Raw genomic sequence first — 138345 nt, 5'->3', positions numbered from 1 at the left:
ACAGATACAAAGTTTAAACGGATAAAAGCTTCAAAACCAAATACACAGAATTCAAATATCATCTATTCCGCAAAACTGCTTGAGCTAAGAACAATTACATATAGAACTCCTAAATCACAAATACAATTAAATATCAATGATTTGAAGAAATGATACAAGCTAGTTGTAAACTAAACCTGTATCCCAAACTACAGTGGCGCGTATACACTACGAAAATCAACACAAATCATATCAAACACCAAAAAGGCCCCCTTCATGTTAAGTGTTAGAGGAAACCACTTCCTTCGAAAGAAGTGATTCTATATCATCAGATGCGCCACGCCTTCAAGCTGCTGGGTTGGACCCCCCATTTAACTAACAAATATCTCTGAAGGTAAACGGGAAAAACCAAAAGGTAGATTTACTAACCCCACGTCCCCACCCATACGCTCACATATTAGGGGAGGAAATCAGAGAAAGACTTAGAAGGGGACAAAATATTACCTAATTTTACCATATTCAGGTCTGAGTACGTCCATGTCAAAAAAATAAAAAATAAAGGTCTGAGTACGTCATAGTCACTAGACTGCTTCTTGTACCATCAAAGAAAGCCCTAATTTGGCTTCTCTCGTGTCAGCTTCTTTAACTCGTCAAAACCAAAAATATGAAAGACACTATATTATCTATCTAGACGGTCTGTTTTAGTTTTGAGTCTTTTGACCAATTTCACTCGACTTGAGCACTTAATCAACAAAACTAGTACAATTGAAACTTGGCGGATCAAAGTGACGAGGAACACATACTTAAGGAATATAGTTCTATTTTATTGCTGATAACCTCATAGCTAATCAGCAGCACATATAGTGTAAAACTTTCAAGTTAACTTACCAATAAATTATCATTTTCTTCAGACTGAACAAGAATCTCATCAATCAAGAGTTCCCGTTCAGCTGCATCACCATGCTCCAAACACTTTTCAACGACATTTGAAGCATATTTATGTTGACTCATTGGTACAATTTTTCCAGTCAACTTGCTGATGATTTGGCTTCTTTCATGAGGTTTTCCCCGTTCCAAAACATGCTGCAGGAAATAATGTCAATCTCAGTACAGTACTCATACAACATGCAATATAGGAAGCCTGATGCAAACATAAAACAAAGAAGAACCAAAAGAAATGCAGGAACTGGGTAACCATCCCAAGTTCATAGGAAAAGAAGGAATCTCCGTGGATGCAGGACTAGGTCTATTGTGCTTATAAACATGAGTAGAGAGGGCCGTTAAAAAAGAAAAACACATGGGTTGAGAAGGCCCAGAATCTTGATCTGAAAGAACAAGGATAATAGCAGTGATTTCAATGTGGAAGAATAACTACTCCTAGCCTAATCTTACCATACCAAATAAGTTTGACTAACTGATCTTACGCTTAGTGCAGCTATAAGATTTATACACACAACTGTCACGAAGCCAGTGTATTCACAGATGTTAAAGAGGATCTTAGGAGTTAGGACCAGTTCAGCTACAAGATTCGTGCACACAAAGCCAGTGTATTCACAGGAATTAAAGAAGTAGACGCTCAACAAAGTAACTGGTAGAGAAATCTGCTTCCAAGTCCAGAAGTGAGATTTATTTTGCTTTACCTGAGTTACATGACTATTCATACACAACAAACTTCAATTTCTTGATTATTTACAATGAAATCAAAAATAATGTTCCATACCAATAGTTAAAAAACAACGAACCACAAAGCTTTAAAAGCTTCCCAGCGATGGCCACAATTTGCAGTTTAAGAGTGCAGGATTGTTGGATGGCGCAGAATTTTGCACCTATGGGTCAAACAGAGGCTGGAAACTACATAAATTACGACTCAACACACTACATGTCAATAGCAGAAGAATGTTGAGTGCAGTAGCAAAAGTATGCCGCAACTCATGGAGGACAGAATGTGCAAATGACCTTGACATAGCAAAATCGACATAGATTATTGGGTATTCGGTTCAAAACTTATGTTGCACAATCAATTGAACTAAGAAAATCACCATTGTGGTGATCCTTGGAATGTTGATGAGAAAACGATGTACACATTTTTAAAGGCCTAGTGTCCTTTTCCCAAGGATTCACTAAGTTGAACTTTTTCACTGACAGAATAGTAGTGGCTGAAAGGGGGAATTAATGATTTTGAATGACAAGTAGTATAAAGGATATCCAATACTCCATTAACATCGTAATACCAGCCTTAACCAGGATCACGTTCCCCAAAAGAGGAAAGCCAACCAATTATGTTCGTGATGAGCACGCACAGAGAGAAAAAAAAGGGCTGGGGTGGGAGGAAGGAGGATGTTGTAGTAGAGCAAGCCACATGTATGCCCAAATAAACACATGTACACTACTAACAGATCTAAATTATTCTCGTGACCCTTCTGCTGTCCTTGTAAAGAAAAAGCATCTGACCTGGTGGCAACACTACCTAAAATCTTATCCCCAGAACCAGCATCCTTACTGCTTGCTTCAACAGTTTGAGGAGGTAATGGGCCCGAACAACAGGTTGCATTAAGTTGTGACTTAAAACAACAGTTATGGGATAAGAATTCCTTCTCCTCAAAAGAAAAGCAGAAACAAACATGGAAAGCATTTGAAAGAACTAATAAACTTGGCGTCGTTCAAGTCAGCTGGGGTCAGTGTCATGAACAAATTTTTAATTGTTACTGCACCCAAAAAGTGATATGACACCCTTAGGAGAAAAAGAAACAAGAAATTAAGAACGTAAAACGACCAACCTGTGTGACATAGTTGCCATATTGATCTTGAGCAAGAACATAAGCAGATTCCAAGATTTCATCGACAATACACTGCAAATCATCTGAACAATGCTCCAGAACTCTCTATAATAGAAACAAGGAAAAGGTGAAAGCTCAGTATAAACTACAAGTCATGAAAATGCCGTCACCCCCAACAAAAATATTACCTGAATAACACGGCAACCATAGGGATGAGTAGAAAGCGTAGCGACTTGGCCTTTGAAAGCGGCGATAATAAACTGAATTTTCTCCACAGGAATGCATTCAATACACTTTTGTATAACATGGTTTGCATTTTGATCTCGCACGCATTTCATAACATGTCCATCAAGCTCATGCACAAGTTGGGTTTTCTGGTCAAGTTCAATAACCTCGAGAGCCTAGAATGAGCATCCATCAAACGGTCCATCATGCATTGAAGACATTAAAAAAGTGAGACAACTGACTATACAGAAAACCATAATATAGCACCCAATACACAAAAAGAATCAAATTTTCAAAGAAACATTAGTACAAAAGCATTAGACACGTTTCTTAATTTTCCAATGTAGCGGAGGTCTTCCTGTTGAAACAATTATCATTTTGTTTTAACCTGTAGAAACAGTTATCATTTTGCTTTACAGACAGCAGCAGTTGACTTCATTCTTTGTATTCAACACATGTCAGTAGAGAGAAGGAAATATTCAGAACTGAAGCATAGTCTCATAGACAGAAATTTGAAGGAAACCAGGAGGTCCAGGACAGCAATTTAGTACAGGCAGGCACTGATCTTTAAGAAAGCAAGTATTAAAACAGTTGCATCTATCAATAAACACATGTACACTACTAACAGATCTAAATACTATCCTTGGAATGAAACAATTTGAAGTGAAAACACAATTTGGAATACTGAGGTTATAAAGGTTCAAATTACCTTCTGAATCACACGACAGCCATACATTTGCAAACTCAAAGTTAATATCTGTCCTGAAAGTCGATCTGCGAGTTCCTTCCTTTGTTCGCAACTTCCATGCTCGAAAAACTGTTAAGAGTAGAAAAAGGATTTAACCATTATCACAGTGTTACCAAATAAAATTTTGGTAGATGCAAACAGATGTGGTTACTTAAAAGCATGCCTTTTGAATAACATAGTTCCCAAAAACATCTGTCATTAACTTTGAAGCATGAGGAAGAACTTCCTTGAAAACAGATGCCTTCTCTTCAACCCCACAGTTTTCCAACTTCTGCTGAATGAACCGACTCCCATGTTGATCAACACTGAGTTAAAGGTGCATACAAAATTATTTCCAACATTGGGGATAATATAGCTGTTGCATTGTGAAAAGATGAAAAGGGAAAGAGGCTAGGCGGAAGATACCACCTGAATTCAGCAATACGCCCAGAAATATCAGAGAGATCAATCCTATCGGCATTGCTGGATTTTAACTCTTCAAGAAAAGAATGCCTTTTGGGGTCATTAAAGGTGTCTCCTCCTCTTTGGCCTTGCCATCCAGAGTACACTCCCACATTTCTGCTTGAACCTTGAGAAAATCTGAATTCATTTCTCCTTCCTGAATAATCTGCTCCTCCCACTGGAGATCCTGGCAGTAATGGACTGCCAAGAGGCGAGGCTTGAAATTGTGTCATGACACCCATGCTTGGTGGACTTTCATAGTAAGCACTAGCAGTGATTCCTCCTTTTCTAGGACTAATAATGCTCAGATTTCTATCCGGTGAAGGCTGAAAGTTCTGATCACCCCTATAAGCAGCAACAGTTGCCTCCTTCTGTGAAGTGAAAGAATCCACTTGGCCCCCAAGTACCCCCATTGATCCAAACCAACCATACTGACCTGAAGCACCATATGCATCTTCAGCAGGATGCTGAAAATATTGCATTTGCATGGGGTCCACGAAAGAAGGTTGCAGGAATAACCCACGCTGTCCATATAACTTATGCATATTCTGAAAATCACCTGCACGGGGAATGCCTTCCCCTGTTGAAGCAACACCACTTCGACCATTGAAGCTTTGAACAGAAGTGGCATCAAATTGCACTGGTATGCCAGAAGGAGAGGGATATCCAGCCATAAATGGGGGAAGAAATGTAGAGCTCATAGCATATCCCCCGAAATTGTATTGTGGAGCATATAAACCAGGTGGATGTAAACCAGGATAAAATGGATTTCCTGAAGGCATATAGGCTGCTGCCGTGGCATATAAGGGAGGTGTGAGTCCAGGAGGTTGCAGAGTGGATTGTGCCACAGCAGAGTTCTTTGGGTGGCCGTGATAAACTTTTTCGATGCCACTACGTGGCAGATTCATTCCTTGAGAAAATACTGGGGGCTGAGCTGCGCGAATTTGATAAGTACTACCTTGTTGGGAGAAAGGCTGTTGCCGCTGCTGTTGCTGCAAATTATTCTCGTGACCCTTCTGCTGTCCTTGTAAAGAAAAAGCATCTGACCTGGTGGCAACACTACCTAAAATCTTATCCCCAGAACCAGCATCCTTACTGCTTACTTCAACAGTTTGAGGAGGTAATGGGCCCGAAACTGTGTCAGAATATGATTTTCGCGGCAAAGAGGTAACTGATGGATTATCAGTGGATATTAACCCGCGATCATTTACACCTTCAGCGTTCATATCCGCATAGACACCGTCAGATCCTGATTTTGAGTCTGACAATGAATTATTAAGAGAAAGATCATCCAATGAAATGGCCGAAACATCATGATCAATGGGCTTCTCTGTCGCAGCATGGCTCGAGGAATGGGACAGATTGTACACAGGAGATGGAGTTCGAGGAAAGTCCTCCTAAGATTCAGAAGGAGATTGTACCAGACAACAATCATTAGGAAATAAAGACAATTAAGACCCTAGAGTACTCACCCACCCACATACCTACACATAAAATGTACAAACTGATATAAATGATGGAATGAGGTCCACATTTGACGTAGAAGCTGGTGGCACTGCAGTATAGGTGCTTTGTGTCTGTTGCCCCAAAGATGCGTGGCCGTGTATGGATTTTCTAAGCTCAAGTGCCAGATTCTAATTTCAATGCTCACAAGATTTCGTGTTTTGTAGCATGCCAGTGAAAACAAATCATGCTTTCTAAAAGATAGTTAAGCGTAACTTATACCAGTCTTCTCAGTATTTGAGCAGCATCAGGAATTCAGGATAATAGCTTATGTAATAAATGAAGGCAATAATTCATATGGATACCAAATGATATAATTTTTTTTTTTTGATAATCCAAATGATATAATTCACTGTTAGTCTTCTGAAGAGACAGGAATTACGTTTCCAAAGTGATTTAAGAGAATGATAATTTTATTCGTGGAAACAAATGAACATCAAACATAAAGTTCACAAAGATAAGATTGGTAGTTCATAAACTCAAATAATAAGCTAAAGGCTTCACATCTAAACTCTAATAATAGCAATTTGCAATCGAGAACATTATGTCAGCATACAGACAACTAAAATCATGGCAGATATTTATGTAAAGTTCTATACCTGTATAAGATCGACCAAGCTTTTATGACGAGCCGCCAAAAACGCTGCATTGTCTGCAGACATGAACACATTAGTACTATCTGAAAAATTATCTAAAGCTTCGTGGGGTGACCTATCATCTTCCGGCTCCTCATTATGAGTAGAAAGGGAACCTCGAGAGAAGTACAGGGATCCATTACCACTGTCATCATAAGAGGTTAATCGCCAATTATTTCCCAAACCAACAGCATGACTTACAAGGCGTCGATTCTCCCTTGCAATTATAGGAGGAGGAAGCCTTGGATTCAAGTTCACAGTAGAGTAGTAGTAGTCAGAGTACGCTGGATCAGCACGCAGCTGTTCCTCAGACTCGTAGTTTTTTGAACTGCTAAACTTTGCCAATGTTGAATCCAGACCAGAACTATGTTGAGCCATAAGGTTCCCAAAAGCTACAAATGAGCCCTCCATACTTGGAGGTGCACTACCGCTTCGATTGGGAACCATGTTTTTCTGATCCCCGCGAAGTCTGTGCCCCTGCAGAAGCAATCCCAACTCATCTACTGCAACATTATTTAGTGGTGGGTCCTTCAAAGTGGCCCAATTTGAAGGTCTTCTGCTTTCCACCATTCTCATAGGGCTCTCAGTTGCCATCCAATTGGAATAGAGTGATTCAAATTTTCCTACCAACAACGTGTTTCACATATTTCCTGGAATACAGCTGATGTCGTGTTATCCGTGCGCTTTTGTCACCTTAAAAGTTATGTCAGCTTTAAAAAGAAAAACAATAAGAGAATAAATCTCATCACAGAGATGAGTAAAGCAGACTGGAAAGACAGCAGCAGACATGATAATGCTAGCCTCAATTACTGTACAAGCCTAAAGATTAACATAGACAAAGTAGACCTAGTTGAATTGCTGCAGTTCCTCCTACATCTATCAGACTACAAAATAAGGTGGTGAGTGTAGGGGGAAAAAATGTGCCAAATCGAGAGAACAGAAAACATCACACAAGGAGAACATAAAGATTCACCTTTGCATTATACTCTGTTAGGATACGCCATTCCTTTGTCTTAGTTGTGCCAGCGTCCAGCAATGTTCTAAATATTGCTAGGCGCTAGTTGGGCGGAAAAGGGGCGCCTAGGAGGCCGCCTAGCTCTTGGGCGGGGACTAGGCTGCCGACAGTCGGCCGCCTAGTCTATGCGTTGGACCACCGCCTAGCCCCTAGGCGAGGACTAATCGGACTAGGCGGCTGACTTTTAGAACACTGGCGTCAAGTGATTTGTGTTAATGTCGGGTCTAGAACCCATTATAACATCCTTACCCGTGCAAATAGGGGTAAGCAGGCAAGGGGACTTCCAATAAAACTAAGTCTTTAGTCCTTCAATATACGTATTGAACAGAATCTATACAATCTAATACAAAACAACAAATTGTACAAAATGTTTTTGCATTCTGTCAAACAAAAATCCTGCAAATTACTTGTCAGTCACCTCTTGATCCTCCAGTAAAATAACATTTCAGGTACGGAAACACTGAAATGAGTCTTTGTTTATTCATTTCCCAATGAAAATAGAAGTCAATTGGGTTTCTGTAGGCTATTTATGAGAAGGAAAAAAACTGTAACTTCCTTATTTGACTTTCCACCCAGTCGGATGAAAGAGAGGCATAATCTTTTCAAGCAAACAGTCAGACTTTAGCGCCATCTATGGCATAAAACAGAAACTTGAAGCCGAACTTGAAACGGTCATGTTGCGTTATATGCACGCTAAAAATGAAGAGAACGCGACGATTTTAAAGCATAATCACAGAACCCTAACAGATACTCCTGTTTACAGAACACAAGATGATGAAAAGTCTAAAGGACAGAGACTCACCGCCAAAGTGCTTCGTCAACTAGCACTCGACAAACCCTACGGAAGCGCGAAACCCCCCAGAGGCTGTCGGAGGCTCGACGAACAACTCTCCCGAATTCCGAGTGCACATCCGGAGAGAGAGGAGAGAGAGAGAGAATGGGGATTGTATTCTTTGTTTTATAATTTTAAAATTACAAATGTCGCTTGCAGACGCATCATAGTGTAATAAGGGGGTTTGAAAATGATTTAATTTATGTTGCCTTCTAAATAGAGTAACCGAACCCCAGTACCCTACTGACTCGGATCGTATGAATGAATATGACAGTAACGCCCTTTCGCAAACGGAAGTGGGTGCAGGTTTAGGTATTTTATTTGGCTCAATTCTTGTAATTTTAACATACTAGTACTTATTAATGCCGTGGGGAGAGGGGCTTACGTATTACTACTTTGACTAATGGGGCTACACACGCGGCTGGCTTACATTACAAAAGCACGTTAATACTCTATTGTTTTACTCGTTTGATGCACGGAATGTTGACATACATCTTCATATACTACGTTATTTGTTGATAAAATTATTCGGTTGCGTTGCATTACTACATGATGATTTCTTGCTTTGAGCAAATTGGATCTCTTTGTCTATACTTAAGTGGGTGTACATTACTAACTTAAAAAATTAAAAATATACAACGAGAATCGATACTTGTTGAAAATCCTAAGATAAGATGACGGTGAAACAAATCATCATAAGACATCTAATCCTAATGAATTCTCTAAACAACCTAGGTAGGCTAGCTAGACCAAGTAACAAACAAAAACAAGAATCTAAAGCAACGGAACCGGATCATCATACCTACTATATTTTCTTTCTTTTAGATGGAGGATGGAAATGATCTTTGCTCAACCAACTTCACATTCCCAACTGATGATTACAAGGAAATCATTTCACAACAATCCCAGCAGTGTTACAAATTACTACTAGTAAATAACAGCAGGACAAAAAATTCCTTTTATTATTACCCAAAAGTGGTGTCTGCTGACCAATATAATGAATTTGGTTACCAAAAAAAAGATGGAGGATGGAAATTTACCTTTATTAAGTATATATTACCCAAAAGTGGTGTTTGCCTATCGACCAAATCAATTGAAAATCTATGTGAACCCCATTGAACGTGGCCTTGGTACAGTTTTTTTTATTACCTTTCCCAACTACCACTTGAGAGCATGCTTTCACAGCGAGTTGACACAGTTCTATCTTAGTAATTATTATTTAGCGGTATAACAGCAGCCAATTTGTTGTTCAGACTTTCAACACTCCAGTACCATTGTGGAGACCATTAACCAATAATAATAAACCCTTAATCCCACATTTCTCTTTATTCGATCATTGAAAATCAAAGCATTGTTCCAAGTTTATTTTAAGTAAATTATCTTAATCTCAGCCCTACGGACGCGGGGCTCTGCTGCCCACCATGGGCAGCAACCTCTGCCCACACCTCACACACACCTCACACGGCACCGTTTTGGGAAGGAAAGAAAAAACAAAACTCTCCGTTTGCAATCCTATGAAGCAGAAACGTGATTATGAAAGTCATAGAGTTAAAATTTAATTATGTTTCTTTAGAATAATATGATCAGAATAATAAGATCTTCGTGTCAATTCAAACGGATTGAAAATTGGAGCACTTAAATTTTTAATCATATTTTTTAATATATAAACGGTCTAAAAAAATTAAGTGCGCTAATTTTTAATTCGTTTGAACAAATACGAAGATCTTATTATTCTGATCATATTATTCTAAAGAGATATAATTAATTTTTGTCTATAGGGCTCTCATAATCACGTTTCTGATCTACAGGATCCTAAATAAAGAGCATATACTTAATTATGAGAGCTTTAGAGACAAAAATTAATTATGATACTTTAGAATAATATGATTAGAATAATAAAATATTTGTATTTGTTCAAATGAATTAAAACTTGGCGTACTTAATTAATTTTTTTAGACCGTTTATATATTAAAAAATATGATTAAAAAATTAAGTGCTCCAATTTTCAATCCGTTTGAATTGACACGAAGATCTTATTATTCTGATTATATTATTCTAAAGAGACATAATTAAATTTTAACTCTAGGGCTCTTATAATCACGTTTCTGCTCTATAGAATTGCAAACGAAAAGTTTGGTTTTTCTTTCCTTCCCAAAACGGTGCCGTGTGAGGTGTGGCAAGGGCTGCTGCCCATGGTGGGCAGTGGGCAGCAGAGCCCCCGCGTCCCAGCCGTATCACCCTAATCGTGTGGAGTAAATTCGAAGCTATTGAAACTGATTGGATATCATATCATATTTATTTGTTAACCACAAAGTTGTGAAATCTGTTCCGTACCTGCCGGTACGTATTGTACCAGTGCTTAAACGGAATACAAAAGACTCAAGATCCGTTCCGATTGAAATACTGGCCTGTTCCGGCCAATACCGGATGTACCAGATGACGGTCTATTTCAGACATTTTCCGGTGTTCTGGACGGTACAAAATTACCTTCTCTCTCTTTTTTTATAACATAAGTTGTGGGGCTCTAAACTAATTAAAAGAAACTTATGGACTTATACATGATTTTCTTTGATTAAGATCACAATGGAATCCTGACCTATTTCATAACTTTGTTTTGAGTCTTTTTAGATAATTTTTTGCTGCCATTTGTTTCACGAAAATGGTTTTGCAACCTGGTAGATATATATTAAATATATATAAAATATTAATTGCGATAAATCCGAAACAGTACCGAGATATAGCCCGGTACTGATACGTATCATTCCAGTAGTAAAAACAATACGCTTACCGGTACGGGATTGACAACTTTGGTTAACCATCACCTAATCTGATCAATAAAAGGAAAAAAAAAAACTATAGTCTACAGTTCCTTCATAAGCACGTGAAGGAAAAGAAACGAAAGTAGATGAGATACGTAATACTTTATGAGACAAGAGAACTGGTCAACAAGCCTAAACGGCCTTGCTATTTATTTAAGTACTTAGATATCTGTTCCACGGATTAAGCAAAAAAGTGCTCTCATCTTATGCAACATAGTCATGCCAGTCACCAGAATAAAACTGAAATGTGCCAAAACTAGAAATGCCGAAGTTGGATAGCAATCCCCACCGTCCATTTCCTCTTACCTCATCGACAGATGCAAGAAAATCTCCACTTACTATAATAAATAGCCTCATCGACAGATGCAAGAAAATCTCCACTTACTATAATAAATAGCCCTGGTTTCTTGAACTAATATATTACAAGTAGAGTACCCATCAACGGAAACAATGCATGATAACATCCAGGGAGAACTAACACTGAGAGAGAAGAAATGGAATTAGGTGGTTTCCAATCAGCAAGGAAACAGGATGGGAGAGGGCTCTCTCTGCAGCTTGCCTTCAGATAAATCTAGCTTCTTCATCTTCTCCTCGCACCAAAATAGCTGCTCTTTAGTTATCCTTACCATCCTCAGAACCCTTGACATAACTTTAACATCAATGAGGCTGAAAAATAGCTCCACTCCATCTTGCGTTGCTGGCCACGATTTGTTTTTCCAACCTTTCATCCTTTTGCGCAGTTCCTTCAGTTTCATCTCTTTCTGCAGTTCAAAGAGACTCAGCCATTGGACAATTTTATTTAGTATCAGAAATCAAAATAACTGAAAAAAAAAGGATTGCTATTTCACTTAAATTAATTAACTTGAAAACTAAATACTCTTATGAGTCAGTAACAAAATCTCAGCTGATGAATCACCATTCTGATACTTTCAAAACATAATTAATACATCAATAACATTAAGTTCAGCACAGCGAAAATAGAAAATTCAGAGCCGCAATTGAGGTAGAAAATTAATTAACTTGAAAACTAAATACTCTTATGAGTTAGTAATAAAATCTCAGCTGATGAATCACCATTCTGATACTTTCAAAACATAATTAATACATTAATAGCATTAAGTTCAGCACAGAGAAAATAGAAAATTCAGAGCCGCAATTGAGGTAGCCAAGTCATTTCATAAAAGGTCTGAGAGCAAGCTCTTCATGTGACGGCTGGTATACTAATTATGTGCAATCTACATGTTGTGACCGGTTGTAACAGTAAAATAAAGTACATGATGATGAGATTGAAGTCACCTTCTCAAGTGAAGATTGAACCTGCTGGAGGGGAGTAGCCAACTGGTTCTGACCTCCAAATATATTACGAACACCACTTGATCTTTTCTTGTCCGTCTTAAGGAAAAGGTGGAACGTGAAGATTGAACTCTCCATCACTGTAATTAGATCTGTGGCAAGTACAGGAGAATCTGACTCTTCTCCTTCCACCCCTTTTTTATCTGAACCTAGTAAGATTTCATAAAGCTTAAGAAGCCAATCTCAAAGACCACTTCATACTCACTATAAAAGAATTACTGCGTAACAAACAAATAAATGAGCTGGCAACTATAGCTTTAAGTTTTCTTTCTTCCTTTTTTACCAGATAAGTAGAGCTTTAGTTTCACTACATAAAGCAAGAGCTCAAGCTGGATCCTATGACGGATCAGGATACTCGGATACAGGGAAAACAAGTGTCTAAATAGGATCCAAATACTTTGTACGGAATATACCTTGTATGTTTGGAACCTGTAACAGCTTAGGAAATGAACTCCTCGATCGAGCATAAATTTCTGCACGGAGACCCTGTTCAAAGGGTTCATTTTCAATGTACCTTTGTAGCAAAACCTGGAACTGCTGAAACTGCTGAGCACTTTGATTGAAGCACGTGGGATTTTCAGGTTGACAAGAGATATTCTGACTCAAGGTTGTGTATTGGCTGTGGAGTGCTTCCCAAGTCAAGCATACTTGAGCAACATATGCAGTTTCCAGATCCAGGAGGGGGTGGTTCTCTGGCTGCTGCAGGTGCTCAGTTTCGTTATCAGGTCCTTCTATCCTTTTCAGTGAAAGGCAGCGAAGGGGGGACGTGAGCTTCTTAGATGCAGATCTTGGGGATGGAGTTGCAGGCATATGATGGGAGCCTGCAATGCAAAGCAGAATAATACTAATGAACTAATAGACAACTAATATGCAGCAGTCAAACGACTCAAACCCACTCAAAGGAAGAAAACACCATATCTCAATCATCATAAAATTAGCATGCAGGGAGGAACTTGCAATTACCATAAACAAACACTAGCCACAAGAGAAATATACAACATCCAGTGTCATAAGCGGATGAACAATGAGGCAGAATTAGGTCAAGTAATAAAATTTACAAATGCGTGACCAGTCTAACCTAGTCCAATGCAACGGTAAAACATGCCACAATGCAAAATAAACAACACCATAACTCTGGAGTAGCTGTTTACTTACCAAAAAAAAAAAAAAAAACTCTGGAGTAGCTGCAGTAACCTCTCAACAGAACCGACAAAGGTATCTGTGAATTGCGTGTGCTTAATGCTTTTATGTTAAATACAGTCAGTAGCCACAAGCCAGTCACATAGGTAAAAACTTCAAGACGAGGCATGCATACCACATATCTGTCTTACAGTTTCACCAATTAAGGTTGCAGCAGTAAAAGTGGAGTCTGGGAGCAAAAGTACACGTCAAAACTATAAGGAACAGAACAATGATGATAATTCATTCCCCATCAGTCCCCAAAGCTGCTTAAACATTATTGGAAACAGCCGACAAAATTCCATAGATTGTACATGCGGGGAAACCATAATTTAGAATGTCCAAGGTAACATATTTGAAATTCTGAATGGGAAAAAATGTAGATGGCTGCAAGAGAGCACTGAGCTTGAACATGGGGCAATAAACAAAGTACTCTTCTAGAGCTGAATTCCAAAACAAGCCACAAAACACAGAATGAATTTCAGTTGATCGTTTATATGCAAACCAATGATTTGACATGCAAAACCAAAGGGAAATTGATAAATTGCAAAAGGTTAAGTTACCCTTCACCGTGTATTTCCATTTACTGCAGCATGCCCTACGGCTAGAAGAACACTACCATGCCTTCTTTCACATGGAGTTAAAGAGGGAAGTGCAAATTTCTTTCACATGGAGTCCCCTAGGAGACAGCTCGGCGGTTCAATTGCCATAAAAGGACCCAAGTACAAGTTTGTATAACTAACCCATTAAAAGAACAATTAAAACGCTTATCTACAATCCTTCATAACAATTTCCCTGTAAGATACGATAAATCTACAAACTTAGTGATGTAATCTTCCTATCTTCTTGTAAAGAAAACCCTATAAGCACATAGCCTTCTTCAATGAAAGGCAAACCACAGCCACCCCCAATTGCAACCACCACAGCTTTCCATCTGCTACAATAACTGATGCCTTGTTCATTTCCCTTTTTGAAAAAAAAAATTCCAACTCAAAAAATACTCATTATCTTTACTTCCAATCATTACTCTCCACTCATTACCCCTACTTCCAATCATTACTCTCATAAAAAATTTCTCAAAAACTCATCCAAACACAGCATAATACTCTCTCATATCTAAATGCATATGCATGCCTACACAATCTATCTACCACTATTAAAAGATCGAAGAATCCACAATGTTTTCTACTCTTTCTGTTCCAAAAATAGTCCTAAAGAAACTATGTAAATTACTAGGGTGATTTGCTACGATTACGAAACAACACATCCAATCAATCAGAAACCGGCGTGTTTAGCGGTGAGAGTTGTTCTATAAATTTCAAGACCTACTCTTGCCCTTGCACTGGCCTCCATTCCAGTTTAATGCTAACGAATCTAAAAGGACCGCTCACATCGACGACCCTAAAGCAACAAGAATTTATAATCACCTGCAATTGTGCACAAGGGTTTTGGTGATGACGAGATGTATTGTTAGATTCAAGTATTACCTGATTTGGGAGAACGTTTAAAATGCTTATAAGGTCTCTATCTTTAGATATCTCATTTACTTCTCCTTAAGCGCTTCTTCATTCCTCTATCATGAATGTCTCACATGACGGAAAATAAGACCCACCACGATCTTGTTGATAAAAAATTACATTTGCTTACTTAGTAGGCTGTATGTCCAAAAATCTTATCTCCGTTTAATCTTAGATTCACTTTGAAATAACTAACTCAGCAGGCAAGGTGAGCTCCAAGTGGAAAACTCAAGCTAGGTTCTTAGATTGTCAAACAACAATAAATACTTGTTCCAATTTTGGAACTAAAGTTGTTCTAATGAAGTTTGCCGGCTCCCTTTCCGTAAGGATAGGATAAATAGACCTCACTAAGATGGTTGTTTATGACAAGTTTTTGGAATAACATGTCACCTATACTTTAGCTGTCTATAACAGATTTTGCCCTGCCATTGGTCAGGCGTTTATTATGAGACATGAATCGATGTTGTTATCCTGATTGATCCACCCCCACATCACTGCACGAGACATAAAAGCCACTTTTGTTAGAAATGCTATACACTCTAGTTGCGACTATTTAACCATTCCTTGGAACTCACATGTCCGTTGAATCTTATCTCTCGATTTTTTAACCTCCTAACAAACATTGTGATCTAACGGAGATCAACATACGAATCTTCAGCGTAAAGCTATCAAAAAGCAACAGTTAGCTCAGCATGAATGATTTCACAATACATGGCACCAACAATAGATTGATCTCAAATTACTTAGTATTAAGTGAGCATGCAATTGGCAACAAGAGAATTTTATTACCAACTTCATTTAGCTGCTGAGCATTCAACCGATCAAAGAATAGCATCTGCTCACAGTATTTGTCATATGCAGCATCGAACCCACACCACGGCTGTCGACTTTCTGGTTCGGCATCTCTCCACTCACTAGAGCTCGTCTCCCCCTGCTCCTCTTCTTCCTCATCTTCCAGGCCTGATTCTTCAGGTATCAACACCATAAAACTGTTTCTTCTCAGTTCTTTCAATCTCCTCTTAACCTCATCCAGGATAAAATCATCATCCTCCTCCTCAGCTTCAGTGGCAGGATCAACATTGACAGATTTACCCAAATCATCACTTTTATCATTCTTTGGCTCTTCTAGAGTTGGAACGGACTTATTCTCAGCATCCTTATCTAAGTTGGATCTGTGGGCTTTCCTAAAACTCTTCACTTTGAATAAATCCATCCCCAATTTCTGCTTTTGCCAAAAAAAATTCAGCTTATATTACCCTTGAAAACTTGGAGTTAGTTCTTATCAATTGCAGAAGCCGAATTCCAGAGACTAGAAGCTTAAAAAATTCACTTCACCTGGCAATGCCCCCAGGCTATGCAATCACCTTACTCATAAGATGCCTCATTTTCCTCTAATGAAATCAAGACCCCCAAATTCCGCAAAAAAAATGCTCAATAAAGTTCCCTATATCAACCAGTTTCAGCTAGTCTCGAATATACAAAAGATCCTGAAGAGTTTCAGGTAAATCTTACTTTCCAAAGCTATTCAAACCAAAGTACTAATTTTAAAGCCTCGGAATGCCGATGGAACACAGATACCTATAAAAACAGTAATCGCAACATTAATCCAAGGCTCACAAACAAAAACAAAAAAAAGAAAGAAAAAGAAAGTAGAAACAAACAGCTTCACAGAAGGTACATTACCATGAAAAGGAGCATTTAAGAAAACAAAAGAACTTTTATAGGAGCTAAAGTAGCAAGGACAGTGATGGAAGCAAACCCCACGTATCGATCACAAGGGTTATGATAAAAATTGATTCACAGCACCGCGCTCAAGAAAGCACGCATCTGGGTGGCATTGCTGGGAAAAGATGAGACCATGCACGAGGAGGAATGTGCGAGTGAGACCCTCAACAAAACCCTAGAAATGGAACTCTGAAGACCAAGGAGAGAGAGAGAGAAGAGAGACAAACAACATTGGTAATGGGGAGAATCTGGGAAATGTGGAACGAATTACTAATTGATTCAAGCCCGTATCCCAACAACGGAAAAAAAGTAGAAATTCATTAAATGAGGACTGGACTAGACTAGATTAGTACTATAAATGAAGAGGAGGTAGGGTGTGGTGGAATTTTGGCGCTCTCGATTTTGGAGTTGAAGCAAGCACGAAACCCCAAGCCAATGCCATGGCCGTAGAGAATATTGTCAGGGAAATAAACACTCCCCTCCACAGTCCACTCCCCTCCCTGACTCCAAACAGGAAGCCGCGAAAAAGAAACAAAAAATAAACAATTCCCTCTTTTGATTTGTAAGTCTGGTGAATTACGATATTATCCCCTCCCACTGTTTATCAGTTTGCTTGTTCATTCCTTCTGGACGGGGGAGATTTTGGGTTTTAAAATGCAATCACTCTTTCTTTTCCAGGAAAAAAAATTAGTCATTAAAATTGTAAGTTGGTCAACGAAAGGTAGATTATCAATCTTGTTTTTCATCATAGAACATGTACACCAAGCAATAGATATTTTACCTATTCAATAGTCTATTTTTTTCATTTTATCTATTCAAATTTCTCTTTAACTCCATAGCAATCATCTCTACTATCATCTCTATCTTTATAAAATACAATATAAAATATTATTCAATTACAAAAGAAGGGAGAGAAAGGGGAGACCATAGCCCATAAAATAGTAAACTAATCTTTTGATGGTGAACAATTCGTTGCTATATTTACCGAGCACGGGGCTGAAGCAATTGTACCGAGGAGCTTACCTAATTTGGTGCATGGTGTATTTCGTATTTTGAATAGCTAAAGTAGCTTGTGTACATACTCTAAACAAAAAAACTACTTAGCAACTTTTTCACTTATGGTATGTTTGGTTGGAATGAAATAGTCATTCCAATGTTTAGTTCACTATTGAATAATGGAATGATGATTCCAAATGGAATCACTATTCACCTTAGTAAAAATGAATTGTCATTCCATCCAAAAAACTAATGAATTGTTATTCCATTTATTTGTCACACCAAAATTACTAGTGTCACTCTAACATTCACTATTGCCACACCAAAAATTACAAATGCCACTCCAAAAATTACTATTGCCGCTCCAAAAAATGCTATTGCCACTTCAAAAATTACTATTGTCACTCCAAAAAATTGCTATTACCACACGATTCCATTGGAGATGAGAATGACTTTTCCTAAGCACAACCAAACATGAGAATGGGAATGATTATTCCATTCTCAATTCCTCCAATTCTATTACATTCTTAATTTCATTCCTATTCACATTACATTCCATCCTTAGAGAATTGAACTTTATTTTTTCTTATTTCACTTTTTCCAATTTCTTTAACGTGATAAATGGAAAAAAAAGTAATGGCAGTTGCATTAACATTAAATCAGCTTGATTGGAACCGCTCATATTTTAAGACCCGCAATATAGCACTGCATGCAAAAAATCAGCTTGATCAGAAGTCGATAGATATATCAAAATTTGGAATTTTGGTTTATAAAATGGACGATCTAATTTCTATCAATAATAATAATAAAGATAAACTATCCATTTTACAAAGTAAAATTCAAATTTTCATACTTCTATCGATATCCGATCAAATTTATTTTTTGCATGGGTACACTACTATATGAGGTTTACAAGATGAACGATTTAGATCAACAATAAATACTCTTTAGGACCGAAAAATGTGATGGTGAAAAAAGGGTTTTCCACCGCCGGTGGAAAGAATTTAATCTCAATCGACGAACCTTTGCTTATCCGCAGTTGAGTTGTTTGCATGCAGGCAACTTATATTAATTTTTCATTTTGCTTCTGCAACTTTCTACTTTTTCGCGGGCATGTATAAGAAGAAAATATGGCCAAACTAAATCAATACTCCTATTAATAGCAAATTTACAAAGATTGATTGTTAGGAATTACTATCCAACACATTGAACAAGAGTTCTACTATTCCCGAGATCGTGTAAATCCACACCTTAATTTGATCTCCTCATCTGTTACGGAAAAGCCTTGTGATGAAAAACAAGCCGTTGGTTTCAAGTGGATTCACAAGATCTATCTAGATAGAATAAAGCATATGACTCATTACAGAGATACACAATTTAAGTACTAGTTGCTAAGAATATTGAGTCAAACCCATACATAGTGATAAAAAAAAAAACGATTCGCCAAGAGAAACACTGTGCTGCAATACAGTACAATTTTATTGCGCTAGTCGCTAGAGCATCCAATACTTGGCATCATCCAACCATGTTGCTTCACCCTGTGGTTCCACCAAACAAGACAGTTCTATACACATTTATAAGGCGTTCACCGCATATGCCATAACAGCTAGTAACCTAACCAAGCAGATGGTATTGGCTGAAATTTATGCTTTGCACACGCCAATACGTCGTAATAGTCATCGTGATTGAAGCAATCGCGGAAATCTGTGAAGAGTTTCTCAAACACCCTCCACTGGACTTTTTGTGATCTTGTGTATGGATAGGGTAGAAAAACCTGCAGAGTTTAGCATCAAATATAATTAACAATGACTAGCAGAACTAATCTGCACACAACATTGCAAGTTCCACTTCAAACAAAATAAAGAATGAGGGGAGCAGCCGGGGGATCTAATTCGTGCAGAGCTATTTTGAAAGGCATAAACCCCCCATCAGTGGCAACACAACCACTATGGTTCTTGCTTACTAGGGCTTTCCCTGCCACTATTTTGGAGCGGGGGTGCAAATTTTGTGCAGTTTCCAGTAATGCATAATAGGCAACAGCCATAGTGATATTACCCTATCTATGTTCATTTTCATTCATACATGCTCCTATTTTCTAGCGGTGATAGGGATAATCCATAAATGCCAAATGAAATATCCCACGTCCACATGGGGTGTGGGTCCCAACTTATCAATTCAATGTGGAGCCCACACCTAATGTGAATGTGAAGTACTTTATTCACTAATTCCTGAAGTATCGGAAGCTTTATTCTTTCCTCTTACCCCAAACATGTGTAAATGCATCTATTTAACATACGATCAACAGTTTTAGCAACCATAGTCAATGAATGAAAGGAAGACAGGATGAAGTGAAATTTTGCTTACATCTTTCTCTAACGCCAGGCGTTTAAGTAAAAGAAACGTGTGCTCATTTTCCTCCAAATTGTCGATAACAGATAACCAGATTTGTGAAGCAAGCTCATACGCCTTGTCTCGTGTTTTGCCACAGGCAATAAACTGATCTGCTCAAGAGCAAAGGTAATTCCAGTAAGACAGTACTCATGGCAGCAAGGTTTTGGTCAAGCCGGTTATCCAGAATAAAGATCAGGGAAACAATGGGACTACAGTTTACTTATCGGAGTTTCTTGAATTAGCATTTTGCAAAACGACGGTATATGGAAGCAACACCAGGCTGCCGGCCCCCAGAAAGCCCAAGGCCGCGGGCCACTACAGGGAAAACTCCAGCAGCTCCGGCTCGAATTAATCTCAAGCAGGTTACTTCCTCGAAGACCAGAAATTCCAGCCCAAATGTGCTGGAGCACTGTAGCAGAAGAGTTTCACCCCAGTTGGATATACCCAAATTTTCACCAACTTGATTTCCCCAAAAACTAAATAGAAAGACACAGGTTTTCCAATGGAAATTTCCACACTTTCAAAGCATTTAATAAACAGAACCTTGTGTCTTATGGAGATGGGACCCATTGCTTGAAATTACAATTAGTGCATGCCATGGTTTTCTATACTCAGAGAAGACTTCGTGACTGAGTGTTCTATGGAGTCTGAAGGTTCCAGAGCCATGAGGAATGGAGAGCAAAGGTGGTCTGTGGAAGACATCCAGATTTCAGTGTACTGAGATGGGGTTGTTAAGTCCTCCAATTTTGAGGCTGTATTGACTCACAAAATTTTGACTCCTGATTGATAATAGATTAGGGGATTCGTAGAATAGTCGATGCATTGTATATAAGTTTTTTCTTTTTCTTTTTTAATCCGCAAAAACGCCCCTCGGGCCTACCATTTTTAATAGTATGAGAAATGCTACCCCATCCTAGTCCTTCTGCACTGCCTCAAAGTCTTGCTTCCATTACTCAACAGAATAATGCCATTACAAATCAACATTTTGTAAGTACATATTTCCATGCTAATAGGTATGTACTTAAACACGAGAATGAACAAACCAATTTTTTTAATCCTCGGTTTCAGATAGGATCCATCTGAAAACATGCATATAAGCTAATTTTATTGGCACCACATTGGATAACGTAAGGTGTCCAAACTTTGTAAATACAGTCACAGAGCAACAAATGCCAACAAGCAACGGGGATGTCAAATCGTTTGCACTATTGCAACCCTCATGTTGGGTAGTGTCATTCGAAATTCACGGCTGACCAAGAAGAGGCATTCTAATCAGCAGATACAAAGTTAAAATTCCAAAAGCAAACTATCGGGAAAGGAAAATGAAAAAAAGAGTCAAGAGCACACCTATAATAGTCCCATGAAGTATACCAGCAGGAGTAGGCATGGTTGAAATTTCGAGTTGCTCCTTCAAAAACAAATAGATATGGCCCACTATCTCATGATTCTCATCCAATGCAGTATCAAGTGAAAAGATGTGCTTACTGATATATAAAGCAGTATACCTCCTGCGAAAAAAGAGAGAAATATCTGATAGACCAAGTCACTTAGAATATGAAAGAAATGTAACTTAACGAAAAGCAAGCAAGCCTGAATATTTAAAAATTGCCGTCACAAATAGATCACACTATCATATTAGGACCCAACAGAAGTTATAGTTTTTGGTTGTTAAATTACAGAGCAGATTAACAAAATACGACATTACGATGCTGAGTTATTAATTGTTTGCATCAATGAAAAAATCACACCTTGCTCAGATGTTTCAGTTCTTACTTTGGTCTTCGAAAATAGCTTAAGTTGGTTACTTACAAAAAGACAAAAATTCTGGTGACCACGGTCAACATCCACGGAAACAGACAGAATAAGAGAATTATGTGTGACTTCTTCAAATGAAAACTGACGCCATGGTCATTTAGTATTCGAGAAAAACCCTTTAAAATTAACAAAAAGAAGGACGTTGAGGTTACAGTAATGAGGTAAATTTGTTTCATAAGAAGATTTAAACTTCCTATCTTCTTTGCAAACGAACGACAAGTAAACAAGAGATAGAGTAGGGGAAGGGAGAGAGGACATTCATTTGAAAAATACCTTTTGCTCAATCCTCGAGGGATAGGCCCAGGCCACCTTTTAGCATGGCCAGCAAAAGGAAAATTTCTGAGAAGGGCAGCATTCCACGGACATTCTCCTCGAAACAGGTTAGCCCACTGCTTCTTCACACAAGATAATTGCACCCATTCCGACATGGGAACCCGGATGAAGATTTCTATTAGCAGGTGATCTGGAAGCTTCCCAATTGGATTATCAGCAAAAATGGAAGTGATAATTCTGCTACTGTTGGTCATTAGGCTATGGAACTGCTCAATACATAAGCAAACAACAGAGTCAAATTACTCATCAACAAAAAATAATAAAAACAGAGTCAAATTAAAAGGAGTTTTGAAAGAGCGGGATTCTTTATGACCACTAACAAGTAGGCCAATTCATCCACAACAAAATCAAGTTGCCCAAAAAAGTGAAAAAAACCACGTCAAACAATAGACATGAAAACAACTAGAGTATAGTGATGAGGACACAAAAAATAAAGAGAACAATACAACACACGAGACAATGAGTTAACGATTTCCTGAATTGATGATTGCCTTGGTTACTTGCTCATTCATCGCCAACAACTCTGCTACATGAAAATCCTTTGCTTTTCAACATCACTTGTGTAATATGTTGACCCATCGAATTATTAAGAGTTGAGCAACATCTCCAAGACTAAACTACATAAGAGAACTCCTTTCACAACAGTCTTTGCAATCTGTTTTGTCAGACAGTAAGACAAGTCTACCAATCACCATACGCGGTTCCATAGCGCCAACTATTTACTATAGACTTTCTAGTGAAATCATAATATATATTCCATTATATTTTCCTATGAAGCTGCAGAAGAAACTAATGGATCAACTCCATATCAGAAACAGACTAATGATGGACAAGAAGAACAAATCTATCTCTTACAAACAGTTATTCCAATTGTTACCTTCATCATCACATCATCATCATCATAACTACTTGCACAAACAGAGAAACTGTACCCAATGAAAAATTCAAAGCCTTAAGGGAGAGGTGATCTAAGGATACTATGCACAATCTCAAACAACTCACACAAAAAATAATAGAAACCAGATATCAGCTTTATCAATCTTAAGATTGCACTATTCTTTCGTATCCCCCTCTCACTAATTCCCCGAGTGTAAAGAAAAAACAAACAAATAGAGTTTCATCACATACAAGGGCACAAAGCTATACTTAATTTTATCAAATGTTAAGCAGTTAGTGGAATCTAAATAGAAGAGATTTAATAATCCTCAGGTAAGGGTCGCTCTGGCTCATAATCCCCAAAGGCGGCTGGTAATAAGAATGGTTCTAACAATCCATATTGCGAAAGATGTATGGGGTCTTATTTTGCTTAATGAAATCCGAGCTCAAGTATGGTTTACCAACAGGAAATTAGAGAACATTTGCAGAATCATAAATGTTTTTTCCAACCAAAATATTATGATACAAGCTACAACATCAGCACAAAATCAAGACAGAGCAACAGGCTTTAAGTTTTTATTTTATTTCGATTAACTTCAATAATAAGATGATATTCTAGCGCAAAATGTTACCCAAGAAACTTATTTTTGAAAATTTTCTGATCAAGTGAAGCAGTATACCCCAGTCCCCTCCAATTAATAAACTAGATAATTCGAAACATTAGGAAAGGATAATTACAACTTCAACACTCTCAAAGGGAATGATAATTACCAGCCAAATAACTCTCCAGCACAAAATCTGAAGCACTAAGAAGATTCACCTAGAAAGATTAAATTGAGACACGCAAAATAACGTTGAATTAAGAAGATCAAGAAAACAAAACTTGAAAATTCGATTTAGAACTTGAAGTGAGAACAAATACGAAATTGATACCCGAGAGAAGGAGTTGAGCGGACGAGAGTTACTCTCTTTCAAAGCTTGCAGCTTGCAACTTGCAACTGATAGAGAGCGAGGGGGGGGGGGGGGGGGGAGAGAGAGAGAAAAGAGGCGGCAGCTGGACGTTACCACACATCGTTTTCGTACCAAAAGAAATAAATACTTATTTTGAAATAAATATTTTTTTTATAATTTTGAAGTTTAAAATAATTGACTTACTGAAATTTAAAAATATGCAATATGAATATAGTTTGAAAGATCGATGAGATTGTTAACATGGTGCAAAAAGATTTGGAAAAATATTTTCGTAAGCACATCATTTTTAAGCTTGAAAAATTGAAAATAAGTAAAAAGAAAGTTTATAGAATGGGGCTAGTCTTGGATATTATTGCATGATACGGATGTGTACATGTATAGTTTTAGATTAAAAAGTTAAGAGTAATTTTTTTTTGTCTTTATTTAATTATTTTTTGCATTTGTTAGTTTTGGTTGACTTATTTTTTTTTGTCTTTTTTAGAAAATAATGAGTTTCAATAAAAAAAATTATACTTTTTCGATTCTTCTAATTGAAATGAATCAATAAGTTATAAAACATTTGATACAAAACGAAAAAAATTTGAATAAAGACAAAAAAAAAAAATCACTCATGACTTTTTAATCCACAATCACCTTATGTCATTTTATTCAAGTCCACAAATAAAAATCAGCTGACCAAGTGGTCACCAATACACTCGGGACAGGAATTATTAAAAGGAAATTTTCTCCTCCACATGTCTGGTGTTTTATTTTATTGGTCTAAACTTATGTCGCTGAAATTGATTGATTGTGTCCAATTGTCGTTAACTGAAAATTATTCATAATATCTCTGGTCAGTCTCACTCGCTTATTCACAGTGACTACCAATTATGAATAAACAGAGTGGAACCAACCGTATTTTCCATCTAAAAACAACAACAACAAAAAGCCTACGAAAACAATTTTAAAACACTACTCTGGATACAATTATGAAGTTGTACGCGTATGTGTGTATCATTGCTACGTCTTCTGCATTTTTTCACGGCTTTCTTGATCAGAAGCAGCATAAACACATGTCCTCTCAAAACCATGGACTGTATTTGCTTTTACACGAAATAGGTGACAGCAGAGATTTTTAATATCGGTGAGATTAATTGACTTTTATGTGAATCAAATGTAGTCACTAATAGTCCCAGCAGTACAGTAGTATACTTTTTCCACATCAGAGATACTGAGCCAAGCATCTTTTACCAATCAGCCAAATGGGATAAGGGTGAATTTTTGTAGAAACAACAAGTGATCGAACACCATGACCAGCAGAAAATAGCCTTAGAGACGCTACAGAACCAAGGCATGGAACTAGGGGAACACAGGGAACTATTTCTACTGAAGAGTGATCCACATTCTGAATTCTCACTAGCTTCTCTGTAGAAATTACTACTACTACTACTACTACAATGAAAACAAAGAAATTACACTATGAGAATCTTTTATGGCCGCATTAAGCATTTTCTTTACCAATCACCATTAACAGAGAAAGGGATTGAGCAAGATAGATCTATGCCTGTTTGTTTATCCACCATACTGTATATTATTTCTTCTTTGGGTGGAGAAAGGAATATATCCTCTTCTTCAAAAGCCTTCCACCAGATGGAGTACAAATGCTTATTCTTCTAAGGAAGGGGAAAAGCAAACAAACAAAACCTGCGTGCTGTCTAGGTTGATGCCCAGACTATTCTTAGAATTTACTATAACGGCTCCCATATTCTATCTTGACATATTCTACTGTTAACGTATGCAGCAACTGGACTGATCAACATATTCTGCTGATGCTACATCATCCTTATCGTCCATGTCTGAGGAATTGAGTGACTAAAGGGGTGGCCACCGTGTATTGGATCACTGAGAATTACTACTAGATAGGAGAATCATATTCTGATTGTATGTTGTGTTTGTGGATATGTGACTAGTGGAAAATGTAAGAGGGGAATGCAGCCCAGCCTACCACTTGGGAATTACAATCACTAGAAAACGACTTGTAACAGAAAGCAGATGAACTTGTCCAGAAGAAAGAGACACGTGCTGCTATCCTCCTCCTCCTCCTGCTGCTGATCAAAATACTGTGTAGCAAAGCACCACCACAAACCACCCTTAACTGAATTCATTCATGTATAAATAGGTCATCCAAGCCTCCTTGATGTGTATCGTGCATCAGAGCTATTTGGAGCCCTGTACAAAGTAGGGTGTTTTTTTACATCTGTGTGTGCGTGTTACATCGTCCTCTCTCCCGCTATTTTTTTTTTGCTGATCAAAGTGCTGTACTGAATACCAGTTTTAGTCCAGGTTAATTGCTGCAAATCTGATTTAGAGACTTGCATTATTACATTTTGAGGTTGTAAGAGATTTCCTTCTATAGGCTAGATATATGGATGCTTGTGGAAGGTCCAGTGGCGGATGCAGGTACGAGTGCTTGCTCTTTGGTACGTACATCTTACTTCAATAAAACTACGGTACTTTTCCCCCTGTTTCAGAGTCTGTAATCAAATATATGATGGAGATTTATACTCGTGATATTCATTAAAATCTCTTAATAATAATGCAGCCATAGTTTCTTTTCTTCTTGTTCTAGTCTTTTCTTACTTCTTTTTTTTACGATGGATGTCGACAACATCGACCATTGGAACCCAATGCCCATTTGTAAGCTAAAGTGGAAATTGGCAAGAGTATTTAGGACCTCCCTCGAAATATTGTTCTGGTTGCGAATTTTACCTTCCAAAAAGAAAGAATAAACAATGATAACAAGACAGAAATACTTATTGATAGCCCTTCTTTCACAGATATGGATGATACTTTGTACCCTCTGAGCTCAGGTCTCAACTTGGCGTGTCGTAAGAACATAGAAGGTATGCACGCCAGATTACTTAATTATAAGATAAGATGATATTGATGCTTAGTATGGATGATGCGGTGCTTGATTTTTTGATTACTGCTGGTAATTAACTGACATATTTCATTCATGGCAGAATTCATGTTGCAACACTTGCACATTGATGAAAATGAAGTACCTAAGATGTGCTTGGATTTGTACAAGGAATACGGGACAACTATGGCTGGCCTGAAGGTGAAAATAGTCCAACTGACAATGTGTTTGGAACTCCAAACGTCAATTCGTTAATGTTCTTCCGAACATTGACACTATGAAGTGTCAACATTATAGCTTTGCAGTTTACTAGGCAATATGTCTCACAGTCCTCCTTTAGTTTCAGGCTCTTGGCTATGAATTTGACAATGATGAATTTCATACTTATGTTCATGGAAAATTACCATATGAGGCTCTGAAACCCGACCTGTTGCTGAGGCACCTTCTACTTTCTATGCCTCAACGCAAAATAGTATGTCAATATCACACTATTAAGCTATTTACTTGCATAAATGTTAGTGTTAAAGTACTTGACCAAATAGACGTAATTTAACTGCTGGTGGTGGTCTTCTCCAGGTCTTCACTAATGCTGACAAAGCGCATGCAGCTCAAGTACTCAACAAGCTGAGCTTGGAAGATTGTTTTGAAGGTGTCATATGCTTTGAAACTCTTAATCCCCCTCCTCTCAAACCAGATCATGATGATAACTACAATACACAAGACAGGACAGACGAAAAACAAGTGCTTGCAAAAGATGAATCAGAGGGTACCGCCACTGATGACACTGCTGACTCCAGCAGATTCAGCTCCAAGCCTCCAATTCTCTGTAAACCCTCAGTGGAAGCAATTGAAGCTGCTATTCGAATTGCCAAAGCTGACCCCAAGAAAACTGTAATTGATGAAAGCCGATGTCTCTCCTTTGGGACATGTTTGATTACTTCTGGAAACGACCAATTATTCATGGATATTTATTTCATTTTCTTTTGACAGATTTTCTTTGATGATAGCACACGAAACATTGCAAGCGGGAAAGCAGCCGGACTTCACACAGTCATTGTAAGTAAATAAATCTTGCTTCGTACTGACTTCTATACTGTAATCAAGAAACAAGTAGCTAGCCTAACGAAGTTCTCATTGGCTCTAACCCCATCGGTATCTATCATATATGGCAGGTAGGAAGCACGACACTGGTGCCCGGAGCTGACCACGCCTTAAGTAGCATTCACAACATCAAAGAGGCACTACCAGAAATATGGGAAGGTGAAGGAGAGCAGCTGGAGCAAGTCATCCACTTGATTTCCCATGATGAAACTTCAGTGATCGCGTAGTTTTTTGCTATCCCTGGCATGCTGTAGTTCTAGTTCTGTAACCAATATGACGATGCCCTAATGTCTGTATACTGGAGTAAATTCAAAAGTGAGAGAAGTAATAATTTAAGCTTATCAAAAAGCATAAAACTCACTCTTCGGGCACACGGTTTCAATTTCCAGCTTAATCTGTAAAGAAACTGCAAAGAGCATCATAAACCATTGAACTTGCACAAGTTTACGTTGCCAATGGACGTATAAACGAACTTCACGTAATCCTAAATCAAAAAGAATTGCTGCTTAAACATGTATCTATTCATCCCAGAGTGTAATACTTGTAAATTTGCCTAAAGAGGTCTATGTGTTCTCAAATCCACACATTATGCATACATAACAAAAACAAAGTTTTATGTGAATCAAAGGAACAGTGAGATAGTAGTCACAGCAGTAGGAGCAAGTCTTTCCACATTGGATGATCCCTCCCGAGCCAAGCCAAGCATCTTAATGAAACGAGAAAAGGGTAAAGACTTTGGTATAAACCAGAAGCGAAACAACACCAGAAATACAACGACATTATCACTTCACTTCACTTCACTTCACTGCAAATATAACTACTACTAGTACAAAAGACGAAGATTAATCAGACGAGGACGAGCTTTTACGGTTATTCATCACCTTCGCCTTCTTCAAGAGTGATTCACGGCCAGGAAAGCTAATCCCTTTCCGCACCGTTGGTTCTTGACTCTTCCCAGGCACCACCTGACCATCACCGTCGGATCTCGATTCCTCCTCCGCGGCTCCCAATTCCCCGTCTGTCTTCACCGTCACTCTCTCTTCTCTCCTTTCCAATCCCACTCCCAGTTCCCTGTCGCTCTTCAAAATCCTCCTCTCCCTCCTCTCTCTCCTCCTGTGTCCCATACCCACCATCGCTTCTTCTTTAGGAGAAGCCTTAGCCTTCAACTTGGTCGACCACCATGCTTTCGCCTCGTTCTTCCTCGGAATTGGTCCGCTAAAAGAGGTCCCAAGAAGCTCGAGCTCGACCTTGCTCCACCCCCTCTTGTCCTCCATGTCCCAATCGAACTTATCGGCGATTTCATATATATCAGCAACCACGTCATCGGATTGGTGTTGTTCTCTTATTCTGGCACCACCAAAGTCGCCGTGCAAGATTCTCTGTACGTACTCCCACTCGATTCGATCCTTGTAAACGGGGTCATCCAGGACTTCCTTGGCGAAATCGGGCCACACTACGGAGTTCTTGTACATCCACTGTAGATAGGCGGAAGGGAGAGCCCCTAGCATCTTGCCTTTGTGCTTACCGAATTTAATGATTCGGTCACGGGCTGGGAGTGGGACAGACTTTTTTGGGGGTAGAGCAGAACGGGAGGGGAATTTGGGGTTGAGAGAGCAGCGGGGTGGCGAGAATTTAGCTGAAGGGCGAAGGAGAGACCGATGAGGTGGTGGTGGTGCACTGGTAATACCTATCGATGAGATGTAGGACGGAGGAAGAGGGACACAGAAATTGGGGATTTTGCAATGGTGAAGACGAGACATTACTCCCACTCTTCAGAGCCAGAGGGTTAAACAAAACATAGGCGATGATGAAAGCTTCTTCGAAAGTAGTAGTAGTACTAAAATTAAACCCCATATGGTATGTCCTACGTCCATATTAAAAAAAAATTCAAATAAAATGGTGCTTTAGACAAATAAAATAATTGTTTAAAATGGACGGCAAATAAAATAATTGTTTAAAATGGACGGCCTGATCTGTCAATTATTTTTTAAGTTAAATTGTCCATAACCATTCATTTTTTTGTCTATAAACTCAACTTTTGACATATTTATTGATGTCCGGACAAGCTAGTTTTTTGCATAGATACATTATTTTACAGACCTTGCAAGATGCACGGTTTAGATTGTCCAAAAAAATAAGCGAAGGGGGCCCACGGGGTTGGCAAAAAACCCCTCTTTTCCGACTCATCTGAATAGAATTAATCTCCATACACTTTTTTTCTTTTTCTTTTTTTGAAGAAATTTATCACATTGATGTCTTCCTCCAACAGGAGATGTCAACTTTTTTGAAGGTTTATGTGGTATTTTGACATTTTTAATTTGACATAAAGCTCTCCCTCTCTAATCCTTGTGTCAAAAAAATAGAGCTCAAACTTAAAAAGGGAAAAGAGGAAAAAAAAAATCCTCAAAAGGAAGAATTTTTTTTGAACTTCCAAAGGCAGTTTTTGAAAATTGGCATGTGGATAGGTAGATGTCAAAATTGGCATGGGAGTAAGAGATGTCAAAGCCACGTTAGCTTTGGCATGAGTGAAGATAGATGAATTGGATTGAAAGTTGATGCAAAAAATGACCGTTAACTTATACACATCAGTTTTCACATTTCCCATTGGAGATGCTCAGTATGTAAAAGAGCATTTTTTTTTTAAGTAATTACCCAAAAACCATATTCTTTCTACAAATGAGCTCTCATTTCAATTGATTTTTCAAGCATTTCTATGCTGATGTAAATATTACTTTTATCAATTGCTCTACGTTATTTCCAATCACTTTCTTTCTTTATTTTTAACTCTACTTTTAATTGCTTTTATCAAAAAATCAAACTACTTCGTATCTCGATTTGCTAATAACGATCATTAATCAAGTAACCTGATTATCCTATTAAATATGTGATAGAATCAAGTTCCTTTCATAACCTAGCCACATTGTCTAATTAAAGTGTTAAGCACGCATGAATGCCTAATGTTAAAAATTCATCAGTTACTATCTTTTGTTGTGGACGAATACTAGTAAAGACATATTAACTACTGAAAATTTAACACCAGCTTTTACTTGATCAAAATTTCTCACATCATCACATCACAACGCATTTTCGTCAAAAAAGAGATATCCTAGTTTGAATATAAAACTGGGCACAAAATAATAGCACCAAATTAGTGTGGCAACACTCTTTTATTTTTATTCTCATCTATTCATACCATTGGAAGGCCCCCACACCACAACCCCCCCCCCCCCCCCCCCCCCCCCCCCCCCCCGCCCCCCAAAAAAAAGAAAAAAAAAAGAAAAAAGAAAAGAAAAGAAAAAGTAACTTGGCAACTATCACCAAAGTAGAGTCTGCTTCTCTCTCACGGGGTCTCTCACGGGGTTTTTTTTGGATTCAACCAGATCATTCCAATATTATTAATAAATTCAACCAAAGTAAATACAGAACAATAAGATGGGATACTATCAGTTTCAAAATACATAAACTAACAAAATAAAATAAAATACAATAAAATAAAAAAAGAAAAGCCGTCGGGAACCACGAATACACTGGTGAAAAGGGGTTGGAGAGGCTAAAGTTGAGATGCCAGGTATGAACACAGAGCAAACCCTCCTGGATGAATACGGGTCTTGAGTTCAATATTAAAGATTAGATGAGTCCTGGTCTTGAGTTCAATACTTGTGATTAGGTGACTGGGAGAGAGGGATTCCAATTTTAATTGCACTTTGCTGGGGTTGGGGGCACAACGCGCGACGTGGTCACAGATGGAGTACATATTTTTGAGGCACCTATTGGCTGTTGTGTCAAAGGTAATTTTGATGAATGCCAGCCCTTTCTTGCTGCGTTATTGTTTCTTATTCCGAGATATACACCCAAAAGTGGGCAGCAATTTTAATCAAACCCCCTTTCGCATACAATGGGCGGTAGGTTTTAGATTGAAACATTGGTCGTATGAGTTCTTAGAATTTATCCTAGTTTGATTTGTCGAGTCCGGCTATTGGAGAACTGAGGTTGGTGCAATTCATCAGCGAAACGGGCAGATTTTTGGTCAGGTTGTTGATGTGAAGCTGCAACTGTTCCAAGTTAGCAAGCTTCCCAATATTCTCAGGAATCGTGCCGTTCAGTTGGTTACCGAAGAGTTCAAGGACTTTGAAGTTGGTTAGGTTAACAATTGCATCATCGATGGGATCCAACGAGGGTATTGGCAGGGAAGGAGATTTCTTGCAGTTGGCTCGCATTATAAATGTTTCAGTTGGGAGCTGCCCGTAGAGGTTATTGAAACCTGCCCGGAATACCTCTAGTTGAGAACACCCTCCAAATCCTTGCGGAATCTGGCCGCTAAAGTAATTGGAGGAGAAATCCAGGAGTTTGACAGATGGAGAAGTGACACAAACATCGGTAGGGATAAAGCCACTGAAACTGTTGTTGCTTCTATCAAAAGATGCCAAACTACTAGCTGACTGGAGCAATGAAGACTCAATTGTCCCACCCAATTGGTTACTGGACAAATTCAATTTTTGCATGGAAATTGGCAATTCATCAGATAATGGTAATCGTCCAACCAGCCGGTTAAAGCTCAAGTCCATGATCGGAATTCCATTGAAGGATAAGAAAAACTCATCTGGGAACGAACTAGACAGCAAATTATAAGAGAGATTGAGTTGAGCGAGAGCAGTCAGGCTTCCAAGGGCGGGCGAAAGCGTCCCCAGGAGACCTCCAAAGGGTAGCCAAAGACAGGTGATCTGATCATTGGTATCGCAAGCAATGCCTTCCCAGGAGCAGCAGTTAGGCCTGTCAATGGACCGGATCCGATCCGAAAAATTCGATCCAGATCCAGATCCGAATCCGATAACATCGATCCGATAATCCGATAATCCGAATCCGGTAATTCAATACGGATCCGGATCGGATCGGATTAAATCCGTTATCAATCCGAATCCGAACTTTATTTTTTTTTTAAATTTTAATTTTTTTTAAAAAATAGTAAAATTTTTATTTTGAAAAAAAAAATGTTTAAGAAGTTGTATTTTTATTTTTATTTTTTATTTTAAATTTTTTAAAATTTTTTTCGGAAAATAAATTTTTTTTTGAAAAAAAAAATTGTATTTTTTTGAAAAAAATATTTTTTTTTGGCTAAAATTTTTGAAGTGAAAAAAGTTTCCTGATCGGATTCGGATTTTCGGATCGGATCCGGATTTTTCGAATTCGGATCCGGATTCTCACTATCAGATTTGAGTTTTATCGGATCCGGATCGGATTGTGTCTTATCGGATCCGGATCTGTCGGATCCGACCCATTGACAGGCTTAGCAGCAGTCAACTGCAATACACCAATTCAGAGGAGATGAAGGAGGACTGGAAAGGTTGTTGTGGGGATTCGGTTAATCGGGACCCAAAACGTGGTAGGGCTCTGGTGTTTTTCTCGCTTCGTCCGCCTAACCTGCAACAAGTCATTAGGGCTGATGGCAGCCCTGTGACCCTCCGATGATCAATTTAGATCTAGGGAAGATAGTGTAGGTCCAGGGTTATGGTAGAATAACATACCTCTTTAGGTTAGAGTCCCTTTGCTTCTATAGACCTTGCTTTACTTGGTCCCCAAGTAAGCTCGTGGGAGGTACGCTCGACGGCTCGAGTAACTGCTTTGGGTGACGTCGAACGTGACGTAAAGGATAAGGCAGTTACGGAGCACATGACTAGGTTACCCCTTTAATGATTATCCTCCTGGCGTAACCGTTTGGGTACATCCGATGATGCTCAAAGAACGAGCGCTCGGATGATCGATGTAGAGCCCCCACCTTTCGGGTCGCTTAGGTAAAGTGTGGCCCGAAACGTCAGGAGGCACTACGCCGGACCATCAGGAGGCTCGAAAACCCTCTTGAGTAAGTGATGGAAGGCTCTTGGAATCATCTGGACATGCTGAGGGTTCGAGCCTCGGACGAGGCCTGAACCCTCTTTTGCCAGGCCACTACAGTTATGATAGAAGGAGATAAGGGAATATTGAGATTGGTGCGAAAGAGTATGGTTGTTCTATTTCTATTGTGGTGATGATGCATGAGTACCGCAGATTGCCGGCAGGGGTTGTTTAATATCTTTGATCATTATGACAATAGAGATAACGACAAAAGAAGAAGACAGATTTATATTACAAATCGATGATCCATAGTCACCATACTTCTTCTAACACAACGAACAATGAGTTAAAACTTCTACCATTACCTCAAAAGTTGTGGCTAAACCTAATAGAGTTAAAGCCCATAGACAGGAATGTTAAAACTTCTACCATAGACAGGAATGTATTCACCCAACATCGGGACTTGAATAGACAGGAATGTAAGTGCATAGCCAGCATAGACAGGAATGTATCACTCCGAAATAGCGGGACTTGAATCATAAGTTGTGGCTAAACCCACCAGAGCGTCACCACTAGCCGCTAAAATTTCAATTTGCCCAGCATTTATAGCTTGGTCCGCCACTCAATCTATCTAGCATCTACAGCTTGGTCGATTTCATTAATGCTCAATTCCAAGTTATCAACAGCAGCTTGTTTCTTCTGTTGCAAATCTTTCTTAAATTCAACCATCTCCTCATCATCTGCCTTCATCACAATGAGAGTGTCCCCAGTCTACAAAATCAGATCAAAACCAGTCTACAAAATCAGATCAAAATGAGAGAGACCTCTTCAACACAATACTCGATCAGCCCCCATCCTGTACTTTTTTGCTTCTTCAACCCAGCCCAGAATTTCATTGGCCTCTTGGTCACAGTGATCTTATCCCCCCGTCTTCCACCACTTTAGGCTTCCCATTTTGCTTCCAATAACCTTGAGACTCAAGCTTTAGCTCTTCAAAGCCTTGGGGATACTTCTTAAACTTCTTCGAAAAGAAATACCACCACCTGTCCATATAGTGGGGGACATGAACGTCCCCCACAAGAGTTGCTAGGTTAAAAAAGAAGAAATTAGTCGCCTCCATCATAAAATCAAGAGGTTCCTACTTTCTTTTTTGTCAATAAGACACGATGTCTTCATCGGTAGAATGAAATTTGAAGCCTTTACGAACAGTTTCCATCCTACAAGCACATGATATGTATCAAAACCATGCATGATCTAACTTGAGAAAGCAATTGGTTACATGAAAGCATATGGTAAAAATTGAAGAGAGGAGAATATGAGGGCACGTTCATGGTCTGTTGAAAAATCAAGCAATGGATACAAGTAATAAAAAAAATAAATTCCATCGAAACAAATGGGATATTTATTAATCTGCACAATCCCATGACCAAGTGAATGTAATGCATAACAAGTCAACAAAGAAAGGGGAACAATGTAATGCATTGCATGTTAGATTCATGTTACTTTGGACTGGACAGTGCCTTCATTGGTAAGTATCGCTTCTGCAAAGTACTCTTTTTCAATCACAACAATCTATTTTGAACATAAGTTGAGAGATTCCTAAATGTACTGCCAATCATGTGACAATAGTTATGCCTAAAGAGTGATGTGAAAACATGGGCTCAGAGGCTGAGGGGAAAATTAACAATTCCACGACCATACTACAAGTTACTCTTTGCTTAACAAAGCATTCTCCCGATACAACTACCATCTAAACCATTTTGTAAATGAGGGAATGGTTTAGATGGTAGTTGGGGAGATGGTGTCTTCTTCAAGAAGAGATACCATTTCTCCAAGTAGTGAGAGAGATAATCACTGTGTTTGGTTCTACTTTTTCAACTTTTATTTTCGAGAGTTATTTTTGAATTGGAACTAGTTTGAAAAGAGTAGTTGGTGGGTCCTTTTTAAATGATTGTTTGGAAACTGTGCATAAAGAGTACACAACAATAATTAACTCCGGGCCAACAATTTAACTGTCAGATTACTTTTTTTCTTCTAATGTATATAACGTTGGACCACTGGTGAGAGAGTCAAAGGAGACCTACTTATCTTTGAGATGAGGCATCCAATCACATATTTTTACATTTTAACTCAAAATTGTGAACCAAACACAGTGAGTGTCTTCCCGTAATAAGTATCTATATAGTATCTATATTTTGCTTTAGAGAGAGATATTCAACTCACCTCATGTGTCTTCTTGCAAACATAGAGCTGAGGCTCAAGATCGTTTGTAAATGAGCTGAGCTGAACGAATTTAATTTAGAGAGCTTTTTTAAATGAGCCAAGTTTTTGTGAGTCGAACTCGACTCATTTAGCAAACGAGCCTAAAACTTGAGCTTAAGCTCGGCTCGATTAGTTACGAGTCGAGCCATGAGTTGATCACAAGTAGCTGAGATCATTTGCAGCCTAATAATAACAACGGTCCCCAGTGGCATAACTAGGAATATGCACACAATAAAGAAAAAAGTTTCGGTGAGAGCGAGGATGGATGGATGGATGAATTATAAGTATCTATATTTTGTATTATCGACGAGATCACTTATGACTTTCACATGTTTTCAGAAATTCGAAGTTGGTACAAATTCTCCCAATTAATATTAGGTGGGTAAATACTTGTACAATCACACTCAATTCACAAAAGTACACACTTTTTTTTTTTTTATAGTTATCCACCTCCTCAATGAACGGCTAGGATTGTTTTCATGTAACGGCCTACATTTTCCTTTTAGAATCCTCCTAAAAAATACATTTCCTTCTTCACATCTTTAAAATATTTCAGAATTCTCTACACAAGTCAAGCATATGATAAAGTTTTTTACAATATTGTAAAACATTCCAGAAGAAAAATGTACAGTAGTCCATAATCATTTTTTTATAAGTATTTTATCGAATAACATGGTCTTGCAACAAAAAGGATTAAATGTCTAATTAAGATAGTAAATTTTTTATAAACGATTAAAAGGTTAAATGTAAAAAATGTCTGACTATTAAAGTGGGACCTAGTATGGATTCTAAATAAAATAAATTAGTAATATTCACCCTATTTTCAGTTATTAACGAAATTCCTTGATATATAAGTAATTGTGCTAGTTAGCTAGCTTAACTGTATAAAAATAATAATATTTAATTAAAATAAAACTTAAACTACCAATTGAAAAAGGCAAAACTAAAACTGAAAAAAAAATTGCAGTGAGGCCTCGTGCCTCCGGTGGAGCTAGGGTGGCTCCGCCACTGACCATCCCCATCAGTTTAATTACAGACACGGTGTCTTCTTTTTATTTTCCTCTATAATTTGGATGTAATGTTATAGAGTAAGCAGCAAATGGAAAATAGTTAAAAGAACTGTGCTATGAGCACAGATAAATGAAGATAGATAATGCACAGATTTTATGAGGGGCACATCTTGGGGCCCACAAGAATGATCCAAATCGCTCAATTTTCTTAAAATACTATTTTATGCATTTTTGTAAAAAATCATTTAAATAGGATATCGGTAAGGCCTTTTTTAAAATTCATAGGGCGAAACAATCAGTTTTGCCCTATGAATTTTGAAAAAAACTTACCTATATTCAATCGAGATGAATTTTTACAGGAATACATAAAAAATATTTTAAGAAAAATGTGTGGTTTGGATCGAGAGACCCAAAGTGGACCCCGTGAAAAATCTGTGGACTATCTGTACTAAGTAGACTTTTCATAATTAAAATTCAACGTATATAAACACCATCCACCCCTAATTGCAATGACATTTCACAAAATTAGCATACTATAAATGTAACAACCCGATCTCTCCAAGCACCACAACCAAAGACATAATAAAATCACGTAATCTTCCCCCACTAGTTCAAAATAAACAACAAAACAATTATTGAAAAGCCAATCCCCATCTCCTTAAATACTAACGGAGTTTCAGTAAACTATTCTCCCATACCCTTGTCAACGCAACATACCTCACTCACTCTCTCTCTTCTTACCATTACCATCCCTACTGTTCGTTAAACAGGATCCTCCCCTCCCAATCTTTCTCTTCCCTTCCCCCCCTTTAACACCTCACTCTCAAGGATGGGATCAGGGGGGGTCTAGTGGCGGCGACCGCCACGACAAGAATTTTAGAAAACGCAATTATTATATGTGAAAAAAAAATGTATTTCCAACCTATATAGTCTCGCCACTGCTAGATTTTTTTCTTATTTTTTATTATATATTAGTCATAAATCTTTTTTTTTTTTTTTTTTTTTAAGAAATGAGACCCAAAAAAGTATTCTAAAACTCAATTCAATGGGCCAAAGTGAAATAATATAAATGATGATGTGTAATTAAGAAAAAAAACTCCACATTAATTATAACCCTAAAATAATTTAACCTAAAAAATTAAGGGAATTTAATTATAATGTCACTCCCCAAATATATAATGTCACTCCTAAAAGGGAGTTCGGTTATCAATTTGGAAAATCCATATAGGGATTTGGGGAGTGACATTATAAATTTGGAGAGTGGCATTATCTTTGTGCAGACTAATGCTATAGACTATCAATGAAGGAAGCATGGTAATGTGCACATAAATTGAATTGAGTCTCTAGGTCTGCCCTCTTTGATGTCATTTGGCTTTGATTTGGGGCATAGTTCCACAGCAAAACACGTATAATGGGGCTATTGTTTAAGTGGTATTCTGAGATCAGCCATTTTATACATATTGTTAAAAGTTAGGTCTATCTCCAATCCTCCTCTGCTCATACCCCCAATGATTGAGGACTACATGGGTTCTGTTGCTGCTGTTGTTGTTGGAGTGGCATTATCGATGCCCAAAATTAAAATTAGTCTTTTTTCATACTCTATGTGCAAATAAAAAACATCATTTACTATAGTTGTTATTATGTTATTTTAATTTTTTTCTGGAACCGATGACTATTAATATTGTAATGCATCTTTTTATTTTTTTAGTATATATTTCGCCACTGCTAGGGTAAAATCCTGGTTCCGTCCTTGCTCACTCTTGTTCTTTTTAAAGAGTGAAGCCCGGGCCCAGTCAATTCTAATGAATGCCCAAACGGTGGACAAGTGTCCATTCCTTTGGTTTTTTTGTTTTTCCTTTACCCCCATTCTCTCCACCATGTGTTCACAACAACAAAATCCACACACAGCACAAGGACTTCACGTGCTGCACCGCCTTAACCAACTAACACCCATTTCCATGCAAATTAGTATTTCTTTTATTAACTCCTGAATTTTGTAGGAGCCCTCACTCTTCACTACACCACACACGTGGCCCACACAAAACAAGTTTAACTTTTAATATGATAAATTCTTCTTTTGTTACAATAAGAGCTGGATCTCACAATAAAAATCTCGTTAAGAATGATGTGGACACTTGGTAGTGATAAATCCGGAAACATAAACACTAACAGTGCAACATTTGGACTTGAATGTCAACGTCATGGTAAAAATAGCATAATTTGTTTTCCAAAAAGGCTTTTATTTTTGCGGGCATAAGTTTAGGCCAACGCTTAGCTAAAGCAAGGATGGACCGAGTGATAGGTGAGCCTGAGTCGATCGTCCTATTCAAACTTAAATTTTTTTAAAGTTATAGTTTTTTATAATTTAAAATTATTTAAATTCGCTCATTCACTGTTTTGACATTATCCAAACACCTATCTATCTAAGATTTTTTTTTGAGAGAAATATGATTTCGGAAGAACTGGTCAAAGGAGAAAGAATGAGGCGATGACTGCAATTTGTTAGGTTCAACACCAACGCACAAGTGGTAGCCAGAGAGAGAGAGAGAGAGAGATGAGCCCGACGTCAAAATGATCCTATACAATTTAAAATCATGAGCAAATGATTCCATATGTCAAAATGATTGATCCAACACCCAACTGAGAGAACCCATCCATGGCAAGTCCTGGATTAAACCACCACCGAATGTCCTAGATGCCTTTCCTGCAGCATGAATGTCGATGATAAATATATAAGTGATATGCTTAAGGAATGCATGTCTACGGGGCTAGTCCATTGCAGAATTCCTTGCTTGCTATAAGGAAACAAAAGACGTTCAAACAACATAACTCAACACCAGAATTTTGTATATCAAAGATCTCACCAAAATCCATTAGAGTAACGTCGCAAAACTAAGTATGCAATCTCACCAACCCCCAAATACTGTGTACAATCTTATAAAGCCACAAATATATACATGTACAATGATACACATATAGATCCATATGTTTGCATATATTATCATGTGTGTAAAACTGAGACTGAGAACTGATTGAAAGCATTCCCCAAAGGAGAAGAAAAAAACGACCAACACATATTGTGAGAGACGATTATAGAGGTGTATAAATCCTGGTTTGATTCAAAGAGTGCCAATATTTCTAAGAGACAAATACTGAGTAAAGAAGCAGAAAAATACCAACAAAAAGAAGGAACAGTACCAGGAGACCTCAAAAGTAGTCATTTCCGCTTACCAAGTTGTGAGCTTCATCAAAAATCAGTATGCTGTTATTCCATCTACCCGAAAGAGATTTCCTGTTTCCGCAATCTATAAGATAGTTATATGGTGCAAACATGATATCAGCAATTTTGTGGAGCTCTCGTGACGCATAATATGGGCACCTACAACAAAGTGTTTAGGTTTAGATTGCAAGCAAACATGAACGTTCATTAGCTATATACTTTTCAAAGACAACAAAAAGAAAACTACGATCCGCAGCTTTTTCCAATGTTAACCAGCTCTTCTATGTCTATAGGTTCATCTCCAAGACAAGGATTTTCTTTCATGAACTCCAAAAGAGAAGTGAAAAGTCATGGTGATATCAGAAGTTTTTTAGAGAAGCACATATCATAAATAGCATGCTGATGCCGATCAAAAAATAAATAGCATTCTGATTGACAAGCAAGAGTCCGTAAATTTCCAACAGAAAAAACTTCAAGAGTGTTAAGTCATAATTATTTGATTCAGCTAGACAGGCCCATTATTTACTCCACTCTATCCTCTCAAATATTTTTACTTTAAAAGGTCATAAAATTACAACTAAAGCGGCATATCATACTGGAGAGGTCGCCCAGGCTCATATACTAGTTTTGGAGGAGATAATTAACCGATGTAGGACAAATCCCAACAACAACAATCTGTAGTACATACCAAATTACCTGCTACACGAGGAAAATGGGAGCAATATCGCTTTTTGCGCATTTTACAAAGAGAATGGCAGGCATTTGTCTGGGTCCTTCCATGGAGCAAACTCACTTCTTCGTGAATGCATAACTGCTCACGAGATCCTAATACGACCATATTGGGCCTGCATATTGTCTATCATTTTGCAATTTTACATTGACGATGCTAATGTCATAACCATTCAAAGCACAGATGAATGACAAACTCCAATAACTTTCAAAGTTGTAACAAAAAATCCTGCAAAAGCCATTAGTTGCATAGAAAATTCTGTGCATGTCCAGTTAGAGTAAGCACCATATCTCTTATCTAGAGTAATTGCAAGTTCATTGCAATAGGTATGGCATCTAAAAGTTTATGCATCACGCCATCACCTTTGCTCATAATGTCTCCATGTGAAGCAAATAGGTATCACAATGGTAAGCCTGCAGGCTGTACTCACTACTCAATACTAGAACTAGTACTTTTAGAAATTGAATCAAATAATAAAAAAATCTTATAATAAATACTATATTTGATAAATTGTACATTATCGATGTCGAAATTTTCAGGCATACCAAATTGCAACTAAAAATGTCCACAGGTCCCCTTATTGGTACTGGATAATAGTTGATGAGACAATAGACTGGTACTGATCGGATAAACACAGTCGAATAATGGACTGGTAAGATGAATATGATCAAAGTTCAAGCTAATAGAATAACTGTTTTACAAGACCAACCAGATCTACGTAATCATGCACATGGCTTCACCACACTCCTGCAATGGAGTTAGGTAATCGCATATCACATTGTTGAAATCCAAACTAGCAAAATGAATTGATTGGGTAGCATATATAAGTAGGTTTAAACGCCAAACCCTTTTGCAGTAATGAACTCTGATGGAAAACGAATAAGACCCAGCAGCTCTTGTAGCTCTTTCAAAAGGAGGGAACCATGTATATATAAAAGAAAATACAGTAGTAAGGTAGAAAGCAAACAAAGACTCCATCAAAATGTTCTACTTGCCAGTATAGGAGAAAGAATTGCAACCACATTAAAATTACTACAGATTGTGACAAAGTCTGGCCTATAATTTGTTCTTTTCAACTCTTGCATATCTTGCCGAAGCTGGCTGTGTGTTCGTGAATTGTGACAAAGTCTAATCTATAATGGGGCTAGCTTAGAGAAGAAAAACTGATGATCAAAATAAACTAGAAAAATAGATGAAATAGATATTCAAAACAGCACCCACGAAACAGGACCCGGATACTCTGCCGTGAGTGATGCACAACAGAGGCTGCTGCACGGGAAAACTGCACCATTTTGGAGCTTGGAGGGGGTCCTCCTTTTACTTGCTCAGTCCCTATTTGGCTCCTGTTTTCAGTTTATGATTTCTTGATATTAGTAAAACGTCTTGCATGGATTTCTGCAAAAAAATTAGCCCAATTGGATATCGTATGAGCTTGATCAAAAAAATATTGGTCATCACTTCACTTATGTGATACTCTTAACAACACAAGTTATGAGTCACTATTTGTCTCATTGTATCTACGAATGTGTTTCTTGATTTTCCACGTGCAAGTTTTATATCATTGTATCATTTATTGAGAATATTACGTGAAAATATTGCGTGAAAGTCAGCAAGTGTTACTCAAAAGTTAACAAGAGATTGGAATACAGCCCCACATTCATCAAACACTTGGCAGCTAGTAGTTTCCCATTTCAGGTAAGTATTCCATAAATCCTCCTACGTTCTCCCAAAATTTTCTGAAGAAATTACCCAAAAGATAATGAATTTCAACCATTGATTTTGAATTATGGGCAGCTTTCTTGAACTTCCATGGACCAATGACTTTCCTTATTCCATACTCCTGGGGTGTTATCAAGTAATGGGTTGTTGTCTGCCATCATGCTCCCGACAAATCACATGGTGATAAATTAAGCAAGCGAAACACCATAAACTATCCTCTATTAAGTTTGTAGCAGACAAGAGATAACTCCGTAGTATGTGTGGCGGTTTCCATTTACTAGAAATATGAAATATCGTGTAACAATGCAAGGTGATATATCCAGGACTGCCTAATGATTATTCTTTTGTCAGGTTCGTGGCAAATTGCATGCAACTCTTTTCCTCTAGTACCTGGTTAATTCCAAATCTATTGGACATGTACATTTAGAAAACAAAATTTTGCAAGAGTTTAAAAGATAGAAGGAAGCAAAGTGTAATAGTGAATTTTTTTTTTAGTGGAGTAGTGAACGGGCGTAGTGTTAAAACTTAAAATCACTTTTCAAGTATTTAAAACATTTATAGAGGTGGGTAACAAAATTGATCCCATTGGCACGAGATCTCCATTGCAATGTTCGAATGACCTAAAACATTGCAGTTTTCCGGTGCAGCAGCCTCTATCGCGCATCACTCATGGCAGAGTCCCCCTAACTTCTAGAGTAACATAAATACCGCACTTGCTAGGGAGTGTCACAGCAGCAGTGGTGGCACTATCCAAACTGGAGGAGGTATGGGCACGTGCTTCTGTTTTGTTCTAACTCGGTAGTGTGGCACGAAACTTCTATCCTGTAAGCAGTAGATACCTTTGTCTCGAGATCCATTAGGATAATAGGGTATTTATAATGTATGTCTTTGACTTATTTGCACTTGAATTCGTGGCGGTTCACAAATGTCCAAAAATCCAAAAAAAAGCTTCTCCAAGTTTTTCTTGGATCTTTTTGAGTAAATGTTATAATTTTTTACCTTTTCGATTCCTCCTATTAAGATAAACCAATAATTCATAAAAGTTTGTTGCAAACTAACAAACGTATTTTTTTTTCGAATAAAGACAAACCAAAAAAGTCAAATACTACAACTTTTAGTTTAGTGGAAACAAAGCTTCAATATTACCACGTTGATTTATCGTTAGGTAGTAGGTTTATATAGTAGATACACCTCAAGCTCAATGCGTCATAATAATTTTCTACAAAAAGGTGCATAATAGTTTTGTATTATTCACTATATTATCATCTTTTAAGGTTGTTCGACTAAATAAACCAAATGGCTTCTTTTTTTTTGTTTTTATTCAAAAAAAATCACATTTGTTAGTTTTTCGTCAATTTTTGTAGATTATTGCTTCGTCATGACAAGAGAGATCTAAAAAGTCAAAATTACTATAGAAACCCAAATTATTTTGAATAAAAACGAAAAAATTGGCTTTTTGGCTTATTTTTGTCTTTATTCAAAAAAAGAAGAAGATTTCAATCGTAATTTTTTACTTTTTAGATTCCTTTCGTTATGAAGAATTAATAATTCACAAAAAATTAATGAAAAACTAACAAATACAAAAAAAATTGAATAAGGATAAAAGAAGAAGAAGCCATGTGGCTACTGTAAACACAAAAATGAGTGAGGTTGTGTTTAATAAACCCCCACTTAAAAAAGTTAGTAGCTCCACCACTTCTTTTTGGGAGTTTATAAATGCAACTGCGAATTTATTGCATGCGATCCGTTTTTTAAGTAAGAAATATTTGGACAAAAATGCCCTTAATAGAATTGACGAAAATGCCCTTAAATTTAGTACATATAACCACATCCATACAACCACACCATTACAACACACCCCACTCCTCCCTCCTATTCCATCCATTATCTTTCTGCCTTCCACCACCATTGACCTAGCCCACCTTCCACCTTCTAAATCTCACCTCCCAACTCTCAATGAAAATATCAATTTCTTCCTCTCCATCCTTGCTAGAGAATAAGTATTTGACCCAACAGATGAAAGCAATATGCATTTTGAACTTGGTCTCTGGGGATTAGATTCATTTGCAATCAACATGGTAGTTGAGAAAGAAAAGGTAGCCACAGATGTTTTAGCTTTGGAGCCAAAACTGCAGCAAAAGCAAAGCTCCTCCAATTTCTGTTTCTCTGTCCCGACATTATCAAATTCTAGAGCTTGATTATATTCAAAAATTTCAAACTCTAGAATCCGAAATTTATAGTGAATACTATCAAATTGTAGAATCCGAAAAATATATCGTCTGGACATGTTCAGAATATGACATTTTCTAAAAATTTATGATATTGTCGTCAATTTTTAAACTCTAGAGTTTGAAGTTTTGGCATAATTTCAAGTTTAGAATCTGACAATATCGGGCCAAAATCCGGTTAAAAATGGAGGATTGGGAAATTTATAGAAATGGTCCTCCTAGCTTCATCCGAGTCTCATTTTCGTCCTCCAAGTATCAATTGCAACTCTTTTGACCTTCAAGTTTGGTTTTCGTACCAAGTTGGTCCAATTGATAACATTTGTCAGCCAAATTGGATGGAAAGAATCAGATTGAGGGCAGACATTATCAATTGGACCAACTTGGTATAAACTGCAACGTCCAAACTGCGATCAATCTAATTTTTTTCGTCCATTTTGTCTGATAGAAGTTATCAAACTCTAGAGTTTGAAATTTTGGTAGAATTTCGAGTTTTAGAATATGATATTGTCGTCACTTTTCAAACTCTAGAGTTTGAAATTTTGACATAATTTCAAGTTTTAGAATCTGACAATGTCGGAACAGAACCAGGTTAAAAATGGAGGAGTGATGAGTTAACTCTTGCTGTGATTTTAGCTCCAAAACTACAACATTCATGGCTACCTCTTCCAAACTTTCATTTCCATAGCACAGCCTAAATTGCTTCATTAATTTCAAAACTCTTCTAGCACTAACACACGAGAAGGAACATGTTCAATAGGCTGGCGGTGGTGTGGTGTGATGGTGGACGATACTCGCGCTGGTGGCGTGGTGGTGGTGGTTTGAGGAAGAGAAGAATAAGGGAGAAAAAGATGAAGAAATTGACAATGGAAGAGAGAGAGAAGGGTCGAAGGGGGGAATGGTTGAAGTTCAATTTTTTGGGGAAAAATTAGGTTTTGGGTAGGAAAAGGTAATTTGGGAAGATCATGGGTATTTTTGAGATTGTATGTAATAAATTATTATAAAATTTTGATGTTTCATTTAGTAGACGTTACATGCAGTAAATTTACAGTTGCATTTATAACTCCCTTCTTTTTAAAATAATCCTCTACATTATTTTTTATCGACAAGTCCCAATTCATGAAGCAATGCTGAAAGTGATAAGTTTTGTTTTCTTCTTTAGATTTAGAATAATTTATATTCCATAAAGTGCTCCATTTGAGCAAAATGCATTAAAGGTGTCCTGGGAGGTTAAATAATACTACTGTATCAACAATTATGCATGTGCAGCCAAAGCCAATTAAGGGCGGGTAAATTACATTGACCTGTCCTGAGGTTTATTAGAAATGCAAAATTTTCCTCTAAGTTCATGATAATTGCATTGTCCTCCTCTACTATACAAAATATTGTCTAGATTTTTGTTATTTCTTTCAGGAAAGTTGAAAACTAATCTATGCCATGTACGTATTTTTCACTCTTTAAAGATAGAAGAGAACCATCTCATCCTACATGTCTAGAGTACCAAAATTGAGTCTCTCAAATGGATGAAGATTCGGAAGATGAGTTGGATAAGGTTCATACTATAAAACTTATAGATATAGAGTGTGACTTGAAAATAGCAGTTATTAGAGAGGATATCAATGAATTTGTTAGATCTTACCCTGGGGAGATGCATTTTTCAAAATGGCTTGTTTGGTAGGGGGAGATGGAATCCTATGGCCATTATCCGGATGTAGAAATTTGAGTGGAGGTATATTCGGTGTTTGTTTTACTTTTTTCTACCTGAATATCATTTGTTTTGTTTTTTATTGTCATATCCCATTTCAAGAGGATAAATTTTGGACACCTCAAGTGTCTAATTATCCGGCTTTCTACATTGCCAAAAATCTACTATTTTACATTATTGTACTTTATCCACCTCTCATATTAATTACAAAATAAATCAAATAACTTTTAATCTCTCATTTTAAAATAATCCCCTTCATTTATATCAATCTCTTTACTCCTCTTACTATATCCCTTATTCCATCAAAAACTTTAACCGCTGGCAAACGAGCGGTAAACTCACAACCTTAAGGAGATTGTGGGGTTTATTGCAATATACCTTAACCAATAATTGTAGTAGAAGGGGTAAACACGCGTCTTCAGAAGATTGGAGAGTCCATGAAGCTTTGATGCTGGCATTCACAGCGTAAAAATACTCTTCCTCTTTTTCTCCCTTACAAATCCCCCTGTTGTTCCTATCCTCATAATTCATGTACACCCTTCTTCTTCGTTTGGTTCTTCAAATCTGCCAGAGACACCCTTGCTGCAGCAGCAATTCTGTAGCGCTTCCTCGACGATCTGATCTTCGGGGCTGAGGTTTAGATTTTACTATTAAGCCGTACCGTTAAAACTGAAAAACATCTTCCGTTTATCCAATTCTCCGATCCGCCTGTGAAGAATGCCGTCGGTCTACGGAGCCCGATTGACTACTTTTGAAGATTCAGAGAAGGAAAGCGAGTATGGATACGTTCGAAAGGTGCCTCCCTCCCTTGTCCACATATCTATCTTTCTAACTATGTTGGTTTTTGTCGATAACTTGATCCGCGTTTTTCGTGATCTCTGAGCCCTGAACTCTCACGGGTACTCAATTTGATTCAGTTTGGGTCTAATGTGTTGAGCGATTGCGTTGATTTTCTGATTTTTGTTGTGGTAGTTATCTAGTAATGGTTCTGTGCTATTCGGTTTGTACGATTGGGATTGTGTAAACTTGGATTTGGCTGATTCTGTTTGTACGTCTGAGTAAATATTGTTAAGATTGATGATTATAGGCAGTTGTCATCTTGAGATCTGACTTGGTTCCTCGAGTGTGCACCATATCGCGTCTCTAGTTGGTTGACAAGCACTCTTTGAGTTCTACCACTGCTTTTTATTGTTAGATTGTTTACATATCCATCAGCTGGACGAACTGTGAAATAATACTAATCACATGGAAGTGACTAATCATTTTGGCTGTTGACACTGATATGTGAGTGGTGATACACTGATACTAAAGGCTATATATGGATTTACTTAATTATTCAGAAATATGTTTAGGAATTTAAGTTGCTTATGTATACAAACATATATGTTATCTCCGTTTTCTTTTTTTTTATGAACCTGATTCTTTTATCTTGTAAAATTCTACATGATGTCACTGCGACAGGACACTTCACGTAGAAAATCGAAAAATTGCTTTGAATATAATCATGGCTTTTCATTTTTGCAACACACTTTTTTCTTAAGTTTTCCCAATTAGCTTATTTCTTCTATTTGCCTTTACTTTTATTTTTTGGTTGCTCTTTCAAGTATATGGATCACTAGCCGAAACGCAGCCTTAACCGAAATAGCTCTATGTTTTCTCCAACTTAAGTTAATCTTGAATTATCCTTTAACAGGTATCGGGACCAGTCGTCATTGCAGATGGAATGGCTGGGGCTGCTATGTACGAACTGGTACGTGTTGGACATGACAACCTTATTGGGGAGATTATTAGATTGGAAGGAGATTCTGCTACAATCCAAGGTAAGATTTTTACTTGTTTCTGTAAACATGATTAGCTTTTCAATTCTGGCCTTTGTTGAGACCTCTGTGTCTTTAGCACACTCAATATCTTCTTTGATTTGACCTATCTCCTCCCGTGCTTTACCTCTCTATTTGTGCTGAGCTTCTTCTAGTTATCATCTCATACAATGGAGGAACTAAAACCGCTTACCACTGACAACAAGTTCTTACAATCTCATCAATGTTTAATGTCAGTTTATGAAGAAACAGCTGGATTGACGGTGAACGATCCCGTTCTAAGAACACACAAGGTAATCTCGTAAATAAGTTTTGATCATGCTACTTTTAGGGTTCTATGGTTTTCTATATAATCTGATATATCTAAATTCTCTATTGCCATCACAGCCTCTGTCAGTGGAGTTGGGTCCTGGAATTTTGGGAAACATATTTGATGGAATTCAGGTTTGTGATGTGTCTGCTCTGTCATGCTGAACTTCAAATTCTTCCTGGACATTTTTTTGTTCTCAGGCCTTTTATTAGTAGCCTCGTTTACATGGTACCTTTACCTGCTAATAATCCATGCTTCCTTTGGTTTGAAATTTAATGCAGAGGCCTCTGAAGACCATCGCAAAACTATCTGGGGATGTGTATATTCCTCGTGGAGTCTCAGTTCCAGCCCTTGACAGAGACACGCTTTGGGATTTCCAACCTAAAAAAATAGGTAACCAGAGAGCATTATGCCTCGAGTGCTTTAGAGGCACTTTTGTTAGATTTGTTTTCTTCCATCGGAGAACTGGAAGGCTTTATCTTTTTACTTTACACTTCATCTGCTTATGTCAGGTGAGGGAGATCTTCTAACAGGAGGAGACTTATATGCCGTAAGTTCAACAGTTCTCAACTTAGTTACTGAAGCTTAGAAGTCCTTGCTTTCAATTCTGTTGCGATATACATCTGTCATTTTTATTTGTTAAGCTTAATCTATGGTTGCGGTGGTTGGATTGCTATGCAGACTGTCTTTGAGAACAGTTTAATGGAACACCGTGTTGCACTTCCTCCTGATGCTATGGGAAAGATAACCTATATTGCACCAGCTGGTCAATATTCCTTGAAGGTTTGTCTAAACTTTTGTCTTGCAAATTTGATCATGCTCTCTACAACATCCATGTTCTTCTCTGTAGTTTACCTCCATTTTCTTTGTACATTGGTGAGCTTTTAACCTTTACTCAGTGGGCTCATCTTTTGCTTTGGAGTAATTCATATTTTCTCATTAGTATGGAATCACTTACTGGAATGACCTTGCAAGCCCTAGAACTGGGAAGTTATTGTAAACTGAGATGTAAATACTCTCAAACACTGAGATACAAAAGTATGAGATAGAGTCAACATTTGTTTTTATTTTTACAATGTTCTCATCAAGAAGTTGAAGTTAGTCATTTTAGGTCGTCGAGTGTTCTAACTTCTAACTTCTACACGTGTTGGTGTTCGAGATGGTCACTGATTCTTCTTACAAGTGTCCATACTTCGTAGATGGCATTGACGTTTTGTCATTGTTCACCCCTATGTTACTCTATTAGAACTCTTATTCTCATTGGATGTTGACGGATGGAAAGCCATGCAGTGGAAAGTTTAATTTACTTTATGTTTATGCAGGACACTGTTTTGGAGCTTGAGTTTCAAGGGGTCAAAAAGCAAATTACCATGCTTCAGGTTATTGGACTGTGCTTTTACTTTTGGGGTTCATTGCGTGTTGAACAATATTATTCATATCTGAGCAAAGTATTCTTCTTGCTTTATGCCTATGCATCTGCAGACCTGGCCTGTACGATCTCCCAGGCCTGTTGCGTCAAAGCTTGCTGCTGATACTCCACTTCTTACCGGGCAGGTACCAGAATAGATAGCAATTGTGTTGGCTGTCCTTATTTTTTTGTTTTGGTGCCTAATAGCTTATCTGATATCAGCGAGTGCTTGATGCTCTTTTCCCCTCGGTCCTTGGTGGGACGTGTGCCATTCCTGGTGCATTTGGCTGTGGAAAAACAGTCATTAGTCAAGCTCTTTCCAAGGTGATGTGTCATTTAGTTGGTCATTGTTCAGAAAGTTAAGAGATTAAACTCATCGGTAGTAATGGAAGTTCTCATTCAGTTTGTATTATGGTGTTTATATTGCAGTATTCCAATTCCGACACTGTTGTGTATGTTGGTTGTGGGGAAAGAGGAAATGAAATGGCAGAGGTATGTAGTTGGATTTTATTGTATGGTGATTCTAACAACTTGAGCATATGAGAGATATTTATTGTGTTTTAGCTTATTGTTTAGGTTCTAATGGATTTTCCTCAATTGACAATGACACTGCCTGACGGCCGTGAGGAATCTGTTATGAAACGTACCACACTTGTGGCAAACACTTCAAACATGCCCGTGGCTGCTCGTGAGGCTTCAATCTATACAGGTGATTAAGCTTAGTCCACTTTGATATTGTATTTAGAGCCAAATATAAAAACGTATCTCTGGGGAGTGAAATTTTCTTTGTTTGTGTTTTTTTTTGATAAGTAAGTAATTTATTAACAAATAGGCATAAAGGGAATGGCGCCCGTATACAAGAAAGGCCACCTGACAAAAAGGCCCCATACACTCTCCTATAGTAGGAAAAGATCAAACCATTCTAAAAATTGGGCAATAGAAGGATTACATTCTCTCTTGTCTCAAGTATTCAAACTGTTTGAGTTGATAACTGATTGAGGACAATTTTTGGTTCCCTGCATAGAGTTAACTTCTTTACTACTCATTATTCCTGTTTGCTTATCAAGATGGGCTTTTCTTGGGATAACTATGTCTAGGAAGATGAGCATTTACTGAGATTGAAGTTCATAGAGAACTTTCCCTTGGTTTCTGGATTTGCTAATTAAAATGCATTATTTTACGCCCCTCCATCTTACAGCCTGCTGAAGAAACAGGTCTTGTAAGTTTTTTCCTATTAACTTTGTTAACCCAAATGGAATTAGTGTACCATGTTTCCACTGTTTTGTACCTTTTTATGAATATTCTGGGACGCTGTTACTATAGGGGGTGAAAATTCTTTGAAATTAAGTTGATTGTCTTTTACTAGAATATGAATCAAGTTATCCTAAATGCTATGAGACTTAATCCTACTTCTAAATATGAATATTCTGGGATGCTGTTACTATAGGGGGTAAAAATTCTTTGAAATTAAGTTGATTGTCTTTTACTAGAATATGAATCAAGTTATCCTAAATGCTATGAGATTTATTCCTACTTCTAAATGGACATGATATATCAGGAATCACTATAGCTGAATACTTCAGAGATATGGGATACAATGTTAGCATGATGGCAGATTCAACATCACGTTGGGCAGAAGCATTGCGTGAAATTTCAGGTCGACTGGTGAGTGACTGATATTCGAATATTTAAGGACATCAGTTACCGGTTTAATCTTGGAAAAGATTCCTTTCCTTTCTTTCCTGCCCACGCTATTTATTGTGACGCTTGTTTGCATAAATCATGGAATTCTACTTTCACGGCCATGTGTTTCCGACTTTCTGTTCATGTTCTATTCTTCTGTGCGTAGTGAAATTATGTCTAGGGGTTAGTCTTGTGTCAAATGGGACATGATTAGTGAGCAAAAGAGTTTGGCATGCGCTGGCGCAAATAGAAGGAAGCTTTTTGCTGCTTTCGCATATTATTTTTGTTTTTTGGTGTGGAAGGTTTAGGGCAAAAGAATGTAGTTTACCGTGACTTTTGTGCTATGTAATGAATTGTTCTTGTAGATTATGGACTATCAAATATGGGTTATTATGTTGTCCTAATTTGTCTCCCTCCCGCCCTACCCTTTTGATGCTTGTTTTCTTCATCAAGTTGTAGTATAAGGACTTGGGCCTATTAGACCATCTGTTAATTTGTAATTTCAATGTTTTTAGGTAATTCTGCATATATTAAGAGGGGGAGCTTTCATTTGGGATTTTGTAGGAGAGAGAGGCAGTAGTTTGTTTACTGAGACCATTTTTTGTACATTTCAACATGTTTGTAAGAGGGCAACTGTTTGTTTCTCTTTCAGTTTGATAGGCAATGAATCTTCACTTTTTTGAGTGATAGATTTTTAGCTTTATCTTTGGGAAGCAAAGGCTTCATTCATTTTCTGATTTTTGTTTTGGAAATGATTTAAGTGACATGGCCAGTGTCAATTTGTGCTCTTGATGCACATTTGATCTCCAATATTACCTAAGTTCATATTGTATGTTCATTAAGTTTTGAGACAATTGATCGTGTCTTCATGATCTAGCTGCTTATTCTCATTCAAAAGGCATGACTTGAGCACACTACCTGCTTGAAACTTGGGTTTGTTCAAAATGTTCCTCAAGTTGCTTCGATGTCACATGCCTTAATTTCTTTGTTCAGGCGGAGATGCCAGCAGATAGTGGATATCCTGCTTATCTGGCAGCACGTTTGGCCTCATTCTACGAACGTGCTGGCAAAGTGAAATGCCTTGGTGGGCCAGAACGTAATGGTAGTGTCACCATTGTTGGTGCTGTTTCTCCTCCCGGAGGAGATTTCTCTGATCCTGTTACATCTGCAACCCTCAGCATTGTGCAGGTGAGATGAACTTTTTGAAGATTCTTGTTTTGATAGGAACCTATAACGAGATTGTCTTAATTTAGAATGTAGAGTGACTAAGGTTCAGCAAATGATCTTGAAAATGTGCCCTGAAAGGCAAATTCATCTACTTTGTGTTCTAAATATTTATGCACCTGTTTTGCAGGTTTTCTGGGGTCTGGACAAGAAACTGGCCCAGAGGAAACACTTCCCTTCTGTGAATTGGCTCATTTCGTATTCAAAGTATTCAACGGTGTGTTATTGAAATATTCTAGATGTTTTAGTGGATTATCTTGTCGTTTGTTCATGTGTCTAGTATTTGGCCTTTTTGTCCATAGCGATTCAGTAACCCACATATTGAATACACTTTTATACATGTTTCCAGGCATTAGAATCCTTCTATGAGAAATTCGATCCAGATTTTATTGACATCAGGACAAAAGCTCGTGAAGTGCTACAGAGAGAAGACGATCTTAATGAAATTGTCCAAGTATGTATTTTGTCATTTTGTACGTCCTACATTTTGAATTCACACTTGACTGTATGTACCCATCCTTATACAATTTACACCTATACTGATGTTATCCACTGTCCATTAGCGTTTCCCTTCTAATATATTAGCCATGCAAAGCAGATTAATCAGAAACTGCAAGCAATGGTTTTACTCCAGAGTTCAATCACCAACAAAAAAAAGAAAAGAAAAAAAGATGTATCATATGCATATTCCTACCCTTACCTGGGTTGTATTGTGTGGGCATGTATACTTCAGCAATGTGAAAAGTCAGTCATCGACTCATCATGTAACATTACTAACATAGCTTCTGTGTGCATACTTTCTTGCATTACGACCGTCCTATCTGGAAAGGTAGGATTAGAAAGCACATGCCTATAAAGCTGTATTAGACCAAGTTAAAAATGTCAGCACAAGACAACCCAGAATGCCATATGATCTTTGTTGGCAATGATAATGGCATTGAATCCTTGATTGAACCAAATTAAGCCCTAATAACTGTATCACCCTCCATATCTCCAGCGACCAGTTATGCGTTGTCTACCTAGGTACTTTTTTTTGTTAACTCAAGTGTCCGAGCCAGCTTTCGCACACCTCGACTAATCTTGGGGGACCGATCCCACCGCCCACTTGCGGGGTCCCCAATGAATATGGACTAGCCCCAACCCAAAGGAGTAGATAGCACCTGAGAGGTTTCGAACCTAGGACCTTAGGAGGGAACAAACCCCCAAGTCCCAGGCCTTGATCACCAGGCCAACCCCTTGGGTCTGTTCTCTACCTAGGTAGTTCGTGTTATCTACTTGTCAAAAGGAGTAACAGGCTCTTGTGCTTGCTGCAGCTGGTCGGTAAGGATGCTTTAGCTGAAACAGATAAAATTACCATGGAGACAGCAAAGCTTTTAAGGGAAGACTATCTTGCCCAGAATGCCTTCACTCCGTAAGCGCCTGCTATACCAATTACTCTGCAAATTAATTTCCTCGATTTACAATGTTATATTGGCTTTAACTTTCATATCTGTATGTGTTTTGCATGGCAACAGGTACGACAAATTTTGCCCTTTCTACAAGTCTGTTTGGATGATGCGCAACATTATCCATTTCTATAATTTGGCCAATCAGGTTTGTTTCGTTCTTGTTCATTTTGACTGATTGTCCGCCTCTTATCATTTATACTGATTAATTACCCTTTCCTGTTGATTATAAAAACCTCTCTCATTCATTATTTTCCCATCTTTGATGCTCTCACTGGAGCTGTGGTTCTGGCTTTTCTTTGACCAAGGGATATTAATAATGTGCAGGCCGTGGAACGAGGAGCTGGTATGGATGGCCAGAAAATAACATACACCCTTATCAAGCATCGGCTAGGAGATCTATTCTACCGCTTGGTGTAAGTAAAATGGAAGTCGAGGATGCGACAATTTTCTACTGAATATCTCTCCCCATTTTCTTCTTATGTTGTTTGCTTTCAGAAATGCTGTAGGTTTTCTACGCTAATCTATTTAATCTGCAGGTCTCAAAAATTTGAGGATCCTGCTGAAGGAGAGACAGCCCTTGTGGCAAAGTTCAAGAAACTATATGATGATCTGACAGCAGGTTTCCGTAATCTCGAAGATGAAACTCGATGATCGACTGTAAAATGTCGTGAGATTCACCCAGTTGGTTTTCTGTTCATTGTGCTTTTGTATGAGGGAACCGAATGAGATTATTAGGCCCTTATCGCGCACTCTAGTGTTTAGCCTTTGTTTTATATGGGTTGGTGTAATATCTATTTTTTGTAATTTCAGTTGTTTCTTTTTGGCGTGGTCAAAAATAAAGACGCCGCTTTTGCTTGTGATATTTTATTTGCACATGGATCCAATAAATATCTGGTTGACTTGTATCTTAATCAGGTAGTAGTTGTCCCAAAATGGGAAGCTGTGGTTAAATGCATTGAAATGGCAGCATCCACTTCCAGGAAATTGATTTGCTTGATTGCATTTTGCCATTGTCGAGACAGGCTTGTTCTGCAGTAGTAAGCATCCAATGTTGCCACTTTAATTGACTTGAGCGACAGAAGCTCAATTCCCAGCTCTTGGTTCCACAGTTGCATCCATGAAGAATGGTAGTTTTTAAAGGCCATCTCGGATATTTCTAGGTCATTCCATGTTTACTTCACAAGGATAATTTCATCTGGCACGGTGGGGGAAATTGGTTTCCTTTTGTTCTTTAATCAGAGGAACTATCAGAACTGATAAGTCAATAACATCCAGATAAGAATCATCAAAGTAGAGTTGGGTAAAACCAAGGCATCATCATCTTTGGATAGACCAATAAGCCAACCTAACACAAGAAAGTAAATTGATTTTGAGACAAGCAATGGATTTTTTAACACAGCTTAAAGATGTCAATTGCTAAGTGAAGTGAATTTTCTGTCTGTCCTTCGGGACTGGTAATGCTGCAGGGGAATTAGCCGGGATCAACTTTAGGAATGTTGTAATGCTCACTCATGTTAGCGAGATATTGGTTGAAATCCTGAATATGGTCACGATGCGATTTGTTCGCTATCCTGGCCAGCCTATGAACATCAATTCTCTCCTTCTGTTCCATATACCGTCTCTCTGCTGGGGTCAGATGCTCATAGTAAGCAGCAGCAGCATTCCCTTCACCCACGGATTTGTTGGTGTCACTTATATCATCCTTGTCCAGACCCATGGACGTCCCTGTATTTCCACCTGCACCAAAGTATCAATTTAAACCAATGTCAAGGGTGCTAAAGGGTCGAGGTCTTCAAAAAATAGAACAGGAGCAAGAAAGGCCTGCAACTCTTCATTTTACCATTATCACAGGATTATGAAAAAGGCTAATTTTCCTCCACAACACCACTGCCATCCACCCTCAAGACTGTATTAAGACAGCCAGACTGGACTTGAGATCTATGATCTTTAAAAAAGTTCCGAAGAACAGAAATTATAGAAACACGATTTGATTGCAAATTCTATGTTGAAGTGAATGAAATTTTACCTGTTCCCAGGATTTAACTTAACAAAAAATGACTCAAAAAGTAGACCGGAAGATTAAACAAAGACTTGCGACCTCATCCATGTTGACTTGACAAGTCTTGCTTCACAAAATCCTATCCTATCACCAACAAATGAAGAAACTTTACATCCCTCTAATGATCATGTCTCCGTTTGAGCCGGCCGACAACGATAATCTTGGCTTGTCCATGATAAAATACAACCTAATGGTGAAAACTTCCACAACGGGCTAAATGTTATCACGACATGAAATCAACACAAGGTCCATATCCCCTCTGTCGCCTTGCTTCCAACCTCTTCCGACTCCCATCCCTTTGAAATACTAGTCAAATAACTTTGTTGCTAACGCAAAAGACATACCGGACTTAAAATTGGTAAAGGCCTATTCAAAACCCAACAGGTGTTAGCCAACTAAGGATACTTTGCTCAATCAAAAAGGGATGACAGTGAGGAGAAAACAGATTTATCAAAATTAGACATGGACAGACGATCTTCATCCCTGAAGAAGCCAACACTGTATGTCGTAAATGTGCAGGTACCAGTGCAGTTACATGCAATGAATTTACATGGTACACACTATACTACTAGAAGCAAGCAAGCAACCAACCTAGCTGCCGAAGCGCATGTTCACTGACTTGAGAAATTTGATCGTAGTTCTTTCTTATGTTTTCTTTTTCTTTTTCAGTCCACCAGCCTTGACATCTAGGGCCTTTCCTTTCAGCTTCAGCTTCCCAGAGAGAACATTCTCATACGCAGACATTTCCACTGTTGTAAAGACAAATTTAATACTACTAGTATTTAGGACTTGCACATTTTGTCGCAATGGAATGCCGATAAAACAAAAAAGAAGAAGAAGACAGTAGTTCTGTGTCGGTAAATAGTAGAAATCATCAACTACCACAAGTCTTTTGTTCCGTCAAAAGACCACATTTACAATCCGCAATATTGCTTATATATAAAAGAAAGCACAAGAATCCACTGACTCTCACATAGGCTGATGGAGTAGTTGTCTTTTAGTCATTAGTCTTACTTATTACATCTCTCCAGTAAAAAACAATGGTATGAAGCAAATAAATTCATATCCTCCTTATTCATGAACGAGAAAACAACACCCACATATTAAGAAGAAGATGGAGAGTAATAAGCACATGCAGAAGTCAGCTTCTTAAACAATGGTACCTTGCTTAACTAGATCGAAGACTACTCTTCTTTTTCCATTTAATTAGTAGTTTAACTAGGGCTCTCTTTTCGAATTGGTTTCTAGTATCTCTTCCTTTTGTACTACTCCAGTATACATCAATTCAATTAGAGACGGACTCCATTGGAGCTCCTCTGTTATATCATCAGTCTTCCTGGCCTTCTTGTTTCTCAACATCCGTTATCTATTACACACAGTCACACACAATTGACACATGATCACACAATACCATAGCTCATAAATTTGAGCACAAAAACCTTCAAACAAGAAATTATCGAGCGCACCTAAATACGTGTGATAGAGAAGGGTGTCACATCACCACCACGCCACTGAATTGAATTAGTAGTATTAATTACTCACAGACTCGTAAGCCTCCATTCACTTAACTTTCGTCTCCAAACTAGAAATTGAATTATTTTATTTGTGGAAATTATAAATCTGTCGGATCATATAAAAATACTTTTGAATTTTTTTCTTCCTAGATATATTTAGCTACTTTAAGATAACAGGACACTTGAATTTGGCTACTTTAAGATGGAGTAATATCAGGATAATGAGAATTTTGGATTAAAAAGTCAAGTGACTTATTTTTTTGTCTTTATTTAATTTTTTTTAGTATTTGTTTATTTTGCGTCAAACTTTTATGATTTATTGATTCGTCTTGTCGGAAGGAATTGGAAAAATAAAAAAGTATGATCGAAACTCATAATTTTTTGAATAAAGACAAAAATTAAGTAAAAAAGATAACTTATTTTTGTATTTTTTAAAAAATTTATGAGTTTGGATCAAAATCTTATACTTTTCCTATTCCTCCTGCCGACGAGACGAATTAATAAGGTCACAATTGATACAAAATTAACAAATGCGATTTTTTTTAATAAAGACAGAAAAAAAAAAGAAGTTACTATTTGACAGCCAAATTAGCCCAAAGGTAAGGTGAATCAAATTCTTAAAAGTTGGAGAGAGAGAGAGAGAGAGAGAGAGAATGAATGAAGGAACCCAGAAAATCTCAGAGCAAATCTAATCTAATGTAATCTTGCTACATCCCCAATTATAATCTCTGACCGAGAAACATCGAACCATAAAGTTGTGATTCTACCTGGAACGCTACACTTGTTCCAGAACCTTCGCTTCAGACTTCAGAGAGAGAGCGAAAGCGAGAGAGAGGAAGAGAAGTTTCTTTGATTTATATAGGAATCGGATTGGACAGCGGTTGGGCCTGGATCACTGCGAAAGAAGAGCCTGAAGCTTTGGGCTGGGCTTCCCTCCAACAGCCAAATTGTAGTAGATCCGCTCATACACAACTGGATTTGGAGCAGTTAGTTATCATCTTCTCTCTCTCTCTCTCTCTCTCTCTCTCTCTCTCTCTAGGGTTTTTGGCAGTAAAATAGTTATGTTTGAAGCACAAAACCCAGTTTTGCCTGTCTTTGTGTTATAGTCATCTGTAACCCTGCCTCATACCAACTCTCTCTCTCTCTCTCTGGCAGCTTTTCCGTATGCTGCGTTTTGCGGTGTCCGTTGTGGAAGTGTATACTGGCAATGATATGGAGATTGAGTTGGAAATCATTACACTCCGCTTCTCGTCGAACCATGAAAACACCGTCTTTCGCGTCAATTGACTACAACCTTTCATCACCAATTGGATGTGCTATTATTAACAAGCTTCAAACTTTCTGTACCGCAACACACTCTCAACAAATCCATTATAGTTACAGAACAACCATACTCACACCTCAATTAGTTCAATCCACTCTTCACAACTGCCCTTCTGACTTGATTGCTCTCAGCTTCTTCTTCTGGTGTGCTCGCCAACCTGATTATTTCCACAATCGAGCTGCGTTCGATCACATGGCTGATGTAGTCAATCGGCTCCTCCAACGATTGCCTACAGTGAATCGTATTATTAATCAATTAGAGGGAATTGGATGTGTCACAAAGCCACAAACTTTCTTGCTTTTGCTGAGAATTTTTTGGCACGGAGGAATGTATAATTTGGCCTTTGAGGCTTTTGAGGGGATGATAAGTTATGGTTACACCCCAAATACTTATGCACGTAATATTTTTATGGATGTGTTGTTCAAGGTTGGACGCTCTGATGTCGCCCTTCAATTGCTGAAGGAGACTGAGGACCTGAATTTCTTGACATTTAGCATTGCGATTTGTAACTTATGCAAGCTCAATGATTTGATAAATATCAGGGATGTGCTCAGGAAAATGTTGAGGAAGGGGTATTATCTCAATGCAGGTAACTGTTCAATGGTGATGAACTGTTTTTGCAAAGTGGGTAGGTTGGCAGAGGCATTGCAACTGTTGGCTCTGATGATTTGTCAGGGTAATACTATCTCTGTGACTGTTTGGAGTATTCTGATTGATGGGTTTTGCAAATCTGGTGAACTTGTTATGGCGGGTTATTTACTTGAGAAAATGGTTGAGTTTGGGTGTTCACCAAATGTGGTAACGTGCACCTCTTTAATCAAAGGTTTTTTGGAATTGAAAATGCCAAACAACGCATTACGAATCCTTAGTACCATGGAATCGAAGGGATGTCCTGCTGACTTGGTTCTTTGTAACGTGTTAATAGATTGTCTATCTAAGACCGGGAGGTACGATGATGCACTTGATGTGTTCTTTAGTTTTCCAAAACGAGAACTTGTGCCTGACTCTTATACACTTTGTTCTGTAATGTCAGCCGTTTGTAAGTCCAGACAATTTGACCTTCTACCCATACTGATCGATGGAATTGCCATACAAACTGACCTTGTGGTCTGTAACTACCTTCTGAGTTATTTTTGCAGAGCTGGTCATCCAGCTGGTGCTGTTGAGCTTTATAATGACATGATAGATAGGGGTTTTGAACCTGATGGATACAGTTACGCTGGATTACTAAGCGGACTATGTGGAACGGGAAGGATTGGTGATGCACTCAATGTGTACCGTGCAATTGTCAGCAACCAGTATTGTCTTGACCCTCACATTCATACCATTATCCTAGATGGGCTGATAAGATCTGGTAAGTTTCTCGGAGCTATCAGGTTGTTCAGGGAAGCTGTTGCAGAGAAATACCCTCTTGATGTTTTTTCATATACAGTTGCAATTCATGGACTTATCAGAGGTGGTAGAATTGGAGAGGTTTGTAGTTTGTACAGCCAAATGAAGGATGTGGGTGTAACTCCAAATGCATATACATACAAAATAATGCTCTCTGGTTTCTGTAGGGAAAAAGACATAAATATGGTTCGACAAATCCTACAAGAAATGACTGACTCAGGTATTAAACTGGACTATAAAGCATTTTATCAGGTAAAGAATCTCCTCCTGAAATCTTGGCGCTCTTGTTCGGCGCTCTATTTATTTGTTGAGATGTGCAATTCAGAGTTGGTGCTTGATAAGGCTATGGGGGCGCTCTTACTTAAAGGACTTGCTCTTCGTGTGAATGTAAGTGGTAATTTGGGTGATAATAAAGAAGTTGACACATCTGGCTCCGATGAGATTTCTGATGTAGCTGCTTCAGTGGGTTGAGATGTAGAGGTGGAAGGAACTGACTCCATCTAAGCAGATGGTGTAGGTCCTATTCTGCGAAGCTTGTAAGGTGATCGATGATATTGGCTCGATCAGGCTTTTTCAAGGTAACACCTATGTTGTTGTCTTTATGGATGGTTGTACTAATCTGGAGTAAAATAGTCTTTTGGATTTCAGTTTTTGGACCACGGCCTTTAAGTTTGTGGAGTTTGCTCCTCTCTTTCATGGCATGAAAATAGAATTATAGTCGGGCGCAATTATTATTTTGTTGCAGTTTAATGCCTTTCACTTATCTATTCGACTGTTCTTGGGAAAACTGTCATATTTTTCAATTAGGTAAAAGTTATGAGATGTGGTGCATGATCTGAATCGGCATTAGGATATGTGCTTATGCTGCAGATGGACTTTCCAAATGAGACTTTGTGATCTATTGTCTGTTGTTGGTTATTGTAGCTGTATGTGTATTTATTTTGTGTTTAAATGTTTGTAGATGGATGCTACTTCTTGCTACAAGTTTGCCTACGCTCGTTGAGGATGCTCACCCCCTGCAAGTACTACCTGGATGGTAAGATTTAAGAACTTTGAGAATGGTTCTATTCTTGTCCTTTTGACTGAATTTTGAAATAGACCGCTATTCAAGCTTAGGAATTGTTATAATACGGTTAGTCTCATACTTTTGCATTTGGGAGATTATGGCCCCATTTGGCATAGTTGTGTAGTTCGCAAAAGAACCTTTCTGAAGCTACCATTTGGCATAGTTGTATAGTTCGCAAAAGAACCTTTCTGAAGCTACCAACTTCACGTTGGTGCTCCAAGAAGGGAAGTGCAACTTTCGTATTTGCATGCTGAGCCTGTTTCTCGTTCCGCTCACTTTCCCCCTCTTCCCTCCTTGAGCTTGATTCAGTCATTCCTGTGTAACAGTAAAAATAAGGCAGATACGGATTGTTGCTTTCATAGCTCACTTGCTTAATACTTTTGTCCGTTCCTGGCCTTTCTGGCTTCTATGATTGAGTGGGTGCAACAGTGTTTCCTTTAGCAAAACCTGGTGTCTTCTAGCGTAGTTTGCCTTTTCCATCGCTTGGTTACCGGACTTCTGGTATGGGTCCTCATTTTTTATATTCGTTCTCTTACTTTGGTCTGCCCATCGTCCCTATGGTTAACATGAGCACATATAGAGCTGGGTATATGGACCTCAAGTCTGTGCTTAAGCTACTGTTATAACAATTTGAACATTGATACCAGACACACGGGTGGTCTGTCATTTTCGTACCAAAAATATAATTTATAAAACAGGGAATTAACAATTATCCCGAAGAATAGCAATTTAAGTCCGAGATTGTCCGCGGGGAGTAAAAAGCTAAGTTGTGGTACTTTCAATTAATTTCTAATTTAACTCGGAGAACAAATGGAAGTTGGATTTGTGATTTGATTTGAGTGAACTAAAACTAACTAGAAAACGATTAAAGATTTTGTAAAAAGGAGAGAGAAGAGACTAGGGTTTTGGTTCCACCTTCCCCTTGCAATATAATCGTAATAAAATCTAGGGTAATTATTCAACATAAAACAAATAAGATTGTCGCTAGAGCTTGCAATCACTATTAACAATTGTCAAGAGGGTTCACGGGACTCATACACCATAAAGGCTATCTCAACATAGCGCGGATCGTCTCACTGGATTTAACGAACGGCACGATCCGTCTAACGCAGTATAACCCATCTCAGAGACTATCCCGGAGAAGTGAAAGCTCTTGTATGACGGTGCTTGATATCCGGAATACAAACACAGTAGATGAATAGGAAAAATCTATTCTTCCATAAAAACTATGAATCATCCCCAAAAGTCATATAATTAACTATTGAATAAAATCCTAAAAATTAAACGATTACATTACTTGGAGAAAGTTTCCTTGTTACCCAAGCCGAAGGATTTAGCCGCTCATCGAGAAGGGGATGATTGGGCAAAGACAGAACTCCATTGAAGCTTCTGCCGAATCTGTCATGCTCTTGTTCTTTGTTATGTGTCGAAAAGATCTTTTAAACAAAGCCCTTGCTGCCCCTTTTATTCTGTCATGCTCTTGTTCTTTGTTATGTGTCGAAAAGATCTCTTAAACAAAGCCCTTGCTGCCCCTTTTATTCTGTCATGCTCTTGTTCTTTGTTATGTGTCGAAAAGATCTCTTAAACAAAGCCCTTGCTGCCCCTTTTATAATGCCAGAGTATACGATTTGTATTGGCCCTCCAATTATTCCTTTCCAAAGCTATAATCAGTGGGCCCATTGACTCACGTTTGATTGCCGAGATTTCACGTGCAAACCCAATTCAGTTTCATGCTCCAATTCCATAACGTAGCTTAGGAATTTTATCCAGCGCTTCTCTTTTTCAATATCCAATATAATCTTGGTCTCCTTTCTTCGACTAATTTGATTGGCACGGGTAAAATTCTCGATTTAGCTCCAATTGATATCCAACGGCTCCGTGGGTCCTGAAACAAGGGAAACGGATATCAAACTCCAAATAATATAATAAACAAACATAACAAGAGTAAATTAGGGGGCGTAAATGGTCACATTTACGCACCTATCAACGGGCCATGCTAGACAATGTGGTTTCTTCTCTTTTTTGTGCATGCCAACCATCTTCTTACCTTTTGCCTGCCACCTATTAAGCTAATATTTTACGTTAGGAAAGGACAGACAGAACTTGTTAGAGCGTTCGATGTGGTAGATAGTTTATCCGTCCCGGAAGTTATGAAATGCCATCTTTTGGATTCCATCTTGGATATTATCTTTGTCAACTCCTCCTCGTTATTAGAAAGCATTGGTTAAACTTGGCATAAAAGCACACACATGCAGGAGACGGTGTGAACTCAATGCCTTCTTTTGGATGTCATTCAGCTAGAATTTGAGACTCTTTATGTTGCTTACAGCCGTAAAGATAAGGTGCAGTTTCAGCTTTTCTCTGCTTCTTTATTCTCCTCTTTTCTTCTTGTCCATCTTACTGATGTCAACTAACTGCTACTGGTCAGTAGCTACAAATCTTGGCATTTCCACGAAGTCATAACCCAACAAGTGTTCATGTGTTGGTCTTAAACATTGGCAATTTCCTTGTGTCCCATTAATCAGTTATACACCCATCACATGTTATTTGCTGTGCGTTTCAGGACGACTGGTGAACAATGGGCCTTATACGGAGGAATATAACAGCTGGCTCCCAGTTTTTTCAGAAAGTTTCCCAAGAAATGTTACCTCGACGTGTTGAAGACTCAAAAAAAGCATGCCAGTAGAACATATTTTTACTCCTCCAAAGTGGATCGGAGTCTGTGAATCCTTTCAGTCAAACAGTTGCTGATGTTTGACTTTTTGGAAATGGCTGAAGAGACAAAAATGCTAGGGTCACCGAAAATGTACAACGGCGTGTGGGGTCCATTATTTGTGTGGGACCAGAAAATGAGCCCCACATGCGGTACCCCTAAAATTTGGTACCTATACTCGGACTCCTGAAGGAACGATGAAGCAGACATTTCTGGTCAAAACAGTTGACGTCAAAATGGTCAATTTTACTGTTGTTCCTACTGTATTGTGCTTATGATTGTTAGTTGTACTGTACTGTACCTCATGCATTCCTCTACCAAACGGTAAAATGGCAAAGAATACTAATGAGACAAAGGTGAAATTGGCTTTTTCTTTCTTTCTTGCTATTCCATATTATTTTGTATTGAAGGAAGACTAAAAGATTGCTAGTGTGAGTGTGAAAACTGACAGTTGCAGAACTGGTTGAACTGGTAGTTGGGGGATGTCTAATTGTTACAACGCAACCTCTGGGGGAGTTAAGCAGCTGAGGAGTTGGCTGGTGACCATTAGGTGAATACCTACTGTTCAAAAAGTCATTGGCAAATGTGCTTGCTAGTCCTTGATGAAGAACTTCAACGATCTCTTCTAAAAATCCAGAGAGAGAGAGAGAGAGAGAGAGAGAGTCCTGTGGCTGTGTAGATGGTAGTCATTGTTAAGTTATTATTGGTGGGAGGATGAATAATGGGTATGCATCCCCATCATCATCTCCTCCCACACCTCCATCTCCTCTTCCAGTAAGTGTAGGTCCAAACCACCAGAGGTATTTCTTCTCTTCATCTCCATCTCCCTCCCCTCCCTTCTCTCCACCTCCTTCCAGCCATACATCTGCCGAGAACATACCACTTCTAATTACAAATGACGACAAGTCCACCCCACGTCTAGCGACTTCAGCATTCTCATTGGATCGTCCGGCCACTGCTGATGATTTGGATTCCAAAAGTTCATGCCTCAAAGACTTGTAAGCTCCCATCTCTCTCACTCGTTCAGCTGACATTTACAAATTCCTTCCGTAAACACACGGTGGTTAATTTATGCATGATTCCTACTTAGCCGCCGTTCAAAAAAAAAATTGATTCCTACTTAGCCATAGAGTTCAATATTTCCATTAGCGGGCAAGACGAGGGTTGAAAGTAGTAACTGAACACAATTCGTTTCAGAATCATTGGTCTTTAGCTCAGCAAAACAATGATGTATCGAGCCATTCATGTCAATCAACTCTACATTGTCCGAAAAATTGAAAAAGCTGAATTTTGTTTTCCCTTGATGGCCCATGATTTTCTGGTAGAAAGACAAACCTCCTCGAGATTCGTTGACTGGTAGGAGAAGGATTTTACAAGAAGACCAACTTGCAAAATCCAACTACCAGTCTTATTATTAGTATTAGTCTAGGATAGGAAAAGCAATCTAGTATTTTTACATTGCCAAGTGTCATCTGAGTTAACTCAGCAATCTATTCTTTCTTTTTGTGAAATATGTGCAGGTTGGAATGGCTGGTATTAAGATGCTGCCACTGCTCCTCTCAGTCGCCTTGATTTGATAATCCCATCCCATCTACATCCACCACTCCAGTATATAAACACCCAAAACTACTCCAAATTCGTCAATTTTCACACGTTGACTTTTGTTTTGGCCGGGCAATTTTTTTTCTTTTTCAAACTCATCGATGGAGGTTTTGCTGACACTTTATAGGACAGGGGATCAAATGATAAGGTGTTAAGGATTTATAGATCTTGTATTGGTAATTGAGTGTAACTTATACAACAATTCAATCGTACGGAAGTTAATTTTCTTTTACCTCTTCTATACTAGTAAGAATATTTTTCCTTCTCCAAATGAATTCCAGTTTCCTTTTATCTCGCATACTCCCATTGAGAGAAATCTGGAAAGTAGTATCATAAACGGTGATTATAAATGAAAGCAACGAGGAAACTATGTTATATAGGCAGATTATTCACCATCAGCTACAGTGAACAGAAACTAATTAGACAAAAATACAAAACCGGCATTGGTAAAATGACGGCACGTGCTTGCTTGGACGATTAGGATATCAAACATTAACCAATTATTGAGGTTATCGAGGAGGCACTGGAGAAGCATCACCAGCTCCATGGTTACTTGTTATGATATGAATAACAGAAAGTAACATTGCGTTTACTTTGAGGCCCTTGGCACATGAAACCAGTTTGGCGTTACCAACGGGTATACATTGAATCACTGCTGGTTTTGCTGTCTCTGTTGCTGAAAGTTCTGTTGTGCATTCTGGAGGGCAACCATATTTGGTTGTAGATTCTGAACATTTTGCGCCATGTTTCCAAACGCACCTTGTGAACCATGTTGCTGCTGCTGCTGTTGTTGTTGGATGGGCATCATAGTGCCAGGATTGGCTGCTCCCATGTTGAACACTGCAAAGAAAAGCCGCAACACAGTAAAAGTCAACTGAGTTCACTTTCATAATTAAGTAATGTGTCATGGGAAAGCACATGAAGCATCTGATCACCACACTTCTTTGCTGCTTTCGAAAAACAATAACCCGCGAATTTAATCTATTGTTACAAAAGTTGAACAAAGAGGTTGACACAAAAAGGATGAAGTTCATACTCTGATCACTGAGAATTTGGGAAGCATGAGTCCGGTTGCCACCAGATAATCCAAACTGATAGTAGTGAAGAGGGCAAGATAAACTAAATCAGGGGATTGATGAATGATAATAAAAAACAACCAAATTCAAACTTAACTTACAGAGAATGAGGCATGGAAGAAAAATATGCGAGAAGAAGAAATGTCAGTCGACATAATACCTAAGTCACTTTAGCTACAAGAGAAGCTATACTGTCTGCCGCAAAAACAAAGTGGAGGGAGGTTAACTGTTTAGTATAGCATTAGACGAAGTACGGTACAGAAAGCAGATCATTGATGGTTTCCTGATTTATTCAATAAAGGAGACCGCAGCACTCACTATTCAAACTTCTGAAGAAGGCTGGCATTTACCAACAAATATTCATCAAATGAATATTCGAGAATCTCTTTCTTGATCTTCTAATTCCTCAGTCAATTTGTAGAGCTCTTACCCATAAATACTGAATGGACATGCCATTATTTTAGCCTAAGTACTTAAAGCCGACTGAAGTGTCAAGACTGTCACTAGCTCGTGGGTAACTCAGTATGCGAAAGGGTACACAGACATACTTTTGTTCCAACTGTATTATATCTCCCTGAGTTTTTTATTTTTTGACTAGTATATCTCACTTAGTTTTTTTTATATAAATGTTCATGTCTCCATGAGTTCTTAACCAACCAAATCTGCTTTTGAATTGCCCTTATTCTACTATGAAACAGCAATGAAGTTCAATATGAATTGAATCAGGGTAATTGATTCATATATCCTTTATTCTAGTAACTTCCACTGCTTGATCTACTTTCTTCTTCTTCAGTCCTGTACTCTGCGCTCTGCTTAAATCCTACATACATATGATACAAAAGCTACCTTGACTTGCAATAATATCTGACAATTGTTCAGCATGAAAAGCAAGTTACCACCAACTATGTCAGCTAAAATGGAATTGCGTTCTTTCCATTTGGTCTTGGCTTAAAGTAAAAAAAACCCATGCGGCTTATTACCAATTAGGGGATGGCACTGCGTTGTGGTTCGTGTTACAGTCCCATGATTTTTTAGTTATTATAGCATTGCCTTGCATATGAAATACAAAAAGAGTGGTAAAGTCAATAAGTGTCACCTGCATTCTTGATTGTGATTGCATTGAAGCTGACATGTTTGACATCTGTCATGCACAAAAATATGGATCAGATTGCCACAATATTAACTTTTCCCCATTTTGAAAGAAAAACATCAAATAACACATAATTCTGTGCGAGATTATCATAGATTGGTTCAAACTATCTTTAGCAAAAAAGGAAGTTAGAAACAGACGCTGCAAATGAAGAAATTTACGAACTAGAAAAAGAATTCAACTATAGATAGCGCTAAATGGGAATACAGTATATCCACCAATGCAACACTACCCAGTAATTATGCTGTCATCTTCTGCAAGAAGAATTCTTTGGTAAACATATACAGAGATGGACATGTGTAATTAGTATGCAGACCGAAGAGTTTGGGGACACCAAGTTAATGGAGAAAACAGAAACCTTCTTTGAACATTTGAACTGGATGAAAAATTGGCACAAGAAATAGTAAGAATAAGATACACTAACAAAACAAGATTTGAAAAAATCGAAGAGAACGTACAATGTTCAAACTCCCACCAAACAAATACCAAAGGGTGAACAGTTTACACTTGTAGAGATATTATTCACCATTACAAGACAACACACATCACAACAGTGGCACCATTAATTTGTGATTGACACAGCTTACTATGAACAAGCATTCCTCCACATTCCATTCTTAGAGTCACTAAGAACAACTGCTCACCAAGCAATGTAAATTTTCTGTAGATGAGCAGGGGTAAACTATAGAATAGGAAAAGCGATATAGGATAGACGTGATTAACAAACTTCCAAGTCGTATTGCAGAAACTACACACATTCAACCCTACAAACATGTAAACCCTCCAGAAGAACAACAAAATGCCAGGAACAAGAAGATGCACCAATCATAGAAATCAACATAGGTGGCTTAATGGAAGAAAATCTTTCACAACAGCGTTGTAAAAGTCTCAGTGAAAGTAGCTTCTCTAAGCAAAGGCGGCAATGCAACAAGAAAAAAAGAAAGGGAAAGGAAACAAATGAATGTGGGAAATAGGTGTCACGAGACAACTCAACCAGTCAAGTTCGTGTAAAAATTACCCAGCACATGTACCATATCAAAGTATAATGTCATTAAACACATTCCTCATTCAAATGGGAAATAGAAACTTTATGAACACACAGGAATTCAATGAAAGGACGTGAAAACAATAAAATGAATCATGTAAATAACTGACCATTTGGGTATTTGGAGTACCCTGAGCAGCATTAAACATTGCAGTATTGGCAGGGCTAGAAAACTGGTTTAACTGGCGATTCAACTGATTCCCTTGGTTGAGTTGACTCTGACCAATGGCATGCTGAATGGGTCCAGTAGGCAGCTGCCGACCCTGAAATTGCTGGGTCCCCAATGGTGGAGAGAATTGCATTTGATGCTGACCATGTAACTGCTACACAGATAGTATTGATCAAGCACTGACTAATGAAAGCTTGTAAGCCTCATAGGAAATATAAGTACATCAATCAATGGAACCACATGGATACAACAATGATAATATAATTCATTCAAACTGCAAACTCTTAAAGACTATCTGACGCAAGCGCGGGAGTCCGGCATTTTTTAGAGACTTCGCACATCTCAGCTGTTGGCAGATAGTAGAGTCTAAGAGACTCGGACAAGGTAGGTGCAGATCTAGAAATGTCGGTGGATTTTCTGATTTCCAACAACCACCAAACTAATCAAGCAAAGCATTGGCACATTCAGTTATTTTCGCAAGAATTGCCAATATAGAAAGGAAAAAAAAAAAGCACTTTGCTTAACTACTACTTATTCAACATCCCCCATGCATTAACCAATCAATAAATTTCAAGATAGGTCATTTGTATTCCAAGTGCCTTAACTAACATATCTCAAGTTTAATCCCAGCACTTTAAATGTCAATGACTGAAAGATATATAATGAATGAAGCAGGGACCTAAAGAAAACTCCCTATTCTAAACACTTCCCCTTGTACTAGTAAAACCATTCTCTGCACTGTTCATACCCTACTACAACAATAGAAAGAACATGCTTCCAACTTCACTAGTTTAACTCCATAACAATATACTCGTTTCTAGATGGAAGGGGATCCAAGTACTGTAACTCTGTTTTTTAGCATTAAGTCCTCCCCAAAATAGCAATTTCGTGTGCATCCAACAAGCGCTTGCCAATTGTGTGTTCATACAAGATTATATGTCCCAGAGACATATCTATAAAGAAAGAACAGGACACAAGGAAGTCTACTGGAAAGTTACCGACTGAAACTTCTGTTGAGTCTGACCCTGCAAATCATGCAACTGTGCCAACTGGTTCTACAGAAACAATATTGCAACTTTAGGACATCTATTGCTCCATGAAAAAGGAAATGAATGTTACAGAACATAGATCTAGTTGAGCTACTTGCATAAGGAGATAAGAAACAAATGCATTTTTTCCTAATATATTTTGACTTACAACGTAACAGTGGGCTTGGTGGATGGAAATAATAAAAAGTGGAGAAAAATGGTCCAAGAACAGAAAAAATAATTGACAGTTTCGAAAAGATTTGTTGGATGTCTCTCCGCGTTTTAAATTGAAAATGAATAATGACAAGAGGAGGATATGAAAAGCATTAGGGCAAGATTTCCAAGGTTTAGCTACTGAGAGAGAGAGAAAGAGACTTCAACCCTGTTTCATAAGAAAAGCAAGCTTTATGATAGTTAACCGTGTGAAAATTATGAAAATTCAGAACTTCTAGCCCTCACCTTAGTCCTTTGACAAAGTTTGACAATTACCAAACCTCCAAAAAATGTCATACTCAACATATACAGAACATCGTTGAGAATTAAAACTTGAAACCGAATATCACAAGTCAGGGAGCCCGACCCAAAAGAAAATAATGTCGAAATGTGCATTGTCAGTGCAAGGGTAGGTGGTGGTAGGGGCTACTGTAGACACACACACGCACCCCGGTGAAACAATTTTCCTGAAATCAACAGACGTGTAGGAAGAGAAGAGGATCTTATAGTGTATACTTAGGAAACACCAAACTCTAAATACAGTTTTAATTACTCCAAAAGTGTATACCTGTCCCATTCCAGGCAGTGAAGGCTGCCTAAACTGCTGTTGAGATAGAAGTTGCTGCTGATGCTGAGGTAATTGCATCATTTTCTGCCTTTGCTGCTGCTGCTGCAGCTGTTGTTGCTGTTGTTGTTGGTGTTGGTGTTGTTGCTGCTGCTGCTGTTGATGTTGTGATTGTTGCTGAGGAGAAGGTGCATTCATCATGGTCGTGCCTGACCTAGGTGAGTTGGCATATGGTAGTGGAGATGCTGTTGTATTATCATAGGGGGTGGCTACATTACTTCCAGAAGGAGAAGCTGCTGCCCTTCCAATGAGTTGTGCTCCAGAAACCTAAATTGAAGTTGTCGGGTAAGAGCAACATAAACATGCCCTATAGAGAAAATTTTCATAACATATTCCCAGAAATATATGGACACTAAAGGTATTGCAAATAAAGAGACAAGAACTAGGATCCACAAGATTAACTAAGGGGGAGAAAAGGACACAGAAATGGCAAGGACAGAAAAAACAAAGCAAAAGAAAAACAAGATTAAGTTTCAAGGTAATGAAACTACTACTATCGGACTCTGAAGCAGCTTTGTTATCCTTTTTTTACTCTGAAAGTAAAATTTCATTCATCAGAGTCAAAAAGGAAAAGTAAAATTAGATTCATCAGTGTCAAAAGAGGTTCGAGCAACACCGTACAGACAGGAAGCAGGAAAAAAAGCAATTTATAGGGTGAGGTCTAACAAGCTAACCTGTAACAAATTACCCTGATTGTTAACGGTGTTTGATGATAATGGAGGAGTATTCTTCATATACATGCCTGAAAGGAACAGTTTCAATGCCACCTTACCAGCATTAAGATACGAACTTCTGTACTAGATATTCATACTCATGCCCTATAAGAAATGATAAACCTTACCAGATGCATCAGGAAAAGTATGTGCACCATCACCCACAGTGAGAACATCTACAAGATGCAATGGAAGTGCAGATGTGATCTGCCTCTGCTCTCCAGTTATCCGTAAACCTGCACAAACATGCCATCTATATGAAATAAAAACAAAGTAATCATAAACACCTGAGATAACAAACTAATGGTGTGCTGTAGATTGGTGAGACAATAATCGACTAGGATTCAAGAGATGGGAGTTCCACATGAATTAAACTCCCTTTGTTCCAGGAGAAGAGTCATTGGTAGCTGTTGGATCTTTCCAATTACTTTTCTGTCATACTTTGTCATCGTTCAATGACTACCCGACAAAGCAGACAATTTCAAATTATTGTAGCACAACAATTCATGCTTAGAGGTAGCCCCTTTTCTTGGTAATGCAGCCTGGTTTATACCTATTGATATCCACGTAAACCCTCTTCTATGACAGCTTAAAAACAAATCAATGTTGTCCATTATGGCATTATGGATGGTTGGATTAGATTGATAATGGGAGTGCCTTTACCAATGCAAATAAACACCAGAGACTAAGAGCCTGTTTGTTTCAAGGGACTATTAGTGAAGGGATATATAATCCCATGTATATATTACCCTGCTGGATCAATAGAGATCAGATAACAATACCATACCCCCCATGGATTGTAGATCCCACACTTTAGGTAATATATATCCGATTGATGTTTATTCTGGGCCAAAATAATTTTAACGAAACACAGAATATGTAGTCAGCTCGGCTAATTAGTCCAATCTGATGCTCATATCCGGTCAAACGAATGGACCCTAAGAGTCATCACTACATGTGTTTTGAATCTATAGAAAGCTTGTAATAATTTCTTCTAGTAATACGAACACCCAATCACTACAAGAAAATGAAGCGTTGCCTTGTTTGGAAGGTTTGAGTGGCCACAACTCTTTTCTTTCTTTCTCGTCAATTCTCTAACTCAACATCAAAATATGCCACAAAAGGACATAATACGCAAGGGATTTACTACAAAAACTTAATTGTTCAAACAAGGGCACAAGAATTCAAGCTAGAATACCAAGTCAGATGAAGCCCATTTTGGGGGAACACAAGCTTTAACTCAATCCATTACAAACATATACAGAATTGCTTGAGGCTCTAGCCAAGATTCAAGCAAAAGCACGACGTTGAGGCTAGAATAGGAAGACAATGAAATTTTGGAACACAATTAAATTTGCTGCAAGTTCTGTACAGCTCTGACTTCTTGAGCGTTCATTACTATACACAAAACCTATTTTTGACTCAGCTATAGCGTAACTCAATCTGTTTGACTAATATTTATCAGTCTAAGCAAAAGAAGGCTACTAGAATTATTGCACCAAACACTCTCACACTGCAAATGCCTATTTAAACAACTTGCACACAACACACTGTCCTTAAGGTCGTTAGTGTCACTCTCTGCTCCGACTTCAACTTCTGTTGAACTCCTGCGCTTGTCTAGATGTCCAAAGGATTTAGTACTCTACAGAGATTTGGTAATAGGTCACACATATTACCCAAGCTTTCTTTACTTCTCCCCAGGATATAAAGAATACTGCTTGCAACATGTTAGATACAACAGAGAATAATCAGTTTATACCATAAATCGTCCAATCTTAAATCCTTAACAGAAAGATAAGTACTCCTAGACAGCTCCTACGTCCAGCTTGTTCTCCTTAGCACAATTTGAACTTAAGAAAGCAGCCAGAATTAGATGACAAAAGTAAAAAAACAAAAAGGTTCCCAAAAAACCTATGATGAAGCAGTCAGTCGAGAACCACACCTTCGCCATGATTTACAGCATTCCGAAGTAAAGTCTCTTGCTCTTGAATCTTTGCAGCTTGAACTTTGTCTAAAGTTGGAATGGTAGTTGGCCCTTGTCGAGTGCCAAAATAGGCTTTACGAGTATCAGCTATAACTTTCTCAGCACTTTCACAGGCTGCTCCGATCATCTCAATCCTTGTCTGTAGAAGTAGAATGTGCACACATGAGTAATAAATCAACAGGATCCAGAAAAACCAGTTGTTGCATTTCTGTTTAATCACCTTTAACTTATCAATTTGTGAGGACAATGGCAGATTTTGCATTCCCTGTAACAACTGATCTCTCTTGGCATTGTCATCCATTTCCATCTCGGGCAATAGCTTTGATGACAACATAACAGGCAGAACTGTATCCACAATCCACACAACCCCATTACTTCACGGCTCACGCTAAGTAATAAAAATTGCACAATGGCCATTCAATTAGAAGCATGCCAATAAGCCATTGATAAAGACTATGAAACTTCTCCGCCTGCATATCATTGAATGATGAACTTCTGCAAAGACAAATTTCACTGGTACTGATTTCATCCTAAGGTTGAAAAGAATTATCCACCTCGTTCAGAATACCTTTGGTAATTTAAGCAGTATTTCAACCATGGATCTTAAAAATGACGTCAAAAATATGACTGACAGAAACATAAAACCAAAACATATCCTTTGAAGGGTTCAAACATCCTTTCCAAGCTTCAGTATTAACCAAGAAGAAGGAAAGAAAGGAAAACGGAGGCGGGGTGTTGGGGTGGGGTAGGGATTTGCGGGTTTCAGATTAGATAGACCAGGCCTAAGTTGGGTCAAAACTCATGAAACACGTATAGTAGAGGCACTAAAAATGCAAAAATTGTTACTCGGTCTAGTGCATTGCAGCAAGTTTTATGGACAAGGATTGGAATACAAAACAATAGGCATCATATGAAGCAAGTTGGACCATCCATCCGTTTTTTTTTCCATCAAAGTGATGTCGCACTTATGTGCCACTGCAACGTGGAGGAAGAAATAAGCACATACTTGTAGCATTCTCCGCATTAACATTCTTTGGATGAACAACAAAAGCCTTGGAGACCTTCTTAATGTCTTCCACAATGTTAAAAAGCTCAAGATTCACCATAGAAAATTGGTTCAACACATCTTGCCTGGGAAACAAATGAAAAAAGAAGTATGTCAAACTCAAGCTGGGATCTTGAGTACAGTTTGGCAATCTACATTCATAACATCATATGGAGGGGGAGAGTGACTGAAATATAGTGGAAGCAAGAAAGATAAGGCACGAAAGTAGTTTGCAAAACAAATAAAGGAAGCAGCATGTATTTGAAATGGAACATCTTTATGATTCAAAGAGTCGGAGCGGGCAATGGTCGTAAAGTGTGAAGTTGCAAATGATGTAGCACAATTGATCACATCCAAAGTCCAACCAAGAAAACGCATACCATTTGGGGACAGCATTGGAGCGGGCAAGGAGGTCAATTTCATCAAGGATGCGAGAGATGGCTTTGAAGAGGCTGATGGCTCGAGTCTTGACGGAATCGAGGTTGAGTTGTTGCTGCACCGCCTGATTCAACCTCTCTACAACCTTCTGCGGGGGTGGTGCTAGTGCTGCTTCTTCTTGTTGTTGAGGCTGCTGCGACTGAGCTCCCACTACGCCTTCCATGAGACTCCCAATAATCAATCAATCGACACCAATATCAAACTCCTCCACTCCACTACACTTGTAACAACCGATCGCTTTGGAGACTTTGGATTGACAAGAAATCGGAGAGCGTAATCAGCTCTACCAAGGATATGCGGGGAAAGCAGTAAATATTTCCAAAAACTCGCGTTTTAAATACTAGAGAGAGATCTTTATCCTTTGCTTTGACTTGAACTCGCGTTTCATAAAACGATTTCGACCTTGACAAATGCCCGCAAGAAATTACGTCCTGGCCGCAATTTTTGGAGTCAGAAGTTCAAATTGAGCACTTTGGGCTTCTTGGGTTGGAGTGGGCTCGCCCTATCTCCGTAAGTCCAAATATAATTGAAAGGGAAAATGACGGCCAACGACGTGTATGATAATTAATAATTTTTAAGGACATCATTTTAATGCTGAAAATATTTTTGGCGAATATTAATTATTTAAACACATCATAAGCTGTCATTTTCCCTTTTTTCTTTACAAAATAGTTTCGAAATTGATATTCACATTTTTTTTTTGTTATTTGCACTTCCTTTTTCAAAGTGTTTTTTTATTTATTTACTAAAAGACAAAAAAAAGTGTCAATACCAATTTTCAATAGTTCGAGATAAATATTTACCTCCGCCCATTAGGTGGATTAATAAGTGTATAATAACAATTAAGTTCAAATATCAATACACTTTTTTTGAATATTGATACATTCTCTATCCATTATCCTATTTCAATTAGACGCAGGTTAGCATGTTTCATATTTTAAAAATCATTTCTTTGAAATATATTCTAATATAACTTGCTAAAATTACATCGTAAACCTCCCTGTGATAATTAAGGATTTTTTTGGAACATGTCAAAAAAGAAAGACAATGAAATTTTTAAAAAAAAAAACTCCCTTCTCTTTATTTTTTTGGAAAAAAAATTAATACTTTTTTTTTTACATTTTCTTCACATTTTTCTACTGCTTTTTTTTTTCCCCTTTCCTTACCGTTAATTCCAAACCAACAGTGCTACTTGCACATATTTTTGTGCATATATCATGCACATATATTTTTGTGGGGCCCATATCGGAATCCCACCAAATGATCTGAACCGTTCATCTTTTTTAAAATATTTTTTGGAGGGGTCCTGTAAATAATCTGCTCCAACGGATATCGGTAAGAGCTTTCTCATAAATCGTAAGGCAAAACAGAATGATTCGCTCTAAGATTTTTGAGAAAGCCCTTACCGATATCCGTTAGAGTTGATTTTTTACTGAAACCTTTCAAAAAATATTTTAAAAAATATGAACGGTTTGGATTATTTTGTGAGACCCTGATACGGGCCCCATAAAAATGTATGTGCATGATATGTGCACAAAAATCTGTGCGGGAATCATTACTGATTCCAAACAGACTGATCCAAATTCTCCAAATCATCCATCCGCAAACACGAGGAAGGGGAAAAGCTAGGGTTGTGGTTTACTGGCACATCTGACTGACGGAAATGGCGATGAGGAAGTTCTACAGCGAGATCAGGGGGCTGAAGGTGAGCGAGGTGCCAAATCACGTGAAGCCGATGCTCTCCATTGACTTTGTGAAGAACGCGGTCAAGAAGGGGTTGGACAACTACCACGCCAAGTACATCCAGACCAGCTCGATCGATCCTCTCTACCACGTCTGCTTTGGCGGCATGATCTTCTCCTACCTCGTCGCTCTCCCCGAGGAGCGACGCCACCTCGAGCATCAGCAGCACCACGCCAAGGAACACGGCGGTGCCCACTGATGGCCACTGGTACTTTCTCGACCATAAATTGCGTTGGTTAGATTCGACTCATTTTGGCTTGATCCGCGATTAGTAACCTAGAAACGATTGATAATTGAAATCTGGGGAGGGGTTAGGATTTAAAAGGACGGGTTTCAACGCGTGATGTGAATATGAAAAGCCGATAGCATTTTCTGAACCAAACTTTTCAGAAACATGACTTGCGTATTGCTGCAAAATACTTATTGCTGCAAAATACTCCCAAACGAAGGGGTGAATTTTGGCATTATACGTTGGTGGAAATGGAAGTTCTTGAACTATGGGTTAACTAATCTAAGACCTCATGTTTGAGACACATGATAAACAAATGTCTGGTTTTGTTATCGATCTGTGGTCTGGCGGTTAATTATGGAGTTCATAGGTAATTTTGTCACAGATAAAAGAGATCTTTTGTTTACTTTTGTACATTGGATTCCTAATACTACATTTGTATCTCCTATCGTGGCATACCGCACAAGAGAATATGTGTCGCCTGTTAAGCAATGGGGGTTCTTATTATTATTGTAATAGGCAGTATCTAATTGGAGCTATTGGATTGATCTTATTTCAACAGAGGGCCTTGTATGCCTCATGTGTCCATAAGTGTTCTATGCGGTTGTGTTAGTCAATGTTCTAAAAATCGCTAGGCACTAGTCAGCCGGAAAAGGGGCGCCTAGGTGTCAGACCACCGCCTAACGCCTAGGTGGGGACTAGTCAGCTGACTTTTAGAACACTGGTCTTACTCCTTCATAAACTGGTAATGCAGAAGGAAGGGTAGGTGACAGAATATGGAATTAGAGTTGTTTGTCAGTTGGTCAGATGAGACCTAGAATTGAAAGATGTCATTCAAAGATTGCGAGAGACAGTAGAGACTCTAGACCAAGGTCAGCCAGGTTGAAGGTTGGGACAATTTTGTTGCTGATGCTTATTTATTAAACAGGAGATAAGGAAAAAACAGGAAACCTTACTCTAGAAGTTTGGTGAACCCATGTTTCTGGTTGGAAAAGATGACCAGAATGGACTAAACTGCATGCTTAATTATTTGCCTCTCTGACTGTGCTCCCTGTTGGTGAAACAGTCCAAGTCAAGCTATTTTTGGGATATTGAAAAGTGAAATGTTTATGGCTTACTCTTCCAACTCATTCTGGGTTAGGGGGTTAAGCTACTGATTATTAGTCAGTTTCTGGGAAAAGGTTGCGGATATTTCCTCTTAAAAAGCAACTAATAATGTTGCATGACATGTATGAAGCACAAAACATTTTTTTTAATGTGGCTACCATTCCTTCGGAGATTTTGAAACATTTGAGTTGTATACTTTTTTCATCTTATACCTCTATGCTTTTTGTTGGAAGCAATACTATTAGGATGCACATGGTCTTGATCTGATGGCTGTTTCTCTTTCTCATCTTCATGACACAAAAAGGCTTTTGGTCCCTCTCTGAACTACCCATCCGATAGTCAGTTCTTATTTTGGGAATGTTTTCATGGGAGAAAGCTCGTTCTCTACTGATAAGGGGTCATGATATCGAATTAATGCAATGTTGATGGTTTATATGGTTCATAACCTTCTTAACATTTTACACGACATATAAAGTGAACGTGTGGATTTCCTTTCCTTGATATCAAATATCCAGAGGAATCGCTTTAGAAATTCATGAAAGTGTCATGCGACTCATGCCAGTGATTGACTGATTTTTAACTTCGTCAGGCTCGTCTTTTGTTAGTAGCCTTTGGCCTGTTGTTTCTAACTTCGAAACGGATACTGCGTAATGTAGTCCCCAGTTGTGGAGGCTGATAGGAGGGGTAGAACTGGAGGCAGATTCAACTGTGACTATTTGTGCACTAAGTGGCTTCTCTCATACTTGTAAAAGCAGATTAAAGGACTTTATAAAACTCTTTGATATTATAGGGCACAGCTTAGGGTATGTCCATGCTTATTAGTATCTTAATGTCTTTCAAAACTACATTATAGTGTAGTTATTTTAGATCTTTTGTATAGATATAATTGAAAAGCACTTTATGCTTGATATTCGGAAAAGGGGTGATTGCTTGGGTGTTGGTAAACAGTGCAAAAGTCGGGTAACTCAAACCTAAACTGAACTCAATGAGTTGAGAATGGCTGGGCTTGGTTTAGGCTGCCTGTGCTGTATGCTTGATCCTGGGCAATTCTGAATCCAGCTTAGGCTGGGCTTGGATAGCCCCAATCTGACTGGCATACCTGGGTTGAGTCCTTAGCCATGTTAGTGAGTTATTTAACCATTAAGCAGAAGAATATGCAAGAAGATATAAATGGGAAGATATGTTGCATCAGTTTTGCTGGGAAATGTAGTTTTGTGATATGATGGTCACTTGCAATATGCAGAATTTTAGAACTAGAAAGAAAATAGAATATTGAGTTTCTGAGGATTGTCACATTGATGATTCTATATCCAGATGCTTTTGTACATGTTACTATTGAAAGTGACCTTGTAAGTGTGTATGACATTTCCTGTTCTCTTGTGGAACTGATGTACCATCCTTGCGTGTCTATGTTTGTGTGCTCGTTTATAATAGTTTGTCCTCTTTATCTCTTTTCTTGTTCTCTTTTGGAACCGATGTACCATGTCCCTTGTGTGTGTATGTTTATAATAGTTTGTCCTCTTATCAATTAGCAAAATTGTGGAAACGTCTGCAGTATGGTAGTGATCTTGAGATTTACAATTTCCCAAATAATTGTGTTCTGCTCAGGAGCAATGATGAAATAGTGACATGCAAGCTATAATCTTGTCATCATGGCATTAACAATATCATAATGAATGGTTGCTCACGTCTTAATTTGTTTTTGTTTTCCTTTTGGCTGCAGCTTCGTCAAAGCTTGAGTGGTTGATTTCGTGAAGGACAAGTGTTGGTGTCCATCGATTGATTATGCTTCTTTTTTCTTTTTTCTTTTTTTACTTTTGGATGCACCCTATTGGATACTGAGTTGTACTGTGGGGCACAATTAACTGAGAGAATAAGTGTTTTTAAAAACTTCTTTTGTTATCATATTGACAGTATAAATCTGCGCGCTTTCAACCCATCAGCTGCAGTTGATATTTTTACATTATTGGTTTCCCATTGTCATTTATCTTGATATTCAGCTATGCTGCGGACGCTGCCTATTTTATGGCTCAATTCTTTGCTAGACCAAAAATAGTGTTATGGGCGACCTGTGTGGTGGACCCTCTTGGGCATGACCATTGGGGAACCCACCTGCCTGGAATGTCTGGATTTGAGTCAAAGTTAACCTGGTAATCCGGCAGGCGGCAAGGGAGGAAATATTTGTCCATCTCCATACCACGGGACCCGTCACCAAAATCTCACCGAGATGTACAAGTGGACATGAGACCCTCACAACCCAACCATTTTGTTCTAAGTAGACTCGAATTCAAAACCGATGGAGGGGATGGTCTTAACCTGGCTGCCTCAGCCATGCCATTTTATGGTTTGATTCACCGACTCTTCCGTATCACTTGGTGGGGTTCACCAAGTAATGTGACTTGTCACAGTGTCTGCTTGAGGGAGGCAGAGGATTGTCTTCCTTTGTTGTTACTTTTTTTTTTGCTCGACAATCCTTTGTTGTTACTTAACAAAACCATCAAAACAAGTATGTCTCGATTTGATTGCTTAGTTGACTTGAGGATAATCCTTGCCTTATCTTGTGAAGGAAAAGGAAAATATTCGGGTTATGTCCATTGTCACGGTCATCTGAAGGAAGGTGTGGCCAAGTGGACGTGAAATCTCCTTTGGTATCAAACTGGAGACATGCAGTTAATTGCCGTCTGCACTGAAAAGGAAGTACTGTAGCTGTTTATAGGAAGATTCGTTCCTGGTAGCCTGTCACTGCCTGGGTCCCCTTCTACTTGCTCGAGGTGGGATCTATGAAAGGAAGATTTTGATTTTGATAGATACTACTTAGATAAACTTGCCTCGGCAAACGTGTTAAGGAAAATTATAATACAAGGAAATTTAATGAATAATAAGAGTCGAATTCTACTTCCTCGTTGCACAACTGCTCAAATGCGTATATCTCGCCAAGATATTATAGCATAGAACAGTAATTTGTATGTCCTGTTTACCTCTGTAACAGTTCAACGTAAGATCTCTACTTACCGAAACTTTACTTTGTGCCTTATTTATTACTTTTTTAACTCATTTCCATTATTTGATCATGAATAAAAGGGATACAAGGCAATACTATTTAAATTGTTAGAATTACATTATCCTGACTCTCTCATAAGAATCTATTGGAAGTTAAGATCTGGGAGCTATTGGACGGATAAAGAGTAAAACTGTTGTCTTCTCCTACATATCTCACTCAATTGAGATTTGAGAATGCCATGAATGGTAGGGTACAAGATGGTTTATTTTTTTAAAAAAAACTAGTTTTTTCAGCAATAAAACGTTATCATGCTTGCTCTATTTTTTTAGCCCAAGAAAAACCATCTATAATAGCCTAAATAGCTTAACAAAAAGTAAAGAACCCCAGTAAACCTTCTGGCTTATCTTCTTCACCAATAAAGCCAGAGTTCCAAAAGTTTTTTTTAAAAAAAAAAAAAAAGGGGCAACTTTTTTAAGCTACTCCAAACACTGACAATTACAGTAGGGGGAAGTTGGAATTTTAGCAGAACTATAGGGGTGCAACTGTCATTGAATCAGCCATAGAACTTGAGGAGAGTGTGACTGGGAAGGTGGAAGGTGTGTTTCAATCTTTTCAAGTTTCAAAGAAAAGAAAAGAAAAAAAAAAAAAGAAGCCTGCTTTTTTGCTTTTCTTTCCTTTCTCTGTATGTATGTGGGTTTTGAGGGTATTTGCCGACGAGAAAGACAACCCACCAGTTTTGTTGCGGCTGTCTGAAGGAGAGAGGCAGATGGCGACGGGATCACGCCATTTTCTCAACTAACGTACGACCATAAACCCACCCTCCATCCATCTATCCATACCCACATCATTTCTCCAATCTCTGTCAGATTTCGATCCTAGTATCTTCTTCCTCAGGTACTTCCAAGCTCAAAAAATCTCCCTTTCTTTGCATCACTATCTTTTTCTCACCCGTTACTCCTACTATCAAATGGTGAAATGGGTATGCTTTCCTCTTTGATTTGGGATGTCGAAGTTAGTTGCTTTTGGATTGTGTCTCTGTCAAAGGTTTTTTTTTTTTGTCCCCTTTTCTGAAACTCGTCCAAAAGTTGGGGTCTTCAGATAGCAGCGTTGTAGAGTACACTAGGTGAAATCTATGATGTAATAATGCTGGGTTTGTGTGGATTCTGGAAAATGCTGGGTTTCAGCAAATGCACTTTGTTGGAGAGTTTGGTAGGCTTTGCTTTGGGATAGGCTATTTGCAGGCTTTAGCAGTGAGTTAAGCTTCTAGTTTAGCTTCTGATCTTTACTAATTTGTACGTATATGCTAGGTTATATGTTTCACTGCCTGTCTCGACACGCACTCGCATCTGGCTGTCTGTCTCATTATATCTGCTATGGAATTTTATTTTCTGGGAACATCGGGAAGTCGTTGAATTTATTTGCTTTCATTTGAGTGTGTTCTTACTAACAGAATCCGAGAATCTGAATTTTGTTGGTATTTTATGTTTTAATCGTGTGGCTGTAAGGTTTAACTGTCTGGTCTCTTGATTTTGTCCTCTTATCTTGTTGAATGCTCTTATCTCTTCGTACCTTGTCTTTAAAAATTTCCCTTCTACAGCTTATACTTTCTGACTTGGTTGAAAGGGTTCTTTCCTTCCAAGCTCCGGGTTTATGTTGTTTCTGCATTATATATATTATCAATAAAGCACCCACCAGATTATGTCCTTTATGGGCAGAAGTTTTATTTTAACCCAATTTATGTTAAGTCGGTAGAATGGGGCTTTAAGTTAAAAATAGAAATATTTTCTTATCACACCATATCATTGAAATTTACTTGATGTCGTAATCTTCTTTCTGATGTCGTGTTGTGATGAAATCCTGTGATCGCCTGCTACACGATGAAGTCTGCTCCAGTCCTCCTTTTATGCTAAGTGCATGGAGGATGCTTAAGAGATTTGTCAATTTCTCTCAGTTATGCGTTTTTGATGTCGAACTACTGCAGTATTTGTTTTGAGGTCGGTTTGGGGAAGTATCTTTCTTATTATAAAACATGTCTAAATTGAATATTCGTTTCATTAATGCAAGGGCCTTAAGTTTCACAAGTTGCACTACTAGGGGAATTTACTGCCTCGACGTGAAGAATCCCATGGGTTCCAGATTCCCATCTCATAAGCTCAGCAGCGGCCTGTATGTATCAGGAAGGCCAGAGCAGCCAAAAGAAAGGGCTCCAACTATGAGCTCAACTGCCATGCCTTATACTGGCGGTGATATCAAGAAATCTGGAGAACTTGGGAAGATGTTTGATATCCCTATGGAAGGTTCCAAGTCAAGGAAATCTGGACCTATGACTGGTCCTCCTTCGAGGACTGGATCATTCGGAGGTGCGGCTTCACATTCTGGACCAATCTCTAATGCTGCAGCTAGGGCTGGCTATACCACGTCCGGTCCTGTATCATCTGCAGGCATTTCTGGTTCAACTTCTATAAAGATGTCAAATTCTGGGCCCCTGAATAAACATGGTGAACCCATAAAGAAGTCATCTGGCCCTCAACCTGGTGGAGTAGCATCAGTGTCTCGCCAAAATTCAGGCCCTTTACCTCCAGTTCTCCCTACAACGGGTCTCATTACTTCGGGTCCCATATCTTCTGGCCCAATAAGTTCTTCTGGGGGGCCAAGGAAGGTTTCTGGTCCGTTGGACTCAATGGGGTCTGTCAAAGTACATGGTTCCTCTGTTGCTCACAACCAGGCTGTGACAACTCTTAGCCAAGATGATGAGTATTCCTTTGGGAGGAACTTCCCAAAGCCAATCCTCTGGGCAATAATTCTTCTATTTGTGATGGGATTCATTGCTGGTGGATTCATTCTCGGTGCAGTCCACAATGCTATTCTTCTCATTGTTGTTGTGGTTTTATCTGCAATTGTTGGTGCATTATTCACTTGGAATACTTGTTGGGGAAGAAAGGCCATCATAGGATTCATTGCTCGTTACCCAGATGCTGAGCTTAGAAGAGCGAAAAATGGCGAATATGTGAAGGTGTCTGGGGTACGTGCTTTCTTGTCTTGCCTAGACCTTGGTTTGTTCACCCTCCTCACCTTTCATTTGTGGCATGAACTGGAGATTTAGACCTTTGTGCATTTAGCTTATTTACATTATTCCTTGTTTAGTTTTTCAGTTTCCATGTTACTGATAGTCTGATAGAACTTTATAGACGAGTTTTAGGAATATAGCTTGGTGAATATTATCTCAAATTGTATGATGCTTATCAGATACTAATAGTTGACTGGAGCTATTTGTGATGCGAGTTTGGGAATTGTGATGAGAACATTTTTAGTTTCACACACGCGTTTTTTTTTTTTTTTTTTTTTACGGCAAAATAGCATTTTATTAGGGGAAGGGAAAGGTATCCAACCAAAAATTGGAACCAAGGCAAAAGGATGAGCCCAATGCAACACCTGAGGGTCTAAAAGCCCAGATATACAATAAACAACACAGAAAATCCAAAAGGCCTACAAGCCCAAATACAACAATGAGAATCCAACCCATAAGAAAATCCTAAACCTAACCCAACAGCTGCCTCCTCCCGCCACAAACAGAGCCGCCACCACCACCACCAGTTCACCACCGACATCCACCAAGCCACCACAGGCAACCCACAGTAAGAAAACCGAAGCCAGCAAACCCAAAACTGAGTTTTGTATGATATATTTGTGTGTTTGCGTTGGTCGTAGTAGTCTTCACCAGGTATACATTGCTTTCTTATACATGCTTAATTGACGGCAATTGGTAGTGTTGAAGTTGCTTAGTTTTATTCTTGAAGGTGGTGACATGTGGAAATATGCCCCTGGATTCGTCCTTCCAAAAAGTTCCTAGATGTGTCTATACTTCTACAAGTTTATATGAGTACCGAGGATGGGATTCAAAAGCTGCCAACCCTACTCATCGTCGCTTTACATGGGGGCTTAGATCATCAGAAGTGAGTATCTGAATATTAGCTTTGTAATATTGATTCTTGAAGGATAGATTTTCCTTCTTTATAATCTGAATACTATTACTCCTATAGTTCATGAATTATCAAGCAATTTGGATTGATTCCAAGTTAAATGTTCATGCCATAGATATATTTCCTCATTCATAATGGATAGAGATGGCTACTCTTGAATACTTACAACTTCAGGGTGTCCTGAAGATCTTGAAATGAACTTCTGGTTTATGTTTCTTCGCAGAGTCATGTTGTTGACTTCTACATATCCGACTTCCAGACTGGGTTGAGAGCATTGGTTAAGACTGGCTATGGTGCAAGGGTGACGCCTTATGTGGAGGAATCTATTGTTGTTGATGTCCACCCTTTAAATAAAGATCTATCTCCAGAATTCATGAGGTGGTTGGCAGAGAGAAATCTTTCGAGTGATGATCGAGTAATGCGACTAAAAGAAGGGTAAAATTTCTGTTCTGTTAAGGAGTACCTTCATTATTGTTCTATTGTTGATAGATATTGTAATCCAAAGCGATGAATCAACAGCGGTGCTTCAAAGGGGTGTGTGGAAATTAATTTTAGGTGAATGTTTCCATGTTTTGACTGAAAATCATGGGACATTTAAAACTTGCAATTATAGGTCATGTGCCCTTCCTTATGTACGAGCGAGCATGGGGCCCTTGGAATTTCTTTTATGTCGTAGCATAGTTGTAGCATAACGTCGTACCTGAAGTCTGAAATTGGATGCTACTTTTCAGTTCTAAGCCATCATTTTTTTACAGTAGAAGGTTTTGGGTTGCATGCATCAAGGTTTTTTTTTCGTTGGAGTGTGTTCTTGACCTTGTGAATTGCAATTTGTGCTTTGGTAGGTACATCAAAGAGGGAAGCACGGTTAGCGTTATGGGAGTCGTTCAAAGGAATGATAACGTACTTATGATTGTCCCTCCACCAGAGCCATTGACCACTGGATGCCAATGGGCTAAATGTATCCTTCCTGCTAGCCTCGAGGGTATTGTATTGAGATGTGAGGATGCATCAAAGATCGATGTTATTCCAGTGTAACTAGTGTGTGCATCGCTATGTAAAATACTGCTAGTTTGTTCTCTCCCTAATATATGTGGTGGCAGTAGAATGATGATGATCGGAAGCAATTACTGTGGCTGATGAAGTGTTTCTTCATATTTTTGTGCATAGCTAGTAGGATATGTTTCATTGTTTTCCATAGAGCTTGGGAAGGTGTTGTAATGGGAATGTTTGTGATTGTAGCAGTGGCGAAATTTTTATGAAGCGAAAGGTTGAGTTTCTCGCGTTTGCTGAACTGTGTAGGGGGGTAGCGCAGGTCTCTGAATCGTATGAAAACTTCAGATTTCATACAAAACGTTGATGAATTTTGCAGATTCGCCAGATGTGCAAGTTTTTTTCACTTTTAAAAACTTTGTTTACAAATCAAAGATATTTTCACCCGTGGGTGTAGAAAAGGGTAATCAAAATTAAGGTTGCTGTTTGTGTTTGCCATAACAAGGATTTAACACTAGGGCTGTTCCTGATCGACTTAATTCACTCTATTAACCTGTTTTTCTCAGCCACTTTGGACTACCTAATGCATATAAAGAATGTTCTCCAATATCTGTTTGTTTCCCTGTTCCATTTTTTACAAGAATAACTTGCAGAAGCTATCACATTCACCCACACTTTTTTGACACTCTGTAAAACATCAGTTCATTATCAATGAAGAAACTACGGATCCGGTTACACAGCACTGAGATTGCCATGTCATATTATTAAATCTAAAACAAAAGGTAAAACTACTACTCCACTTGATAGTACTTCAAACGAAAACAGACAGCAACTATAACAACCGTCTTATTAGATCACATATATGGTAGTGTAGGATTTAGCAACACCATGCGAGTGGACGCGAACACAAATGCATCAGTCCAAACCCAATGGTTTAAAAACCATGTATCTTTATCTGATCCTTCTTCGCAATGCCAGCCTGCACAAGGAAATTAGACACATTCTTCCGCTGATCACCCTGAAGTTGAATCACCTTGCCGAGCTCTTTGTCCTGCACAACGGTACCATTGCAACAGAACTACATCTTGAGATCCTTAAGGACCTTTTCAAAGCTGAACTCCTTCTTCAGACCTTGCACTGTTGTCTGGCTTTTCTTCCCATTCCTCAGCTGGATACGAATGTGAATGTACGCTTTCTCTACAGAGTCGTCGTTGGCCTCAGCAAATGGGTCGAATGTGGTGGGAATCTGGACGTCGAGATCAACCATGTACTTTAATTGTTTGATAAGATACTGGAGAATTTGATGTGAGAGATTTCGATTTAAGGGACCTTTCTTCTCTGAAGATACCTCTGAAACGCAAGAACGAAATACCGAGCCATTTTTGCCCACAATAAGTTTTCTTCTCCATCTCAAGTTATTTTTCAGCAACTTTTTTTTTCTTATTAGGTACTCTTCAATACTCTTTTCGCTTACTTAGTATATGTTTGGGGCAACTATGACTCTTCATTACTTTTTTCGAGGTGTATATGAATTAATTTAAAATTTTAACAGCACAGCACCTCATAGAAGGGGAACAACACTTTGGTTTTAACTTGCATAGTTCGATCAATTCATTCTAAAAATATTACTAGCGTTGAGCCCGTTCCATATACAAAAACATAACCCAAAAAAATGTGAATCTTCAACTTTTTTATTGTCCTGTCTCAAACGGACACAACGCTAGCATTGCATTGTACATCCTACCCTCCCATAGGAGAAATTATTCGATGCCCTTGGGGCAACACGTCATTTTGGACAGGTGTTGCCTCACACCAATTAAAATCTGCCCCATGTTATCATTCTGACACATCAACTCCTCTCAATGACCATACACCCAAGACAAACGGAAAATCAACGGTGTTAACATCTACAAACTTACCCTGTCTTGTCAGATGTCCTTGTTATTCTCTCTCCACCTTTAATTTTCATTCACATTTTTTCCCTTCATTTTAAACTCTATTTCCCTTTTTTTTTGCCCAACTACTTAACCAATATGAGAAAAGCCTATCATAGGAGAAAAAATAAATAAAGAAAGAAAGAAAAAAAAAGTCACTCTAAGAAAAGAATACCCACAACGCAGGTGAAAAGATTTGAACTCCTGACCTTCTAATGAGATGCAAGAGTCATGATCAACTAAATTAGCCCTAGTTGGTGAGAAATGGTTGATTAGGGGGAGGGAATAGAAAGAAAGAGACGTGGCGGGAGGGGTGAATGGAGAGCGAGAGAGACATGGGAAGGAAAATTTATTGGGTGACTTAAGACAACTCCAAAGAATAATTGGGTGGTTGTATCTAATATATAGTTTCCACAACCGTGAATTAATTTGAGTTAATTTTTTTGCACTTCAAAACTATACTGTAATTCATAAGAGGAGATATTAGTCTTTCTTGAAAAAACAGGAGCAACAATTTCAGATATTCGTTTCCCCAAAGGGCAACACGTCATTTTGGACGGGTGTTGCCTCACACCAATTAAAATATGTCTCATGTTATTATTTTGACACATCAACTCCTCTCAATGACCAAACACCCAAGACAAACAGAAAAGCAACGGTGTTAACATCTACAAACTTACCATATCTTGTCAGATGTCCTTGTTATTCTCTCTCCACCTTTAATTGTCAGTCACATTTTTTCCCTCCATTTTAAACTACGTTTCCTTTTTTTTTTATCCGGGCCAAAGAATACCTCTGCAGCTCTGCTTCTAGTTCTTGAGCAAAATGTAGACATTTTTTAATTTTGATGTCGTTAACATCCACCTACATCTGTCTTATTAATTTTGATGTCCTTGCTATTTTCTCTCCTCTTTTCATTTTTTCGGTCACTTTTAGGCCATGCTTCCGGTAGTAATTTGTGAAAAAAACGTAGACATTTTTAGAATAATATTGTTCACATAAATTACATTTTTTCAATGACAAGTTAAAAAACACAAAATAAATATTATGACAAGTTAAAAAATACATTACACTTCTCCAATCATTACACTTTTTCAATCATTACACTTTCTTTATTCTTTTTTAGCAAAAAAAAATATACACACTTTTTCAATGACAAATTAAAAAACATAGAAGGAGCGGATATCAAAAAAGGAAGTACGAAAATGACTCCTCCAAGATTAAATACCCATTCTCCCAACAATTTGGTATTTTTTTATTATTTATTTTTTTATTCATCATGTTATTTTGTATGAATTAATCACCTGTCTCTCGTGTCTACAAAATAAATATTATGACCCAAAGAAAAAAGAAGCTCAGTAGATACGAAAAAGTAAAAAACAATTGCTATTGTTGTCGCATTATATGAACTTTTTTTAATTTTAGTCCATATTTTTATACTTTTCTAAATCATCTCATCGCTACTAATGATTAATTCCAAAAATTATGACAAAAAATAATAAAAAATTGCAAAAGATAACAAATACCAAAAAAAGAAAAAAAATACTCCCTCCGTCCTGTGAAGTTAGTTCCCTACGAAATTACGTTCAACTTTTAAGCTTAAAAATAAGGTACTTACCGAAATAATCATTTTGATCGGACATCAATAAATACAAAAAGTATTTTTCAAAAATTTGTTTCTTTAGATACTTAGAAATATTCGATGAAGATAATTTTTTATAGCCTAAACTTTTTAACAAGCTCTACAAAATGAACGATTCGGATGCTTCAATTAAGTGATCAGTGTGCACTTATAAATCAATGACATGTTAAAAATAAAAATGTTGTTTTAAAGTTTTACTCCCTCCGTCCTTTATTTAGTGTTCAGTATTCTATTTTGGGTCGTCCCTTAATAAGTGTCCATTTTGTAAAATTATGGGGTAAAAGTTGGTACATTATCTATTTTGTCCCTAAAAGTATATTTCATTTTGAAAAGTTTGTGAGTAAAAGTGTAATGATAATAGGTAAGTATGGAAAGTGGAGGAAAAAATTGATATGAAATGTGTAATGATGATATCTTTTTAATAAGTAGTTGGAGTTATGAAGCAGGACACTTAAATAGGGACGGAGGAAATATGTTTTTGCGTAGACATTGCCATTAGATCATAATAAAACTTGAAAAATTCTAAAATCAGTCCAATAAACTGACAATAGCAAGACCGATAAAACTTTAATGGATCCCTATTTCTATTAAATGTCATTTTTTTTAACGGAAATTAAATGTCATTCAACCACCGGAACTAAGTATTTTTTGAGCTCAAGAACTAGAAGCAGAGGTATTCTTTAGTCGGGCAAAAAAAAAAGGGAAACGGAGTTTAAAATGAAGGGAAAAAATGTGAATGAAAATTAAAGGTGGAGAGAGAATAACAAAGACGTCTATCTGACAACACAGGGTAAGGTTGTACAGTAGATGTTAACACCGTTGCTTTTCCGTTTGTCTTGGATGTTTGGTCATTGAAAGAAGTTGATGTGTTAAAATAATAACATGGGACAGATTTTAATTGATAGGAGGCAACATCTATCCAAAATGACGTGTTGCCCCCGGGGCAACAAATAATTTCGAGTACTGCTATGGGTACCGACGGTACCCATAGGGAAAATGCACCGACGGCCACCGGACGGCCGTCTCCGGTCACCGGACGGCCGATCCGAGCCGTCCAAAAATTTTAAAAAATAAAACCGAGTGGCCTTACGCGAGAATCAATGGCATCCGAGGTGTGTAGGGTACTTGATCCGAGCACCCATTTTTCGTGTATATTTGTATATACGTGTATATACACGAAAAAAGGGTACTCGGATCAAGTACCCTACACACCTCGGATGCCATTGATTCTCGCGTAAGGCCACTCGGTTTTATTTTTTAAAATTTTTGGACGGCTCGGATCGGCCGTCCGGTGACCGGAGACGGCCGTCCGGTGGCCGTCGGTGCATTTTCCCTATGGGTACCGTCGGTACCAATAGGATTTCTGAATAATTTCACATTCATTGGACATCGGGTAACGCTGCTAACGCAGATGCACCGACAACAGTCGTGGGAAAAAAAAAGAATTTGATGTGAGAGATTTCGATTTAAGGGACCTTTCTTCTCTGAAGATACCTCTGAAACGCAAGAACGAAATACCGAGCCATTTTTGCCCACAATAAGTTTTCTTCTCCATCTCAAGTTATTTTTCAGCAACTTTTTTTTTCTTATTAGGTACTCTTCAATACTCTTTTCGCTTACTTAGTATATGTTTGGGGCAACTATGACTCTTCATTACTTTTTTCGAGGTGTATATGAATTAATTTAAAATTTTAACAGCACAGCACCTCATAGAAGGGGAACAACACTTTGGTTTTAACTTGCATAGTTCGATCAATTCATTCTAAAAATATTACTAGCGTTGAGCCCGTTCCATATACAAAAACATAACCCAAAAAAATGTGAATCTTCAACTTTTTTATTGTCCTGTCTCAAACGGACACAACGCTAGCATTGCATTGTACATCCTACCCTCCCATAGGAGAAATTATTCGATGCCCTTGGGGCAACACGTCATTTTGGACAGGTGTTGCCTCACACCAATTAAAATCTGCCCCATGTTATCATTCTGACACATCAACTCCTCTCAATGACCATACACCCAAGACAAACAGAAAATCAACGGTGTTAACATCTACAAACTTACCCTGTCTTGTCAGATGTCCTTGTTATTCTCTCTCCACCTTTAATTTTCATTCACATTTTTTCCCTTCATTTTAAACTCTATTTCCCTTTTTTTTTGCCCAACTACTTAACCAATATCAGAAATAAGCCTATCATAGGAGAGAAAAAAAATAAAGAAAGAAAGAAAAAAAAAGTCACTCTAAGGAAAGAATACCCACAACGCAGGTGAAAAGATTTGAACTCCTGACTTTCTAATGAGATGCAAGAGTCATAATCAACTAAATTAGCCCTAGTTGGTGAGAAATGGTTGATTAGGGGGAGGGAATAGAAAGAAAGAGACGTGGCGGGAGGGGTGAATGGAGAGCGAGAGAGACATGGGAAGGAAAATTTATTGGGTGACTTAAGACAACTCCAAAGAATAATTGGGTGGTTGTATCTAATATATAGTTTCCACAATCGTGAATTAATTTGAGTTAATTTTTTTGCACTTCAAAACTATACTGTAATTCATAAGAGGAGATATTAGTCTTTCTTGAAAAAACAGGAGCAACAATTTCAGATATTCGTTTCCCCAAAGGGCAACACGTCATTTTGGACAAGTGTTGCCTCACACCAATTAAAATATGCCCCATGTTATTATTTTGACACATCAACTCCTCTCAATGACCAAACACCCAAGACAAACAGAAAAGCAACGGTGTTAACATCTACAAACTTACCATATCTTGTCAGATGTCCTTGTTATTTTCTCTCCACCTTTAATTGTCAGTCACATCACCTCTGCAGCTCTGCTTCTAGTTCTTGAGCAAAATGTAGACATTTTTTAATTTTGATGTCGTTAACATCCACCTACATCTGTCTTATTAATTTTGATGTCCTTGCTATTTTCTCTCCTCTTTTCATTTTTTCGGTCACTTTTAGGCCATGCTTCCGGTAGTAATTTGTGAAAAAAACGTAGACATTTTTAGAATAATATTGTTCACATAAATTACATTTTTTCAATGACAAGTTAAAAAACACAAAATAAATATTATGACAAGTTAAAAAATACATTACACTTCTCCAATCATTACACTTTTTCAATCATTACACTTTCTTTATTCTTTTTTAGCAAAAAAAAATATACACACTTTTTCAATGACAAATTAAAAAACATAGAAGGAGCGGATATCAAAAAAGGAAGTACGAAAATGACTCCTCCAAGATTAAATACCCATTCTCCCAACAATTTGGTATTTTTTTATTATTTATTTTTTTATTCATCATGTTATTTTGTATGAATTAATCACCTGTCTCTCGTGTCTACAAAATAAATATTATGACCCAAAGAAAAAAGAAGCTCAGTAGATACGAAAAAGTAAAAAACAATTGCTATTGTTGTCGCATTATATGAACTTTTTTTAATTTTAGTCCATATTTTTATACTTTTCTAAATCATCTCATCGCTACTAATGATTAATTCCAAAAATTATGACAAAAAATAATAAAAAATTGCAAAAGATAACAAATACCAAAAAAAGAAAAAAAATACTCCCTCCGTCCTGTGAAGTTAGTTCCCTACGAAATTACGTTCAACTTTTAAGCTTAAAAATAAGGTACTTACCGAAATAATCATTTTGATCGGACATCAATAAATACAAAAAGTATTTTTCAAAAATTTGTTTCTTTAGATACTTAGAAATATTCGATGAAGATAATTTTTTATAGCCTAAACTTTTTAACAAGCTCTACAAAATGAACGATTCGGATGCTTCAATTAAGTGATCAGTGTGCACTTATAAATCAATGACATGTTAAAAATAAAAATGTTGTTTTAAAGTTTTACTCCCTCCGTCCTTTATTTAGTGTTCAGTATTCTATTTTGGGTCGTCCCTTAATAAGTGTCCATTTTGTAAAATTATGGGGTAAAAGTTGGTACATTATCTATTTTGTCCCTAAAAGTATATTTCATTTTGAAAAGTTTGTGAGTAAAAGTGTAATGATAATAGGTAAGTATGGAAAGTGGAGGAAAAAATTGATATGAAATGTGTAATGATGATATCTTTTTAATAAGTAGTTGGAGTTATGAAGCAGGACACTTAAATAGGGACGGAGGAAATATGTTTTTGCGTAGACATTGCCATTAGATCATAATAAAACTTGAAAAATTCTAAAATCAGTCCAATAAACTGACAATAGCAAGACCGATAAAACTTTAATGGATCCCTATTTCTATTAAATGTCATTTTTTTTAACGGAAATTAAATGTCATTCAACCACCGGAACTAAGTATTTTTTGAGCTCAAGAACTAGAAGCAGAGGTATTCTTTAGTCGGGCAAAAAAAAAAGGGAAACGGAGTTTAAAATGAAGGGAAAAAATGTGAATGAAAATTAAAGGTGGAGAGAGAATAACAAAGACGTCTATCTGACAACACAGGGTAAGGTTGTAGATGTTAACACCATTGCTTTTCCGCTTGTCTTGGGTGTTTGGTCATTGAAAGAAGTTGATATGTTAGAATAATAGCATGGAACAGATTTTAATTGATACGAGGCAACATCTATCCAAAATGACGTGTTGCCCCCAGGGCAACAAATAATTTCACATTCATTGGACATCGGGTAACGCTGCTAACGCAGATGCACCGACAACAGTCGCGGGAAAAAAAAAAAGAAAAAGAAAAAGAAAGAAAGACAACAGTCGCCGGAAAGAATATATGTTGGGCTGGGCTAGTGGGCTTACCCCGCCTCTCTCTCTAACCTGCATCTCTCTCTCTCTCTCTCTCTCTCTCTCTCTCCGCTCGCGAGACTCTTCCCCGAGGAAGAAGAGGACATTTGCGCAGCCGCGAAAGTAGTGAACCTACCTACCCTACCCTACCCTACCCTACACTGCCGCTTAGCTGCCTGCATGTACACACACACAAACGCCATACTTACGCGGATGAGATCATCATTTCTAGGGATCAGATGAGATCATTGAGATGAGATGGCAAGGACAACACTCGGAAAACACCAATCAACCAAGTTCGTCTTCATATGCATTGCCCTTCTCGGTTTCGCCCTAATCGCAGATCTTCTTTGGGCTTCTTCTTCTTCATCCTCTGCCTACCTCTATGGAGTTTCATCTAATTGGCCTCTCCAAGAATCCCACAACTTCTTTATCCCTCCCCATCTCCACAACACCACCGCAACCAAGGGTCAGAAAGATGCCGTGCCTCAGCGAGTCTTATCAGCAACTTTTGCTGATTTACCGGCTCCGGAATTAGAATGGGAGGAGATGGCAGCAGCACCCGTCCCACGTCTTGACGGGGCAGCATTACAAATCAAGGATCTTCTCTTCGTCTTTGCTGGATACGGCACAATTGACTACGTGAGCTTCTACACCATTTATCTTTCTACTTTCTGCCATCTGCTCTTTTTTTTTCACAAACTTAATTTTTGTCTACCCTTCGTATTTTACCTATTTAAACAAAGATTCTCGATTGATCAATGTTAAAACTTGAAGAGTTAGTCGAGTTTATGGATTTACATGCTTATCATGTGACTTTGTCCATGGGAATATTTGAATAAAGAGTCGATCATGGAACTATTAGAGCTATAACTGATTGGGGTGACAAGTCATTTAAATTTCAACTTCTTCTTCTTGTTCTTATGTTTATATAGGTACATTCTCATGTTGATATCTACAACTTTACGGACAATACGTGGGGAGGAAGGTTTGATATGCCCAAAGAAATGGCGCATTCACATCTAGGAATGGCGACAGATGGGAGATATATTTATGTGGTCACCGGCCAATACGGGCCGCAATGTAGGGGGCCGACAGCACGTACCTTTGTGCTGGACACTGAAACAAAGAAATGGCAAGACATGCCCAACTTACCGGTGCCTAGGTGTGTGTCGTAAATCATAATGCCAACTAGAATGGAAGTTCTCATATGTAATCTTAATTCCACAGTGATTTTGATGTTCATTCAACTTATTGTAACTTTGCCAAAATTAAAATTTCCCTTTCCCTACCCATCTTAGTCTTGCCTATTCATTTCTTTGCTGAAATTTACCTTGTTATTTCCATATGGGTAAACTATTTAATTGTTATCCTGTACATTTGTATATGGTTTCACACTGTTGGCCTTTTGCCCAGATTCTTGTCATTGTTTCTTCAAATAGGAAGTAAGTGATTTCAGCTTCATTTGTGCTTCACTGAATCTGTATGAGCAAATATCTATAGTTCATGCACAAATGAGTATGATTTCTGGTCTTAAACGAAGAGGGAAAAGAAGAAACAAGCAAAGAAAAATATGGTTACACTAGTAACTAGTTTCTAGGTTATTTGTTGCTTAGGCATGCCCATTACTCTCTCTCTCTCTCTCTCTCTCTCTCTCTCTCTCTCTCTCTCTCTTGCATACATTGAATTTTGGTTACTTTTATTTCCTAGTTACTTTGATGTTCTGTGTATGTTAGCTTCGCTATCAACACTGATTGCTATGAGGGGATATCTCTGTTTCGCGATATTGCTTATGGCCTTTCTGGGACTCAATAGAGAAATATTTGTAATGAGTTGTTCACAATGTACTAATGTTTTGGAGGATTGTCTTTGCGGCTTGGTATATCTTTTTATATTCATGTATTTTCTTCTTTCGTCGTGTTAAAAGCTTTATCGGTATTATATGCGAAACCATTGGTGAACTGGAACTTACACGATAGCCCCGCTAGTATCAGTAAAAAGAAATAAAGACAACTTAATAGATTTACTTAACTCCATTTAGTTCAACTGTTTGTTACTACTAGAACAACTGTTAACTTGCTGATACAGGTATGCACCGGCTACCCAACTTTGGAATGGTAGACTACATGTGATGGGTGGGAGCAAAGAGAATCGATACACACCAGGATTAGAGCACTGGAGTCTTGCAGTGAAGAATGGCAAAGCTTTAGAAAAAGAGTGGCGTAGTGAAATACCCATACCTCGTGGTGGACCTCATAGGTGTGTTTTCTGCTATCTTTTGATTACTAATTACATTATACAAAAATGGAAAGAACTCCATTCAGTTGATGCATGAATTAAGTTGTTAAATGATGGCCAGTATCAGGAAAGTAATAGGGTGACATGCCATTGATCAGATGGAAAGAGTGACTACCAAAAATGAAATTCTTACCTACCAGTAGATAGGAAAAACACTAAAAAAGTTATTTATCCAGTGTGATATTCATTTATCATTTGCTTTTGTGCTAAGGAATCAATTCTGTACTAGCATTTCTATATTATGGTTCTTGAGGAATGTATATCAGTGGATTCTTACGAGATTGCTTTTTCCTCCAACGGTTGTGCGGTTTAGATTTTCATCCACCAATTTGTTTTACCTTTCAAAAGGAACAAAAAAAAGTTCTCACCGATTTCTTTTCTTCTATTGTCCGCACTCTGTAACTTGGGAATTTTGGACTGGGGCCAAAGTTCTCATCTCATGGTTAAAATTTTCCACTCCTACCAGTATCTCATTTTTATTTTGTACCAAACTTTTTAGGCTTGCTTTCTTTAAATAATTTGAGCTGATTATTCATTAATTTTGCGTGGTAGAAATCCTAGCATCTGGAACTGCCAAACTGTCGTATTTAACTCTTATTGTCATTCCTCATGCTCTCTTGTGTGATTTTTATTCTTTTAAGTAACGTTGACATGAATTACAGGAATATCGAAACAGATGTTTAAAATTTTTTCTTTTGCATTACACTTGTTTTGCAAACCTCATTTTCTGCAGGGATTTAGGGACGTAATTACGCTTTAACTAAATATTTACATTCATGTAGGGCTTGTGTTACGGCAAATAATCGATTGTACGTTATTGGTGGACAAGAGGGTGACTTTATGGCCAAACCTGGCTCACCTATTTATAAGTGCTCTCGAAGGAATGAGGTAATCTGATGGTATTTGAGTATTGGACTTTGATTATATAGATAGGACTTTTGAAGCATGCTTCTGTGTTCTTTTCTCATCTATCTGCGCTTTCCGTGATGTAAGCTGGACTATAATACATCGAAGTTCTTTTGACTTTTTCTAGATGTGCTTATTTCTAATAAACTGAACCAGTTCATAACAGTGCTATGTCAGCGTTGCATGGTTGTGTTATTGTGCTACAATTGAAGCACAATGTGCTGAATAATCAGGAAGATAGTAAGATGACTTATGAATGCAAAATCAAATTTGCGGTTTTATTTTTTTCTTTTGGTAGATGTGTGTAGAATGAGGGATGGCAACTAGCGGGGCGGGTTTTTCTGTACCCTCACCCCACTCGAAAAGTACCACACTGCCCCGACCCCGTCCAAAACTCCGACCAGTAATGTGTGGGTGCTTCCGTCCCCGCCCGCTAAAAAATGAGGCATAATTGTTTAGTACAATGGTCGAAATATAATTTCATACATAACAATATTTCGGGGCGGGTTTGGGCAGGTAACGGGGCGGGGTAATATCATCCCGATCGGGTTTTTCTAATTTTCCCCCGACCCCACCCGTTATCGGAAAATTTGACAGAAACCTGCTGCAATCGGGGTGGGGCCAATTTCTATCCTGTCATGCTGACACTCGTTCTTGACTGTTACAGGTTGTCTATGGCGATGTCTATATGCTAGATGATGAGATGAAGTGGAAAGTGTTACCTCCCATGCCAAAGCCTGATTCCCATATCGAGTTTGCTTGGGTTGTTGTTAATAATACTATCGTTATTGTTGGAGGCACGACAGATAAGCACCCAGTGACCAAAAAGATGACTTTGGTTGGAGAAGTGATGCAATTTGATTTGGATACAATGGTACTGTTTCTTTATGGTTATGCATTTTATGCACTATTGCACGATGCACTCACGGACAATATGCAGTTTTATGTTTTTACATATTATTCTTTGGCTACTACCTGTTGCTTTGGCTGTCTTTGCTAACTTGTATAAATCGTTGATGTTGAATTGCTAGCTTCTAAGTGGGCCTTAGAAGCTCCAAATTCTGCTGCACGCAAACATTTGTGGTCTTCTTTTGCTTTTTGCTTGTACTTTTTTTGCAAAGCAAAATAGGATACCTGACAACTGATTGAATTTTCATCCTTTGTTAGACTACCTGCTTTTTTGAAGTGGCTGCAGCCATAATCAGCACATGCAGACCTGTTAAGAGAACCATCTTGACATCCAGACCGCTAATATGCTCTTATGTATGTTTGCTAACTGCAACATAGTCGTGATACATGCAAAATATGCTGCTGGGCTCTCTTCTCCCCTCCAATTTCCAAAACACATAATTGAGAGAGCTTTGAGTTTTCCATCTACTTCATCCTACTTGGCTCTAGTTCCCTACATCTCAACCCTTGATAGTCGGATATTCAACCATGCATAACATGCAGGAAAACAAAGTATAATTTTCGTCTCTTTTTTGTTTTAAATTTTGGATGGAGAAATATTGATCTCCGTAAACGGACAGAGATTTATTCCTGTGGAATTGCTGAAAGCTGCTCACATCCCTTTATGGAATGCTTGTGGATTCTAAATGGCTTCATTGACTTAATTTTTGCACTTGCACTGATTAAAAGACCCTTTATGTGCATCATTAACGCTGTGGATGCAAGGATTTCAACTGGACTTCTACCTTTTACAATGGGTTAGGTCGTAAACTGCAGAGTTGGTAAAGCGATATTGAGTCTTCAATGTCTAAAGGTAACTCTTGCAAAACTCCAAGCCATCAGAGCCGGATTGTTTTTCGGGATCCTATGGCATCCCAGAAATACCTCACAGGGTATCCGAGCTTTAAACCTATCCTTGTGAGCATGAGAAAAGAATTATAGCTGGTGATCTGAATGACAGAATGCATGAATTGATGAAGTTCTTGTGCAATTTTTTAGGATGTATTTTGTGCGTTCCTCTGCCATTGCACTTGTTGCTGATTCTTTGTGGATCCTTGATGTTTGTCATGGTTTGCGTACAATTGCAGAAATGGTCAGTAACTGGAAAACTTCCTTATCGTGTGAAAACAACTCTAGTTGGGTTTTGGAATGGATGGTTGTACTTCACATCTGGCCAACGAGACAGAGGACCAGATAATCCAGCACCAAAGAAGGTTATCGGGCAGATGTGGAGGACTAAATTGCACTTGTGACCAATAGATTGCCTGTCTAATCGTGTATTAGCTGATCGCCATCGATTTTTTTGTTTTATCTGTGTTGATCTATTTATTCTTTTCCCTCTTTGAAAGATTGCTTGTTTCTCCTCTTATGCTTTTATATTGGAGGGAGAAGTGAGGGAGATGAGGGAGTCAAAGATTACTGTTTATGGTTTCTGCTTGCAATCTTTGTGTAAATTAAATTTGCCACTCCCATCATTCTCTCTCTCTCTCTCTCTCTCTCTCTCTCTCTCTCTCTCTCTCTCTCTCTCTGTGTGTGTTTGCGGGTTGTGTAATGTGTGCTGCTTCTGCTTCTCAAAGCTCAGATGATGGGACTATGTGTGGACCTGGTTGAGATGTAGGGTGCAGATCAGGTGATACACATTGAAATTAAAATACTTCCATGTAGTGAGATTTGCTGAGGGCACACTACGATTTTATTGATAGGGTTGTAACTTCTGATTTATTTTGTTAATTGTGTCAAGATCTTGGACTTGTTGAGGGATTAGTACAGCCACACACACACACACACACAAAATTTTAAAAAAAAAAAGCATAGGAAAAGAGTGAACATAATGAATTAGCTTCACAAAGTCCATTGTTTTTCTTTTGATTCACAAAGTACGTGTTTAACTCTAGGATCCAAACACAGATACTGCATTCGGATGGCAAATCGCAAACACAGTCCCATTTTTCTCATGTCATGCTTGTGATATGTGCTTTTCTGCTGCTTTGTTGTTCATCCTCTGGCTTGAGTTATGCCAAGTTCAATATTTGTTATGTTTAAGAATCGACTCCTTGAGATGTCTGGTCATTAATTTTTATCAGCGAGATAAACGCAACACTCTCTCATGCAGGCATTGTATTGTTGCTATCATACCGTCTTTTTACTTCAATCATAAGCTAGCATGATGAATAATAGTAGTAACTAAAAGTTTAGGCTGCAAATGAACTAATCAACTTCAAAATCCTGTCAGGGGCTCTCTTCTTGTTTCCTTTCTCATCAAGGCAAAACCAGAGCATCATTATTTGTCTCACTAGAAAGACTAAAGATAGGGAAAAATTACGGTGTTCCCAAAATGACCGGGAACTCCATAGCAGCATCCCTAAAGATATAGTACATGTTTAACAACCAATGCTTTTCTCAACAACAACAACAAAAAATCCCCACCACCAATGCACCTGTTTTTAAAGCGTCCTCTTGCGCGCTTGTCCCACACAAAACATCAGTGTCATATGAAGATGTGGAAAAAGGTGATTATTAAGTAATCAATCCAATCTACATAACCAACAAAGTTCAAGCTGTGTACCAAAAAACAAAGTTCAAGCTACATCATAAGCTAGTATTTACAGGACTTACATTAGGCGAAGATACCATGCCTTAATTCTACAAGAAAAAGTTTTTTTTTGGCCTATAGCTGCAGCACAAGTTCAACAAGAAAAAGCTCCCCATCGAATTTCAAACCAGAAGCTCCCGCAGGCTGTGATAACCCATCCACCATTCCACCATACACATACAAATAACGGCCCGACTGATCTGCACATGCTCGATGAAAAGACCTGCAGTTAGGTTGATAACCCCTGGAATTGAGTCTTTTCCACATATTGCCAACCAATCCCTTCCGTTTCTCAGTAATGGGCTGTATTTCAACAGATGGAATTGAACTAATATCTAGTAACCAGAAATCATCCTTCCTTCGCCTGTTTGAATCTTCCCCTCCATAAATCAGCAGACGGCCTCCCAAGATAAGGGTAGCTGAGTGACCAACTCGTGGGAGGGATAGTCCTCCGGGGATGTTTTGTAATTCAAATAATAATTGCAGCCATCTCAAGTGACCCCCAGTTGAATCAAAGAGCCAAACATCATTAAGTACTTCATAACCCAATCCCCTCCCTCCAAATAAAATTGTTTGGTTTTTTCTGATGTAGTTTAAAGTGTGTCCTGACCGAGCCGTAGGTGATGGTTGAGTCACAACTTCTTGCCAAGTTCCGAAAAGGAAATTTTCTGAGAGATCTAACACCCATGTGTCTCCAACTCTAAGTCCAGATAATCCGATCCCCCCATGGATAAGCATCCTTTTGTTATCAATGCAGCATCCTGCGTGGGCCCCACGTGGCGGAGGTGCAGTGGAACCCACATCTAGTAGCCTCCAAGACAAGGTAACACCAAAGGTCTCATTTAGCACCACCTGACCTACCCATGTATCATTCTGGCGGATACCATGGTCGTTGATCCCACCAAAGAGGACAATATAATCATCAACAACTACACATGAGTGCCCAAAGCGGCCGCTTGGAACACCTGAATTGATTTTCTGCCAATTCAATGACTTTTTGAAGTCATTACCAATGTATGCCACCCATGTGTCATCAAGATGGCGCCCTAAAACCAAGAGAATGTTAACTGTTAGATATTAAATCGAGGACAAACTAGACAAAGAACATTCACCATAAAAAAAACTAATAGTATAACTCTAGTTACAAGTTACATTTCCTTGGACAATTGTAAAGTTTGTTGGAACAGTCATTTCTAAGCAAGAGAGGAGGTACTGCTTTGGAATTTGGTCCAGCCCTATTTGATGATCAATGGTTGGATCATCTCAAGCTATAGCATGATGACCCGATGAAACTAGGATAAGGCATAGTGACCGAGCAAGTATGGAACAACACAACCTCCCAACAAAGGAAGAGGAAAGTTAAGACCCTAAAATGAGCTTCCACTCTATAACAATGAGAAATAAGAGGCAGTTTCTAGGTTTGAAATAATTATGATTGCAAAAACTAGCGTATCAACAGAACCCCAGTCTCCACGCGTGCAGGCAAGATCACCTATTGCACTTCGCAGGTTTGCAACAGAAATAGTGAGCGACAAAGTTGATCACTCAATCCTAGCCGCACTCGACTGTTGGCATTGAGTGGAAGATACCTCTTGAGCTCTGGTATATAGCAGGTTCAAAAGATCAAATAAAGTTCCAGATGCTAGCGAGCGTCTTTTTTCCTCTCCAATCCTTGATCAAACTAGCCTCCCACAGATGCAATGGAGGCAAACACAAGATAACATGATGCTATTACTAATCCAGAAAAGCAGCCTACTAACACAGACAAGCAGCCTCATCTTCAGCAATCCGGTGAACTAACTTCGTCATGTCTAGAAAAGGGAGCCCCTTGAAAAACAATCATCCCTAGAAGCTACTTCTAAACTCACTACTCCCTGGTAACCACTCCAAGGATCCAGTTTATACAGATCCAAATGCAAAAAAAGAGTCAAGAAGGTATTAACTCAAAATGTCACATTGTTAGTTCAACACCATTTATTAATTGGCTAATATGTGAAACAATGTAGCAGAAATTCAAGAGTTATTAGTCTCTAGAGTATCAGCTCCTTGTTGCTGTCAAGCTTTTAAACAGTGTATGATCTTTGATCTACTACTCATCTGATATAGACAATAGGGAACTGTCGGCATATGCCTTCAGAGCTTTGCTAAGACAGCGATTTCTAAGCAGAGGAGACACCAAATATAAAAGAAAGAAGGATGCACACACATAGAGTACCAAAGGAAGAACATCATAAGAAACCACTATGAATAAGTGCAAGCACCAAAATCAAAGGGTCGCCCTATATAGCCATCGTTATTAAGTCCACATGCAGTGAACTTGGCTCATGTCAAACAAGAGTATGCAGAAGCCATCAAGCAGTAATTCCAAGGCTCTAAGCCTCCAACTTAAATCAAGTTAAGATTACCCAGAAAGGGAAAACATAACCCAGATGCATAAACAAACAAGAATTGGGAAAACGCCTGAAATACACTAGAACGCTGACACAGTAAATCGATTGATACTTCAAAAGCTCTTTCAAGTAGCTTGTATGCAACCTGCCTAGAAAATCCAACACTTGCTTCACAAATTCAAATGTTAAAAGGGAAAACAGTAAAAGAAAGACAATCACAAAAGCAACCATCTTGTGTCCTAAAACCATTAATCAGAGAAAGATTCATAAGTAAATATACCATAGAGAAACAGAAACTGGAAGTGCTTAAAGAAGAACTGACCTCCTTCACAACCCCCACCAAACAAAACCAAGCACCCAGAAACAAAATTGAAGGAATGAGAAGCTCTGGGCCCTGGGAAGGACTCATCGCAATCTGGTTCAGATAGTCTATGGCAAGAGACAGAGTCCAGTTGATAGACCTGTCGATAGAGCTCCATCCATGGGAGCTGAAGGTGATGGTGTCTGGAATCAGTAGCAGCAGCAGAAGAAGAAGATTTGATGGCATCAACAGAGGTGGGACCCCAGTCCCTCCTACAGATTGATTCCCAAAGGCCGTCAGAGTATGTGATGGACTTGAATCTCTTGCAAGTCATGGAGAAGGAGAGGATTGAGTCTATGGGTAGGAGTAGGAGGATTGAGAAGAGGTGGTCTTGAGCCATGTGGGTTATTGGTGACCAAGATCCATAGTTGTTGCTGCTGCTGCTCTCTGCCATGGAAGTTGTCTGTTTCTTGATCGCTGCTGTTGAAGATGAAGATGAAATTTCTGGGTCTGGTTCTGCGGGCGGAGTCCCTTTTTTCTTTTTCCTTCCCATTTCTTTTCTTTCTTCACAGTTCTTTTCTTTTGTTGTTTTTATGACAAAAGTTTTGGTTAAAATTTGCATTTGTCCACTCTTGTCGGGGAAGAACTGTAAAAAAAGTCGATTTACCAATTATGCATTTGCCTACTTTTCCAATTTTATCCATTCTAACAAAGACGGACAAAACTGTCAAGCTCAAAGGTTTGGAGGGATGAATAAAAGATATACTCCACAAAGGGCCTATGAGCATCTCTAACCTTGCCCCATTTTAAGATTCAAATTTAAAAATGGGGCAAAAATCACAAAAATCTCTCTCCAATTTTTGATCCAAATCCTTTCCCATTTTGGGTTTTACCCATTTTTTTTGCCCAAATTTGAAACAACTTTTGCCTTGACCAATTTCTCCAACGGCTAGTTAGAGAGAGAGAAAGAGGAAAATGTGTCAAATTTGGGTTTGATGGTTAGAGATATGTCTACCCAAAATGAGTTTTTACCCAAAATTTGATTCAAATTTGAGAAAAAATATGGGTGAAGGCTGGATCTCCAACCATCAAACCCAAATTTTACACGTCTCCCTCTTTCTCTCTCTCTCTAACTAGCCGTTAGAGAAATGGGTCAAGACAAAAGTTGTCTCAGATTTGGGCAAAAAAATAGGTAAAACCCAAAATGGAGAAGGGTTTGGGTCAAAAATTAGAGAGAAATTTTTGTAATTTTTGCCCCATTTTTTAATTTGAGTCTTAAAATGGGTCAAGGCTGGAGATGCTCTAAATGCATTAACTTTTGTTTTCAGGTCTCAAATATGAAGAAGATCTGAAACATCTTCTATCGAAGGTTGGAGGAGTAGGCATAGGTCTTAATCTTACCAAAACTCCATTTCCTGTTATCAATCCATTGTGGCCTTCATACCCATAACTAGGTTATGGAAGCGTTTGGATCCGAGCTAATAGAGGAGCATCGAACACGTATGAGAGGAAAAATCAAACTTACTACCGCAACTAACATTCTAGTATGCCTAAAACAGGGAAAACCCTAGAAGTCTCAATTGGTCGAATTTGTATGCATAAATTAAACCAAACCAAATCGAATCGAGCTTTGAATCTCAATCAATTGTATGCTCAAGTAATTATATATTTTGCAGAAAGTCTACACACATAGCAGATCTGTGCACATATTTCGTTGTGGGACCCACTAGGGATCCCACACAAATCATCCGAGTCGTTCATTAAATGTAAAACATTTTTTCGAGGGTCTTTCAAAAAAATAAGCTCAATCCGATACCTATAGGTACTCTATCCAACCATATAACTTTTCATTATCCGAAAATCTGAATGAAAAGTTAGATGATTGGATGAAGCATCATTAGGAATCGGATTGAGCTTATTTTTTACGGGAACCCTTGAAAAAATGTTTTACATTTAATAAACGGCTCGGATGATTTGTGCGGGACCCATGGTGAGCCCCACAATGAAATCTGTGCACAGATCTGCTGTGTGTGTAGCTGGACTCTATATTTTGGAAGAGATTAGTATGTAAACTTTGATTGAGGTGGTGCGTGGTGGGCTTAGGCTGGCGAATGGGACCCTAAATTGTCTTGTTATTTCTAGGGGGGTGGATACTCAAAGAAGCAACCCACACGACTAAAAAGGACTGGGACAGATGAACTACATTACCGGGGGACCATTGGCATCAGTGGTGGGGACCCGGGGACCCTGCCGAGCTGCACCCCTGCCGAGCGGGTGCCGAGCGGTCAATTCGGCCGTTCATCTCGGAATCAACGGTTTGGATCGAAACATTTTTTTCCTTTTTCTTTTCTTTTTTTTTTAAATTCGTTCGGCACCTTTGCATCCGGGGCATCCAAAACACTTTTGGACGGCCGAGATGCGCTCGGCACCCCTGCCAAGCACCCCTGCTTGGCAGGGTCTCCCAGTCCCAGTGTGGGGGTGGGGCCACAGTTTGGTCTGGGAAAGCTTTACTTTTACTTTTACCATCAAAATAAGTAGTGACTGTGCCACAAGCTAGCCGAATCGAGCCAAAGCTTTGAATTGTGTTGATGTTGTGTTGCACTGGCTAAAATAAATACTACAGATAATATATTGTAAGAGACTAATATGTCTCGTAAAACGAAAAATAAGTACTTAAAAAATAAAAATCTTAACGAAACGAAACCTAAGTTAAATTCGTTTCTTAATCGAACTCGTATCAAACAATTTGTAATCAAACCCAACTGGAAGAGCTTGGTTTATGGAGTGTTTTAGGACGGAAACATCCAAATGTCCAACCCATTACTCATTAGTACTTGCAGTCTGGCCCGAGACACAGAAAGTCTTAAGTGTTCAACCCTCAACCCTCCCAGCCAATCCAAAGCTCTTGCCAAAGATATGCATTATCGGTAGGAAAATCTGTCCCCCTCACTGCTAAAAATATCTGCTTCATGACACCAAACTTTTTCAATATCCCATTGAGATACGCCCTCTCTTCTTCCCCAGTTTTCTCCCCAAATAAATAGTTAAAAACACCCTTTTTTCACATTCATCAGAAAAAGCACATGGCTCAACCCAAATTCATGAATAACTCCAAGAAAGGACTTGCAAAACAAAGACAGACATCATCATATCTATTATACTACACATTTTGCAGGGTACAAAACTGGTAGTTATTATCAAAATACCTTGTCCCAAAATAAAAGTCGGAAAAAAACAAAACAAAACCTAAAACAGGACCTCTGACAATAAGAAAGAGTAACACCACATGACAATACTTCTTCTATTTCCGCAAATTGTGAAACTTTTGTTATTTTGGCAAATTGTAAACTCGACCTTTGTTGATTAGTTTCCAAAGTGCCGCCTTAGCTTCCTCTAGAGTTTCAATTGCATGCCCCTCTTCAAAGGATAATCTCTGCATGTTGAACTACACACGCACACAGAGAAAACAAAAAACAAAAAAGAGCAAGTTATGAAAACGGTAGGAAAGATACGGTAAATGAACGGAAATAATACTCAAATGGGTTGAAAAGAGAAATACTTGGGCCCCTATCCGAACTCGGATATCAATTCCCTTGCTGTCTATTGATATAAGAGCAGCATCATCTACTTCCATCTCGCTGGACAATACCTCTTTTAGGGGTTTTGAAAAGATAGCATTGAGCTCCTACAACCAGAGAAGATTCAAAAGCATGAGTGACAATGCAAACGACATTTACCCATATGTGTGCGCATTATCTTCTTCCGAATGTTATAATGTTTAAACACGTATTCTACTCAACGCCTTAGTTTTAAGATGATTGAACTTGAGATAATGTCTACTCGAATCCAAGAAGCCCACCTTCAAGTTCTGTTCACCCCCATCCACAGCGATCTTATCAGGCTGAAGAGTCTCATATTCCTTGACATCAACCCAAGCAACAGTGCCAAAGCCTCCAATGAAGTATATGTCACTGCTTGGGCAATATTAAACAAAAAAAAGGTTACAAAAGCTTGCCATGTTAACAAATGGTTTTTCTTTTTGGTCAGGCGGTATATAACATTCTTTTTCCCCACCCAATCCTATGTAAAACCTACGGGAATCCATGTAAAAGAGCAAATTAGGAGCCACCCACACGCATATATACATATACAAGAGAGAGAGAGAGAGAGAGAGAGAGAGAGAGAGAGAGAGAGAGAGAGAGAGAGTTTCGTTAACAAGCCTTGCAATTATGAGACAGAACACACAAATTTCATGTTAGTAGTCTTCTTCATCTTATGAAACAAAATACATCCTATTCATAACATTTGATACACTCCATAAGACTTAGAAACCACACCTTACGTTCTGCATCCTAAAATAGTAGAAGTTCCCCCATTGTTGAGAAGGCCCTTGTTGATGTTTGGTCATATACTGTTTATGAGCCCATTCCTAGCAACATGAAGGCCATCGTGATCGTTAAAATCAACAAAAACTAACAATGGTGGAGTTTTAAAATCAGGAAAGACAACTATTTATCCTCAATTTTCCTATCTTGAGTCTTCTGACTAGCAAACGAGTACAAGGAAGGGTTGAATGGTTCAATATGTACCATTAAAAGAGAATCTTACACCGTCGAATTACAAAAAGGAAGCTGATTGTTCAACTTTGTCATGTTGTTCCAAGTGGGGAAAAAATCACAAAAACTGAACCTTTGATTGACCCCTAAGATGATCAGTTCGGTAATTCATGCAAGGTCTGACGTTATTTCCTTTTCTCTTCACAATTTTTCCTCCCTTCAGAAACATTTAAAAGTTCACCTTACAGTTTTAAGCAGACCAAGCAAGCATTTAAATATGTTGCATGGAGAGAAGGGAAAACGAGAATGTGTCTTTTCTTTTCTTAGGAGTGATGACAATGCATAGTTTATAATCAGTTAATAATCAAGTAAAACCAAAATTCTGCATATATTCAGGCAGCAACCTGGTCGTGTTCAGGAAGAGGGAAGACATCGCCGAATATGGTTACCCTCGCATTGGACAAGCCACTCCATCCAGGTATCTATCAAGATTGAAACCTAACTGTCAATAGAATCCATAAATGTAAAGCTGCTAAGAAATATTGCTAAGGTGGGTAAAAATGAAAGAACCTGCACAACAAGAGTGCATCTCGGGTCAGCCAACAGATTTCGCGTGTGAATGGCCAATGGTGAAAATGAAAATATTGGATCTGGAAACAAATTATCACATTAAAACATATCAAACAGACAAATGGAGAGTGAGTTCTTTTCGGCACAAGTGCAGTCCATTTATGACTTTCTTGTGATATGTGAAAAAAAGAGGGAGCAACTGCTCTCCTATGGCTGTAAAACATGCTAATTAGTCAAGTACAACTCGCGAACTTGACTTGGTTTTCAGCTCATCTGGCTTAGGGGCGAGTTGAAAAAACTTTTGGGCCCTTCAAGTCAAAACGTACTGGAGTCATGTCTGAAAAATAGCTCACTTGACTAATTAAGCTCATGAGCTTTGGCAAGGTTGTCCATGATACTTTTTATAGGTAGTATTTCTTTTCGAAAGAGTCTGAAAACTAGGTTAATTTATCAGGGGAACAGAGAATGCAAAAATATTTTGCTGGGGTGGATTAAAAAAGTACAGTCATATATCACAAAGTGATCAGCAGAGTGAAGGAGAAAAACTCGCCATATCCATCAAGTCAAGCTCGAACATCAAAGTTATATTCTACATGACACCAGCCAAGGCTGAGGCAATTTTACTGAGCAGCCAAGCCAAGCTTGAACAGATTAACACTTAGATTAATTCAATTTACTCCTGAATCCTCCATTACAGCTACCATGAATTGAACAACAGGCTAAATTTTACCCACAAGCCATACATGGAAAAAAAATAAATTAAAAAAATTATCATTGTTGCTAAAAAATATCTGTCGCTTTTAGAATACCCATGTACGTGAACCCACATACAATCAAGCGTCCATGTTAGATTTACCCCGAGAATAAAACTCTAATGATTGTAATCTGTTGGAATATGAATATAGAAGAGGCTTGAATAGCCCAGCCAAGCAGAAAGAAGTCAGAGTGTTAATGCAGCAGCAGAGAATGACTTTGTTGGGTCGAGACTAAAGTGAAAAGTGTTAACGGCGAAAGGATAGGCAACAAATACTGAAACTAAAATGACTTACGTCCCATTGAATCTGGTGTAAAATCTACCAGTGAACCAAATGGGTATCCTTCTCTTCGGTGGTGCATCCGAGACATTACCGTACACAACTGAGCGAATCTAGCCTTCGATCATAAAACCAAAAAATAAGGACATAAACATCCACAATTCTTAAGGGACAGCAACAACAAAAAAAAAACAGAATCATCGTTAACATCATGGATAACAATGCATTCCATAGAAAAGGGTACATCTGTACAAGCAACCCATTAAGGTGGCCCCCTAAAGCTCGTGGCTTCAAAAACAGACCCCATTTAGTTTATTGGTAAGAATAATATTATTTTCGTATCTCATAAGTTCTTCTAAAATTCTAACGCCACTTCAAATTAAGCTTAGACAAACTATCTAAGACATTATCTAGCAGGGTTCCTTTGACTATGAAGGGGCGGAAAGGAGAAACCTTAAACTTATCAACTCAATTTAGTCACAGACTCACAGCCCACCACAAACAGGACTTCTAACACATGAAGGAATAACCCTCAGGTATCACGAATCACAATAACAGAATCAGGTGGGCAGTAACTACATGGGTATGCAGACAAAGACCATTTAAAAAAATAATAATTTACTTGCACTCGGTAATTAGGGGGATAAAAACTTAACCCCTTTACCTGCTCCATCAGATTGCGCACTGCTAAGGCAGGTCGAGGTAAACCATGAGCTGACGTTGCACTCTGGACTCCACCAGATATGGGAGTTCTGAATAGCCCAGCCCTTGAGCCTCCCCCTGCTCCACTTCCAGATGGGACGATTAAAGGTGTCCCCATCTTTCGTGTCTCATTTGCTTCCTTTTCACCCTCTTGATTGTAGTCCGGATCACCCTTCACAGTATATGAGAGAGGCATCACAACGAAGCTGAAGTAGCCATTTGAATTATAGAATCAACGCTCCACAAATTGGTTGCTACTGTAGAGACAACTACATCAAACATGCCTAGGTGCTACACTATTGAGATCGTAAATAAAAGGAGAAGCACCAGCAAAATCACAAGCTATTTTGCCATAGGTGTGTCTGCTGAGGCACATACACAAATACTTACACTTCTGAGAATCTTCTCATACATAAATAACAAAAGGGAAGCACTTTAACCACCAGTTTATCTTCATTTTCTAGAAAGATAACTGAATGAAATCATTCAAAACAAACAAAACCAAGCAAAACAACGAACGACTTACTTCTAAGCAATATGCTTTCATCAACTTTGGCAGACAATAACAAAACAAATGAATAAACAGATCCAATTAGCTGGGTAAACCTTAGTTTAGCTGAATTTAACATCATCTATACTCCAAAAGGAGTTCAATTTCTAGATTTTCCAAGAACCAAACAGAGCAAGAACGAAAGAAGTGAATTGAATTGAATTCTTTCTATGAGGTACCTGAGACAAAGATGCAATCTTTTCAGAAATTAAACTGGACCCATTATTCTCAAACCGTATCTCTTCATCGCCTCCGTCTGATGCTTCCCGAGCAAGCGCAAGAACACGAGACCCACAAACCCGCGGCGTCGTATCACGAAATTTCAGAGACCCAATAAGTTTATTTGGTGATCTGATCGAAGAATGGGGTGCACAAATAACCGGAATCGTCTCTGATAATTTGGAAACGAAAACTGAACTTGCTAGAGCTTCCATGCGACTGTAAAAGAAGGGGGGGAGGGGGGGGGGGGGGGGAAATAACAATTGAACCTGTTTCTTAGAAAGAGTTGAGGGGGTACGAGGTAGAGAATGATAAACCCTAGAGGGAAGAAGTTATGGTCAGTGAATCGAATCGAGGGTTCCTGAAACCATAGCTGCACCCTTTTGGTTTTGCAATAGCTTCTTTCCGAGGTCACGGAGAAGAGAAAAACAACGAAAAGGATATTGGTACAGATGAAAAATCTGTACCAGCCGGAACAGATCCGTTTTGGGCATGTTTCGGGTCTTGAAAAAACAGAAATGATACCTACACAGATGAAAAGTGCACAGATCTTGCACTGATCGAGATGTTGGGCCCACTACGAGTCCTACACAAACGATCTGATCCATTCATTAAATTTAAAACATTTTTTCAAAGACCCTTGAGAAAAATCAGCTCAATCCGATAACTATAAGTACTTGATCCAATCATCTAACTTTTTGTTCAATTTTAGATCTGCACGAAAAGTAAGATGATTGGATCGAGTGCTTTTTGATATCGGATTGAGCTGATTTTTAGCGAGAGCCCTTGAAAAAATGTTTTAAATTTAATGAACGGATTGGATCGTTTGTGTGGGACCCATAGTGGGCCCCACAACTTGAAAAAATTATCGGAAACGCCCATTCTGTTTAGAATATATATTTTAAAATCACTACCAAAATTCAGTTAAATCCGACATCGTTAAAGGGATTTACAAAATATTCAACTTTGTTCCATAATACAGGCCCAAATTTTGAAACAAATTAGGATGCTTCGTAAACACCTCTGTTGGTGTTGGATTTAGCTGAATTTTTGCAAATACTTTAAAATATATATTCTAAACAAAATGAGTAGTTTTGATCATTTTTTCGAGACCCAAAATGGATCTGTTTTGGCTGGTACAAATTTTTCATCTGTACTGTTAACAGGGCTCGAAAAACAAGGGCCTTAACTCAGAAAAGGAAGTTTATTTATCAAAAATGTTACTCCCTCCGTCCCAAAAAGGATGACATTTTGAAATTTATGTCATTTTTCATTGCTTATATATTTCATTATATAATATTTTTATGAGTTTAAAATTTTTGTATAATAGAACTAATCGAAAACTATTAAACAATATCTATATTGCATATTTTTTTAGATTCATATTGAAAGATATAAGAAATTAAAATTGGCACAGATATCAAAAATTGTCATCTAATATGGGACAGAAGGAGTATCCTACAGCAAAATTCTACAACATACTTATATCATTCTTACACGTTATTACTGGGGCCCACCACATCCTTTTTTGTTTCACTTGAACTACGTTTTTTTTGTTTCACTTGAGCTTCCATCAGAACGCGTAAGGAAGTTGTAAGTATATTATAGGATTTTGTTGTAAGCCTAATATATCTCGATAATTATTCCATAATTTGATTCCTTTGCAAAATCTAATTATCTAAGGACATATCATTATTAGCACATCAAAAAATGGACACAATTTTTTTTTAAAATTAGGTGTGTGGGCCAGCTTAAGCACACATTGACTAAATTTGGGGGGCCTAATCCTATCGTCCACTTATGGAAGACTCAATTGAAGTTGGAGTAAAACTTTGTATAGACTGATCTAAAATAAAATTGACAACACCTAAAAGAGGTTTCAAACATAAGACGAGAACTTCTACAAGAGCATCTCAAAATTTGAAATCTGAAATGGCATGCAAGTGAAACAATTGATCTCTGAGACATCGCCAACAAAAAAATGTCAAATGTATATGTCATTTAACATTTCTTCTCTCATGTAAAATTTGATATTGATGTCAAACTTTATTTTTCGTTATTTTACTCTGCAAAACTTTCTAAAATAATAATTTTGACACAATTGTTGGGGTAGACGTCTTGAAGATATCAACTTTATCATGTCAAAATTGCCACCTTAGCCTTCTAAAAAAATTGACATTCTCAAATTTGACCCGAAGATTGGAGATGGTTTAAGTTTTAAATCTCAGCCATTAGGCCAATCTTGAGGTTACCTTCACATTAAAAAGGACATATCGGTACTCCACTTTAATGGGCTCTTTGAAATTTGTGGAAAATAAATGAAAATGGTTAAGAATGAAAGTGCTTAGAAAATATAAACGAAAATATACTGTGCTTAAAATTTGATTTTTTTTAAAAAAAATTCTCATTTATTTCTAAACCAAAAGAAAAAATAGTGAATTTTTAAAAAATTTCCTTTCCTTTTCGTAGATCCCAAACAAAGACTACAAGAATAATACTGCTATTACTCCACTTTAAGAACAATTAAGGAAAAAAGAATGTTTATATGTTAGTTTGACTTGTCAAAATGAACATGAAAGTATTGAATCTACAAAACAGAAAGTGTCAAATAAATTTAGGAGTTTCCGACTTTCCGTTTTATTTTGGTGGAGACTGGGGAGGAAGGTGATGGGAGCAGAGAGACCGGGTTGGCTAATAAAAACCAAATAAGCCAAATAAAATAGTTTTTCAGTCATTTTCAGCCAATAATCCTTACTTATTGGAGTATTATTCTTTGGGAAAATGACGGCTCATGACGTATTTTGATAATTAATACCCGTCAAGGACATTTTCAGCGTTAACAAATGTTCTTTCAACATGTTATTGACGAATATTAATTATCAAAACACGTCATTAACCATCATTTTCGCTTATTGGGGAATTATTCTTTGGGGACTGATCTGCTTTATTGCGGGCTGGGCTCTATTTCGATTCTTATCAGGGATTTTACTTGGACCTGTTGGCTTCAAGCTGAGCAACACCTAGTAATTTGTTCCATAAGCAGACGTAATATACAGTATTTGTTCAAAAATGACAAGGGAAATGATTTAACGCTTTTATTTTTTCTCAATGGCACTCCCTTTTTCTTTTTTCCCAATGGCACTCCCTTTTTGTTTTTATTCATGTGGACTTACCAACTTGCCCTTCAAATAGAAAAGGTGACTCAAGAGGTTAACGTAACTTAGAAATTTCGCATAAATAAAAGACAAAAAAAGTAGTGCCAACGGATAAAAAAACCGGATTTTTCTATGCTAATTAAATGAATGGGAATTGTTGAACATTTTTTCTATTGCTGTTGTCGTGCAAGTCATTTTCCCAGACGAAATAAAGGGGAAACCTTACAAACAAAATTGTGATGGCTACTTATCAAAAAAGAAAAAATTTGTGATGGCTAATTTTGTTAGTCTAAGTGAAATTGTGGGTTGGTATGGTCCAATCCAACCCAGATCAATTTTGACTCGTTGGATTCAGTTTGGGTCCCTTAATTTGCTTATTGACATACTTAGTTTGGGTCACAATTCGTGAAGTACTTGGGCTCAAATTCCTCTTCCTTAATTCTTTTTTGGTTATGGTCTGTCATTATCTTCTTTCTTTCTTTCTTTCTTTCTTTTTGGTGAACGTACTCAATTCATATCTTCATTGCTACCCTAGGTGATCCAATACCAGTTAACCTCTCTGTATATATTTTTTTAACAGATAAATAAATAATTAAATATTTACTCGACTCTACATTATATTTACTATGGCAACTCCAATTCCTCTTCTGTGTTTGGTTTTTGGCCAGCAGGTTGGATGGCGATGAACGAAAATGTTACTATTATGGTATACAATTTGGAACTTACTTTTTTCTTCTTTCCACAATTTGTGCATTATCTATAATGAGTAATCAATATTGAGTCCAAGTAAAATCTCAAATAATCACAAAGGATAGAATGCGGACTTGAAAATTAAAAGAAATATTTTATTAGAGAGACATCTCTTTTGTCTAAAAAATGTGACTTTTTATTTTGGGTGGGTGAAAAGACATGACACTTATGAAAATGTGTTTGTTGTCCTATAAACAGAATGTCTCCCTATATTGTTTTGTAAGCCTTGAGTTCTTTTTTTATATCTCTATTACTTCCTATATTATGTGGGCAATTCGATTCATATTTGGCACTCCCGTATTCCACCGATCATGTTAGTGGAGACACACTGTGAGATTTATGGGTTTTATCATCGAGATGTGTTCAGCCACCAGAACCTACACTAAGAGAAACAAATATGGCTTTAGAACAACGACATATAATCATTGTACTACCCGTCATCTAATTGTTTCAGATGTCTTTTCATTCATCTCTTATTGCATAATCTATTCGGTCACTCCATCCCCTTAAATATCCGTTAGCCATATATATATATATATATTCTTTTATGTGACATCTATGATCTATCTATGCGATTTACTACAATATTGTATTTACCTGCTCTTTCCTACATGGAATTTCCGTATTTTTCATCATGTCATTCATAATAATTATACACATTTTATTTACTTTTCTTCAAAAGGAAACTAAGTTCAATTAAGAACACGACAAATAAAAGAAAACAACTATATTTATTTCCTACACGGAATTTCATCCTTTTTATAATCATTTTCAACTTTTTTAACATCTTTTTCATCTGCGCCTCGGTCTGTCCATAATTTATCCTTAAAATATCTCCATTAAAAAAAACAGAGAAGCAATTCTCTCTCTTTTGATTAGGTCCCTTTGGAGTTTGGAATGCAATACCAACACGCGGAATGTAGATGGCAATCAGGCATTGGAGGAACTTGTATTACATGTGTTCAAAGGTCTCTCTCTCTCTTTGAAAAATCAAACTTTTGTTCTTTTGGTTGCTTATAGTCAAAGAATTCCCCTCGGATATTTTAATTTGTTTGGTTGTTTTGCCCTGTTATCAACTACTCCTAACAATTAACGTTTGTACCAAATAAGCACCAACCCACACCTTTATTTCTCTCCTATAACTGATTTCTTTCCCATCCATTCTTTCATCTAGTTCAGACTTCACCCCCTGTTAACTACTCCCTTGCTAAATACCCAGACTGTGAATTTTCAAATTTATGCACTCATTCGTGCTGTGAGTTCCAATTTGTTTCATCAATCAATAAGCCATTTGGCCATTTGGGTGAGGATGTCCAGACTCTATGCCTTGCTCTCAGGTTACTGCCTTTGGATTCTGGGATTTTCTACAAGTTTGGTAGGGTTGGTAGCCTTTTCAAGACCATACTTTGCAGACAAGTTTTCTGATGCTGCAACAACTTTTGAAGACCTTCCGATTCCGGTGAGAATCCCATCAAAAGGGCCAAATGACCCTCCGGTCATAGCTTATTCGATTTCTGGAACTCATGGAGATAGTACGAAGATATTGAGGCTGGTAAAGGCAATTTATCACCCAAGAAATCAGTACCTGCTCCAACTTGATGCCAGTTCATCGGATCACGAGAGGAAGGAATTAGCTATATCAGTCCAATCTGAGAGGGTGTTCAAGGCATTTGGGAATGTCAATGTTGTCGGCAGAGGTAGTGCTTTGAGTCCGATGGGACCTTCAGCTGTTGCTTCCACACTCCGCGCTGCTGCATTGCTTCTTAAGATTAGTGCAGATTGGGACTGGTTTGTCACGTTAAGCGCTTCTGATTATCCGCTTATGCCTCAGGACGGTAAACGTTCCACCTTCCCTAATGAGAATTGATATTTTTTAGCCATTCATCGGACCAATCACCCATAGGTTTTACTGCCCCTCGGAGCACTAGTAGCTCGCAGTCGGGCCAGCTGGGTTGCAAGGCACAAGAGGGCATCGTTCTCTCGCCTCGGTCCTGCAACCTCCTAAATCCAAAATTCATGAGAGCAAACCGTTTAATATACAAGGCTATCTAGCTTCCTTTTATAACTACCATTCAAATGCTGGAGATCAATTATGTTGCTCCACAATGGTAGGATTTTCCTGTGGCCAGTAAACCTTCTTTCTGAAGCCTCAAATTGTTGGAAGGACCATTGTCACTATTCATACCTATGGATAATTTTATTAGAGGTATGAATAGTGAAATTAGACATTCTTTATGGAACGGAAGGGTTATGGTTTTAAGTGGAAACATCTCTTCGGCTATAGTTTCCCTGATACCATGGCAGTTCTAAAAACACCGCTGCTAATTTATATGCAGATCTCCTTCATGCTTTTAGCTTTTTGCCAAGGGATCTCAACTTCATCGATTACACGAACAAAACTGGCTGGAAGGAGTAAGAACGAGTCAATTTTATTGTCCACTGAAATTTTCATTTATTGAAGTCTCTTTAGCTCCAATTTAATCGTCGAAAAATGATTCGGAGCAGGAGGCAAAACATTGACGAGATCATTGTAGACCCCAATCTATATTACAAAAAAAACTCTCCAATTTTGTATGCCTCAGAAACAAGAGCTAAACCAGATGCCTTCGAGATTTTCGGAGGTCAGTGAAATTAGTCATGCCTAAACAGAAGTCAGTAAAATCAATCTCATTTGGAATGAATTTGATTTTTTTTTTAATAAACAGGTTCACCTTGGGTAATTCTAAGCAGAGCCTTCATGGAGCACTGTGTCCATGGATGGGACAATTTCCCCAGGAAACTACTAATGTACTTGACCAATGTGTTGTTTCCTCTTGAATTATACTTCCAAACAGTCCTTTGCAACTCCCCTGAGTTCCAAAACACCACAGTGGACAACAACTTGAGGTATACTATATGGGATCATAAAACTGTTGGTAAGGCACTGGAGTTGAAAATGTCGCACTACGATGAAATGGTATCAAGTGAGGCAGTTTTTGCAAGGACTTTTAGAGAAGGGGATCCGGTGCTATCGGAGATCGACGAGAATGTCCTTAACCGCCCACCGGATGGGGTGGTGCCCGGGGAATGGTGCTTGGATCAAGGAATGAACACGAGCGTAGAAGATAGTTCGTCGGTGATTGATCAGAATTATAGTAATTGTTCAAGTTGGGGTGACATCAATTCAGTTAAGCCAAGGTCCTTTGGGGTGAAGCTTGGAACATTTTTCTCTAAGCTTCTTGTTGAAAGGAAACTAAGGCCTAATCAATGCCACAACTCTGTATAGATATTAGCCAAAATTCAAAATCCACCCACAGATATACTACTTTTGTATAAAAGGAAAGAAGAAATATGTTGACCTACACTTCCTCGTGCTTTTGTGTTCCATAACCGGATGTTTGGGCCAACTTGTGTTTAGTCTAATACTAGTATATTTTCATCTCCCGTCGCGGTAAGTTATTGGAGCTGTCTTAATTTTGCATCTATTTCCTTTCTATTATCTCCCACTCCTCTGTAGTGTGATGTTTTTTTTTTTTTTTTCAGTATAATAAGATTATCTAAGCTGTTGGAAATTTTTTCCATTTCTTTCCTCCCTCTCTCTTTAGTCAGAAACTAGCTTTTTACTGAAGCTTCCCATGTACAAATACAAAGACTTAAAAAAATATGTAAAATATGCGAGAGTATATCAACTGCAGATTAACAAAGCTAAGCACTTCCCAGCACAAATTAGTGCAGCAAAAGTGAAGGATGATTAGGGCCGTACATCTATCTGCCTTCCTTGTAACTAGTAGTTGGGCGCACACGGTGTGTGCGTGTGAGTACGTGCAGTGTGGGATTGATTGCTGAGTAGTTGAATTCGTACGATTTTAGCAGAGTTATTAAAATCACTTAGGTGACACAACTACAGTACTTATTAATAATTTATTCACGCTCGGCCCATTGGTTTTCTCTCCTTCTATGTATTAAAGGTAGATAGATAGATAACTTGAGAATAATCTTGGTATTTGATATACGGTCTTGCTATTGTTAGTCCATTGGGCTAACGATAATTACACTAGAAAACAAGAAAAATACGTATTTCTGTGTACTTTTTATATCCTTTAATACACATTCACACACTCATTATTGTCAGCTCATTGGGCTGATTTTAGAATTTCCCTTTGATATAGTCACACCAAACCAAGAGGCCTTTGGCTACACGGCTTTAGAGATGCATTTAAATGTCAAGAGAAAGGAGATCCGGAGTTCAACTTTTCTTCCGACTTGCTAATGTAACTCTTCTAACAATATTGACCGCCTTCGCGGATTTAAAAAAATAGGGAAAAATAGGGAAAATGACGGCCCAGGACGTATTCTGATAATTAATGCCGTTAAGGACAAGTTAAGAACATTTGTTAATGCTAAAAATGTCATTGAAAGATATTAATTATCAAAACACGTCATTGGCCGTAATTTTCCCAAAATACTAGTACTATATATCTTGGTATCATCATCCAGAAAAACAATCGGGAGCCCAATCCTAAGCCCAATTGCAAGCCCGTAGTAAAAGGACGACCCACGAAACCACTGTGTACTCTCTCTTTTCCTGTCCCTCGCCTCGCGCTCGGGCAGCGGAAAGCGCACTTTTCTTGTACTACTATTCTTGTAATTTTTCATAGGTAAAAATGATTTTGACATTTTATTTTTTTATTATAATAATTCAAAATTTGTGTTTTAATGTAAAAATTATGCATAACAAGACCCACTAAAATACAAATTTTAGAGTGCCAAAATCATTTTCCTTTTCCAAAAGACCATAAAGTAGTAAAAGTCTTAATTGCACACTTGGCCGCCTTAAATTACACAAACCTTTCAATTTGGCCCTTTCTTAATCTTTGTTTTTGTTTTTGTTTTTTTTAATATGATATGACTAGAATGCCAAAAATTATATGCATATAAACTTGTATTTATCTAACAACAGCTTTGTTCGAATCGTCTTCTTTCATTCAACCCATCCATCGGTTTTATCTTTGTTGACACTTCTTTGTACCCTCCATCATTCGTCAAGATGTAAAATAGTTTTTTTAGTGTTAAAAAAAATATAAACAAAGGTCTAATCCCTAAATTGACTTTTTTTAGTATTTGCGGTTTTTTTATTTTCCCCATTTTTTTCAATATTTGTATTAGTTTCTTGAGTATTTATTTGTAAAAGTAAAAAATAATAATCTGACTTGAAAAAGATTCACGGGAATCGCATCATACAAAAATAATTCATAAAATTTGTTTTTAATAAACTTTTTTAATTTATTGATCATATGTTTGTACTTTTTAGAATTCTCCCGTCGAGATAATTAAGCAATATAACATAATACCGTACAGAATTCAAAGTTCTTGTTTAAAATAATATTTTGGAAGTCCAGAGTTCAAATCTTGTTGATGTTCTCTTCGAATTGAGCCCAATTTATAGTATCTCTTTTCTTAGTCTCGTGTTATTTCCCCCACTAATTTGGTTTCTCACAAAACTTACCAAGACTTAGGTCTCGCTTGGCCTAACATTTTTTTGTCTGTTTTGAATTTTTAAAATTTTGTGTTTCATATTTTCAAATCAAACATTCATCTTGGCATGAAGAAATTAAAATTTCAAATTTTTATGACCAAATTTTAAAATTGTTCTTTAAAGACAAAATTAATTCAAAACAAACATGTTTTTTGGACTATTTTTTTGGTAAGTCTCGTTCATATATTGTCAATTTTTTATTCCTCTTGTTGAGGTCAACAAAAAAATTTACATTTTTTTTTTCAAACTTAACAAAACACACAAATTAGTCGTTAATTAGGAAGATAAGATAAGTTAATCCAAACTCCATGTTTCTTACGTAGTTACGTTATGTCTATATGCAAATATAAAAGTTCTAAATCCGTGCATTTTTTAAAAATTCATTATTCAGTAGTGATTTTGGGGCACCGACAGGTGATGTACCAATACTGGATCCACCATACATATATGTTTAGGAACCCACATAAAATATGTGATGGAGGAAGGCACCAGGACACTATGTGGTAGTGCCCATGGATCACCAAACACATGGTGCCCTAAGACCATCAAATAATTTTTCCCATGCATATGTCATTTACTTGTAGATACATAAAATCCAAAGTAATTCCCACCTAGGCCGGCCCAAATAATTAAATACACCCTTAAAGTAAGTCAAAATTTTATACTACTAAAAATACTCATCCTCCACTATTGATGACTTCTGACCAAATATCGGCATTGATCGTTGAGAACGTTCTCAGAAATCTTCAGATCTGAGAACATTCTCAGCACACGCTTGGACTTAATGGTAATACTGACAACTCTAGATATTTCAAAGCTGAGAATGTTCTCAGCACACGCCTATTCTCAGCTCTAAAAACGTTCTCAGTACACGCCTAAATTTAGTAGTAATTCATTTTCAAATGTTCTCAGTTCTAACAACATTCTCATACGTTCTCAGCATATGCCTTGACTTAGTGGTAATTTGTTATCTGATGTTCTCAACTCTTAAAACGTTCTTAGCACACATACATAGACTTAGTGATAATTAAAAAGAGTGATACGAAAATTAATGTGCAATTTTATATACCTGGTGGTAAAAAGCCCTAATCCCATATATATATATTTTTAGAGAAATAAACTCAAATTCAAATACGGAGTATATATTTTTTTCTTTTCTATTATCAACGTTTCAAATATGCTTACCAATCGATAATTACAATGGTCCTCCCACAGCTAACATTGGTGGCCCACCCTTAATGACATATCAACGATCAGGATTCACTTATTGGAACAAAACTTCCACGTACACAGGCGATACACTCAATCCTAACCGACAGGTTTGGCCCGAACTGTACGGTACTCGCACAACCAAAAATACCCTTTTCTTCTTATATGTTTGAGAGGTGCTACGGACATATCAGGTGTGGCACACCTCAGCCACACCCCTCTTACATATAGATGGGGTTCGTATCAATAGGTTGCACCTTTATGTGAGAGAGGTGTGGCTGAAGTGTGCCACACCCGATGTGCCTCTAGCATTTTTGTATATGTTTCCACAATATCACTATTGTCCCTTACTTGAAGGATTACTAATAAACTAGTCCGACTAAATTAGTCGGGGAACCTCTTCAAAAAAAAAATAAAATTAGTCGGGGAATTAAAATCACATAAACATGGATTAAGAGAGATCAAGTATTGTATTTACAAAAAGACAATAAAATAAGTAACAAGGCTTAATTGCATCGTGCCTCCTTAAACTCTCAACATTTTTTAAATTACCCCTTAAACTACAAAACTTGATAATTGATCGTCTTAATCTACGTAAACCTTAAACTACGTGAAATTTCAATGGAAAAAACAGTCCGATAAATTCGGTTCACTTCAGTTTGGATAACGATAACGGTTCGGATTGTTTATACTACTATATTGGATTAATTTTTTTACGGTTTGATTTCGGTTTTATGGGGGGTTTAAACCGTATTATACCCAATTTGGGTCACTTCATCTTTGCCGTCCATGTCTAAAAGAGACAAATCACAACCGTTGATCGCAGCCCTTCTAATCGCGTCAACACAAAACGACCATACGCCTAAATCTGTAATGGAGCAACTCCCAGCCGCACCTCATCGCGCACTCTCTCTCTCTCTATCTCTCTCTCTCGCCCCCCTCTTTTCCTATATATACCCCTCCCAGCCCTTCACTTTTTCTCTCATTAGCATTAGCTATTTCTCTCTCTTCTCTCTCTATTCCCCCACTCTCTCTCGCTCTATCTAAAAGCTAACCCTTCTCTCTCTAACATAGTGTTTTGTTTACATATTTATATATTTTCTCTCTCTGGATTCGGTGCTACTGAGAGGTAAACCTTCCCTATCCTCGATTATTTTATTAAATTTGGATTCTATTTATTTTTTCTGGAAAATAGTTTGACCATTTTGCGATATTTGCATTGTTGAATCTGTTTGGATTTGGGAATAGTGAGGATATGCTTGATCTATTATCTATTAGGAGGCAATTACAAGAACTGGTTGAGAGTTTCTTTTTGTGTGGAGATTAGTCAATCTAATTTAGGGTTTGGACTAGTGTAGGAAAAGGGTTAATAATTATTGGCTGTTTGATTGCTGAAAACCCTAGGTCTGAATTGACTTTTGTCTTTCGGTTAAGTGATGGTTGTGGGTTTGATCTAGATTTGGGTACTTGTATATGCTATTCTGTTACTTCACGTGAATTGATTGGTGATCTTTAATCAAGCAGTTTCTTACACATTGGGGTTTTTTTGGTGGCTAATTTCATGATTCTGTAACTAGGGACTTGTTGTGTACTGAATTAAAGGATCTGATGTCTATGATGAGATATACTTAGATAAGTTTTGAACATTGGAGGGGCACTTTTATTATTTTTCACAGAACAGAATCAAAGCTGCGTGGTTAAGTTTGCTGGTGTAAACTCATTGCTAATCGGTTGTTCATTACATAATCAATTTTCTTTGTGTATGTATGTATATGTGTTAATGTGCGCACACACAACCGATTTGTACACACATAAGGTGATGTGTTTTGTTCTTAGGTATTGGTGTCACTTGTTTGAGTAATGCGCTTTCATTGATCCATCATTATTTTCAGAGCACTTTCCAGAAATTGAGTGAATTTTTCTGTGTTGAAGGCTTGGAGCTTCCTTTATTTTAGTGAGGATTGATAAGATCTGTAGTCATGTCCATAGTACAAGTTGAGTGCTTAACTAGTTTTTTATCATTTAATAGCTTGATACAAAATTGTCCTTTTTGGTTTCGTTCAGAGTAGTAATACTTAGTTTGTTTATTTTAGTGAGGATTGATAAGATCTGCACTTGCTGCAACTCTTGCTTGCCTCAGGTGCATCCTTAGGGATTCCTTTTTTTTGGTGGGTATCCTTCTCTCATTTTGTGAACCACTTTGCTGTTTAAGGGGTTAGGAACTTGAAACTATCTTAGATAAGCCTAGGGTTTGCTTGCCCATCAATCAAGAGTACAGAATTGGGACTTCGTTTTCTTTTTTCAGTTGTAGAGAACTGTCTATAGTAGTTGCACATCTTTAGGCTTTCAATCATTAGAGAGAAGATTGATTCTCACATGAAAGTTTTCTTCGTATACAGTGGCTTGATACCTGTTTTAGTGTTCTGCTTTCCTCTCCTCTATCATTGACATATGAACTTCCTGAATCTTTCCTTGCAGAAGCCATCATACTTTCAACATTTATTTGAGTTCTTCAAGGGTTGAAGAATCTGCTTTGACATTTTCCTTCTACTGGCATGTCATGTGCATCTTCTGCTCCTCAGAAATCACAAACTGTTAGTAGCTTATTTAGTTGGATATACAATTTAATCTGTATGCATTTCTATATGAGATGGGTTCTAGAGAAAGGCCATTTTTTGATCTTAATGAACTTCCTGCTGAGGAGAATGAAGAGGCCATAGATGCTTCGTGCTTCCAGCCTCAAAGGGCCATGCCTTCTTCAAATCGACATACTACTGAAATGTTTGCAGCATCACCTGGTCCACAAAAAACAGTGAATAACCTTGCTTTCTCTCATGCATCCACCGCTTCTGGCTTTCAGCCTTTTGTTCGTCCGAAAAGTGCTGCTATATCTTTAGTCTGTGCTGAGCAGATGCGCCCTGTAGATTTGGGCTTTGAGGTTGCTTCATTATCAAAGATTGCTGTTGGTGAGGATAAAATGCAATCACCATTGGTAGATTTAGGTTCTAGGGAAATTCGGGCTGTTGAAAAGGAAGAGGGGGAATGGTCTGATGCAGAGGGTTCTGGTGATGGACGTGGAGGCAGTGACAGGCGTGAACAGTTTCTCACTAGTCATGGAAAAGAGTCACAGGAGAAAGCAACAAAAGTAGGGAATATGTCTCGCAATGATGAAAAGATCAAGGATGAAAACAATGATCTTAGTTCTTTAGGATTGGATCCAGACACTAATAATCGAAAAAGCAGTAATAGCCGAAATCCAGAAGGCAATTGTAAGGGTGATACGTCCATGGATGGCCAAGAAGAACTTGGGTTCGTTCCAAAACAGAGGGAGGTTAAAGGCACTGAAGCAAGTCATGCATTGAAGTGTGCAAATAATTCTGGAAAGCGGCCAAGGTTTGACCAACAAAAGGAAGCAATGCTAGGAAAAAAGCGTAACAGGCAGACCATGTTCCTCAAATTGGATGATATCAAGCAAGCGGGTCCTATCAAAACATCAACCCCAAGAAGGCAGACCTTTCCAGCACCCATTACCGTTCGTACAGTGAAAGAGTCGCGTAACATTCCACCACCTGCTGAACGCAACGGAGAGAAGCAGAGTCATCCCATGAACAAGGATCCAAAACAGGTTGATTTATCATGTAGTGAAGGAAACACTTTTGCGGAATCTAATGATTCTATAACTGAATGTAATGGTGATATGAATTCAGGACTTCTAGGTCGGCCTAGGAGGCTGAATAGTGGCACAGATCTTGCTCCAGATGTTAACCCTCCTTCCATAGCAAGGCAGAGTTCATTGAAGCAGCCCACAGACTCAAGGCAGCTCAAGAATGCACAGGTCTCTTCTAGGAAGCCAGCTCTAATCAGTCAGGGTTCCACTGATGCAAAATTAGGGACCAAAAAACTGCCTTCCAAGAAGCAAACTGCAGTGAGCACCCCATATCAAGACACATCAGTGGAACGTCTTCTGCGGGAGGTGACCAGTGAAAATTTTTGGCATCATCCAGGTACAAATCAATATTTCCACCCCTAATGTTAGCCCATTAGTTTCTATATTTAGGTATTGTGGGATATTCATCCGATATCTTCTTGTCTAGTTTGTCGGTGGTATTACACAGATGTTGTATGAAGTTTCAAATTGGTGGAATTAGTGATGCCTCTTTCTCTTTGGAAGAGCAATATTGGCATTTTCTGAACCACTATCGTTAGCAAGCCTGTGTTCGGGTAAATTTTTTTTTATTCGTTCTGGTCTGGCTGACTAGTTCAGCTGTTTGGACGACAGATCTTTGTTGAAACAGAAACCTGGGCTCCTAATAGTACAATCTGGGCTCCTTATCACAAACTGTAAATGGCCTCTCTCACCACCCATGTCATAAAAGGTGTCGGAACTTGGTTGAAATACAAGTCTGTTTGTCCATTCTATTGGGAAGGACCTATGTAGTACGGACACGTGACACAACACAAACACGACACTTCAGATTTGAGAAAAAGTAGTACACTTCAGATTTGAGTAAATGGCCTCTCTCACCACCCATGGTGTAAAACTTGTTACATATTTATCATTTTTTGGATTGTCCCAGGAGTGTCCGAATAAAAAACATTGAGAAAAAGTAGGAGACTTCAGATTTTTTTGAGTGTAAGACTCGTGTTTGGAGAGTGTCGGTCTCCGAAAAGTGTCCAACATTGGTACATGGACTCTGACGAAGTGTCCTTGCTACATAGGGAAGCACCTTTACGTTTTGGTTCACCTACAATGTATTGGGGGTTCCAGCTCGATATCATATTCCCAGCTCTAATGAGGAGAAAAGATTGGATTGTCATTTAGTCTGAATTTTTTTATACTATACCAATAAGTTGGACATTTTAAGATGACTTTGGTAGGTACGAGGATGTCCCATTATCATTTTCTAGTTTGGTGATCACGTATACTTTGGAAGTCGAATCTATGTTACCAATGATATTTTTCTTTGGGGACAGTTGCAATGCATTCGAAATTGTTTTCCTTGTGCTAATATTGGACAGATATCATTGTTATTGTTTATGTGCTTTATGTTTATCCTGGTTTATCTGGGTATGAATGGTGGGTGCGCTAGGAGTGGTCACTTTTTTTTTGCTGTTAGGATTCGTTACTATTTCCTCTATATTGGTGTGTATTGCTCAGGCCGACAAAGCAGGGGATCCTCGAGCTTCATGTGGTGGATCCAATTCTTCAGGAGATCCTGTTGGTGGAGTGATATATGCGTATACTGCATATGTTAAGAGTGACTGAACCATAGAAGTTAATTTGCTTCTTGAGATTCTTCATGTTGATATCACGAATGATATGTGCGATTGCTTCATGATTATCCCTCACTAGATTTTTAGGAAATATTTTTGTTTTGTAATAATGAAAGAAGCTCTGCTGGAATATAATGATGGCTTTTGTATCTTGTGAATTTTAACTATCAACTCTGCAGGGTTTAAGCTAGTAATGTATCTGGTGCTCTACTAAGAATTGAAAAGTTTTTTTGTGAGAATTAATGTCGTTTTCTGACGACTTAGTTTCCTCATTCATTCATCATTATCTGTTCCAATGCTAATCTGTTTTATTCCTGCGAGCATGTTATCTGCCTGCTCCTATTGCCTTTTAAAATGTCCTTTTTTGTGCATGTCCATCAGAGGAGGCTGAACTTCAATGTGTTCCTGGTCAGTTTGATTCTGTTGAAGAGTATATTAGAGTGTTCGAGCCCTTGCTTTTTGAGGAATGCCGCGCACAGCTTTACAGCACTTGGGAAGAGCTAACTGAAACAGTTTCCAGAGACTTGCATACGGTGGTTCGTGTAAGGAGCGTCGAAAGACGAGAAAGAGGTACCCTGCCTTCTGTTAGATATCAGTATTATGTAGTTTTTATTTTGCTTTTCTGTACTAATCGAGGCAAAGTGATGCACTCCTTCCATTCAATTTGTTGGTCTCTTTCTATTTATCTGGATATCCTGAAAGAGCTGTCGACCTTGGAAAGTTGATGCCTACTCTTTTATCAGTTGGTGGCAAATGCATTTATTTGGGTGGGTATAAGGTTGTCTTTCAATTTTCGTTGGGTGTATGTGTGTCAGTGTGTGTATTCACAATTTAAAAACGTCATCTCCTTAAAAGTTTGGCGGGTATAAGGTTGTCTTTCAATTTTGGTTGGGTGTATGTGTGTGTGTGTATTCACAATTTAAAAAATTCATCTCCTAAAAAAGTTGGGTGATCTTAAATTCGACTGACAAGTGTGGGAGGAGTATGTGTATAGAAAGAATCTTTATAAATGTTTCAGATTGTCATGCGACTGTGCAAGACTACGAATCAAAGGGCTAAATACGTTAAATGGTCTTCAAAGTATCTGCTTAGAGGCACTTTGGGCCCCATCCATCCGATGCTATCAGATTTTCCCCCAAACCTCTATTTTCATTGTCCCCGACCGTGATGCCATGCAAAAAATTTCCCAGTTGCAGGCATATCTTTTGATACCTGCATGACCTTTGATCCATTTAGCTAGAGTTACACCGAATTAACACAATGGTTATCTAAATTTCAAATTCACTTCATCACCTACATCCCAACCACCGGCCCATCACCCACTACCACTTTCATCGAGATCCATGCTCACACCACAAGAAGTTGTCTACATGCAAGCCCCACCAGAGCCACCACCACTGAGTTGCTATACACACCTAACCCCCACTGCTACCAACCAACAACATAGCTAATCCCCATCACCAGCCTACAAGAATTACTATCAAAATTCAGTCACCAAGTTGAGATATTAAATTCGTTTGTCAAAATTGTCAGCATCACGAGGAAGCCATCCTCCAATCTAGCACAAATGTCCTTTTGGATCTCCATGCCTAGAGGCAATGGGCAATCATTGTTCTTAATTCTCTCTTTCTTTATTGTTCATCTCTACCATGCAGTTAAGTTTCTTTTCATGGGAAAAAGGTCAATTTCTCGTTATACCTTTTTCCCCTAAATATCACAATCAGATTCAATCCTCAATGACGCACAGATATAACATTTGGTACACCTCCCTTCTTTTCTCACTGACAGTAAATGAGAGTAACGAAGAAGGGTTAGGAGGGATTGGTTATGTTAGTGGGTTGTTCAGAAGGGGTTGGTCCAGTTTGTTTTGAGAGGGGGGACTTGGGAGATGAAGATCTATGTGGTGGCAGTGGGTCACTGAAAAGAGTGACGAGAGGTTGATCTAAGATGGCTGGGAAGGAGAGAAAGACGGATCTGTTATTGTAAGTATATGGATAGGTTGTTTGTGGTACTTAAATGGCTTTCTCTGTTGGTAGAGAATGATTCTATTGTTTGGTCTTTGATTCTTTCCTAATGGGTTATACTCTCTTAGTTAATATGACAACTCAGACCCACCCCTAGGATGCCCAGTTGCAAGGGCGGACCTGCATCTGCAACATGGTAGAGTTCGATTCCCCTTGGAGGCACTTGGGATTTAAGTGGGGGGCCGTGGCGGCGGGTTGCTGCGTTAGTTCCCCTGTAGGTTTACATTGCATGGGAGGGTCCAGTGTGGACCGTGGTTCCTATGTCATCAAAAAGGAAAAAAAAAGTGATAACTTAGCAACATAAACTGTTTTTTTTTGGCTTCTGTTAATTGGCATTCTACTTATTTTACTATTGAATCTTATTTTGTCCATTCTGTCTTAGGATGGTACGATGTCATAGTTCTTCCTGCAAATGAGTGCAAATGGACCTTTAAGGAGGGTGAGGTTGCAGTTCTTTCAACCCCCAAGCCTGGGACAGGTTTGTTTTTAGTCATTTATTCTGTTAGTCAATCACCATGCAGTTTGAATATAAGTTTTTCAGCTTGAAAGGTCGAAATTAAATCCTTTTACGTTAACCAGTGAGATCCAAGAGGAGCAGCAATTCTGACATTGCTGACACTGAGGAGCCTGACGTCAGCGGACGTGTAGCTGGAACAGTAAGGCGTTACATGCCTCCTGATACTCGCGATCCTCCTGGGGCAATTCTTCATTTTTATGTTGGAGACTCTTATGATCCTAACAGGTTACTTGAAATTCCTCATTTCTGGTTGATTATTGTTGAGTGTTTCACATCGTCCTACTGGATGAAACTCTCTCTTTTATGGTTAGTAGATTCAAAAATTTCGATCCATTTTTTTATTAATGAGTCCTTTTTGTTGTATGGATAATATATTTCCAGCCAGGTTGATAATGATCATATTATAAGGAAACTTCAGCTCAGAGGCATCTGGTTTCTAACTGTGCTTGGTACTCTTGCAACTATCCAAAGGGAATACATTGCCTTGCATGCATTCCGTCGCCTCAATTTGCAGGTTGGAGCAGAATCAAGTTTCTAATGGATGCGTCCTATTTATTTCATGTTGCCGTATTTTGATTTACAAATTCTTTTTTCTTTGAGTGGTGGAAAAAGAATTTTATTAATCGAATGTAATGGGTAACAAATTCATTGGCATTCTTTTTACAGATGCAAATGGCCATTCTTCAGCCTAGTGCTGAGCACTTTCCAAAATATGAAGAGCAACCTCCTGCAATGCATGAATCCTTCACGCCAAATTTCTTTGACTATTTGCGGAGGACCTTCAATGGGCCCCAGCTAGCAGCAATTCAGTGGGCCGCAATGCATACAGCTGCTGGTACAAGTAGTGGGAAGAAGCAAGATCCTTGGCCTTTTACTCTAGTTCAAGGACCTCCAGGCACAGGTAAGACACACACAGTATGGGGAATGCTCAATGTCATACATCTTGTTCAGTATCAGCACTATTACGCTGCACTGCTTAAGAAGCTTGCTCCCGAAAGCTACAAACAGACTACTGACGTAAGCTCTGACAATGTTGTCACTGGATCCATTGACGAGGTTCTTCAAAGCATGGATCAAAACCTCTTTCGCACTCTTCCCAAACTATGTCCCAAACCCAGAATGCTAGTTTGTGCTCCTTCTAATGCTGCGACTGATGAACTGCTTACGCGTGTTCTTGATCGTGGGTTTATTGATGGCGAAATGAAAGTTTATCGGCCCGATGTGGCCCGTGTTGGTGTTGATTCGCAAACTCGTGCTGCTCAGGCGGTTTCTGTGGAGCGTAGAACGGAACAGCTCTTAGTCAAGAGTCGCGATGAGGTTTACGGGTGGATGCACCAGTTAAGAGGCCGTGAAGCTCAGTTGGGTCAGCAAATAGCTTGTCTACAAAGAGAACTCAATGTTGCTGCGGCCGCAGGTCACGCCCAAGGGTCAGTTGGTGTGGACCCTGACATTCTTGTGGCTAGGGACCAGAACAGAGATACCTTGTTGCAAAATCTAGCAGCAGTTGTGGAAAATAGGGATAAGGTTTTGGTGGAAATGTCCCGCCTTCTCATTTTGGAAGGCAAGTTTCGTGCTAATGGGAACTTCAATTTGGAGGAAGCGCGTGCAAATCTCGAGGCAAGTTTTGCAAATGAGGCTGAGATTGTTTTCACCACTGTGTCAAGCAGTGGTCGGAGGTTGTTCTCTCGTCTCACTCATGGTTTTGACATGGTAGTGATTGATGAGGCAGCACAAGCCAGTGAAGTAGCCATTCTTCCTCCCCTTGCCCTTGGTGCAGCGCGTTGTGTGCTTGTTGGGGATCCCCAGCAACTTCCTGCAACAGTTATAAGCAAAGCTGCTGGAACATTGTTGTACAGTAGGAGTCTTTTTGAGAGGTTCCAGCAAGCTGGATGCCCTACGATGTTGTTATCTGTGCAGTATAGGATGCATCCCCAAATAAGGGATTTCCCTTCTCGGTACTTTTATCAGGGACGATTAACCGATAGTGAAAGTGTAGCTAATTTACCTGAGGAAATTTACTACAAGGACTCTTTACTTCGGCCTTATGTATTTTATGACATTACGCATGGTCGTGAGTCCCAACGTGGTGGGTCAGTCTCTTATCAGAATATACACGAGGCACAGTTTTGTCTGCGATTGTATGAGCATCTCCAGAGAACTTTAAAGTCATTGACTGGAGGAAAAGTTACTGTTGGCATAATCACGCCTTATAAGCTGCAACTGAAATGCCTTCAACGGGAGTTTGAGGGTGTACTGAATTCCGAAGAAGGGAAGGATATTTATATCAATACTGTGGATGCATTCCAAGGCCAAGAAAGGGATGTCATCATAATGTCCTGTGTCCGCGCCTCAAATCATGGGGTGGGTTTTGTGGCAGATATCCGTCGAATGAATGTTGCTCTCACTCGTGCAAGGCGAGCTCTCTGGGTATGTTGTTTTCTATTACAAAATGCTTTATGAGCTATTCTAAATGTGAAAAGTATCTTGGATCCATATTTGACATGTTTCACTGAGGAAGCATATTTTATAGTTAGAATGGACCGTAAATATGCACCGAATTCATTTTGGGTTAGACCCCTATATTATGAATGAGATGCCCTTAGATGCCCTGTAGTACCATTATCCCAGTAAGTAAGATCAGTACACTAAGGAATATGGATATTTTGGCGCGTCGCTTTGACCTTGAGATGAAAAGTAAATAAATCTAACACTTGGACACACCCCTACAATTGCGTGGCCGCGGCCATATACCATGTGCTTTGTGATAAATTATATCAACTTGAAACAATGAACTTGATGTTTGCAGGTTATGGGGAATGCCAATTCTCTGATGAAATCGGATGATTGGGCCGCATTGATCACCGATGCCAAAGCCAGGAACTGCTATCTGGACATGGATTCTCTCCCCAAAGATTTCATCCTACCCAAATCACTTGCTTTGGCGCCATCACCTGTTAAAGTCTCCTCCAACTTGAGGGGATTTAGGTCTGGAGTAAGACACAGATCATTTGATATGCCCATGGAGTCTAGATCAGGCACGCCATCAGAAGATGATGAGAAGTTAAATGCACCGTTAATATTGAAGAATGGAAATTACCGACCATCAAAGCCACCGATGGGGAATTCCTCGGATGATCTTGATCTGACGAGTGAAAAATCCCGGGATGCTTGGCAATATGGAATTCCAAAGAGGCAAAATTCAGCTGGGTTTGCCGGGAAGAGAGATTTGTAGCAACCAGTTGATGCCTGAAAACTGTCTTTGTGCTTTCTGTGAGCTTCATATCGTTATCACAGTTAGATTTTTGTTTGCCAATGGCTCGTAGTTCCAAAAGTCGTGGCTCGGTTTCTTAATTTTTGGGCTTAGAATCACTGTGGTTGAATGTAGTTCCGAGGTCCAAAAGTTGTGGAACGTTAATTTATGGCTTAAGCTGAAAACTATCAATTTGAAGCTAAGGCTCCTACTGAGATCATTTAGACTCCTGGAGTGGATTGGAGAGTAAACAGGGGATATGAATAGATGGCTCTCTACTTGAGAACAATATTGGTTGCTTCGTGGATGACCAACTTTGGCTTAACAGATTGGTACAATTTCTGACATGGTGCAGCTTTCTATCTTGTGGGGTATTCGGCATGAAACCCTTCGAACGAATGAACAGAAGTAAGAAAGGCGGCTTGGGCTAACAGAATAGATTGTTGTTAGTTTCCAGGGACCTGATCACACAGGCTCAAGCCACGGAAACAGCCTCTCCAGAAATGGGGCTATGGCTTTGTATCTTGTCCTATTTAGACTCCGCTTTAGTGGGAGCCTTGTGCACAGTTGCCCTGTTTTGCGGGAAAAAAAGGTAAGAAACTTCTTTTAATTGCATCCATCCATTAACTTAGAGTTTCCTGATTTCCGTTTTCATCTGATGATCTTCTAGAGTTTACTACAAAGTTATATATGCAATAATTCAGGAACAATTGCATGGTGTCAAGATGCATCGTGGGTGGAGCTTCTTGTCCAACTTACCGCATCATACTTGGACTAAATGGGCTTTGGCGAATTAGAATGGGAGGAATATTTCCCAGTTATGAATTGGTGAATTGTGGGAGGAATCTTTCCAGTTATGCATTGGTGAGTTAGTGTCTTTTCTCACAGCATAGAGCTACTGGCCTCTGGACCTCGACTCCCGATTGGAGCGTCCTGCTTCGAAGATACATAGATACATTTACACAATGTACAATTTTGGGATGTGAGTATTTTATCCGGAGTGGTGTTTAAAATGTTGTAGCATTAACCTTAGATTCTTCCATTGGTTTGATTTAGTTTTTTGGTACAACATTAGTTTAATTTTGGTGAACTGAGATGCTAAACATGCATCCAGTGGGTATAGAACCAGATTCTGTATAAGAAGGTAGGGTACAGTATCTGTTACAGAGGAACCATGTTACAGCAGATGCCAGTAATGACTTGGTTGTACATATTTTCTGCCTTTGATTAATGGAAATGATTTTCACTCCATTTGTTTTTGATGCATGCATTTTTTTTTCTTTTATTAGAAAAGTTACATAAAAAAGCCGAAAGACAAGAAATGGAGTACCTACAGGGCGGGTGAAAATCAATTGCTCTTGTGTTTACATGAGTCCTCTTCTTATAAGGACCACCTCATTTTAATAAAATGCAAACCTCCTTTTTCCGATCGAATTTTGATGATTTGAGCCGCTCAATGTGTTCAGAACATGATTTTAAGGGTACTCGCGAGGAATCAGTAAAAAAAAAAAAAAGACAGGGAAGGGTTTTATCTGAACAGTTTTTGTTTGTTTTTTATCTAACGGTTCAAATAAAAACTGTTCAAATTAAGTCTTTTTCGGTCATTTTTTTTGCCGATTTCTCGCGGATACCCTTAAAATCACGTTCTGAACACATTGAGCGGCTCGGATAATTGAAATCCAATCAGGAAAGGCGAGAAATAGGGAGGTCTACATATAAGGTCCTCATTTTAAGGTCCTTACTTGAAGATTTCTCGTGTTTACATAGTATATATAGTAATACCCTAAGGCTCCGTTCAGTTGCCAGGAAAGTACAAGAAAGGATGGGAAAATCAACTTTCCCATGATTTTTGTAGTGTTCAGTTGGCAGGAAAGTAATGAGAAACATGTTTTTAAGTTTTCCTGCAGGAATTACTTTCTTGCAAAAGTGATCCAGCAAAAAACACAGGATTTTGAGTCGCGGAAAAAGGAAAATGAGTGAACACTCACAAAATTTTCCCGAAAGTTTCTTTTTCCTGACAAATGAACAACTAAACCTTAATTATTCTTGCAAAATTCTTTTGTCAAATGAACACTCACAGGAAAATAATTTTCTTTTTCCTTTACTTCACTTTACTTGACTTTTCCTGAGAATAACTTTTCCGTACAATATTCCTGGCAACTGAACGGAGCCTAAGGGCATCCAGATCTCACTCAATAAACATCCCTGTAAACCAAAGTAGACAGCGAAACCTCAAAATTACTTCTGCATCAGCCTCGTTCGTGCCTCGTCATTTTCAACAATTTTCTACAAATGCTACAGTGGCTCGTTTAAGGTACCGAGCATCTGTTCACAGACTTCTTATTATTTTATTATTTTTACTTCCCTTTTGATTTGCTGTCAGAGAGTAAAGTTAGAGAGAGAGAGAGAGTGTATGGGGCTTTTGGTTTGCTGTTTTTTATTTTTTCATTGCTGTCCTTTTTTTTGGAATAAAAAAATAATATTTTAAATGAGATAGTTTTAATATAGAGAGTCTGATGCAGTAGACATTCTAAAAGTGAGTAGCTAAAGTAATAAAAGTGGATTTTGAGGATTAATTTGGTCCAAAATTTGTTGAGCCTGGCGCGGATGCTCTAATAGGGCCAAAACCATCTTTTCCGGCCCTCTTGCCTGGCCAGCTTTCGTTTCTTTCTTTTCTTTCTTTTTTTACAGGGACGAACTTCTTAGGGTACAAGCCTACTAGTGTTTTTAGACTAAAATAAATAAATTCCTATAAGTTTTAATTTGTAGTTTTAATTTTTTAATTTTTTTTACATGGTATTTTTAATTTTTTTGGCTTATTTAAAACTATACGTTAACGATTGACAAATAAACAGTTAATCCGAGAAGTGCTTCTATAGAGCTAGATAATTTTGACTTTCATTTGGTCATAATTTATTACTCCTTCCATTCCAAAAAGATGACAAATTTTTAATATTTGTGACGTTTTTCATTACTTTTATTTTGTAGTCTATACTATAATTTTTTATGAGTTTGAAAACTTTGTATAATAGAACTAAGTGAGAACTATCAAATAAGATTCATATTGTATACTTTTGAAAAGGGTAGTAATAATGTTAAAATTGTTCTTGTTAGTGTCAAAACTGGAGTGCATAAAAGTCTTGTATATTACGCATAATACAAGCCTTTTGTGCACTTAAGTTTGGCATTATCATTTCCCTTTGAAAATTCATTATTTTTAGAAATCCATATCAAAAGATGTAAAGAATTGAAATTGGTATGGATATAAAAAATTAACATCCTTTTTTAGGACGGAAGGAGTATGATTCAACTTGTTTAGCTAAACAGTAAGTAGAACTTCATTTTAGTTTATAAAATATTTCATCAACATATATTTCCGCGATCAATATAAATATTCGTATAGTACTCCCTCCGTTTTAATTTAATTGTCTTTCGTTCTATTTTAATCGAATAAAAAAATAGTTATATTTTTAAATTTATAATAAATTTTATATTCAATATGAATCTTGTTTAATAGATTTCGATTAGTTTTGTACTAATATAATATTTTTAAAATCACATAAAATATAACTCATTCCGTCTCTTTTTAAGTGTCCCGCTTCGTAACTCCAACTTATTAAGAAAACATTATCATTACACATTTCACATCAACTTTTACCTCCACTTTCCCTACTTACCCTCTATGAAGACATCATCATTACACTTTAACTCACTAACTTTTCAAAATGAAATATAATTTTAGAAGCAAAATGAAAAATGTACCAATTTTTACCCACTAACTTTACAAAATGGACACTTATTAAGGGACAATCCAAAATAAAATACTGAACTTTAAAAAGGAGACGGAGGAAATACAAATTACAAGATATAATAAATTAAAAAATGACACAAACTCTGTCAAAAGAGAATACTATATTAAATTGGGATGTAGTGAATATAAACAATGAAAAATCATACTCTTATGTAAACACGACTAAAAAAGTTTAGGGAAAATGACGGCCTAGGACGTGTTTTGATAATTAATACCTTCCAAGGACATGTCAAGAACAATTTTTAGGACCTGCTTGGACGGGGGATATAGCCTCCCGGATTTCTTTTCACCCCTGATAAAGGGGGATAAGTCCCATATTCACCATTTGGAAGCCCAAAATTGCTCCCAGATTATATTTCCCCCCTCAAAATTTATCCGGCTGTGGAGGGGTTGAGGGGGATAACTTTTGGGCACCCTCTATCCTGCCCAAAAATTATCCGGCTGCGGATGGCGGTATGACGATTATGCCCCTCCTTATCCCCCTCCCCTCCATCTCTGCAACTAACCCTATTTTTTCATTTTT

General features: G+C 38.1%; 15 protein-coding genes, 1 long non-coding RNA gene, 1 other non-coding gene and 1 pseudogene across 36 annotated transcripts in view; 9 read left to right on the top strand and 9 right to left on the bottom strand.

Moving 5' to 3' along the window:
* LOC131336076 (pumilio homolog 5) overlaps positions 1 to 8337 on the bottom strand; it is a 9636-nt gene extending 1299 nt beyond the window's left edge. The window contains exons 1-8 of one of the 3 annotated variants that reach the window (XM_058371720.1): positions 8126 to 8337; positions 6273 to 6958; positions 4138 to 5567; positions 3893 to 4034; positions 3691 to 3798; positions 2945 to 3157; positions 2757 to 2861; positions 868 to 1062 (exon numbers count right to left, since the gene is read on the bottom strand). In XM_058371720.1, coding sequence (XP_058227703.1) covers positions 868 to 1062; positions 2757 to 2861; positions 2945 to 3157; positions 3691 to 3798; positions 3893 to 4034; positions 4138 to 5567; positions 6273 to 6902 — 2823 coding nt within the window. In that variant the 5' untranslated portion in view covers positions 6903 to 6958; positions 8126 to 8337. Of the gene's footprint in view, positions 1 to 867; positions 1063 to 2756; positions 2862 to 2944; positions 3158 to 3690; positions 3799 to 3892; positions 4035 to 4137; positions 5568 to 6272; positions 7019 to 8125 lie in introns of all 3 variants that reach the window. The other 2 variants (XM_058371721.1, XM_058371722.1) reach the window with 2 other exon arrangements.
* A 2955-nt stretch (positions 8338 to 11292) lies between these two features.
* Positions 11293 to 17282, bottom strand: LOC131336075 (uncharacterized). Of its 4 annotated transcripts, none has more exons than XM_058371717.1 (6): positions 16707 to 17282; positions 16359 to 16601; positions 15813 to 16245; positions 12741 to 13148; positions 12271 to 12476; positions 11293 to 11735 (listed from the first exon to the last, which is right to left on the bottom strand). In XM_058371717.1, exons 3-6 carry the CDS (start codon positions 16234 to 16236, stop codon positions 11490 to 11492), a joined length of 1284 nt encoding a protein of 427 aa, XP_058227700.1. In that variant the 5' UTR covers positions 16237 to 16245; positions 16359 to 16601; positions 16707 to 17282; the 3' UTR covers positions 11293 to 11489. The 4 variants fall into 4 exon arrangements, with proteins under 4 accessions (XP_058227700.1, XP_058227702.1, XP_058227699.1 ...); XM_058371719.1 differs by having other exon boundaries at positions 12271 to 12470; XM_058371716.1 differs by having other exon boundaries at positions 15813 to 16601.
* Positions 17283 to 19079: 1797 nt separating this feature from the next.
* LOC131336074 (uncharacterized) lies at positions 19080 to 24229 on the bottom strand. 3 transcript variants are annotated; one of them, XM_058371713.1, is made up of 6 exons: positions 24093 to 24229; positions 23931 to 23979; positions 22224 to 22489; positions 21483 to 21643; positions 20109 to 20245; positions 19080 to 19518 (listed from the first exon to the last, which is right to left on the bottom strand). In XM_058371713.1, the coding sequence occupies exons 3-6, from the start codon at positions 22475 to 22477 to the stop codon at positions 19351 to 19353; spliced, it is 720 nt and encodes a 239-aa protein (XP_058227696.1). In that variant the 5' UTR covers positions 22478 to 22489; positions 23931 to 23979; positions 24093 to 24229; the 3' UTR covers positions 19080 to 19350. The 3 variants fall into 3 exon arrangements, with proteins under 3 accessions (XP_058227696.1, XP_058227698.1, XP_058227695.1); XM_058371715.1 differs by having other exon boundaries at positions 23931 to 23975; positions 24029 to 24106; XM_058371712.1 differs by lacking the exon at positions 23931 to 23979 and having other exon boundaries at positions 24093 to 24226.
* A 1446-nt stretch (positions 24230 to 25675) lies between these two features.
* Positions 25676 to 28502, top strand: LOC131336072 (uncharacterized protein C24B11.05). 5 transcript variants are annotated; one of them, XM_058371711.1, is made up of 8 exons: positions 26107 to 26348; positions 26527 to 26590; positions 26948 to 27013; positions 27134 to 27231; positions 27377 to 27502; positions 27607 to 27921; positions 28021 to 28086; positions 28203 to 28502. In XM_058371711.1, the coding sequence occupies exons 2-8, from the start codon at positions 26536 to 26538 to the stop codon at positions 28356 to 28358; spliced, it is 882 nt and encodes a 293-aa protein (XP_058227694.1). In that variant the 5' UTR covers positions 26107 to 26348; positions 26527 to 26535; the 3' UTR covers positions 28359 to 28502. The 5 variants fall into 5 exon arrangements, with proteins under 5 accessions (XP_058227693.1, XP_058227694.1, XP_058227692.1 ...); XM_058371709.1 differs by having other exon boundaries at positions 26146 to 26348; positions 27371 to 27502; XM_058371708.1 differs by having other exon boundaries at positions 26146 to 26348; positions 26454 to 26590; positions 27371 to 27502.
* A 128-nt stretch (positions 28503 to 28630) lies between these two features.
* LOC131336071 (uncharacterized) lies at positions 28631 to 29962 on the bottom strand. Its single transcript, XM_058371706.1, has one exon. It carries the CDS (start codon positions 29889 to 29891, stop codon positions 28974 to 28976), a length of 918 nt encoding a protein of 305 aa, XP_058227689.1. The 5' UTR covers positions 29892 to 29962; the 3' UTR covers positions 28631 to 28973.
* Positions 29963 to 38530: 8568 nt separating this feature from the next.
* On the top strand, positions 38531 to 38637 carry LOC131299367 (small nucleolar RNA snoR100). Its single transcript, XR_009190753.1, has one exon. It is a non-coding gene; the product is annotated as a small nucleolar RNA snoR100 (small nucleolar RNA).
* Positions 38638 to 47314: 8677 nt separating this feature from the next.
* LOC131336068 (V-type proton ATPase catalytic subunit A) lies at positions 47315 to 55632 on the top strand. Of its 2 annotated transcripts, XM_058371699.1 has the most exons (20): positions 47318 to 47626; positions 48525 to 48651; positions 48886 to 48941; positions 49036 to 49092; positions 49240 to 49351; positions 49471 to 49508; positions 49640 to 49741; positions 50281 to 50337; positions 50441 to 50512; positions 50589 to 50690; positions 50796 to 50858; positions 50943 to 51075; positions 51925 to 52031; positions 53043 to 53237; positions 53404 to 53490; positions 53623 to 53727; positions 54587 to 54684; positions 54788 to 54866; positions 55046 to 55134; positions 55258 to 55632. In XM_058371699.1, the coding sequence occupies exons 1-20, from the start codon at positions 47549 to 47551 to the stop codon at positions 55370 to 55372; spliced, it is 1872 nt and encodes a 623-aa protein (XP_058227682.1). In that variant the 5' UTR covers positions 47318 to 47548; the 3' UTR covers positions 55373 to 55632. The 2 variants fall into 2 exon arrangements, with proteins under 2 accessions (XP_058227683.1, XP_058227682.1); XM_058371700.1 differs by lacking the exons at positions 54587 to 54684; positions 54788 to 54866; positions 55046 to 55134 and having other exon boundaries at positions 47315 to 47626.
* A 298-nt stretch (positions 55633 to 55930) lies between these two features.
* LOC131336070 (uncharacterized) lies at positions 55931 to 57524 on the bottom strand. The gene is given in 3 exon segments (XM_058371705.1): positions 55931 to 56458; positions 57372 to 57429; positions 57432 to 57524. Coding segments are annotated over 3 exon segments (417 nt in total). The 3' UTR covers positions 55931 to 56192.
* A 1543-nt stretch (positions 57525 to 59067) lies between these two features.
* LOC131336067 (putative pentatricopeptide repeat-containing protein At1g16830) lies at positions 59068 to 66623 on the top strand. The gene is made up of 4 exons (XM_058371698.1): positions 59068 to 61588; positions 61972 to 62046; positions 64640 to 65787; positions 66310 to 66623. Exon 1 carries the CDS (start codon positions 59502 to 59504, stop codon positions 61479 to 61481), a length of 1980 nt encoding a protein of 659 aa, XP_058227681.1. The 5' UTR covers positions 59068 to 59501; the 3' UTR covers positions 61482 to 61588; positions 61972 to 62046; positions 64640 to 65787; positions 66310 to 66623.
* A 111-nt stretch (positions 66624 to 66734) lies between these two features.
* LOC131336069 (mediator of RNA polymerase II transcription subunit 8) lies at positions 66735 to 76322 on the bottom strand. 3 transcript variants are annotated; one of them, XM_058371703.1, is made up of 12 exons: positions 75820 to 76322; positions 75401 to 75525; positions 74615 to 74739; positions 74353 to 74533; positions 72539 to 72646; positions 72372 to 72439; positions 71641 to 71964; positions 70830 to 70886; positions 69773 to 69982; positions 68564 to 68608; positions 67428 to 67482; positions 66735 to 67231 (listed from the first exon to the last, which is right to left on the bottom strand). In XM_058371703.1, the coding sequence occupies exons 1-12, from the start codon at positions 76038 to 76040 to the stop codon at positions 67041 to 67043; spliced, it is 1710 nt and encodes a 569-aa protein (XP_058227686.1). In that variant the 5' UTR covers positions 76041 to 76322; the 3' UTR covers positions 66735 to 67040. The 3 variants fall into 3 exon arrangements, with proteins under 3 accessions (XP_058227686.1, XP_058227685.1, XP_058227687.1); XM_058371702.1 differs by having other exon boundaries at positions 69773 to 69985; positions 75820 to 76196; XM_058371704.1 differs by lacking the exons at positions 66735 to 67231; positions 67428 to 67482 and adding an exon at positions 67639 to 67662 and having other exon boundaries at positions 69773 to 69985; positions 75820 to 76196.
* Positions 76323 to 77424: 1102 nt separating this feature from the next.
* On the top strand, positions 77425 to 80895 carry LOC131336066 (uncharacterized). Its single transcript, XR_009202744.1, has 2 exons — positions 77425 to 77828; positions 80680 to 80895. It is a non-coding gene; the product is annotated as an uncharacterized LOC131336066 (long non-coding RNA).
* A 1647-nt stretch (positions 80896 to 82542) lies between these two features.
* On the top strand, positions 82543 to 87213 carry LOC131336065 (uncharacterized membrane protein At1g16860-like). Of its 3 annotated transcripts, none has more exons than XM_058371697.1 (5): positions 82543 to 82851; positions 84031 to 84979; positions 85755 to 85910; positions 86161 to 86372; positions 86780 to 87213. In XM_058371697.1, the coding sequence occupies exons 2-5, from the start codon at positions 84083 to 84085 to the stop codon at positions 86970 to 86972; spliced, it is 1458 nt and encodes a 485-aa protein (XP_058227680.1). In that variant the 5' UTR covers positions 82543 to 82851; positions 84031 to 84082; the 3' UTR covers positions 86973 to 87213. The 3 variants fall into 3 exon arrangements, with proteins under 3 accessions (XP_058227680.1, XP_058227678.1, XP_058227679.1); XM_058371695.1 differs by having other exon boundaries at positions 82544 to 82851; positions 84022 to 84979; XM_058371696.1 differs by lacking the exon at positions 82543 to 82851 and adding an exon at positions 82958 to 83207 and having other exon boundaries at positions 84022 to 84979.
* A 559-nt stretch (positions 87214 to 87772) lies between these two features.
* Positions 87773 to 88297, bottom strand: LOC131336064 (protein translation factor SUI1 homolog; annotated as a pseudogene).
* A 6845-nt stretch (positions 88298 to 95142) lies between these two features.
* LOC131336063 (kelch repeat-containing protein At3g27220) lies at positions 95143 to 100877 on the top strand. The gene is made up of 6 exons (XM_058371693.1): positions 95143 to 95892; positions 96186 to 96415; positions 97339 to 97509; positions 98331 to 98436; positions 99122 to 99328; positions 100491 to 100877. Exons 1-6 carry the CDS (start codon positions 95509 to 95511, stop codon positions 100653 to 100655), a joined length of 1263 nt encoding a protein of 420 aa, XP_058227676.1. The 5' UTR covers positions 95143 to 95508; the 3' UTR covers positions 100656 to 100877.
* Positions 100878 to 101901: 1024 nt separating this feature from the next.
* Positions 101902 to 105299, bottom strand: LOC131336062 (F-box/kelch-repeat protein At1g51550). Its single transcript, XM_058371692.1, has 2 exons — positions 104708 to 105299; positions 101902 to 103041 (listed from the first exon to the last, which is right to left on the bottom strand). The coding sequence occupies exons 1-2, from the start codon at positions 105237 to 105239 to the stop codon at positions 102071 to 102073; spliced, it is 1503 nt and encodes a 500-aa protein (XP_058227675.1). The 5' UTR covers positions 105240 to 105299; the 3' UTR covers positions 101902 to 102070.
* A 2510-nt stretch (positions 105300 to 107809) lies between these two features.
* Positions 107810 to 112794, bottom strand: LOC131336061 (uncharacterized). 2 transcript variants are annotated; one of them, XM_058371691.1, is made up of 9 exons: positions 112278 to 112794; positions 111511 to 111720; positions 110862 to 110964; positions 109813 to 109892; positions 109647 to 109724; positions 109024 to 109115; positions 108546 to 108657; positions 108246 to 108371; positions 107810 to 108131 (listed from the first exon to the last, which is right to left on the bottom strand). In XM_058371691.1, the coding sequence occupies exons 1-9, from the start codon at positions 112530 to 112532 to the stop codon at positions 108015 to 108017; spliced, it is 1173 nt and encodes a 390-aa protein (XP_058227674.1). In that variant the 5' UTR covers positions 112533 to 112794; the 3' UTR covers positions 107810 to 108014. The 2 variants fall into 2 exon arrangements, with proteins under 2 accessions (XP_058227674.1, XP_058227673.1); XM_058371690.1 differs by having other exon boundaries at positions 108489 to 108657; positions 112278 to 112771.
* A 4436-nt stretch (positions 112795 to 117230) lies between these two features.
* On the top strand, positions 117231 to 119683 carry LOC131336060 (beta-glucuronosyltransferase GlcAT14C-like). Of its 2 annotated transcripts, none has more exons than XM_058371689.1 (4): positions 117231 to 118057; positions 118559 to 118634; positions 118728 to 118843; positions 119057 to 119683. In XM_058371689.1, the coding sequence occupies exons 1-4, from the start codon at positions 117532 to 117534 to the stop codon at positions 119485 to 119487; spliced, it is 1149 nt and encodes a 382-aa protein (XP_058227672.1). In that variant the 5' UTR covers positions 117231 to 117531; the 3' UTR covers positions 119488 to 119683. The 2 variants fall into 2 exon arrangements, with proteins under 2 accessions (XP_058227672.1, XP_058227671.1); XM_058371688.1 differs by having other exon boundaries at positions 117238 to 118057; positions 118928 to 119683.
* Positions 119684 to 123929: 4246 nt separating this feature from the next.
* On the top strand, positions 123930 to 135262 carry LOC131336059 (probable helicase MAGATAMA 3). 2 transcript variants are annotated; one of them, XR_009202743.1, is made up of 9 exons: positions 123930 to 124075; positions 125425 to 126950; positions 128602 to 128790; positions 130627 to 130722; positions 130824 to 130986; positions 131143 to 131275; positions 131428 to 133188; positions 133568 to 134603; positions 134716 to 135262. XR_009202743.1 is itself a non-coding variant. In XM_058371687.1 (8 exons), the coding sequence occupies exons 2-8, from the start codon at positions 125597 to 125599 to the stop codon at positions 133991 to 133993; spliced, it is 4122 nt and encodes a 1373-aa protein (XP_058227670.1). In that variant the 5' UTR covers positions 123930 to 124075; positions 125425 to 125596; the 3' UTR covers positions 133994 to 135262. The 2 variants fall into 2 exon arrangements, 1 of the variants encoding a protein (XP_058227670.1); XM_058371687.1 differs by having other exon boundaries at positions 133568 to 135262.
* Positions 135263 to 138345: the final 3083 nt, after the last annotated feature.

This window comes from Rhododendron vialii, chromosome 8a (genome assembly GCF_030253575.1).
Source record: "Rhododendron vialii isolate Sample 1 chromosome 8a, ASM3025357v1".
NCBI classification, from domain to species: Eukaryota; Viridiplantae; Streptophyta; class Magnoliopsida; order Ericales; family Ericaceae; genus Rhododendron; species Rhododendron vialii.
This window is presented reverse-complemented; position numbering and strand designations above follow the sequence as displayed.

Excerpts from the sequence above, each read along its gene's own strand:
- LOC131336075 (XM_058371716.1), bottom strand. The coding sequence starts at position 16,236 with ATGGATTTATTCAAAGTGAAGAGTTTTAGGAAAGCCCACAGATCCAAC. Across the intron at positions 13,149-15,812 it reads TCAGCAGCTAAATGAAGTTG|GCTCCCATCATATGCCTGCA; the intron begins GTAATAAAATTC and ends TTTGCATTGCAG. Across the intron at positions 12,477-12,740 it reads ACAGGTTCCAAACATACAAG|GTTCAGATAAAAAAGGGGTG; the intron begins GTATATTCCGTA and ends AAATCTTACTAG.
- LOC131336074 (XM_058371713.1), bottom strand. The coding sequence starts at position 22,477 with ATGACCAACAGTAGCAGAATTATCACTTCCATTTTTGCTGATAATCCA. Across the intron at positions 21,644-22,223 it reads CCTCGAGGATTGAGCAAAAG|GAGGTATACTGCTTTATATA; the intron begins GTATTTTTCAAA and ends CTTTTTTCGCAG. Across the intron at positions 20,246-21,482 it reads ACTTCATGGGACTATTATAG|ATCAGTTTATTGCCTGTGGC; the intron begins GTGTGCTCTTGA and ends GCTCTTGAGCAG.
- LOC131336072 (XM_058371709.1), top strand. The coding sequence starts at position 26,536 with ATGGATGCTTGTGGAAGGTCCAGTGGCGGATGCAGGTACGAGTGCTTG. Across the intron at positions 27,014-27,133 it reads GTGTCGTAAGAACATAGAAG|AATTCATGTTGCAACACTTG; the intron begins GTATGCACGCCA and ends CATTCATGGCAG. Across the intron at positions 27,503-27,606 it reads CTATGCCTCAACGCAAAATA|GTCTTCACTAATGCTGACAA; the intron begins GTATGTCAATAT and ends GGTCTTCTCCAG.
- LOC131336071 (XM_058371706.1), bottom strand. The coding sequence starts at position 29,891 with ATGTCTCGTCTTCACCATTGCAAAATCCCCAATTTCTGTGTCCCTCTT.
- LOC131336068 (XM_058371699.1), top strand. The coding sequence starts at position 47,549 with ATGCCGTCGGTCTACGGAGCCCGATTGACTACTTTTGAAGATTCAGAG. Across the intron at positions 48,942-49,035 it reads CCGTTCTAAGAACACACAAG|CCTCTGTCAGTGGAGTTGGG; the intron begins GTAATCTCGTAA and ends TTGCCATCACAG. Across the intron at positions 52,032-53,042 it reads GTGAAATTTCAGGTCGACTG|GCGGAGATGCCAGCAGATAG; the intron begins GTGAGTGACTGA and ends TTCTTTGTTCAG.
- LOC131336067 (XM_058371698.1), top strand. The coding sequence starts at position 59,502 with ATGATATGGAGATTGAGTTGGAAATCATTACACTCCGCTTCTCGTCGA.
- LOC131336069 (XM_058371702.1), bottom strand. The coding sequence starts at position 76,040 with ATGGAAGGCGTAGTGGGAGCTCAGTCGCAGCAGCCTCAACAACAAGAA. Across the intron at positions 75,526-75,819 it reads TCCAATGCTGTCCCCAAATG|GCAAGATGTGTTGAACCAAT; the intron begins GTATGCGTTTTC and ends TTTGTTTCCCAG. Across the intron at positions 71,965-72,371 it reads ATCAGGGTAATTTGTTACAG|GTTTCTGGAGCACAACTCAT; the intron begins GTTAGCTTGTTA and ends ACTTCAATTTAG.
- LOC131336065 (XM_058371697.1), top strand. The coding sequence starts at position 84,083 with ATGGGTTCCAGATTCCCATCTCATAAGCTCAGCAGCGGCCTGTATGTA. Across the intron at positions 84,980-85,754 it reads AATATGTGAAGGTGTCTGGG|GTGGTGACATGTGGAAATAT; the intron begins GTACGTGCTTTC and ends TTATTCTTGAAG. Across the intron at positions 86,373-86,779 it reads GTAATGCGACTAAAAGAAGG|GTACATCAAAGAGGGAAGCA; the intron begins GTAAAATTTCTG and ends GTGCTTTGGTAG.
- LOC131336063 (XM_058371693.1), top strand. The coding sequence starts at position 95,509 with ATGGCAAGGACAACACTCGGAAAACACCAATCAACCAAGTTCGTCTTC. Across the intron at positions 96,416-97,338 it reads CCCAACTTACCGGTGCCTAG|GTATGCACCGGCTACCCAAC; the intron begins GTGTGTGTCGTA and ends TTGCTGATACAG. Across the intron at positions 97,510-98,330 it reads CCTCGTGGTGGACCTCATAG|GGCTTGTGTTACGGCAAATA; the intron begins GTGTGTTTTCTG and ends ACATTCATGTAG.
- LOC131336062 (XM_058371692.1), bottom strand. The coding sequence starts at position 105,239 with ATGGGAAGGAAAAAGAAAAAAGGGACTCCGCCCGCAGAACCAGACCCA. Across the intron at positions 103,042-104,707 it reads TGGTGGGGGTTGTGAAGGAG|GGCGCCATCTTGATGACACA; the intron begins GTCAGTTCTTCT and ends TCTTGGTTTTAG.
- LOC131336061 (XM_058371690.1), bottom strand. The coding sequence starts at position 112,532 with ATGGAAGCTCTAGCAAGTTCAGTTTTCGTTTCCAAATTATCAGAGACG. Across the intron at positions 111,721-112,277 it reads AGATTGCATCTTTGTCTCAG|GGTGATCCGGACTACAATCA; the intron begins GTACCTCATAGA and ends TATACTGTGAAG. Across the intron at positions 108,658-109,023 it reads TTTAGGATGCAGAACGTAAG|TGACATATACTTCATTGGAG; the intron begins GTGTGGTTTCTA and ends TTGCCCAAGCAG.
- LOC131336060 (XM_058371688.1), top strand. The coding sequence starts at position 117,532 with ATGTCCAGACTCTATGCCTTGCTCTCAGGTTACTGCCTTTGGATTCTG. Across the intron at positions 118,058-118,558 it reads TCCGCTTATGCCTCAGGACG|ATCTCCTTCATGCTTTTAGC; the intron begins GTAAACGTTCCA and ends ATTTATATGCAG. Across the intron at positions 118,635-118,727 it reads AACAAAACTGGCTGGAAGGA|GAGGCAAAACATTGACGAGA; the intron begins GTAAGAACGAGT and ends GATTCGGAGCAG.
- LOC131336059 (XM_058371687.1), top strand. The coding sequence starts at position 125,597 with ATGGGTTCTAGAGAAAGGCCATTTTTTGATCTTAATGAACTTCCTGCT. Across the intron at positions 126,951-128,601 it reads AAATTTTTGGCATCATCCAG|AGGAGGCTGAACTTCAATGT; the intron begins GTACAAATCAAT and ends CATGTCCATCAG. Across the intron at positions 130,723-130,823 it reads AACCCCCAAGCCTGGGACAG|TGAGATCCAAGAGGAGCAGC; the intron begins GTTTGTTTTTAG and ends TACGTTAACCAG.